This window comes from Cyrtonyx montezumae, unplaced genomic scaffold (assembly GCF_038088225.1).
Source record: "Cyrtonyx montezumae isolate F1298 unplaced genomic scaffold, pur_monq_1.0 scaffold_26, whole genome shotgun sequence".
NCBI lineage: Eukaryota > Metazoa > Chordata > Aves > Galliformes > Odontophoridae > Cyrtonyx > Cyrtonyx montezumae.
In genome coordinates this window covers 4,465,652-4,602,274 of record NW_027072003.1, presented here as the reverse complement: position 1 = coordinate 4,602,274, position 136,623 = coordinate 4,465,652, and the positions used below count along the sequence as shown (strand labels likewise).

At 51.1% G+C, this 136,623-nt stretch overlaps 10 protein-coding genes and 1 long non-coding RNA gene across 16 annotated transcripts; 5 read left to right on the top strand and 6 right to left on the bottom strand.

Moving 5' to 3' along the window:
• Positions 1 to 10,734: 10,734 nt before the first annotated feature.
• LOC136051145 (potassium voltage-gated channel subfamily A member 3-like) lies at positions 10,735 to 13,095 on the bottom strand. Its single transcript, XM_065740440.1, has one exon. The coding sequence runs from the start codon at positions 13,022 to 13,024 to the stop codon at positions 11,282 to 11,284; it is 1,743 nt and encodes a 580-aa protein (XP_065596512.1). The 5' UTR covers positions 13,025 to 13,095; the 3' UTR covers positions 10,735 to 11,281.
• Positions 13,096 to 41,528: 28,433 nt separating this feature from the next.
• PNPLA1 (patatin like phospholipase domain containing 1) lies at positions 41,529 to 47,416 on the bottom strand. The gene is made up of 9 exons (XM_065740166.1): positions 47,215 to 47,416; positions 45,482 to 45,714; positions 44,379 to 44,444; positions 43,436 to 43,648; positions 42,822 to 42,924; positions 42,634 to 42,774; positions 42,385 to 42,484; positions 41,888 to 41,998; positions 41,529 to 41,532 (listed from the first exon to the last, which is right to left on the bottom strand). The coding sequence occupies exons 1-9, from the start codon at positions 47,414 to 47,416 to the stop codon at positions 41,529 to 41,531; spliced, it is 1,173 nt and encodes a 390-aa protein (XP_065596238.1).
• Positions 47,417 to 50,493: 3,077 nt separating this feature from the next.
• Positions 50,494 to 54,583, bottom strand: LOC136051022 (apoptosis facilitator Bcl-2-like protein 14). 2 transcript variants are annotated; one of them, XM_065740221.1, is made up of 6 exons: positions 54,520 to 54,583; positions 53,042 to 53,763; positions 52,366 to 52,485; positions 51,942 to 52,003; positions 51,433 to 51,696; positions 50,494 to 50,949 (listed from the first exon to the last, which is right to left on the bottom strand). In XM_065740221.1, the coding sequence occupies exons 1-6, from the start codon at positions 54,525 to 54,527 to the stop codon at positions 50,902 to 50,904; spliced, it is 1,224 nt and encodes a 407-aa protein (XP_065596293.1). In that variant the 5' UTR covers positions 54,528 to 54,583; the 3' UTR covers positions 50,494 to 50,901. The 2 variants fall into 2 exon arrangements, with proteins under 2 accessions (XP_065596293.1, XP_065596294.1); XM_065740222.1 differs by having other exon boundaries at positions 50,494 to 50,946.
• Positions 54,584 to 57,684: 3,101 nt separating this feature from the next.
• On the top strand, positions 57,685 to 73,350 carry KCTD20 (potassium channel tetramerization domain containing 20). Of its 5 annotated transcripts, none has more exons than XM_065740488.1 (8): positions 57,685 to 57,720; positions 69,270 to 69,460; positions 69,790 to 70,060; positions 70,937 to 71,039; positions 71,395 to 71,515; positions 71,757 to 71,954; positions 72,424 to 72,534; positions 72,911 to 73,350. In XM_065740488.1, exons 2-8 carry the CDS (start codon positions 69,319 to 69,321, stop codon positions 73,201 to 73,203), a joined length of 1,239 nt encoding a protein of 412 aa, XP_065596560.1. In that variant the 5' UTR covers positions 57,685 to 57,720; positions 69,270 to 69,318; the 3' UTR covers positions 73,204 to 73,350. The 5 variants fall into 5 exon arrangements, with proteins under 5 accessions (XP_065596560.1, XP_065596558.1, XP_065596559.1 ...); XM_065740486.1 differs by lacking the exon at positions 57,685 to 57,720 and adding an exon at positions 62,588 to 62,661; XM_065740487.1 differs by lacking the exon at positions 57,685 to 57,720 and adding an exon at positions 64,973 to 65,070.
• A 4,802-nt stretch (positions 73,351 to 78,152) lies between these two features.
• On the bottom strand, positions 78,153 to 86,404 carry STK38 (serine/threonine kinase 38). The gene is made up of 13 exons (XM_065740504.1): positions 86,272 to 86,404; positions 84,521 to 84,572; positions 84,253 to 84,375; positions 83,912 to 83,995; positions 82,875 to 82,998; positions 82,594 to 82,748; positions 81,502 to 81,604; positions 80,839 to 80,900; positions 80,513 to 80,630; positions 80,194 to 80,317; positions 79,370 to 79,465; positions 79,051 to 79,145; positions 78,153 to 78,834 (listed from the first exon to the last, which is right to left on the bottom strand). Exons 1-13 carry the CDS (start codon positions 86,400 to 86,402, stop codon positions 78,704 to 78,706), a joined length of 1,398 nt encoding a protein of 465 aa, XP_065596576.1. The 5' UTR covers positions 86,403 to 86,404; the 3' UTR covers positions 78,153 to 78,703.
• Positions 84,862 to 85,326, bottom strand: LOC136051176 (uncharacterized). Its single transcript, XR_010622452.1, has 2 exons — positions 85,098 to 85,326; positions 84,862 to 84,908 (listed from the first exon to the last, which is right to left on the bottom strand). It is a non-coding gene; the product is annotated as an uncharacterized LOC136051176 (long non-coding RNA).
• Positions 86,405 to 88,430: 2,026 nt separating the features above from the next.
• Positions 88,431 to 89,588, bottom strand: LOC136050970 (parathyroid hormone 4-like). The gene is made up of 2 exons (XM_065740165.1): positions 89,500 to 89,588; positions 88,431 to 88,833 (listed from the first exon to the last, which is right to left on the bottom strand). Exons 1-2 carry the CDS (start codon positions 89,586 to 89,588, stop codon positions 88,431 to 88,433), a joined length of 492 nt encoding a protein of 163 aa, XP_065596237.1.
• A 4,324-nt stretch (positions 89,589 to 93,912) lies between these two features.
• SRSF3 (serine and arginine rich splicing factor 3) lies at positions 93,913 to 99,107 on the top strand. Its single transcript, XM_065740439.1, has 6 exons — positions 93,913 to 94,011; positions 94,541 to 94,748; positions 95,552 to 95,686; positions 97,829 to 97,867; positions 98,516 to 98,602; positions 98,842 to 99,107. Exons 2-6 carry the CDS (start codon positions 94,543 to 94,545, stop codon positions 98,867 to 98,869), a joined length of 495 nt encoding a protein of 164 aa, XP_065596511.1. The 5' UTR covers positions 93,913 to 94,011; positions 94,541 to 94,542; the 3' UTR covers positions 98,870 to 99,107.
• A 9,720-nt stretch (positions 99,108 to 108,827) lies between these two features.
• On the top strand, positions 108,828 to 109,613 carry CDKN1A (cyclin dependent kinase inhibitor 1A). The gene is made up of 2 exons (XM_065740220.1): positions 108,828 to 109,242; positions 109,531 to 109,613. The coding sequence occupies exons 1-2, from the start codon at positions 108,837 to 108,839 to the stop codon at positions 109,578 to 109,580; spliced, it is 456 nt and encodes a 151-aa protein (XP_065596292.1). The 5' UTR covers positions 108,828 to 108,836; the 3' UTR covers positions 109,581 to 109,613.
• A 2,284-nt stretch (positions 109,614 to 111,897) lies between these two features.
• On the top strand, positions 111,898 to 118,367 carry RAB44 (RAB44, member RAS oncogene family). Its single transcript, XM_065740164.1, has 16 exons — positions 111,898 to 112,135; positions 112,216 to 112,330; positions 112,472 to 112,643; positions 112,846 to 112,989; positions 113,238 to 113,328; positions 113,409 to 113,504; positions 113,728 to 113,906; positions 114,009 to 114,066; positions 114,272 to 114,357; positions 114,472 to 114,800; positions 115,989 to 116,552; positions 116,770 to 116,851; positions 117,048 to 117,162; positions 117,366 to 117,467; positions 117,686 to 117,762; positions 118,183 to 118,367. Exons 1-16 carry the CDS (start codon positions 111,956 to 111,958, stop codon positions 118,268 to 118,270), a joined length of 2,478 nt encoding a protein of 825 aa, XP_065596236.1. The 5' UTR covers positions 111,898 to 111,955; the 3' UTR covers positions 118,271 to 118,367.
• Positions 118,368 to 122,208: 3,841 nt separating this feature from the next.
• On the top strand, positions 122,209 to 135,404 carry CUNH6orf89 (chromosome unknown C6orf89 homolog). Its single transcript, XM_065740493.1, has 8 exons — positions 122,209 to 122,270; positions 122,606 to 122,813; positions 124,053 to 124,218; positions 132,411 to 132,565; positions 132,819 to 132,958; positions 133,658 to 133,784; positions 134,203 to 134,326; positions 134,630 to 135,404. The coding sequence occupies exons 2-8, from the start codon at positions 122,625 to 122,627 to the stop codon at positions 134,713 to 134,715; spliced, it is 987 nt and encodes a 328-aa protein (XP_065596565.1). The 5' UTR covers positions 122,209 to 122,270; positions 122,606 to 122,624; the 3' UTR covers positions 134,716 to 135,404.
• Positions 135,405 to 136,623: the final 1,219 nt, after the last annotated feature.

Below are 136,623 nucleotides of genomic sequence, written 5' to 3'. Positions count from 1 at the left end.
AACCTTCCCCACGCTGCCCTGGCTCCCATCACCCACTTCAATCTCTGGGTTTTATCTGTGCTATGCCTCTGCTCGCTTTATGGCCCCCAGCTGTGTTCCCCAAAGCAGGAATGTGCAGGTGATTTAAAAGCAAAAGGAACCAGAAAATTCTGCAGGTCTCCACTGCTCTCAGATTGCCCAAGTGCAGACCGGTCCCAGCTGCTGCAGATTAAACACAGCTTGCACAGTCGTCATTTATTTTTCCATTCTCTCTCACTCTTCAATATTTTTAAGACAAGCAGTAACCTAAAAAAGCTCTGAGATTATTTGGCCACGCTTGATTTTGGGTGAAGCCCAGAGACGTGGTACAAAGCCAAGGGCAAGGTTTTCAGATGAACTTCAAGCCTCGTTTCGCAAGCTCCCTGCCTGCAATGAGGACGAGCAGCTCAGTGCCTCCACTTCCATTGGCTTTGCCAAAGCATCGCCGTTGACATCCCTTCTTGTGACACTCACGGTGAAAGTTTCAAGGCTTTGCTCAGAGAGACTTCGGTCTAAAAAGCGAGTGCAGCTTTCCAGGTTGGTGGAGCGGATGGAAATGTGTAAATTTTACCTGAGAAATGCATTGAATTCCACAATTCAATTCCACAATTCGGGTCTTTCACCCTGAAAAATGAACAGTGAGTTTGTCCAGGGGAGATATCTCACCCCCCCATCCCTGTTACATCCTCAGCCCCTCGGCATCCCCCATCCCGTCGCCTGCCCCCACCACTGTGCCACCACCAGAGGTGTGTTTGAGCAGTTTTATTGAACTTTGCGTATGAAAGAACAGTTCTGAGTCCTAATGAAAAACATTAAAAAAATAAGTTCGACATCAGGTAAAAAAATCACACAACCAGAAAATAAAAACCAACAAAACCCACCCGTGTGGACTGGGAGCTGAACCCACGTGAAGCCCACGGTGGGGGTCACCGGGATGATGGGAGGCAGTGGTTTGTTCTACCATCAGACCAGCACCAATGGAGCACACTGAAACACGTGAACACAGCTCACCAGCCGAACTGAAATTAAAAGGAAAGCAGAGCAACGAGGTCGAGCTTTGCATCTCTGGCCATGAATGGTACTGATTCTGCACAGCCTGCTTGCTCGGGGGTCAGCCTCCCTGCGGAGAAGGCTGCTGGGCTGTCAGGTTGGTGCACTGGGTTTCACAAGGCAGGATGTCACTGCTGGAATATCTCCTTGTGTGTTGCTGCTGAGACAGTCCCAGGGGCTCCTCGTCACCAGCCGAGGCGATGCCCCGTGTGTGCTGACAGGGGAAAGCAATGCCAAGGTTGTATCCAGCCAGGAAGAACTCATGGAAACGGATTGCATAGTAAATGATGGGGAGTTAAGGAATGAAGACCTCCTGTGTGAGAGGTGGGTGCTCGGTCGGGTTGTGGTGCTCCCCTCCTGCAAAGCTTCTGGGACCTCAGCTACTGAAGGAAGAGCCGATTCTCTTTGAGAGGAGCTGACTTTGGCCATGGGAACACCTCCCTGCAGTTTTCCTCCCTACACAGCAGGTTGGGTGCATGTAGGTGCAGCTTTTAGGCATCATCCTGTTGGCACCCAAACAAATGCCATAGACCAAGGGCAGGTGAATGGCAGCAAACACACACTGTTTGGACTAAAACTGCCCCACTTCATGCACTGGGCCGCAACTCCATTCCATTGCTACTTCTGCTCTTAAATGCACACAGGCTCGGATATGTTGATGGCTTTTCTAGAGCCAGAAAAGCGGTTCTGCCCCAAAACACTCTTTGAAATGGCAGTGCTGCTGGCCTGGCCTTGCTGTTATCAGAGACCGAGGCCTGGAATCAGCAGTGGAGGACAGAGGATCTCAGATCATTCCTTTGGAAGGTGACGTCATCTTTGAAAAGGAAAGATGTGAAAACGAAGAGCAAAACCACCGGCATTACAGAGCTGTGCAGCAGAAGGAGAAGCAAGAGAGTGGGGAGCACACGGACTTCCAGGGGTGCTCAGAGGTGACTAGCTCAAAATCCCTCCATTTTAGAAGAGTTCAGTGGGGACAGCAGCTCCTAAACACATTCCAGAAAACATCTGTGCCCCCCTTGGCTGCTCTCCATGAACATCACCGCAGCGACCCCTCCCAGTGCCATCCCAGTGCCTCCCAGTGCTGCTTACAGCACCCTAGAGCCCTGCCCTACAAATCCACCAGGAGGGCCCCATGGCAAAGCTCCCTTTGCCATCAAGCAGTGATGACATGGGAAGGGAAGGAGGGCTGGCGGGCGGTGTTGGCTGCAGACAGCAGGAGGAACGCAGACGTGTTTGGCGTCTCAAGCGCTGCACGACGCACGGATTTCTCAGCATCTCTGAGCAGGGCTTTGAAGGGCTATGAATAAAGATGAGCTGCCTGCAGTCGGATGATTATGGGAATAAATACATGCTATTTTTTTTTTTCCTTTTTGGATCTTCTCTTGCTGTCAGCCATCATTAAATCGCTCCCTTCTTTGTTTTCTTTAATCGGCTGGATACATTTTTAATTTGCCTTCCCTTGCCAAATCCTGCTCTCCCCTCAGAGTGACATTTCTGCGTGGCTGTCCTGGTATGATGGTTATCTATCAAACACACAGGGCTATATTCAGAGTCGTGGCAACACAGACAATGCACCGGACCGACAGTTAAAGACTATCAAACTCTCGCTTATTTGGAGAAAGCACATTAGCAATTAGCCAGGTCAGCAATCAAGCAAAGGAAATCCAACAGCATGGAGCACTCGTGGGCTTTGTCGCCAGAGCTGATAAGTACAATACTGAGAACAGGTTGAAATTTGGTGATTTCCACGGGGTGGAGGTGTCACAGAGTCAGGGATTCGAGTTGGAAGGGACCCTTCGAGGCCACGTGGTCCAACTGCCTGCAATGGACGGGGACACTCAGGGTGTGTGTGGGGCAGGTTAGGTTTGGGGAGCAGAGCTGCTGGCGCCCACTGGGGCATCGCTGCTTCAGAGCCCAGCAGAAGGGCTCTGCTCTTCCCATCCCATTCAACCCCAATCAGAGAGATGCTTTAACACAGAGCTCATTGAAAACGGACGAGGCATAACCACAGAGCACGCACGCGGATCTCATAAAAACAAAAGAAGTCTCCAGGTAACACCGGCGAGAAAGAAAAAATAACTTTTGTACTGGTACATTCTATCCCCACTTTTAAGGGCTACTGTTTAATGTTCCAAAAGAAACTAAATTCAACACCTCTGGGACCAGGGCTTCCCAAGAGGAAATCAGCTCTCCTCCTGCCCATGGCCCGGGGTGCTGGGGGTGCTGAGCTCCAGCTCATGGGGTGCTGGGCTGTCTGCAGCCCCAAACCACCCCCCCCCCCAGCAGGCAGGCAGCTGCTCGCCCCTATGGGATCGCTGCAGATCTGTTAGTTCCATCTCTTTTGCACCCTCAGGACCAGGTTGGGTGCTGCAGGAGGGCTGCAAACCCGTTGTTTTGCAGGGCTGGATGTAACACCCCCCCCCTTAGGACCTTCTGAGCTCCATCCATCGCAGTGGGAGGAGAGCACTGCAGGGTTATTGGGGGCTCACGGGGGTGGAAATGGGCTCAGCCCTCATCCCCAGACACTGGACACCTTTTGGCATTCATTCCAGCGCTGGGGAGCTGCAGGAAGGACATGGCTCCCATTGCAGGAGGCAGGGATGGATGCCTTTGGTGCAGCACATACCTATTTATAAGCAGACTACACAGGAAAGCCAGAAAGACAGAACAGAACTGGTTCATTTCCTATGGCCAAAAGCAGCCAGTGTCACTGGGAGCACTGAGAGCAACCACTCCCACCCCAAGCACAACACTTGGACAAGCTACTGGCAGCTCTGCTCAACGTTTCCCTTCTGGTTGCTCAACCTTTCAAGAGTTTTGTTGTCATCGTCGTTTGTTTTTACATTTTTTTTTATATGAGAAAAAAAAAAAAACCAAAACAAAAACCCCCAAACCCTGAAACAACGTCCAACCGATTTCCACCTCCGTCTCTCATCGTATTGCACATGAGCTGAGAAGAACCTTCCGTGTGTAATGCACTTGTGAGAAGACACAGATGAGGAGAGGAGCGGGTCGGGGTGCAGGAGCTCCATCCATCAGGGGGTGCCATTTCCTTCAGAGGTGTTTCTGCCCCAAGCTCAGTCCCGGAGCTCTCACATTGAAGCTTCCTCTGCTACCTGCCGGGCAGAGCAAACAGCAGCGTTGGTGCACAGCCTGGCTTTGAGAACAAGCAGCACGTTTTTATGGTTTCGAGGCAAAGTGGGGTGGATATAATGCATTGGTCCCCTAGGAAGACTTCAATCCCTGTTCCCCAGAAATGAAAAGTGAACAGTTGCTAATTAAAATTGCTTAATGGGTGAAATGCAATGCAGCTGAAAGAGAGCTAAAGCTAGGAAAAGATTCATTCAAAATATTCCCATTATTATCTCTCATTAATGGCAAGTTGCAAATCCAATCCAGAATAATTACCATGAAGCGAGTTTTCCTCGTCACGTTTTTATCTTTATCAAGCTGGGCTCATCAAGACCTGATACCTCTGATGTGGTATTAGTCATGAGCTTACACCTGAGAGCACGGGCTGATCGCTGAGACCCAACCTGAGATCCAGATGCTGCTCCACCACCTCCATCACTCCCATTTCCCAAAGAAATGTACCCCTCCCTCCATCCCACAGCTGGGGGATGGGAGCATCGCTCTGCCCACCCGCAGAGGGGCACGGCCCTGAGGTGGGGGGATGCAGGCACTGAGCACCGAATGGGTCCCGAGTGCTGGCTTCTTGGTGCTGATGTTTGAGTGAGGATTAGTAATGCTCCTGATGGAGAGGTTCATTAACTATATTAAAACCAGACTGGTGAGTGCTAATGAGCTCTACCACCAGACTGGATGATGCGAGCCGGGTGCTTCATTAGTGGGATCTGTGTTAATGAACTGAGTACTAACGAACCCAGACCTACTTCTCCCAGCCCAGCCACCAAGTTCTTCCCTAAAACAAGTCAGTTTTCCCCAAATGAGCATTTTTTACCCAAATGGCTGAGCCTGGAGCCATCCCACCCATCCGGATAGGGACCTGAGCACAGCACATGCTGATCAGATGCAGAGCAAGGGGCAGCAACACAGACACAGCCCAGGTTTCCCAGCTCTTCTGGGTACCCCAGTGCCTGTCCAGGATGTACCCCTGTTCCTGTAGACAGAGCCCCAAAACCCTCAGCTTAATGATGTCATTATTGCACTAAATTCAGCCAAAACAGTAGTGGGAGTGAGGTCAGGAGCACGCAGGAGATGTCACTGCTCCGACTCCTGAAGGGATCCAGATGTATTCCCAGCACATGGGGCTGATGAAATCCTCCCCTCTCCATCAGAAACAGAGGATGTGAAGAAGCAGCCACAGAAATCAGAGGTTTTTCAGTCGGTGGAGCCAAATGATTTGTGGCCAAGAGGTTGGAGCTGGAGAAGCAGTTCGTGGGACCGCGTGCATTGCATCTTTCCTGAGCCCTGGACCCGGGGGAGATCTGGGACTGGAAAACAGCTCCTGTTGGGCCAACTTTTTAAGGGATAAACAAAGAGGATTGGTCTGTCCACCTTCCTCTGATCCCCCCCAAAATATGTTGGAATGGCTGAGGTTATTAATACGGAATTAAAGTGCAGGATGTAATTGATGACAAACAATGCAGCCTGGGGGGAAATAGATTTTATCGCACTCACTTGATAAGCTCTTCTTACTGAGCTCTGGGTACGGCTGATAAAGGTATGTGCTGTTGTAATATGCTCCTGCAAGCGAGCTGCACAGCACCCTGGTAAAGAAAATGGAGCAACAAATGCACAGAGGTTTCAGGAGAAATGAGGCATGAGGTGGAAATGCAGGTGCAAAGATGCACATCCTCCATGTCTGCAGCACAGCGAATCCCATTTCATGGGCTAACTGCAACCTGCTCAGTATCCCCAGCCACAGTGCAGTGCTCTCAGCTCCTTTCTCTGTGGACACAAAAATGCTTTGCAAAGCGTGCATTCATTGCTTCCATGCTTCACTACAGCCTTTGGGTGCTCATGAGAGCAAAACCCAGAGCAAAGGCGCTGCTGCAGGAACCCCACTGCACCCCAGGGCTGATCCACTGCTGATCAAACCATGACACAACCCGAAAAGATTTTCCATATCTATCTATGGAAGAGGCAAGCAAACAGCTGGTGCTGGTCAGCATCAAAATAACTCCAGGTGCACTTGGCTGCCTGGAGTGCAAGAGCAGAGATGGCCAGTGGCTGATGCAGTCATGCACATCCGCACCAAGCCTTCCCACACAGTACGTGGAACGATGCTAAAAATGAAGTGCAACAAATGTGGAAGAGCAACAGACATGACAGAGCTTCGCTGTGCTCAGAAAAGCAGCAGAATTACAAGTCGCGAGGACATGAATCACTGCAGAACCAACACAGAGTCACTTATCCAGGGGTCTTCAAGAACAGAGATTGTTCCCTCTGTGCAGAGGTGAAGAGCAGCCATAGGGAAGTATTTTAGCTGCTCCGGAGCGGAGTGACAAGCTGAACGAGATAGGAGCCAGGTTTTAATTTACTGGAGCATGTCCTGCTTCATAAGGAGAAAACTGATGGTGCCCTGCAGGGACAACCATGCGTGAAGGTTTCCCTGTCCTCCTGCAGAGCATCCTCAGTGCTCTGCCGGTAAGGAGACACGGACAGGTCCTTGAAACACAGGGATCTCACAAAGCAGAGCCTTGTTCATGGAGGGAAAGGCAAGCAGGGGCTCACAGGGGATTTTCTCAGAGCATTTTTGGCTGTTTTGCTGGCTCCAGCTGAAAGAGCAGCGTGGGACCCTGCTCCCATCCCTCTTCCTCACGGAGGATGGTTCTCATGAGCAAAAAATGCGATTTGCTTTCTGCTGCTGACAAACAGCAGGAGCACAGCAGCCCTGACACCTTCCAGCACAGAGCAGCAAACACGCGTCCCGTCAGGCGGGATGAATATCGCACTGACGGAGGCACCATTACTCATTTTCCTGCTCAGGAAGCCAAGTATGGGAGAAAAAGCTCTCGATTGTTCCTGGGGCTCCGTCCCATGAGCTGCAGAGCCCTCACTGGGGCTGCTCCACTGGGCTCTCCCCAGGAGCAGAAGTGCCCCATGCATTAATTTTCTTAATACAGCTCCATGCTGTACCCTAAGAAAACCCTACATCAGCGCCCACCCAAATGCTGTTAACCCCCAACCCCCACTGCCAGGGTGTGATTCTCAGCACCAGGAGACACCCAAATGTCCCCAGGAGCACAGCCCTCTGTCCCCAGCTTCACGATGCTGCCCAAAGCCATGCACCAGAGCTGAGCACTGGGGGAAGACCCAGAGAGGGGAAGATTGAGGAGGAGCAGCACCAGCTCTGTGACAGTGAAGGAATGAACAGGATCTTGCTCTCCCCATGGCATCCCATAATGTTTCCCAAAGTCCTACTTCCCTACACCCATTGCCCACACGAGTGCCTTGGCACTGGGATGCCATTGCTGAGCTCTGCATCCTCTACTCAAATTGCACGAGATTGAAAGGCAGAATGCTGCCAGGTTCAATCCTACCTGCCTGTTTGAACCCCACTGGTTTGCACCGCAGGCTTGCAGCCCGTTAGAGCATTCAGAACTGGAGAAAGGCACTGCCTTGTGTTGGGCTGGGGTGTGCTTGCACATAGATGTGCATATTTTAAAAGCTTGGCAGGAAGAGGGCTCCAAACTACACAGTTAAACAGATTTCATGCAGAATACCCTCCAAAACACCACCAGAACCCCCGGCCCTGCTCTGCCAGGACACCCCTTGGCAGCGGGTGAGGGTTCCTTCTCTTCTTCTGGGGAAGCCATGCTCTGCCCTTCCTCCCCGTTAAACTGTTCCTAAATTGGGGATGAAAAACGACCAGCAGCTTCCTTTGTCCCTTTGTCAAAGGATGGAACAGCAACAATCGTCCAAAGAAATCTGACCCTGCAGGAGGAAAGGGACACCCCAGCCCTGCTCTGTGACCCCGGGGTGGGACGGATCCTGTCCACCTGAAGGGCATCTGCTGTGCTGGGGAGCAGGGGACCTTTATGGAGGAATCCAGGCCAAAGAAGTGTAAATAAGGAGAAAAAAGTGAGAAAAGCATTGAGAAGCCAGGCTGCAGGTTCCTGCCTGCCAAAGGTGGTGCACATGGGGAGGCAGAGACCCTGTGCTCCCCAAAAGGCCACCAGCAGCCCAGGGTAACACTTGTTTTCAGGCAAGCTTCACAGCCCAGCGTGCTCTGGAGCAGCACTAGCACACAATGGATGCAAGGCAGCAAGGGAACCCCAAGTGTCTGGAAGCTGCAAGGCAGCACAGGGCTCTCCATCCCCGGCGGCTGCCACGGAGCAGTCTGGCAGCACTTTGCAGCTCCTGGCACGACGTGCTCGGAGGAGCTGTCAGACCACGGAGCACGCAGCGTACGGCTCCCAACGAGACTGACAGCACGGAGGGAAGGAGCAGACAGAAATGGGGCAGAGCGCAGCGGGGATATCCCCGTTTCTCTGCTCGCCGCTCCCTCTCCCATCTCCGTGTGCGCCTTCAGCTCTTTGACGTTTCTCAGCAGTGCCATTCAGGGCTTGCAAAACTACGCCGGATGATTCGGCTTCCTTATCAGCTCACTGATAAAGCGCCTTTTGCTGTCAGTAAAACGTGTTTGAAGCTCTTCTGCCCCCGCTGAACGAGGCGGGGAGCAGCCAGGAAAGCGAACTAACGACCGGCGAGGTTTCTGCTTATTAAAGTGGCACTGAGTGAAACTGAGAAGGGCACGCTGCTGTTTCCAGGCTCACATGCGGTTTCCGTGCCGGTGCCATCCGTGCAGCTGCCACAGCAAAAAAAAAACCGAGACGAAACTCAACGAGGAGAGGGGAGAGCACCCGCCGCTCTGAGCTCCAGCCTTGCTTTTAGGAAGGGGCATGAGGAAAAGCTTTGATAAGCGTCACAAGGGAGAGCTCGCAGCCGGCAGTGACAGCTCAGCCTGCTGGCCAAGGTGCTGGGGGGTTCCCTGCTGCCCCCTGCTCCGGGATGCTGGCAGGGTGAGGGCTGTCAGCTCTGCGTGGCTGCGGAGCATCGCCCTCGCCGTGGTCGGAGCAGATCCTCCGCTGGGGAAAACTGCTGCGGCTCCAATAAAGCTGTCAGATGCCATTAGCAGAGAAGCTGCTCGGATGTCTTCCATTGGTTCTGAGGGTTTTATTCACTGGTTGGGGGTGCTGGGGTTGAGGGGGAGTGTGACGTGGCATCAACTGTCCCAGTGCTTTTAAAGTCTGGAGGAATTCACAGCCAAACTCCCAATTTCAGCATGGCCAAAATCCTCCCTTCCATACCCCCAGGGAACATGTGGCTCAGCCAGGTTGGGGTCCGGGTGCTCTTTGTCTTCACTGGCATTCCTGTGCTCTCCCCACCTGACAAACCTCTTTGTTCTTACCCCAAAAGCAAGTGGGACACAGCAAGGCCCTGCCAGCCACCCCTGGGGACCATCCCAGAGCTCCAAAACACCACAACTCTCTTTTTGCACAGTTTTGGACAGATCCCTGCACAGAGAAGCACAGCTTTCCCCCAGCACTGCTCACCTGGAGCTCAGTGTGCAGCACCAGAAAGCGAAGTGAGAAGCAAACAGAACCAGAGGAGCCCTAGGATGGATGCTGCCATCCCATTTCACCCAAAGTGCACAACGACACACGAGGGCAGCAGGGGAAGCTGGAAAACAACACCACGCAGCGGGAGACATGAGGTTTGTTCCAAAAAGCAACGATGCAAAGACATCTCTTCCCCCCTTGCAAAGCTCACCTGATCCCGTCAGATGTCCTGCAGCCCCCGGTGTGCACGGAAGGAGGAAGGAGGCACGTTTTCCCTGTCGGGTTTGGGCTTACTTTGCAATCCTGCTCTTTCTAGCTCTGCATTTGTCCCCCTGGTTTCCAAAGGTGGCAGAGCTTTCCTGGCCGAGCTTTCATCTTTGCCCTTGGAGGACGCTTTGGGGTTTCATGGCAGGTGGGACGAACATGGTCCTTTCTCCACTCGTGTTTGCAGGTTCCCAGATCTCACTGCCAAGGTGTGAACTCCTCTGTGAGGGAGAGGGGGATCTGGGCTGTGCTTATTGCCTACAGGCAGATGTTTGGGTGTGGGAAAAGGGTGAAGGATGGGGAGAGGATGGGGGTGCAGGATGGGGTCCCTGTGCTGTGCAGAGCCGTGGGGTGGTGGGGCTGGAACCATCTGGAAGGGCTTTTGAGGGAAGGGTGAGAGCCGAGGGGGATGGGAGAAAGGATGCCATGACAACCTTTTGGGGTTTCCCAGGAAACCAGGGTCGCCATGGCAACTGCATCACTCCGGTCCGAATTAGTGACTTCCTCTGGAAGGCGTGTTTGCCACTTTAATCTCCTTGCGATAAGCGGTCGCATCTCTCGCAGACGCTTTGCAGAAGGTGGAAACGTCCCTTTGTCTGCAGCTCGGCGGCTCAGAGCCGCGGTCCCCGCTCCCACCCCATCCCGCTCCGCCCGCCGCAGCACGCAGACCCACAGATCTTGCGCTGCCTAAATCACGCCCCAGGGTTGCAGGGGAAAGGAAAGGAGGGTAGAAAACAAGGAGATCGGCTTTTTTGCTCTTGAAGTCAGAACCGATCGCGCTCGGATTCTGACCAGGCGAGAATTGCACGAGCGATCCAGAGGGGGAGAAAAGGGGATCTGTGGTGCGTCCCTAACGGTGCAGCACCTCCCTGTATTAAGCACCGTTTGACAACGTGGTAACAGAGACCGTGCGAAATTAAATGGCTGTTTCCTCCCAGCCCCCTTCCAGCGCTCTGCAACATGTTTTCCTCGTCTCCCCACCCAATCCGGGGCCGCTAATCCAACAAGTGAGCTTATGTGATGGAAGGGAAATGGGCTCCGCACCGCCTGCAGGGAAGGGGGAGCAAACCAGGAGCAAAGCGAGACGTCCCCCAAAGCCAGAAAACAAAGGCAGCTCTGCAACACGTTGCAGAACAGACACCAGCTCCAGCGGTGAGATTTGTCTTCATTTTCCTTCTGGGTAACCACCGGCCGTCCTCTTTTCTTTGGAGAATTTTAAATCCCTTTCGGATCTTTAGAAAGGAAAAAGAAAAAGGAAAAAAAAAATCGAAAAAGGAAAAAACCCAACGTATAAAAACAAGGGCACACACAGACTGACGATGGTGCATGTTCCACACAACACCAAGTACACGGTCACTTTTGCATTATTGTCGTTATTATTTGTTAGCACATCCTCAGGCTTCGCTGCCGCTCTGTGTTTATTAAACATCCGTAAAGATCTTTTTGATGTTCACACAGTTGGGATTGTTTGTGGTTGTGCAGTTGCCTGTCTTAAAGGCAGCCTGTTTGAATGCACTGTGGTTGATTCCCCCCTCCTCTATCACCATGTACTCAGACTTGCTGAGGGTGGAATTGCTGCGTGCCTTCCTCATCTCTTCAGTAGATGAGAGGTGCTGGCAGCTCCCGACGTGCATGTACTGGGCTTGCTCCTCACCTTCTGTCTCCCGGTGGTAGAAATAGTTGAAATTGGAGACTATGACGGGCACGGGAAGGGCGATGGTCAGCACCCCCGCGATGGCACACAGGGACCCCACAATCTTGCCCCCGATGGTGATGGGGTGCATGTCCCCATAGCCCACTGTGGTCATGGTCACCACCGCCCACCAGAAGGCGTCGGGGATGCTGCTGAAACCCGAACTGGGGTCATCGGCCTCGGCGAAGTAGACGGCACTGGAGAAGAGGATGACACCGATGAAGAGGAAGAAGATGAGCAAGCCCAGCTCCCGCATGCTGGCCTTGAGGGTCTGCCCCAGGATCTGCAGCCCCTTGGAGTGCCGGGACAGCTTGAAGATCCGGAAGACCCGCACCAAGCGGATGACCCGGAGGATGGCCAAGGACATGGCTTGCTGGCCATTGCCTTGCCTCTCTGCCAGCTCAGTGCCCAGCGTGATGAAGTAGGGAATGATGGCCACAATGTCAATGATGTTCATGATGTTCTTGGAGAAGGTGGCCTTGCTGGGGCAGGCAAAGAAGCGCACCAGCAGCTCAAAGGAGAACCAGATGATGCACAAAGTCTCCACCACAAAGAAAGGGTCGGTGAAGGACGACACCATGGAAGCGGCCGAGGACGAGGAATTGGTGAAGACATCAGGGGGGAGAGGGCCACCACCCGTCCCAAAGGTCCCCCCGGTTCCCTCATAGTCGTGGTCGTCCCTGAACTCAGGCAGGGTCTCCAGGCAGAAGATGACAATAGAGATGAGGATGACCAGGACGGAGACGATGGCAATGCCTCGGGCCGGCCCAGAGCTCTCGGGGTACTCAAAGAGCAGCCAGACCTGGCGCTGGAATTCCTTGTCGGGGAGCGGCCGCTGCTCCTCCCGAATGAAACCCTCATCCTCCCGGAACTTCTCCATGGCCTCCTCCCCCAGCTGATAGAAACGAATCTCTTCGGAGAAGATATCAATGGGGACGTTGACGGGTCGTCGGATGCGCCCGCCCGACTGGTAGTAATAGAGGATGGCGTCGAAGCTGGGCCGGTTACGGTCGAAGAAATACTCGTTGCGCAGGGGGTCGAAGTAACGCATCCTCTTGCGGGGGTCCCCCAGCAGCGTCTCCGGGAACTGCGCCAACGTTTTGAGCTGGGTCTCGAAGCGCAGCCCCGAGATGTTGATCACCACCCGCTCGCAGCACTCGTGCTCCCCGCTGACCTCCGCGGGGTGTCCTGCGGGGCCGGCGGAGGGCGGTGCGGGGTGCTCGTAGCGCTCCCCCCCCAGCAAAGGGTGCGGATGCTGCGGTTCCTCCGGCAAAGGGTCCCCGGCGCCCCCCACCACCGTCATGCTGCCTTCCTCCGCCTCCTCGCCCTCTTCCTCCTCGTGGCCGGGGGACGGCTGCGGGGCTCCGGGGGTTGGCTGCTCGGTGTAGCCCAGGTTGTGGTGGCTGCTGCTGGGGGGCCGGCCGGCGGAGGAGGCGGCCGGAGAGTGCAGCAAGCTCCGGCGCTCGTCCATAAAGGTGTGGGGAGGAAGGGGGAAGGGGTGAGAGGCACGGCGAGGCGGCGGTCGGAGCCTCTTCTTCCTCCTCTTCCTCCTCCTCGGGGCGGAGAGGGAGAAGCAGCCGCCCCGCTCCCGGCTGCCGCGGCTCTGAGCGGCTCCGGGCTGCGCTCAAAAAGTCCGCCCCCAGCGCTGGCACCGCCTCGCCCCGCCGCTCCCCGAGCCCACCCCCTTCCCCCCGGCCCCACCCGGATCGGGGACCCCCGGAGCCCACGGAGCGGCTCGCGTTGTGCCCGCGGGGATGCGGTCGGGGAGCTGCCGGCGGTTGGGGGGGCCGGGAGGGGCGTGGGGAGCCCTGCACGGCAGGGATCACCCGTGTGTGTGTGTGCATGTGCGTGTGTGTGTGTGTGTGTGTGTGTGTGTAAGCCTGTGTATGCGTGCATATGTGTGCATGTGTATGTGTGCTTGCGCGTCTATGTGCACGCATGTGGGGGTGCCTGTGTACATGCATGTGCACACGTGTGCATGTGTGTGTGTGTGTGTGTGTGTGTCTGAGTGTGTGTGTGCAAGCCCAGGGCAAAATCAATGGAGAAGTGAAGCTGGCTCAGCCCTCTGCAAAGGCAGTTGCAATCCTTCCTGCGAGGAAGCTGGAAGGCTTTTCTCAATTAATCTTTTTTAGGCAAATAGTTCACTTTTGGTCAAATGGGATTTATTGTTTTTTCCTGCAGAAAGCTTCCCCTGCAGAACCACGGTGCTGGAGAACACTCCATCCCCACATCACATGCACTCGGGGGCAGCCCAGGGTAACCCCACCACGGGTCCCTGTGCCCCCAAACCCCATTCGTCGCTCTCCAGGAGTGCTCCCATCCCCAGCCCTGTGCAGAGTGAGGCTCTGGGAATTCAGGGAGTTCCTGACACTGGGGAAGGAGTTTGACCACATGGGTCGGGGGTGTGTTAAGGGCATCCTGCTCCCAGCCCACCCCAACAGCCCCACTGCAGAGAAGTTGAAATCCTCACCACCAGCCCCGCTCCAGCTCCTCTCCATGGTTATTTTTAACCAGCACAGCCTCCAGAAGGTAGGGAGAGGGAAAAAAAAAAAAGAAGAAGAAAAAAAAAAAAACAGATGAAAAGATCAAACTTATTTATACTTTAAATTAGAAACAAGCTGTACAAAATATACAAACCCATGGGGGAAAACAGCAATAAATATTGCTGTAGGAGCCGAGCCCGAACTGTAAATGGGAACAGATCTGAGCAAGCCCAGCTTGCCTTCCTCTTCTTGCTGGTAGATCTGGTAAGGGGCAAAAAAACCCCAAACCTTCTGCCCCAGAAGTGGCAGAGGTGCCCCAGGAGGACGCATCCAGCTTGGAAACTGCTCTAGGCTGTGGCCTCAGCCCCAGCTGCATTTGTTGCAGCAGCAGTAGGGCAGCAGCTCTGCACACTCATTTCCAAGCCATGGCACCTCGCCCTGCATGGACATGTGTTCTTATTGTCACCTCCATGCTTGGCTTCATGTCCTGCTCTCAGCTGCACATCACCCAGGATGAGAGGGCGAGGGCAACAGGCATCCCAGCCTCACTCCTCCATCATTCCTATGGCAACTGACAGCAGGAGAACCCAACACACGGCATCTCCCACCCATCCCAACCCGGACAGAGCAAGAACCAAGTGTCATTCACCCTCAGGTTGCTCATGGGCTGTGAAAAATCCCCAAAAATGATGGTTCACAACCAAAATCTGGGCTCTGCTCTCTGCAGGTTTCATGGTCATGCACTGACAGTCATCTGCTCGCTACATACATGCGTGCTGCACTTACTTAAGGACTTGTCTGGCTCATCTCTTTCCTCTGCTAGGATTTCTGCCAATAAATCACTGTCATCTGGTCGAAGGCAAACAAACAAGGCTGCTTCATACCGTAAACATTTACTGATGACAAAAGGCTCGAGGCAACAAGGCGTAACTCCTGTAATTGCAACAGTTTACCCCGGATCTCAGTCGGGGGTAAACTCTTTGGAAATCAGCACCAGCTCTGCAGAGAGCCCCGTACCTTTGGGATGCTGCGAGGAAAAGCCTTCCCTTACAAGCAGGACTAAGCTGTCTCCATCAGCTCAGCAAAGCAGAAGGAATTAACCCCTCAGCTCCGGGCAGTTTTAGATCAGCCTGCAGGATTGCAGCTCCAGCCCAGCAGCCCCAGGCATCGCGTGGCCTCCTGGCCCTGTTTTCCCCTCTGCTGCTTCCACCTAATCCCATCAAATCTAATTAAGCTCTGCCAGGCCAGCAGCTCCGCTGCAGGCAGAGTGGCTGCAGGGGCATTGCTGCTGGCCCCAGCTGGTCAAGCAGCCCGGGTCGTGCCCCAAACCAGGAGGCATGAGCACGGTCAGAGGGTGAGACTGAGTCCGGTAACACCAGTGCTGATAGGAGTCCATGGGATGGGACACCTCTGCAGTGTCCCCAGCACTTTCCTGCAAAGTGCAGCACCTCAAGACTGGCTTTTCTGTTTCATGCAGGATGTCCACCTCCTCCCCTTGAGAGATCCTCTCTGCTTTTCCATCCAATTCTTCTCTTGAATCTGGACTCTACAAATTCAATTTTATTCCTAACAGCCATTTAGGAAACTCCCCTGTGCAGCTTCCACAAAGCAGCAGAGCCAGCACCACCCCTTCTCTTCCTCTAGTGGCTTCTCAGTGTTAGACTTCCAAGCAGAGGGGGCACACAGCTGTACCCCTCCCACAGCCCTGGGGGAGCCCCTCCAGACCCCTCCTCAAGCACAGAACCTTCATTCTAACCCCCCACTGCTCCCAAGTGAGTGTTCCCTGCCTTGAAGCCTTGCTGAGCCCCATCCGAAGCATCCTCTTGTGCTTGCCCTGCCTCTGCCAGCCCCATTCAGAGCTGTGCATCCTGCAGCCTTGCTGCTCGCACGTGTTGGAGCCCTGCCCTCCCTCATGTCTGAATGGGCTCCCTGCCTCCATTGATAAATCTGGGACAAATCTGCTATTCTTTATTTCTGAGGATCAGAAACCTTTCAGCGCTAACGCTGTTACAATAATACCTTAATGCACCATAAATGTATTGTCTCTCCTCTCACAGCAGGGAATGCACAAAGCTCCAGCTGCTCCACGGGGACACGATTAACTCACTCGTGTGGCTCCTCCTGTCATTCCAGAACCACGAGCTCACCTTGCCCTACCTTTGCTGCCCACATCCATGGGAACCCTAATTCCCTGCCAACATTAGAGGCCGAGGATGCCATTCAGGTCATTCCCCACTGCTGGGGCAGAGCTGAAATGTGCAAACAAGGCTCCAGCATCAAGCAGCTCAGCACCAACCCAACTTCTCGTGATTAACTCAGAGTAACACACGGCTACAGCAGACAAATGGGCACTATCACCACGCTCTGCTCTGCTTGCTGCAGCCACGCTTAGTTGCCTGCTGGTTCCTCCCTGCCAGCTTAGCCCTGATTTAATTACACTGATTGGCTCTGCAATTAGGGACGAAGCAGTGCAAGGCTGCCTCTGGGCCAGGAGTGACCACCCTGCAGCCTCCAGGGCTCACAGCCACCCCGCAGGGATGTGCTGAGCTCTGAGATGCGCCCACGGCCGTCTGGCTGCGTAGGAGCAGGTCCTCGAGCCTCTCTGTGCCTCAGTTTCTCATCTGCACATTAGGAGAACGCTTCTCGCCTCCCACCTGCAGTCTATTTCAATCCCTTGCCAGCCTTTCGCCCAGCTCGTGGTTGCAGAAAATGAGAAAGAAACTGAAACTCAGGGTAGGAAGTAAAATTCAGCGCTTTCTGACTGCTGTGGTTTGCTTAACAGTCAGCACAGGGGTGAAGCTCGTTGCTGCAAGCTCCATGGGGATGGCAAAGCCTCAACAGGGCACTGAGCACAACGCATAACAGGCACATGGGGACCTCTGTGCTGCAATCAAGCAAACGAAGGCAGCATGTCTTCAGAGAATGCTAACCCCAAGTAGCCAAGAATGGATAGGAGCTGTAGATTTAGCAAGAGTAGTACATGACTCTGCCATCAGAGAAGCAGATTTGGGGGCTAAATGGATCCCCCAAACTCCTCTGCGTTGCTTGCTGACTTCACACAGTGGCTCTGTTGGCTTTGATGGAGCTGCTGGAGCTCAACCCCATCCAACCCTTTGGGGAGCAAGGGGTTACAATTCAAGCTGGAATCAGGACTATTTTAATATCCTAAAAATGTGATTACAGGGCGGGATTATGTTGGCCAAACAATGTTAATGCAAATTCCCCCTTTAATGGGGATCACATTCCAAGGCCTTCACAATGACAGCAAAATGATATCCAGCGGCTTCTTACGCAGCTCCTGTTGCATGCCATTATTTGGTCATTAGGTGATAAGATTACACCCACAAAGCAACTTAACCACAAATCCATGGAGACAGCGTGGCAGAGGCACTGCCTTTTCATTACAGATGGGCAGATGTCCACATAGGCACTGGACAGCAGTGGTCCATGGGGCGGGTGCTTGAGGGATGCGGGGTGAGCATCAGTGCCCAGCTGGATGAGAGCTCGGTGCTGAGATGCACCAGCCCTCGTTTGGGGCAGCAGAAGTCACTTCTTGTGCTTTGCTGAATAATTTATTCCAGGAATGTCACTTCTGCTTGGCTTTGGTGGCACTCGTCCCCATCCGAGCTGGCACACGGCAGAGTTTGCAGCCTACTTATGCCAAGCGAAGCCAACAGCTGCAAAAATTCTGCTAGCAGCCCCTCTGACAGCCAAGCCCAGCCACTGCCCTCCTTCCAAACACAGCTGGAGCAATCTGCCCTCAAACATGGGATTGGTCTCTTCACAACAATATTTCAAGTGGATTTTTCAGGGGGAAACTCAGGATATTCCGGGGCAATCGGTGCCCAGCCCTGCTCAGCTGCACAAACAGTTCTGTTCTTAAATAGCTCCACTTGGTTTTGCACAGAAATACTGGAGGATCTACAAGTTGCTGCTGCACCACAAAGCGCCCTTGTGAAGGCTCAAGTGTTTATTCTGGAACGTGAGCTCTGCACCTTTCTCCCATTGCTCAGCCAGTCGTGCTCAGAAAAATAAATTCCATCATGGAAATTGCCTGGTTTTCCCTGGTTTGTGTGGTGGGGAACTGGGATGGGAGGGATGGGAGTCCACCCTGTCCCTCCTGCCTCAACTCTGAGCTTGCAGGAGTGTGATCATGACAGCCCAGGAGCAATTAATGGAGAATGATGCACTGTGCTGTGTTCAGAGGGGTGGGACTTAAAGCAGCCATGTCTTGAATGAAGATCCACAGCTGAGGAAATTTGGTGACAGGATGGCACCTGCTCGAGGAGCTCAGCTTCATGCCAACACAGTTCTGGGGGAATTGTGGCATCCCAGTCCCTATGCCCAGCAGGACTGGGGAGCCTGGATCCAACCCGACCCAGCTCTGGGTACTGACAGCCCTGTGAGGCTGTGCCAGCCCAGAAAACACATTACTTCCAGCAGAAATTTGGACTAGAGGAGCTTGTGCAGCATCATGGAGAGGCTGCAGGACGACTCCAAAGCTCCAAAGCTTAGCCCTGCAGTTTATTTCAATAGGTTTCCTTCTCTGTAGCTGCATGATCCCGGGATCCCCCTTCTTGCAGAGTCCATTTCTGAGAAGCTCTCACAACTCGTTGTGAAAACCCCCTGCCAGAGTGTTTGCAATGAGGAAGACAGCAGAAATAGGGGTTGCTGATGAGTCACTGTGTACGAGCTGGGAGCAAACCCCTCATCGGGACCCAGGGGTGTGATGCTGGGTGATGGGGGGGGGGGTTCCTTTACGAGAGGGCTTGTCAGAGTTTTGCCATTATTTCCTTCCTTTTCTTTGGTATGTCGGGAAAGCCGGGTCCGTGCTCAGCCTGGGGACAGCAGCAGTGCTGATCCGCTGCCACCTGCGCCAGTAACCCCAGCAACAGCTCCGTGCCGGCAGAGGCAGGAGAGGATGCTGACTCACTGCCCGCTTCGCAGCTCGCCCCTAATAAAAAGCATCGCCGGAAGAGTCTCGCTATTCCTTTCCTCCCCGCATCCCCCCTACCCCAACCCCCCCCCCAAATAAAAATGGAAGAAACCTCAATTATAAATGAACACGTGAAAAAGAAAATAAATAAAAAAATAAAGAAGTACCCGTGCACACCAGGGGGAGTTTAATTGCACGAACGAACTCGTTCCAGTTCACAAGGCAGTGCCCTCCGCTCATTCGCTGAGGTCATTGCAAAGAGAAATGACTCCCGAGATGGAAGGTTTATATAAATATAAATCACTGAATTATTAACGGCCTGGGTCTCTCGAGAAAGGAGGGGGAGCTTGAGAAGGCCATGTTAAAAGAAGAATCCTCTCTCTTCTCTCCTTGCCTCTGACCCCATTGCTTTGTCTGCCACTCGCTTTCCTTTTGAATGCAAATCTTGCTCTTTCTCTGCTGCTTTGTTCCCCTCCTTCTCTTGGGGAAATGAGATCCAGAAGGGCAGGGGAGAGGAAGTTTGAGATGTGGTGGTTTCTTGCAGCTTTTCCTCCTGGTGGAGTCATTTTGGACAGAGAGCAATGGGAACTCAGCACATCCCCAATGAGATGCCACCATGGGAACAAAGCTCAGGGACATTCCTTGCAGCAAATATCACATCGTGGAGATGGGTTTGGAATGGGCAGGGGAAAAAAAAGCAACTTTTTTCTGCTTCTGCTTCATCCACTCAGTCCACCATGAGTGTGTCTGAGCTTCTTGCACGCTCCATCACCCACAGTTAAACATCCCAAGGATCCCCTGTGCTGTAACACCACGTCCCACACTCATGGCCATCCCCATGGTGGGCACAGGCACACATTCTTTCTCCCCAGGTAATGACCATCAGCTAAAGGCAAACGTCCACAGGAGCTCCTGTGCTGTAAGGCCGCGTCCCTCCATGGGGGCAGCACCTTGCACCTCCTGCTCTGAGCACAGAGATGGGTTGAGGGCACACGTTGGCCCTCCGCAGTGGGGTTCCAGGCTGTACCTGTGCATGTCTTTTGTCTGCCACCTGCCTGACACGGGAGCTTTTAATAGCTCCATTATCCCAGCGAAGACGGTGCGAGGCCTCTCTGCAAAGCTGAATTGTAACTGCTTTTTAATGAGGATGATTCATGGCAGCTCCTGGTTCTGCTGCCAGCCGTTGTGATCGTCATGAGGGAGCTGGGAAGGAAAGCTGACGGCTCCCCAGCACAGAGGAGAGGCTGAGCAGAGCTTTGGGTTGCACCTGAGGCTCTTCTGAATCTTCAAAGTCATCAGGTGAATGGGTTTGGGGGCTCTGGAGTTGGCAAGAGTGCCAGAAGGGTGAAGTGTGACCACTTCCTTCACCAGCTGACCCAGAAACAAGGAGAAATTCACTGAGCAGGGGCAGGAGTGCCCAGGTCTGTGTTTTGGAGGCTGCTTGGCCACTGACAAGGGCCTAAACAAAAAATGTTTGCCCACACTCTGCTTCCAGGGCCAGGGAAAAGTTGGAGGGCTCAACCGAGTGCTGATATCTGGATCTGGTTGAGTCCATTCCGTTGGTCCATTCAACAAAAGACTTCAGGACTTCTGCCAGAGGTGATACACAAAATCTCTGGAAAAATAAGGACCAAACCCCCCATCCCCCACCTCCACATGGACGGCTACCTGATGTCCTCCCTCACTGAGGGGCTGCAGTGACACGGGCAAGTGGTGCCTCAGTCTCTCCATCCATAAAATGGGCCGCAGGTATTGACAGCCCTTTGCTTGAGTACTTCATGTCCAGCTCTGGGGTTGGTCTGCAGTCCCTGCTTGTGGCCCCGCCTGCTTTGCATCTCCTTCTCTCTTGCTATTGAAGAAACAGCCCCAGTTCTAACCCAGTTCCTCCTCCTGCAGCGGAGGAACCAGCAGCATGCTCGCCAAGTGGCCGCCCATGAAGGTTTTCCCTCCCTGCATTTTAGGAATTATATGGCCACGATTAAAAATTACTCCCATCCCTTCGTATTTAAATATAGGTTTCCAGGCTAACAGCAAAAAAAGGCAGAGACAAGGCTTTGCTCAGAGACAGCTGAATAACTCAGGATGACTAATACAACGTACTGTGGGATTGCACAGAAGAGGCTCTTGCCAGGACGCACACCCTTGCTGATCAAGCTTACTGCATTCCCCAGGCAGATCACTGCTGATTGAGCTCACTGCATCCCCAGGACTTCATCAGGGATTTCTGGTGCGCTGTAGTTTTCAGCTTTCAGCCTCCCCTACTCCTGAATGTCCAGACAGGCTGCTTCACCCTCACATCACCGCTACATCATCCAATTGTTGAGGCTGGGAAAGACCTCAGAGATCACCACGTCCAACCATTAGCCCATCTCCATCAGCAATTCCCAGTGACGTAGGGCTGCTGTGAGAGGATAACAAAGGGAAGTTAGCTGCTAGGCTCATGAAAGGCAGGTACAACCCTTAGCCCCTCAATCATGGTTTAAATCACGCTAGGAAAAATATCTTGTGCTCCTACTGCTGCTGAAGCTGACACAGTGCTACACAAATAGCCTTGCAGATACACACAGGAGCAGCACCAATGCTTTCTTGTTGATCTGCGTGTGTAGACACATAGAACAAATGAGGTTTAAGGCAGCAGCATCGTTTTGTTGGGAGTAATTGGGGATGAAATGCATCTCTGGAGGGATGTGCAGGAGCACTGGCACATGGGAACTCAGAGCAATTGAACACTGTGCAAAAAATCCTTATGGAAAGTTGTTGTGTGTTGGGAGAAATTGACTTGCTGCTCTCACCTTAAGGTTACCTTTACATATGTATATTGTAAATTAATGCTTCAGTACTTAGAGGTTTGGAATTTATCCTACAAAGGATAGGGATGAGGCAAAACAAAGCTTGCTCTTATCTCCCACTGGGTCAGTTGAATCCATAGGGGTCTGTGCTTCAAACGTGCAAAACGTCTGAGCCCAGCTCACAGAGGAAGCAAGGACAGCAATGAGTGTGCTCCAGTGACACTTCTCATCAGGATTTTCCTGCTCCTTGAGTCTCTGCCTTCCCCAGCACCAAGCAGTGGGCAGCTGCTGATGTGCAGGCTGCTGATTTCGGGGTGATGAGATGACACGGGTGGGAAGCCAACCCATGCTGAGGATGGGTGCCCTCCTGAGGTTGTCCTGGGCTCCTGCCACGCTGTTCCTATGTAGGACACGCAGCCCCCAGGGGCTCCCCCGCTGACGCAGCGTTCCTGATGGTGGAGGGCACCGTGTTCGTGGGCAGATGGGTTATCTGGGACAAACCCAACATGCAGGGACACCCAGCCTGTCTCTTGCTGGCTTCATTAAGCCTCCTGTCCCAGGTGTCCCTAGCCAGCTGTCCCAGAGCAGCCACCACTATGGGATGTCTTTCTCAGCAGCCGGGACACACGGGAGGGGAAGGTTGAATGGCAGTGGTGCACACCAGTTCCCCAAAATGTGGGTTGTTCAGCTTTATTTTGTTAACTCACAGCATGATCAGGACAGATTTTGGCTCTTTTTTTTACCCTGAATGATCCTCAGATCCCAAATGCTGAGAGAAGTCAGGTTGCAGCTGCACATGAGAGCAGTAATTACCAACTCTTGGCTATAATTCTTCTCAGTACCTTTCTGCCCCCACCACTGCACGATCGATGCACTCTGCCACTGCTGACCTGGTTTCCAGCTGTCCCCCTCCACAGCAACAGGGGGAGGTGACATGGTTTGGAGATCCAGCTGTGGCACAGAGCCGTAGTGGGATCCAGGAGGGGTGAAAATGATGGCACCCACTACTGCAGTGAGATCTCCTCGACACTGACTCCCTGTTAAAGCATCCCAAAAGAGCTCTGCCTTGCTAACGATTCCTGTCCCTGGGAAAGGATTGCTCTGCAGTGCCAATAGTTTCAGTGCTGCTGTTTCTTGGGAAACATCCCCCAGGCCGTGTCCCCGAAGCTCAGGCTGAATCTATTCTTATGTGACAATGAGTTGAAGGGACTGAGCTGGGCTCTCCCACATCTGGTTTGATGTTAGGACAAAACAGATTTCATTCCAGCAGGAAAGCTCCTCGCGTCTCTCCACGTCCGACTCACCCTGGAATTCCCAAATCAGGCCTGATTTGTGGGGAAGAGCTGAGGATTAACATTACACCACATTTCAGAGCAAAACTTTCCCTGTTTTTCCCATTCCCTCTGAGCTTCCTTAGCAGTGTCCTACAGGCAGCCCCATAGAGAGCTCTAATGGCTGCAGAGCACAGGCTTTAAACTGCAGATCCTAAGGCTCCAGCTCAGACCTTCACAGAATTGGAGTCATCGTTAGAAACAAGGAAAGAGAAGGAACATCACTCTACAATGTGAGCTAACCCGACACAGCCTCAGGCACTCAGCTTAGCCCAGCTTCACATTCACTCTTCTTGAGGCACGGATTTTGAATGAAAGATGTAATTCTGCCGAGGAAGAAAACTCTGCAAGATGTAACACAGCCATGACATGACAGCCTGAGCCTGACTTTGTTTCTTGTCCTATTTTAGCACCAGCTGGGTCCAGGGGGTGGAAAGACAGAACCAATGCAGTTGGCCAAAGCCACTGATTCAATTTCTGCACCTATTGCTTCAGGAACATCCCATGAAGATGCTGTACAGCTCTTATCAGGAAGTGCTTCTGTGCATTATAGAAGCAGAGCGAGCTCAGTGGTGTTCAAATCCTCTCTGGTTCTTGCATTAATCCGCACTCTCTCCGTTTTACCTAATAATCTCTGTGTTGCTCCGTTTATCCTGCTCTGCTGACCTCCAGCTATACAGGCACTCCTATACTCCCCATCTAGGAAAGCCAGGGATTAGGCTTGTACATTTTTCAGCCACGCAAGCACACACCCAGGTGATGTGTTACAAATTTGGCTTCAGATTCACAATCTCATCTGCTCTTTTTTTTTTTCCTACTCATTTTCCCAGACACTGAGGGGTTGGGGCACCTCCTCAGCCCTCCCCACCTGCACCAGTCCATCCAACCACAGCGGGCATCCCCATCCTTCCCCCCACTCCTCCAGCTCCCACACAGGCTCCTCCAGAGCCATACACGTTAAATTCAGATGCAAATCTCCCTGCCACAGAAATATCAACCGATACAAGCCTTTGTTCCTTCCCAGCTGTAATTGCAATTTAAGGAACGCTTTTCTCTAAGAGAAATGCCTGTTTAACCTCTGTGCTATCTCGAGGTGGTTGAGCCCCACGTGTCCATCTGCGGCAGCTGATAGGGAAGCACTGAAGGAAGCAGATAGAATCTTTCATTTCTCATCAGTAACCCCACGGCCAGCTTGCTGCCAGCCTGCTCATTTTCCATTGTGCAAGTCGCCAGCTGCATCCTTCCAAGTCCTAACAGCTCCTTTTTAGATCTATTCCGAGTCTGTCATTTCTCCCAGCATCGTTAATGAGAAGATTTGGGACAAAATGTTTTGCACCTTGCTTCTTGTTCATTTTTGAGTCACAGCTGGGAGAAGGCAGCTTGTTTTTCACTTTGCAAAGGAAGCTGCTGGAGAATGACAAGCCTTTGTTCTTCCTGGGATGCTCAGAGAATAGGCACTTCCAGCATTCAAGCCCTTAGGAGGCTGTTAGAAAATGAATTACCATTTCCATTCAGCAATTCGAGACGAAGGGAAGCTGGCACTGCTGACTGTCAGCCCCAGCGCCCTCGAGCTCCAAAGCCTGAGAAAGCCAGGCACTGGCTTGGAGAGACATTGCTTCTGCAAAGATCAGCAACCCAGGTGGAGACCCCCAACACAGAAACCCAGGACTGAGCCTTAGGTCCGGTGCTGCATCACCAGCAGTATCCAGCAGGGCAGCTAACACAGTAAGGACACATTTCTTCACCTTTCCAAGCAACGGGACAATATCCTCTCACATGGGGGGCTGCTGGTGGCCCCACCACGGCAAGAGTGGAGTGCATGCAGTCTTACCAACACCCAACAGCCCTCCACCACACTCTGCCACCCACTGTCAATCTTGCCTATACATCTACTGAAACACTATTTTTGTTCCAGAAAGCCACGATCAACAGTGGTCACCTTATTCTAGAGAGAAACTGGGGCATGAGCTTTCCTCTTCATCTCCAGAGCAACCAGCAGACATCTGGCCCTGCACCCCAGCATCCTTGCCACCAAAATGCAAGCAGCTCCTGGCCCTGGCAAGGCACACACCAACACTGTGGCTGTGGAGCTGAAAGCAGCTCGTTTTGTTGCCTGTTCAGCCCAAGGATGGCTGAATCCTGCCCATTTCCACCAGTCGTGCTGCAGCAGGACCTGCTTCCACCCCAGGCCAGCCTGGCCAGCACCATCTCCCCAGGAGAGATGTGATGGGGGGTGTGTGAGACACTAGCACACCTCTATTTTAAAGTGCTGCTGTGCAACTGTTGCAGAGGAGTTTTCCTTATCCCAAACCTTCAGTGCTGTGAACACAGCATCAGGGTTCACCCTGATGGTGGAGGAGACAGCCACATCTTCTGAGCACAGCCTCAGCTGCATCCTAGAGACAACTGCCTTCAGCCTCTTCTGCCCTGGGGAGACCAACCCCAGGGGCTGGATCCTGCACCAGGGATGGTGCAATCCCAGGTGTACATACAGCATGGGGGACGTGAGCCCCACAGAAAGGGAGCTGGGGTAACAGCATGGTGCTGTGTCAGGCTGAGGGTGAGGAAAAGCTCCTGCTCCAAAAGCTGCTGGAGCTCAACGGGCCTTTGGACAACGCTTTCAGACACAGAGTTTGGATTTTGGCTGGTGCTGTCTGGAGCCAGAAGCTGCCTCAGTGATCCCTGTGGGTCCTTTCCAACTCTGTGACTCTACAAACCCCAACCCACAGGAGCAGATCTCAGTGCCCAGCTTTGAGGTGTTCACCCCTGTTCCAGAACCTTCAGTTTTCTTCCTGTCCACCCCAACTCTCACCCAGCACAGGGCTGAGCTCACAGGGGAAGGCACATGTCCCACCAGCCCCGCAGTGAGAAGGCTCATTGTGCTGAGATGCCTCCCGTCCAGCAGTTATTTGTCTACAGGAATTTGGGAAGGTTGGAAAAGCAGAAGCAAAAATAAGCAGACAATAAACCCACAGTGCTGCAGTCACAGTACATGTTGTTTCAGGAAACTTAGAAATCCTTCTTCCCAACCATCCTGGGACTTCAGCCCAGTCTCGGTTAAGCCTGCTCTGTTAAGCATGGTTGTGTTTATTTTAATATTAATTCTTCCATTATATTTGCACTGTGTGGGGGTTGAGAAGGCAGGAAAGTTAAAAAAAAAAAAAAAAAAGAGGGGGACATTGAACCTTGGAGCCGAGGCAGGGAGCTCTGCTGTTTTCCTTCTGATCAATGTAATCCCAAGCACAAGGAGAAGCTTGTCTCCCCAGCATCCCACCCTTTCATGTGCAGGGTGATCTACTAACCCTCTCGCAGGCCCGGAACAGCTAAGGAGAAAGCCCTATATGCATCTGATAATGAAGTAAAAGCACATTTATGGGATTAGCTCAGCTAATCCCTGGTAAATGTAGTTTTATTGCACCGTGCTTGGATTCAGAAAACAACCAGGCATAAAAACCAGGACAAAAACTGGAGGTGCAGATACTCTGATCCAGACAGGGAGAGGCCAGGAGAACTGGTGATAATAAAACACTAAAATCTGGCATCCAACTCAAAACTGAGTGCTGGATGGAGGCAGAGTTCAGGGTCCTGCCATGACGTCAGGTTGTGCAACTCTTAAAGAAGAGAAAACTGTTTGGAGGGCCTCACTTGGAGCTTTGAGTGGACCCAAAGACCACGAGAAATGTGTTCAGGTGGGGCTGCTGCACAGACAGAGCCAATGAGGTACTTCCCTTCTTGGCACACTTCAGTGGGGGACAATGGCAATGCACAGTGGCTCTGGTGTGGCAGGGAGCACCAAGCTCAGGGTGTCCATGGCCACACCACAAATACAGATCCTCTCTACAAGCACGGTTGGCCACATTTCAAACCCCAGACAGTGCTTTCCATTCAAGCCTCCAGCAAGCGATTCTCTCACTATAACGTGACTTGACATGATTTTTTTTCCCAGGTACACTGTCTGTCTGCTCCTCTCTCTTTCTGGATCCTTGAGGGCTGCCAAGCTGTCAGCCTTGTCCCACACCACACAGGGCCATCACAGCTGCTTGGAGAGGGCAGCGATGCACAGAGGCACACGGGGGGGCTGTGGGAGGAAGATTTATAAGATGCTGTTTTCATTTTCTTTAATTGCATATAGGGGGGTCAGCCCCTGCTCCTATCCTTCCCATCATGAAGGCTATGCATTCCCACAGCACCTGTGAATCACAGCTAGCTTCCCAAAAATCCAGTCCCTGCAGATTTCAATGCAGAATGGGATGGTGAATGGCTGAGAGAGACCCTGCGATACTCTGCTGCTGCAAAGGTTCTGTCCCACACAGAACACGTGGGACAGGGCTGAGCAGAAAACCTGAGTTACACGTGCAGCTTAAGGCAGATGCTGACCACAAACACTTGTCCCAGCTCCTGTCCCCTTTTCCAGGTCCCCTCTCAGCAGCAAGCCCAGGCTTGGTGTGCCAGATGGAGACCTCCAGGCAAGTCAGCATGGTTAGGTTTAATGCACTGAGCAATCCCACAGAAATCCTGGGCCCAGATCCTCCATCTGCTCTGGTAGCCCGCTGGCATCTGCAGCCAGCCTCCGCAGGGCTCCCTGCATGCAGGGAATCCCAGCATGACACCGACACCCCGGGTGGCAAGGGAAAAGAGGGCTCGGAAATCCCACTGTTCCCATAACAGCACCCTGGGGACATGCTGTGATAGCTGAGTCAGTGACACCTGGGGACACCAGCCAGCACCAGAGCCATACCCCAGGGCTGGGCTGCTCTCCTCCAGCCAAAGCTGTGTGCCAGCACTGGGGCACACAGCTGGAGAGGGATGTCACAGCACTGTGCTCCACAGCAGAGAGCTGCAGACCCCAAACCACACCTGCAGCATAGGCTGCCACCGCCACCTGTGATGTTATACTTCATGGGCATGTTTTCTAGTCCACCACAGGGCACAGAAATCCCAGGTTGGCCACGTCTGCTGTCCTCCCAGCACACCTGGAGCTGTCGCAGATGGAGGGAGATGGAGATGCTGTGGATGCCGAGCGTGGCGAGATCCTTGATGTGAGCCCCAGCGTGCTATCTTTAGAAGGAACACATGCTATGCTCAATTCCTTCTGCTCTATTTCCTCCATGAAACCCTTTCCCATGCACACTTGCAGGGGCGCGGATGGAGGAGGGAAGTCCCCATGTCCCACACCAGCACTCACAAGACAGTCAATGAGCACCAAGCATCCTGGTGAGTGAAAACAACAATGCACCTCCTCCCACTGAGGATTTTTACCGTGGGGACACAGCTCTGACAGGGCACGGACCAGAGCCACCCTATGCTCAGGAAGGCTGACATTAAGCCCTGGTGCAAGACTGACATAGGGTCCACCTCCAGACTCACAGTACAGCACCCACACCCACCAGCAGCCTGGGAGCTCGTGGCTCTATCCCTTTATCCACTCACAAATGCCAACCTTTTAGTAGCAGATGTACAAGAATACCCTATGGAAATCTATAGGGCCAGCAGATCTCTGGATGAAAGAACCAGGTAGAAAACCACATCAACTCCTTTAGCAGAGTGCTGTTACATGGGGCAAGTTTCTACATCCTTGGTAGAGATCACTTTCAAAGCCCTTGGCTAGGGAAAAGGCCTGCACCCCATCCTCTGCCTCCTGCAGGGGATTTGCTTTGCCAGATGCTGCTATAATAGGCCCAAAATATATTGCCTGTCTTGCAGGCTCTACCAAAAAAAGTGCTGATGGTTTCTGTGGGATTTGGGTACAACCTCAGCCTTCCAGCTCCTGACCTCCCAGTCGTACAGTGCCACAGCCTGGAAACCCCAAAGGGGTCAATACACTGGAAAAGCTCTGAGCTCCAACCAACCAAGGCAGCTTCTCCATTTACCCTGGATTTCTGAGGCTATCAGGGTTCATGAGAACCCGACTCCAAACATCAGGAGTAAACAGCAAACATTTTCACCACCTGGAGTGGGGGTCAAGAGGAAGAAGTCCCGCTCAAGAGGACAAATTACACCCAAGTGGTGACACAAAGGAACAAGGAGACACCCAAACCAACCTGACCCACATGCCCTCACCTCTGGGGGGCTACAATTCACTCAAACTGCACGGAGTAGAAAGAAAACATTTGGAAAGGAATCAAGGGCTGCTGTTCTGAGCTGCCAAAGTCTATCAGAGCTGCCCACGGGCAAAGCAGGGCTCTGCCATCCCACTGCAGGGGGCACACAGTCACCCACCACCCTTGGGGGCTGCCAGCCCAGGTGAGGATCCAAGCCCACATAGCCTCAAAGAGGGGTTTTTAAACACAAAAGCATTTTCTCTGTTAAAAAAAATCAACCAACTAAATAGAGAGATGGCTCATATACTGTCTTCAGTGCTCTTAACCGATACCTCACTGGTGCGTGATTTATCAGAGGGGTGACAAGGCTGTCACCCATGATAACCTTGCCTGCTGTGTGTGACAGCCACCCAAGGCGAGCGTGCAGCCCCGTGGAGGCGGACAGGAGACAGCTCCGGTGACTTCTGCACTGCAGCATCAGCAGAGGGCTGTGAAGCTGGCTGCAGGGAGAGCTGCTCTGCAGCCTTCAAACCCTTCTTCTACAGCTGCTCCTGCTCATTGGCAGGGGTTAAGAGAAAGGGAAAATGGGAATCCTGCAAAAGGATCCCAGGTCTGGGGAGGGAGCAGCATCCATCCTCAGCCCTGGCAAAGGGGATGTTTGCCTCCTCATTTTGTTTGCACATGAAATGGGTACAGAGGGCACAGCAGTTCACATTAAAGCATCTGAAGCACGAGTCTGACACACACCATGTTTCACTGACCCCAGGAGAGATGGGGAAGAACACGAGGTGCCTTGCAGATATTTATTTCTCCTTTTTAGTAGGAACAGAAACAAAAATGTCTTCTGCAGCAAGCAGCACAGCAGACCCGCTGGCCAGGCAAGCAATTAACACATTGTCAAGGAAGCAGGAGAACAGCCTTAATGACTGCAACTGCAGAGCAGCCTCCGGCTTCTCCTCTTCTGCTTCAGAGCCAAAGGAAAACAGGCAGGAGATGCTCACCCCACTGACCACAGATCCCAGCGAGGTGGTGGCACACACAGAGCAGCCTGATGTGCTCTGAGCACCAAGCAGACAAGGATGCTAGGTGGCCAGGGCCTTGCTGACAATTCTCCTCTGCTAGGAAGGGGACATTACAAAGGCCACTTGGTCATTCCAAGGTGCTCTACTTCACCTCCAGCCAAGCAGGGCTGCCCAGGCTTTTCCTGCACCTTTCTCCATGCACCAGCAGAACTCCAAAGGGATAAAAACAAACTCTGGATGTAGGAGCAGTGTGTGCAGACAGAGCAGCTGCCCACTGGGAGAGGATAGGCAGCGCTCACCCCAGGGTGCTTTCACCCCTCATCATGCACCACGGTAACAAAAGCAGAGGGATGATGGAAGCGTTGCACTCCCCAAAGGGAAGATCACAACACAGGTCTGAGTTTTGGGACAACACAGCAATGCCTTTGGTTCCTTCTACCCAGAAATGTTCCTGAACTCAGATGAAATGAGAATATGTGTATATTTGAGTGACTTTCCCTATTTAAACCTCAAAACCAACCACATCCAAAGAGTGAGGCACAAGCCCCATTACTACAGACAGCATCACTTATAGGACACCACAGTGCCCTACAAATAGAGACTGTACAAATAAATACAACAAGAACTCTTGTTGACTTTGCACAGGTCCTGCTCAGGAGGACCTGGAATGGATGGATCCCCAATTTTTCACTTCCAGCAAAACCTTGAGTCTGCTTGAGAGCATGTGATGTTACAAAGTCAGAGAGCCAAGAGCAACGCTTCTAATCCTGCATTAACAAACATGACTCACCCATTTATTTTCACTGGTATGTTCGTGGTTATTTTAAGCTTTGTCTAAAGAATGCCAGCTACTGTATAATAACTGGAATGAAAGATGGCAGTGTTTTTATTTTGCTTTACAACTAAAGATTTATTTTTAGTTCCTTTATAAAAAAAAAAAAAGAACTGGAAAGTGAAACTAGTCTGAAAATTACTGTAAACGCTCTGGCACTGATTTGCTAAAACAGAAGCACATGAGTAAATCCCATCTCCAGACTAGAAAACTGGAAGGGAAATCTGGTGGCCCAGCTGCCACCAACTCCAGCTCTGCATCCTCCTGGATTCAGTGCGGCTGCCAGGACACCCAGGAAAATCCCACCTCATAAATAGGGCTTCTGAGAGCAGGCTTTGCCTGGCAGGATATGTAGCTCCCACCCTGCCCCAAACAGCCCTACCATGCTGAACCTGCTGGTTACACCAACAGAACATCAACTGCACAGAGACTTCTGAGTTTTAATACCATACAAGGACTCAAAACCACACTGTGCTGGCTATTTGGCTCCCTATTCCTTTTTTAATTCTGGGCCAACCTAAGCTATAACACCCATCTTGGTACAAGCCCTCCTGCTGCAGCACAGACGATGCTGACCCCAAGTCCAGTTGACGCATCCAGCATCCCACAATCTTGATCAAACACCCTTCCATCTCCTTCCACAGCTCCCCTTCTCCTTCTCCTCCCTCCTCAATTTACGTCTGGAATAAATCCCCACTTATGAGTGAGGATGGACCCCAGTGTCCTCCCCAGGAAACAGAGAAATGAGTGCAGCAGTGCCTCTGGTCTTACATAATGCACAGCTTTCCACACTGGAGTGCTCACAGTAGGACTGCTGCTCTTGTCTTTGCTTTTTGCTGCATGTTTACACCAGCTCTCCTGGCAAATCCACAACACACCTCTGCCTCACAGCAGACCAGAAAATCCCCAGGAGTTTCCCACCAAAGGAACTGTCTGGTTCCCAGAGCCACATTCATTTCTGCAGCTGTTTTCTGCCCTCTTGTGAAGGTCTGCAGAAATCCAGGCCTAGTGGAGGACTTGCAGCTCCTGCAAACCCATCACACTAGCTTGTTTGCAGGGCAGAGATCTAAGAGCCCAGGGTTCCAGTATTTGGTGGTTTAACTCTGGGTTTAACCTGGGGAACAGGGATACAGTAAGCAGCTTGGGCTCTGCAAGATCCTGCTTGCTGTAGACAAAACATTTCTTTGTCCAGAAGGAGTGGGAAACTCTGGCTCTAATCCATCTCTTGTATCAGGATGGGGCATACCATCAGTGCCCAAATTTCCACTTCAAACCTTTACCTCTCCCATTGGCAGCGTTTATGAACAGAAGGGACATGACTCATTCAGGAATCAAGACAGACTATGGAGAGAAGTGCAGGCCTACTGCCCTGCTGTGCACACTAAGCACACCCTCTTCCACCCACCCAAACCCTTCCCGCCCCACCATCTGATCTACAAGTCCTTTTCTTGGTCAGAGAAAATGCTTTCTTGAACCAACCCACTGTAAACCTGAATCCACAGCTCCTGCCATGCCTGCAGCCTGCACTACCCCTGCTTTACAACAGGGGAAACCGAGGCACAGAAAGGGCTGTGACTCAAAAATACCAATCCCTATTACAGATCCCAGCATTCATCACACACACCGGCTAAAAAAGCCACTCTGAGGCAAACTCTGCAGAGCAATTTGTATTCCCCTCCTTCCCAAACGTGTCAGTGACAGATGCCAGCAGCTCCCCAGGGCCCCTTTCATCTTCCCAAGACATTTAATGTTCTCATAGATTGTTACTGGTCCCATCAATTACTCGACTTCAGCACGGTGATGTAATATGTGACACGGCACAACCCACTGGCTTTTAAATACCACAGATGTAAGAGAAACTATTCGGTCTCCTCCAGTTATTTGTCACAGCCACAATGTTCCTTCAAACACAGTTTAATTCTGGACTGTGTGATTGCACACAGTGGCACAGCACCACGCAAATTTTCCTCCTTCCGAGAGCCACGTTTCATCGGTCGGGCTCTGAAGCACAGGTGCTGCTCATATCAATGCCAGCCTCATCCCTGAAGATGAGGATCAGTGCCATTCAGCGCAGCCAGAGCCACGAGCCAGATGGCACTGCCACCCTGCTCTGCTCCCAGACAAACACTCAGCGCCTTGCAGCCCAACCCGCTCCAACAAGCGAGGCAGGAGGAAGGTCAAACCATCTGCTCGCTCTGAGCTCAGTGCCATATTTAAGTGCAAACCATTTAGAGGCTGGAAAGCTGATCTTAGGCTTCCCTGTTATGTAATTGCTTTAGTTTTGCTTCTTCCCAGGCTCCACGAGCTTGCAGTCGCTGAGAGTGAGCAGCGTTGGCTGGAGAGCCAAAACAGAAATAGGAAAGCACCAAACGCCCACGAGCAGCAGCAGGGCTGCTGTCCTTCCTGCACTGCTACTTTAAGTCACCGTGCTACACGATGCAGCCAGAACAGCCAAAATGGTTTTTATTGTTTAAACTCCTGAAGACCCTATTGCTAAAATATTTTGAGCTCTCCCTGCTGTTCCCATCGTCTCCAGTGCAAAGCAGCTGGTGCATCTCCTCACAGCTGTTATGCTGTAACACTGCGACTGCTGCCAAGTGCTTGGGGAACCCTGAGACACATGGGCCCACCGACTGATGCTTCCCGGTCCCTCCTGCCAGGCAAGCTTCCTTGTGAAAGCACAGCTCTCCCACGCACCCAAACCCCATCTCCAAGCCCCTTCCCCAACAGCTCTCTTCCCCAGCCTGGAATTTCTCCCTGTAGGAATGACCCTAAAAACCTGTTTCAGGCCTGCAAGTCTGCTCTGCCTTCAAGGAAAACCACCAGAACACATAGAAAGCAGCTGTGCACAGACAGCACCCCCCCAGTGCAGCCGGGAGCCCTGGGACCACACTGACACCCCCAGCCTACAGCAGAACACTTTATTTCCTCCATCTCCACAGCAGAATACCTGATTGTGATTAATATCATACAGCAGTAAAGCTGCAGAAGTGCTGCATTTGGCGGAAAGCACCAACACAACAGAAGCAAACCCGCAGACAGCCAGCAAGCACTACTCCCACCTGCCCTCACCCTTTTGCCCTTTTCAAACATGGCGGGCACGGGGAAACCCCAGCCCCGCGCATGCGCATATCACGGTGAGCGGAGGGCGGGAGAGGGAGGAGGGCGGTGCTCGAGTGACGTCATGAGGCGCCAAGATGGCGGTTTCCGGTCTGCCTGGGCCTGGGGAGGCCGCGGCTTTCAGCGCGGTTCACCCGGCCCAGATGGTGATGTCATGCACGGTGACGTCACACCGTGTGCCTGGATGAGTGCTCATCACGTCAGCAGGGCGAGAGTTTCTGTGGCTGATGCTAAATATAGCGTAGGCTGCGATTTCGTGTGCCACGTTCCTGTTATTTGGGAAAAAAAACAACACAGTGTGATGTGGCACCTTCTGGGAGCAGCTGAAGTCACAGAAATAGCAGCTTGTGAGGCAAGGGTACAGGGTGGATTGTGAATCTCTTTTTCATTTCTTCTGGCTGAATGTGAGCCAGGCGACCAAGGAGACCAACAGCATCCTGGTTGTGTCAGTAGGAGTGCAGCCAGCACGAGCAGGATTGTCCCTCTGTACTCAGCACTGGCGGGACTGCACCTCGAGTGCTGTGTTCATTTTGGGCCCCTCACTACAAGAAAGACACTGAGGCCCTGGAGTGTGTCCAGAGAATGAGCTGCAAAGGGTCTGTGAAGGGCCATTGTGTGCTGATAAAACACTGGCTGAGGGGTAGATAAGGTGCATGAGGTGAGCGTGGCACATATCCACAATGGGAGGAACTGCCTTTCCCCACCCCACACAGGCAGGCGCAGACCACCATCCCTACTTTTCAACTGTAAGCACTATTTACTTCTTTCTACAAGACTGGATAAGAAGCTGAAACAAATGAGTTTACAAACTTCCTTAGTAATGCACAGATGCAATTTGGGTAGCCTGATCCGTGCTTTTGGTTTGTGATTGGAGCAGCACAGTTGTCTAGCTGTGTTTGGAAAGTAGTGCAGTAAAAGGGCTGAACCCGAAGCTTGAAGCAATACTGTTGCTTCTGCAAAACAGGAGTTCTTTTTCCCCTTTGTCCTGGAGTTGCACATCACTTTTTCTTAATCTCAGGAGCTTTCTTCACATGCTTGACCAGTGGATTTCAAACTCTAAATCCCTCTCCTATCTCGTAAACAGCAGCATCTGGAATGGACTCTTCTCATTGCAGTCAGTTCATCGGGGCAACACTTAAGGGTAAACGGACAATTATTCCCATTGCATTTGTTCTCTTGACTATTCAATGAATATATTTATTCCTATCATCCCGAGTTTTCCATTTCTCTTTGCTGTTTCCCCTTTGCAGCTCAACAATGGGATCTGTGATGCTCGTGCAAGGTGTGTGCAAGGAGCTTAGCAGCTTGGCTGCTGGGTGGAGCTGGTTGGTGATGCTGCTCCCATGGCTTGGGGGTGGCTCAGACAAGAGTTTGGGGTTTAGTGGAGACAGCAGCCTTTTAGCACCACATGTCCAGCACAGCTGCCACGCTGACATGAGGGTATTTTGCTGCCCCTTTGTGTAGATCAGGGTTGTATCCAGACCCCAAAACTCACCCAGCTTTGTGAGCAAACTCAAAACCCTGAAATTGTGAAACTGAGTGAACAGCTTGGATTTCAATTTCTTTAACAGTCCAAATACCTTCTGCAAGTTCTCCACTCCCTGGCACGGGGTTTGGTAACCTCTGACGAATGAGGCAAACCAGTTTTAAACAGCATCTTGCAAGACACTTGTGTAGCAGGGAATATCATTGCTTCTTACCTACCCATAGCCTGGAAACAAGAGGAACCCTGTGGTACTGCTCATGCCGTTCATCAGCTCAGAGAAGCAACTTTTCTCTCTGTTGCAATACGGGCTGCTCCCCCAGCATCAGTGAGACATGCAGCCCTCAACACAGCCTGGACCTTTCACCCAGCAGCTAGGTGCACGCCTTGCCTAGGAACATATTGCAGTGTAGTCTGTTTTCATGAATAGCCTTAGGTATTAAAAGACACTAAAATACACATGCTCCTGCCATTGCTGTTGTTTCATTGGACATTTGGCTTCGAGGTCTGTAGCAAACAGAGATAAAATGCAGCAAGAGAGGCCAGAAACAAGAGCAGACTGGGAACAGCTAAGTGCTGGCTTGCTTTAGAAGAGACCTCCAAACCTGCCCTGGACAGCTGTTTTCTTGTGCCTTGAGCTCTTGGTTTTAGCAGAAGTTATGAAGATAAATGGAAGTGAGAGATCTTTCTCTTTAATGTTTAGAGGCTGCAGTTTCCTGCAGGTGTATGAAGCTGGAGTGGTAAAGGCTTTGCAGGACTTGTCACCTGAGATATTGAAATCTGCATCCAAGATCTACGGGGTGTCTTCAGGATCGATTGTGGCTGCATTTGCAGCATGTGAGTGTGATATAGGTAAGGGATATGCATATGGAAAGGTCAAACTAGGTGTGCTGGAACTGCAAAAGATCTTTTTTAACTGTGGTCCTTAACCAGTGGTTAATTCCTCTGAATTTTATTTTGTTGACTTCTTTAAGAGTGGAAAACGTGGATAAATTAACTGCACAGGTATAGTTATGGAATAAGTCACCATAACTTATCGATTTGAATTAACAGTATCTCTACTTAATATAAGAAACAGAAGTGCCCAATGAGACATTTTGGTGTTTTTTTTTCATAGATTCCTAAAGCATATAGGAAATAAAATATTGAACACAGTCATTGGGAATCTAGGTCTGCTCTTGAGAGCTTCAGCCCTGCCGAAATTGATAGCTCTTTACCAGCCTACTAAAATGTCCCTCGTCCAGGTAGAAGTGCAGCTGAGAAAGTACATAACTAATAACTGCTTTCCTTTGGCTTTAGGTGAGATGCAGCAGTACCTCTACAGTGCTGGGAAACTCTTTTTCTGCACGCTTCTTACAGCTCGGGGCAAAGTCCTGAGCGTTGTAAAGGATGCCTTAAATCAATTTCTGCCTGCAAATGCCCACCAGCTGGCATCTGGGAAGCTGCACATCATCCTCACCCGCCTGCGTGACTGGAATAGCGTGATGGTTTCAGAGTTTGCATCAAAGGAGGACATCATTCAGGTGAGAGCCTCCCAAGTGTGGGTCCCATCTCAGCAGCCACAGATGTGTCAGCACTCACGAGGGCAAGAGATTTTTGCAACTTTGCTCTCCAAGTCACTTGCTGTCTTTCCCATAGGCTGTGTTGTGCAGCTGCTTCATCCCTCTGTGTTTTGGCTTTATCCCTCCTCTGTACCATGGGGTGGTGAGTATTCCTGAGGTCAGAAGAGTGTGTCCTGGGTCAGGATAAGGGCTCATCTTGGTGGCACTAGGTTGTGTTTTTTTTTGTACCCTGGCATTTGCCATCCAAGCTACTTGGTGCTGTATGCATACAGCATCTGCAGAGGGAGGAACTGAACCTAAGTGCCCCACAGCCACAACAGGGAGGGAGGAGGTGGTGTGTGTGGATCTGGACTACACAAGGCAGTGCTGAGGGCTGTTCACTGAAGGATTTCCCCAGCCCCAACCCTTCAGGCCCATTTGGAGCTGAGTGGGGAAGAAACTCCATATGCATGCGTATGAGAAGAGGAAGGCTCAGAGCTCCTTGTTTTTTTTTTTCTTCTAGCGTTACATTGATGGGGAATTCAGCATGTGGAAGGCCAGCTTCACATCCCAGACCACCATCACTGTGTCTGCTTTGGCGGGCGAATATGACATCTGTCCCAGAGATTGCCCACTTGCCTTCTTCACTTTCCAAATAGTTGATTGGATTTTACAGATATCAGAACAAAACTTGTACCGCGTGCAGTGTCTTTTTCGGTGTCCCTCAGCAAAAGTGAGCTGCTTCCCCAGGTACCCGGAGGCCCCCACAGCTGGCCTGCCTGTTCTGACTGCCACCTCCCTCCTGCAGGTTTGTGAACAGCTTTATCATGATGGCTACCAGGATGCAGTCTCCTTCTTACAAAGACTGAGTAAGTGGTTTGGAATGAGGAGCAGGTAGGTCAGGTAATTCTCATTCCTGTTCTTTCCCTGGCCAGCACTGGAGATCCCTGTTCACCCCTTGCCCTCTGAAGGAAGGGTTTGCTGGGAATGGCAGGGGATATAGGTCTCAATGACCAGGACAAAAGTGTAGGCTTGGTGCATTATCCACAAAGGTGTGATGTTTGGCAGTTCCTGACCCTAAAAGACCAAGTAAGATTAGCCATGTTCTGTGGTCCCCAGTCCCTTTGTTTTCCAGTTCACCCTGCTCGTGCCTAACGTTGCCAGGAGCCTGGTAGTTGATCCAGAAACTGTGAGAACTGCCTTCTCTTTCCCCAGATGCATTTGGTATAAATTACCTTACTGAGGTCTTAAAGGAATTGTGTCAGAAAGATGAAGGGACCCTGCACAGGAAGCCAGGAACAGGAATACCTTGCTCCAGAGCAACAGACTCTCAGGACATCACCAAGGAGAGCACAGCAAGCATTTGGGCAGCAGATGAACAGGAAGAAGAAGATATATCCCACCTACCACAACCCTCAGAGAGGTACAGAGCCAAGGCATTTTGCATCCCATCAGTCTTCATTAGCTGTGTGACTCCTGCCTAGTGTTCATAGGCTGTTGAGGTTTTTGCAGGCTCCAGTTGGTGAAAACATCAGGAAAGAGAGGAATTCCCCTCTCGAATCAGAGGTTATCAGTGAAGCCCCATGCTGAGCTTGCTTTTGTGGTGTTTCATGGCAGGTACGTGTTTCTCCTGCTTCTTCCTAGCAGATTTCTGGTAAATATCAGCTGACCTTCCAGCTGCCCACATTACCATTTCCTCACAGATGAGGCACAGATCTTAGGCTGTGGCCACATCAGAGGTGCCCTTTAGAAACACAGCTCTTATCAGGAAGTGACTTATGTTGCAAGGTAATGACAAGTTCTGCCCACACATTGTTTCATTAAGGGTGAGGGAAGGAGCAGTGTGTCTCAATCATTACAGCTGGCTTTGCTGTACTAGTCAAACCAAAGTTTCTACTTAGTTATTCCAACGTGCAACCACACATGAATACTTAAGTGCAAGAGAAGCAAGTTGGAGCTGCAGATGAACCTTTGGCTGACTCAGTTTTAAGCAAAATAAATCCCAAACTTCTGGTTTTCTGAAGTCCTGTACAAAATAATGCTGAACACTGATGAGTTGTCAGCATTTCAGATTCCAGTTTGGCTTTTTGTTGCTAGCAGAATGTGATGAAGAATGTGCAGGACTGCAGCATTGCTTTTCCTTTTATTCTTTTGTTTTTCTGAGTTTTTCAGCAATTCAAAATATGTCACCTATGGAAAATTGCACAGCTTTTCCAGCATGGTGGTGATTTAAAATGCTGCCACATACACTAAAGAGAAGATGAAAAAAGACCCAAATGTGGTTCTTGTATATCTAGGAGGACCACACCAAACAATACACGTTAAGGGAAACAAACAAGACATGCACTATTCCAGATCTAAAATCAAAACCTTAGAAAACTCAAAAGAAAAGAAATCAAGAGACATTTCCATTGAAAAACATTGTGAAGCACTGAGAGTTTTACCAGGGAAAGAGATGTACTGTGAAAATGCAGAATTATTCACGTTTGCTTGTTTAAAGGCCTCATCAGTTTGAACTACACATAGCCTTTGAAAGCAGCAGAGTAGGAACCAGGTTTCTCTGGAGGTTTGGCAGGATCTGGTCAATCAGGAGTCACTTGGTCTCTTGTTTGGTGGGAAGGAATGAAAACGAGCTTTTTCTAAGGCAGAAGCTGGGCTGTAATATTCCTCACTAACCTAAGGTGGACTAGATGACCTTTAAGGGTCCCTTCCACTCAAAAGATTCCATGATTCTAAGATTATCTGTGGAAGGAATCGAGATTTATTTGTTAGGCCAAGAGAGCAACCAAGAGGATAAGCAGAGTTCTCAGTCTCTAGAGGAAAAGCACCTCAGTTTTCTTCATGCCTGGGAAGGAAAAGCCCTGATCTAGGTCAAGAAAAGGCTATTTCATTTTTTGTCTGCATAACAATAAACCATCACTGATATTACTAAGCAGGCAGGAGTATAAACCCACACACAGCTCTTAGACATTTTCTTATTAAGCCAGAAGGACTCTCCAAAAGGACTGTTGCACTGGTAGGGCTTGCACAGAAGCAAGGCTCAGGTGACATTGGTGAACTAATCACAAGCATTTACCTCTTTATCCATCTGCCCAGCAAGACATTTTGCAAGTCCTTAGTATCTAGCCTAGAAGCAGAGTCAGTTCAAGACAAAACACTTGCATGAAAAAGCCAGAGACACGCAGGATAGAACATGTTTGTTTTGTTTTGGCTTGGTTGCATGGGAGAGGAGAGTCTGGGGCCTGATCCACTGGTGGGATCTAGCTTCAGAGCAAGTTCCTACTGCTTGGGCTGTGTCCAGCCCTCCCTGCCAGCCTCCTGGAGCTCCATGGCTCTGCAGGGTTCAGTGCAGTCTGGGCCAAGCAGCAAGACATCAGCATGGGAATGTTATTTTAAGGATTTCAAAGCCTGTTTACCTTATGTTGTAGATAACAGCAGAGAGGGAAGGAGCCCTGACCAGGTGCTTGAATCCAGTTTGTTACAGAAGGATCAGCAGAGGCTGTCAGATTGACCAGTGTGGTTTTACTGCCTTTTGGGCCTTGCCAGCTACAGAACATTTCTGACACAGCTGCTGCCTTTGGCCCCAGTTCACATTTTAAAGAAAAAAAGATGCAACTTACACCACAGCCTGCAGACAGCCACTGAGATGCACTGAAGAGCACACTGACAGAACACCACCAGTGCAGGCAGGGCCACGACCCTCCTTATATTCCCAGAGGCCACATATGAATCCCATCACCCACCTTTAATTGAGCTATTTCAGGAGACAGGCAGGATCTACTGCAGCTGGTTTGAGCTGGGTGCAGCTGAGTTTTCCTGCTTGCCTTCCCAGGGTGAAACAAGCTCCTGCATGAGATGATTCAAAGAAACACCAGACTTTGCCCGTTTTCTCCTTTGTGCCATTAGCCCTAAGCTCGTGCAGAGGAGACAGCATCAGGTGTGCTTGCTTGGAAAGATGAGGGCTTAATAAAGCATAAGGCAGCTGATGTGTATGCTGAGTGATGAAATAATTACATCTTAGCATGTTTCTGCAGGCTCTGAGCAGGAGGAGGGAAGATTCTTGTAATCAGCAAGTGGAGTGGCTAGGGAAAACAGTGGTTGGGCTGTATGTGCATGCAAGGTGCCCAATCCCTCCTGCACAGGCTGCAGTTTGGCTGCAGAGGCAGTGCTTTTCCTCGGCCGTCATGTTAAAGCAGGTCAGGCCTGGGTGGGAAAACTGCTGCAGTAGCACTAAAAACAACGTCAGCCCATTTCTCCAAGTGAAAAAGCCACCCCTGAATAACTCCACGAGGACATCATCAATGCAACTGTGTGAAATGATCTCTGTTGTCGTCTGCCACTTCCTGGGATGGCAAAACTGCGTGGTGTTGGAGAAGCCCAGGGCCCATCTGGGATGGTTACCTAAGAGAACAAGAGAGTGGGTCACTGAGCTGGGGAGCCAGAAACCCCAAGGATGTCTGTGGTATTGCATAGGGATAGCTGCCTGCAGAATGAAATCATGCTCTGCAAGTCCCGTTGCTGGCTGTGTGGGGTAATGTGCAGGCTTTGGGTAGGCGTGGCTGAGAACTCTGTCTGGCAGGTTAGCTGCCTTGAATGCTGAGAGTTTAGTGCCAAAACATCACCTGGTGGACAAAACATCACCTCGTGTGTCCCGCTAGGACAGAGTCCTATTTTAATTTTAGCCAAGCACAGCATCAGTGACTCATGGGTGAGCTCTCCTGAGGTTTCCCTGCCCTCCCTCTGCTCCATAGCTCACCTCTTGGCCCCAGCTCTCTTAGGCAAACCAGGCACGGCTGTTCGGAGCAGCTTCTGGAACCGTTTCACCATGGAGCTGATATCTTCCAGCAGCCCCCACAGCTGCTCCAGTCTGCAGGTGCAAAGCAAACAGGTTTAAGGTCTGGTAACAGCAAACGCTGTAATGCTCCTTTCCAGATCCTGTGCTAAGTTTCACTTGCTGTCTAAGAGCTTGTCTTCAGGTCTGCAATGGAAAGGGCTGCTGTTGAGCTTATCTTTGCAAAGGCAGTGAGTGTGCATCACCTTTTCCTGGTTCACAGTACAGGAGGGACTCACGGCAACCTGCTCTGCCCCAGAGCCTGCTCTGGGTGCTGCCTGTGCAGCTTCTGCCTGTGGGATGCCAGTCTGCCCGGTGGCGGCCTCACGCCGTGTCCCTTCAGCCTCTCACCACCACAGAATACACAACAAGTGGGCTGTGCATCAGTCTCAGCTTTGGTGCCTTTATCGGGATGTCCTTACCCCTTCCAGACAAACGCTGGCAGCTTGTACGGCTGCAGGAGGACCTTGGACAGCGGATCCTGCAGTCTGAACATCTGCTGCTTCTTCCAGCGAGCCAGGTCTGCTCCGGGGAGGACAACACAAGAATAAATAAAGATCCACCCTCAGAAATAACCCAATACGTGCAACAATTCCTCCTGCCCAGCCACTCCAGCTGCAGTGAGTCCTCAGCCACCCTAAAACCCACAGTGAGTGCCCCGAAGCCTCTACCTGGGAGGAAGCGTGGTGCCAGGTACTGTGGTACACACTTTCCCAGGCCGTTCAGCATCCCGTTGGGCTGTGGGAAGTCATTCTTCCCACACATGCTGGCAAAACGGAAATTGCCATCGAAGTAATTAACGCCAAAGGCATCTGTGAGAGACAGGAAGGAAGGAGTGCTGGTTGGCCGTGCACTGGGCTGTGCTTCGAAGCTGTCCTTTGGGTCTGGGGGTAACACTTACTGTTCCTGCACAGGAAGAGGGCCGTGTCCTGGTACCCTTGGAAAAAAATGTCGTTCAGGACCTGCAAAAAGACACACTAGAGGTCACTGCCGAGCTCTCCATCCCGGGGAGAGCCAGATGTACTCGAGGCTGTTTGGCTGCGTGTGTTGGGATGGACGGTCTGGGAGCACAGTCAACACTTGATGGTTTCCAGCTGCTGAAGCACTGATCCCTTGTGGGTATTCAGAGCAGGGTGAACCCTGCCCCAGGTTGGCCACCCACTAAAAAATCTGAGTAGGGGCATCCCCAGGGCCTGAGCCCTCCCCTTGAAACCTGGTGGATGAACGGTGGAGCTCAGTGTGAACCCTAATGCTGGGGAGGGCAGATCCAGCACTAATTTGGAATAGCACAGAATAGAATCATTAAGGCTGGAAAAGGCCTCTAAGATTCCCAAGTCCAACCGTACCCACTGAGTACATCCCTCAGTGCCACATCAGTTCTGAACCCCCTCATGGACAGTGACTCCCCACCTCCCTGGGCAGCATGTGCCAATGCATTACCAAAGCAAAAGGAAGAGGACCTGCCTGTCTTACCATGGCACTGGGTGGAAACAGAGCATAGCTAATCCTGCACAGGTTTTCCACAGAGATCTGAATGCTGCCATTAAAGATCTGGAAGCAGTAGAAGATGGCAGGGCAGTCCCGTGGGCAGATATCGAGCTCTCCCGTGAATGGGGACACGGTGATCACAGCTTCCTCCAGGCTGGAGACGGGCTGCAGGCCCGTGAATCCCCCATCAACGTAACGCTGAGGGAGAAGCACAGACAAGATTGGGTTTGTGCAAGGGCAGCATCAGCAGGAGGCGAGCAAGCAGCTGCAAGGGTGTGACAGCCCCTCACCTTTCTCCAAGTCTCAGCCCGGTGCTGTAACACACAGGGGTTATTAAACCCAAAATGTAATGATTTGTGAGCTGCAGGCTGTGCTCTGCAGCCCGAGTGCAGACCTGGCACCCGAGGACAGGACAAGCCCTGGTGTTGTACTGCCTGCAAACCAGCACCGATGGATCACGATGCACAGCTCAGACCACGTGGAATAGTGCAAGGTGCTGCTCCCCTCAGATGCTGCTCAGATATAGCAAGGAGACAGACTGCATTTTGCCTTCAGTGCACTGCTTTGCGGAGTGGCAATGCACACGTGGCTGGGGGAGGACCCTCCCATGAACTTTTTGATATTTCAGCCATGCAAGCCTGCACCTGAATGAGTGAAAACATCACCTGTGCTGCAGACAGATCCTGCCCAGGTGATGGCTTGGAGATGCCATGCGAAGGCTCTGCCATAGTCAAAGCAGCAGAGGGCTCTCCAGGTGGGTGTTCACCCCAGCTATAATGGGATGAAGAGGTGCTAAAAGGCTTTATCATCCTCCATTAACTAAAGAAGATGTCTGGACATCTATATCCCTCCCTGCTCGGAGGAACAGAAGGATTAAGCCCAGGAACCTGCTGCTCCAAAGGTATATTTTATTGGGAATCTCACTCACCACGCCTCGGTAGGATGGAGGGATGAACCCACAGTAGATAGGAAGGAAGCAGCTGCAGAGGAGAGCCTGGAGGGGGGGGAGAAAGATTGCAGAAGTCAGTGTTCCTGTCAAGGCTTTGCTGAGCACAGGCTGCTCCATGGGGTGCCTGCACCTTCAGGCATGACAGATATCTGAGCCAGACTCCATCCCTCCTGGTGCGCGTGGCTGTGTCAAGAAGAAAGGTTTTGAGAAGGACAAAACATCCAATTTCAACAAAGCTTCTTTGGGTAGGGGCATAGCACTTCGGTTCTGTGTACGGCTGCCAGCACTATCAGAGCTGGACGTCCATATGTCACTGTCCAAACACAGCTGCTGCTAAAAGGTGAAACTTGGAGGTCATTTTTAAATAAAAACAAGACATCCTCACAATGCATTTTCGTTCTGATGGAGTTTTGCAAAGGCAAAGCCAACCATTTCTCACCCATCTCATCAGCAGAGAATGAGCATCCGGGGCTGTGGGTTCAGCCTCTGGGCCAGGTAAGCCCACAAGCACGTGGTCAGCTCTGCTGAGGTTTTGCTGTGGGATTCCTGCCCCCAGTTTGAGGGTGGATCAGCTATTTGGGTTTTGGTAACAAAGACACCTTGCCCAGGTCTTTTCTCCACGGGAAGTGGTGAAGGAAATGAGAAAAAACTTCCTGACCCCCTCCCATCTTGGGAAGAAAACAGCGCTGTTAATGTCATAGAATCACAGACTGGTTTGAGTTGGAAGGGACCTTAAAGGCCATCCTGTCCCACTCCCTGCAGTGCACAGGGACACCCACAGCTCCACCAGGTGCTTGGAGCCCCTCTCCCTGACTCTGGGGGTCTGCAGGGCACCACCACCTCTCTGGGCAACCTATGCAGTGCCTCGCTGGCCCTATTGCACAAAACTCAGTCCTTATTTCCAACCTAAATCTCCCCTCTTTTCATTTGAAGCTGTTTCCCTTTGTCCTATACCACAGACCCTGCTAAAGAGTCCGTCCCCTTCACTCTTACACCCCTCTTTAGAGCACCATCAGTGCTTCGGTGCCTCCACCCCAGTGGGTGGCTACAAGTCTCCCTATGGACACCAAGGGTCCCTTTACCTGTATGAGCTCCTCCTTCGACCTGAACTCAGACACCATGACGTTCTGACCGTCCACCACCCGCGTCAGGGAGATGTGCAGCCGCCCCGATGCCACCTGGTAGGAGTCCTCCGGGAGCCTGCGCTGCAGCACGGCCCTGATGTTGGCCAGCAAGCTGCACTTGGGGGACAGGGGGCCCAGCAGGGTTTTCCGGGCTTCCCTTGCGTTCGCATAGAAAACTTCTTTCAGGTCATCTGATAGGGGCGAAGAAAACACAGTCAACATCACTGCTGCCCCAGAAGTTATATTTTCGATCCTGTTAACACTGCTCACAGTTCTTGTGGATCTGTGCACGACCTTGGGGTGTCATTCTAATGGGGAAGATGAGGCAGGATGGGGAATATAATCCCTATAACGTCCTCAAAGGACCGGGGGCTTCCCTGGGCTGAGGTCCCCTCTTGTCTGAGCACCTGCTGACCTCCCGGCAGCATTAATGGGCATTACAGGTGTCTGCACATCCCAGGAGCTGGATTAAAGGAGCAGAACTGCCCGGCCCCACCACGGATCAGCGGGTTTGAAATAGAGGAGAACAGAGGTTCAGTACAGCAGAGAGGATGCGTGGGGGAATAGCCATCCTCGGGCAGTTAAAGCGTGGCCTTGGGAAGCTTTTCCATCTCCCCCACGCTGCAAGGAGCCCTCCTGGTGCATGGGCTCCCTGGGACTTTGTGCAGCAGCTTTTGTAGGGGCAGACAGGCTGTGTCCTGAGGGCAACCAGAGCAGCGCGGGTATTAAGAGGGGTTATCACTGTTTGAGCGGATGTTCGGGCCACGTGGAGCGATGATTAACACTCGTGGGTTCATTCAGGGGCCTCAGCCAAAAGAGCTGGAGACAGCCCAGGCACTGCTAGGCTGCTGTGCATCCTGGCATGGAGCAAAGCCTGCACACGAGGTCACCGCAGCGTCCCCACGTCCCAGCTCCATCCCCTCCCACAGCCCCAGGAAATCAGAGGGGAAAGCACTGAGCACTGATTGTTTGGGGAGCTCATCAGAGCAGAAACGCATCACCTGTTGCTTTGTCTGAATATATTTGCTAATGCCCTGAGTTGTTTTTCTAGAGCTGAATGGCTCCAGCATCCAGGGGATGTTCCAAGTGCTCGGCGTTTCCTCCTCGCTTTCTCCTTCAGTGTATTGACCCCAGAGCGCTCCTCCATCCGCATCACTTGGATCAGCCTTAGAACCAAGCCTTGCACGTAATTATTTGCACACAGTAGGATGCAATTGTTCAGATTCGTTGCTCTGCATTCATTCTACAGGCAGATTGTTGCTAAGGGCATATATTTCTGCAGCACCCGCGTGGCTGCTGCTCACAGCCCCTCAGAGCTGCGGGTGCTGATCCATAGGGACCATGGGGCTGTGCTCCCTGCCCAGCTCAGTGCCCTCCGTGTCACATCTCAGCACTCCCCAGAGCTGGGAGCAGAGGGGAAGAGGTTCTCCTTGTGCAGGATGAGCCAATAGGACAGACAGGTATGTCCAGATCTGCCTGCGTGGTATCACCCGACCATCTGAGATAAGTGCAATAAGTGCCTTTTTCAGGGGACACCACCCAAAATTGCACCACGGCGGCTGCCAGAAGTGGTATCACCCGCACTTCTGCATCTGATCACGGATACAAACCGCTCCCATTAACACGTCCCAGCACCCCACCAGCACAAAGCCATCGCTGCCCCACAGTCCCCCCCACTGCCATCACCTTACCCAGGCTGATGCCGCACACCACGGCGGCGGCGATGAGCGATCCCGCGGACGAACCGTACACCTTGCAGGCGGATTTGAGCAGCTCGGGGGCCAACTCCAAGAGGGACTGCACCACCCCGACCTGGTACAGTGCCAGGAACCCGCTGCCCGAAAAGGAGAGTGAGAAGGGGGTGCCCGGAGCACGCAGCTCCTCCGCAGCCATCTCCAGGGCAAGTCAGCACCTCGGTGCCTTCCTCACTGGGCACACCTCAGGCTCTCATCTCCGGGTGCATCCCTGCTCGTGGAAGAATCTGGAATATTTCTGCTCCTATTTTATGGCAGAGCCCGAGGTGTCGGCATTCGCCAGCTATTTTAATTGCTGCCTGTGCTAAAAACAGTTCTCCCCTGATCTAAACAGTCCGTGTAATCCTCGGAGCTCGGCTGTTCAGGGCTGGACAGAGGATTCCCTTTCACGAGGAGCGATCCTGCAGACACACAGCACCCACTGCAGACGGTCCCCACACCTCTGTGCCCCCATCTTCACTGCAGCCACTCAAGCCTTCCCCTTTGCTTCACGCTTCCTTCATCAAGAGTGTTTTCCTAAATAGGATTCGCCTTCAATCCTGGCTTAGGCACAGCTCAGCACTGGGTGAGTAAAGGCTTGTATAAGGAACTTAAAGCCAGAGGGTGTTACACAAGGGGTGGATGCGGGGCGTTGCACAGCGCACCGCTCGGTTTGGAAATAGAGCTGGCAATTGCTCCCCGTCCCAGGCTGTGTCCTTGGGTGTTCTTTGGGAAGAAGCAACACGAGGGGATGGATTCCCTTTCCTCTCCCCCAGGCTCTGTGCTTTTCAGGGCACCACGTCCCAGTGCCCCGCAGTGCTGCTCCTCTCCTCGTGAAAGATAAGGAAATTTGGAGCACGTTCTGAGTGTCATTTCAGCCTTCATAGCCACTGCCCACACAGAGAACAAATAATGCCATTTTAAATGGATCGATTAAATGTTACCAAACACTGCTTTACTTCTGTCATCCAAATGCATGCAACACACGGAGTCTGCTGTGGATGTTGCTCACGTATGTGGCATTGGCTGGGCTGTCCCAGCAGCACACAACTGCTCACACGAAGGTATCTGCATGTGACCCCTTCCTGCTGCGGATGGGTGGTCTGCAGCATTCTGCTCCCACGTGCTGCCTTCCCCGTGCCTGGTTTGCACGTAGGAGCAGGACTTGGTGCACAACACTGAGCTTTGGGAGTGCCTCAGAATGCAAACCCGGCCCCAGCTGAGCCAGATGTGCCCCCATCAGGTTCTCAAACCGTGACATGGGAAGATGTACGGTGAGTGCAAGGCTCACAGCAAGGAAAAGAGCTCCATGTTGAGCCAGGGCTGGACCAGGAGAGCCAGGGGACACAAGGCAGGACAAAGGACATGAGGATGGGGGACACCCACACTGCCAGGGCTAAGGAGACACCCCAGAGGCCGCCAGCTCAGACCTGCAGGCACATCTCACAGGTTCCCCATCCTGTAGTGAGTTACGGTGTGGTCTTCAATGGGTGGGAGAGAGGTGAAGGCAAAGCAATATCTGTCCTTGCCTGCTGCCAGCATCCTCAGTGGACAGAATGCTCCTTGGCCAAGTGCCACGCTCCCGTGAGATGAAACCTTGTCATCATCCTCTTAGTGGCAGCAAATTGGGCATTAATTGCCTCCTTAAGTGCTGGGCTGATTTTCTAAGCCTCCCTCCCCCCTCCTGGCACCCAGCAGAGCAGGATTAGTGGGGACTGACGAGTCGGGCAGCGGTGTCCCAGGCGTGCAGATGGGAGCAGCCCCGCGTGGCAGCGCTCACCCGGGCAGATCAGAGCCCATATGGCCCATGGCTGTGATCCCGGGGATTTTCGGGAGAGGAGATTGCCTGATGGAAAGCACAGCGGGGACTTTAGGGCAGGATGGAGGTGATGGAGTTGGAAACCTCTCAAAATCCCCGAGGCTAATAGCTTGTCCTGCTTTAATGCCTCCTTTAATATCTTCGGTGACCACGGGCAAGGGAGGTCTTGGGTTTCTAACCAAGGGGTTTAGCCGAGATGCTGAGGTTGGTTGGGTGAAGGGATCTGGGCTACGGGAGCTGCTCCAATCTTTGTTCCCATTGAGTTTGGGTTATTTGGGACCACAGGATGGTTGTGAACAGGTTTTGCTCCTTGTTCTTCACGGCACTGGCAAGCACAGGAGGGGATCTGATTCAGCTGCCGTCAGGAAAAGCACAGGAAAAGGGAATAGGAAATCAAACTCATTATTTCTCACTGCTGCTTTGCCTGGTGGCTGCATCCCACGTGCTGAAGTGGTGTCCTTTGGGAAGTCGGAGAGGAAGCAAACCCCAAATTTGTTCCATGCAAACCCTGAGCCGTGCCCGCGGATGCAGAGCAGCTCCCATTGCCCCGGTACCGCCCGGCCCCGCTCCCACCGGCACCGCCCCGGGCGCTGCGTGCCGGGCAGGTGATGGTCTGCAAACAGGAGAGAGCGGTTTCGGTTTCTCCAGCGGTAAATGTCACCACGGGATGGGACGTGGCCAAAGGGAAACGCAGCGCTGGCACCGCCGGGCAGGAGCGGGATTTTCCTGAGCTGGAAGTGTTTCCTTCACGGCATTGCGAGAGGGGGAATCGAGGTGAGCACATCGAGATGTTCCCTCTGGAGAGGGCTCTGCTTCCCCAGCTTGCTCTAACTGGGGTTTTATGGGGACAGAGGCGAGGGTGAAGGGGCACAGTACTGACCCCAGTCACAGCCGTCCCCTTCAGCCCCATGGAGCAGCTGACCCCCGGCATGCTGATGGCCCCAAATGTTGTTCCCTTTGCCCCGGGCTCGGTTTGAGCCCAGCAAGGAGCTGTGGCCACTCCGGCCTTGAGCCAAGAGCAATGCCTTAATCCATGGCCCTGCTTAGGGGTCTGGATAAAGATTAGCTGCGAACATTCCCCCCGATTAGGGTTTAATCCATTTGACAATTCACATCTTCTTAGACCTCATAGGTGAGACCCTGGCAGCTACAAATCCCTGAGTCCTGGAGGGAGCTGCAGTGATTACAGCTTCTGGGACACTCGGAGCGAGCTTCCCCCAGCTCTTGCTTTCAGATCAAGCTGCTTTCATAAATAAATCTCCTTTTTCTGGAAAGGGAATGGCCAGAAATAGACAAGAAGGGCAGGAGCTCACCGTGCATCTGCCATAAAACCAGCTTTGTGTCACTTTGAGTCGGCTTGAAAGGAGAAGCTCACAACAGCTGTAGCAAAGCAAACTTTATTCCATGTATAACATGCATACACATTTCCTCTGCCTTTAAACAAGCCTGTTTGTCACATTGGGACCCATTTATTTGAGTTTTATGGTTTTTTTTCTGAACCAGACCCTTGACTGACAGCAGAAGCTACAGAAATGATAACCTAAGTTCACAGATCTGTATAGAAAAGTTGGTAAATAAATACCTGTACACACACAAATGAACCACGAGGCTCTACACGAGCATCTGACGAGGGCCAAAATGGAAATCTGGGGCAATCTCAAAAATGTGTGCCCCCAGCCAGGTGGGGTTTCACCCCAATCTGCCTCCATGGTGACTGCTGTGGGTTTCCTCCACGGATTTTGAATCCACGAGCCCACAGGACGCCCAGGCCACCTACAGAGGCTGCGTCCCCATCATTGATGTGCATCATTGGGGTCACAGCACTGTCAGTCCGGGCTCTCGCAGTTGTCTGTGCTGAAGTTCGCTCTGTTCTGCTGGGAGAGGAGGAAACAGCCATGAGGCCCTTCCCAAACCAGAGGGTGCTGTGGGTCTCCCCACTGGTCAAGGAGGAACTTCATTCCTATATCTCAAGATGAAACTTCTCACAGTGCAGCTCGTACACGTTGCCCCTTCTTTTCTCCTCACCAAGAGCCCTTCTCTTCTTTGTAGCCACATTTGAAGTACTGCCATGCTGTGATGACCCCTCCTGAGCCCATGCTGCCGTGACCCCCACCTGAGCCTTCTGCTTTCCAGAGTGAGAAAACTTATATCCTTCAGGCTGCCCTCTCAGGGCAGTTCTCCAGCCCTTGGCTCCTCTCTTGTGGCCACACTCCCACTGAAGAGCACCCATCCCACTGGGCTCCCAGCCTCCAGGAACCCATCCCCATGCCCCACCACCCCCAGCACGATCAGGACTGTCATCACACCCCGACCCCATCCTCTGCCCTCTCTCACTGCAAGCAGCTCCTCCTCCTCACCTGGAGGACCTTGCTGTAGGACAAAGGTGCAAACGAGTCCTCCAGGTAGCGGGTGCCGAAGCCCATGATCCTATTCACAGCCTGGTTGCAGATGCCAGCCACTTTGGCAGTGAGGTGCACCGTGAAGGCAAACTGGATCTCCTGGGGGTTGACGTTGGGCCGACTGGCCGTCATCTCCCGGCGGACGTAGGCATCAGCCAGGTTCTTGAAGGAGCTGTAGGAGATGTCTCTGAAGAACGTCCGCAGCCGCACATCTTCCTTCACCTGTTGAAGAAGCAAACACATGCGCTCACTGAGGGCAAACAACGCGGTGCGTCAGCCTCGGGTTGACGCCTTTACATCTCACGGGGATTGCGGGTGGGGGAGGGCAGGCAGACAGGATCACACCCCGGCGGGGAATTCAGGGGCACCGTTTCCTTGATTTCACCGAGCATCTCCCACCGGAGGTGTTGCGTTGTGTCAGAGCACGGATTCACCCGGCCCCACTCACACCGACCACGGGCTCTCACCTGCCTGTCCAGCCTGTCTCCAGCTTCCTGCAGCAGGGCCACGATTTCTCTGATGGCTTCATCTGCAGAGACAGCACAGCCACCCCACGTCAACTCCAGCCCCATCCCCAAGCCCCGTCCCCCGGTGCTCTCAGGGCAGCACAGCTGCTTTGCCCCCCTAACCGCCCCCCAAGCAATACACATCACCCTCCATCCCCATAAAAGCCATTTCAGCCTGTGGCCGAGTGCTTTGCCTGGAAGAACTGCCCCCTGCCTTTGGGTTTGTCTCTCCCCAAACCAAACCCTGCTGCTGTAAATCCCCCCAGTGGTTTCCTACTGCTCTTTGTGTTTCACCCTTGGGAAAGGTGAGATGAATCCCACGCAGGTTCTGCACGGGGACAAATCCCACACCAGAGTGTTGTCGATACCAAAGCGCAGCACTCACCGACCCCATCGCTGCAGGTCGGCCTCGGTGGGCTCTCACCCCTCCGTTCCCCACTGCCCTGCACGATCAGCCCGACCTCCTCTGAGACCCGTGCGTAGTAACCCTCCGGCTGCTCAGCTTCTGTGGAGAGAAAAGCACACGGACTGATGGAAAGGCCAACACAGACCCCACAGGCACGGTGCCCACGCCCACCCCGTGTCCTGAGTTCGCATCTTCTGATGGCACTTAGGAAGGGCTCGGGGTGGGGATGAGGATGTCCCACGGGCATTGCTGCCATGGTGGCTCCCACCCGTCCCTGCAGCAAAGAAAAGCAGCAGGGGATGGCCCATGGGTGGTTCCAGATTCAATCTCTGGTCTCAAACGCAGGTTGAAACTAAACGAGGTTGAACCTTTTATGCTGCAGGAAGAAAACTTGTGCACATTAAATTCTGCGCGTGGATAATCGCCCTGGAGCAGCGTGCAGTAACTTGCTGCATCATGATTCATGGTAATGATGCACGCTTGCACTCCTCACCCAGGGGAATCTTCCAGCTCAGGCAAAATTGACCCTTTCCTGGGGCAGCGAGTCAAGACTGGAGCTCCCAAACCAACCCCAGTGCCCCACAAAGCAGCAAAAGGGCGATGCTTGGATAGGGTTAGGACCCAGCACTCCCATGCCCCAGGTTAGGGCTCTCACCTGGGGGGCTCGATGCCTGGACGTGCCGCAGGGGCAGGCAGCTTGGGCGTTTGGCCCTGGCCCCCGCCTCACCACGCTCCTCCTCCATGTGCTTCTTCAAGGAGAAGACCTTCTTGAGGCTGGGTCTCCTCCTGGGAGCTTTGCCCAGTGTTGGGGACGTGCTGGTGTCGGCTCTGGGTCTCCTGGCCCCTTCTGTTTTGCTGCTGTAAGGAGTTTTGACATCTTTTTCCTTCGCTTTTTGCCCCGTGTTTTCCTTCTGCTCTTCAGGACTCTTCTTGAAGAGCAGGTTTAAGAAGCTCTTGAACCAGGTGCGCTGGGTCTTGCCCTGGGGAGAGCTCTTTGTGCTTTTCCTCTTGGGCTCCGGCTCCGCTTTAGGATCCTCCCCAGGAGCCGACGCTTTCCTCTCCTCAACCCCATCCTCCTCCAGCCCCGGTTCCTTGGCCGCCTCCTCCTGCTCCTTCTTCAGGCTGTGCTTGGCATGCGAATACTTGCCGAAGTCGCTCTCCGACCTTTGCAGCCTGTCTGCCTTCCTCCCTCGTGCCCTGGCTCTCTCCTGAAGCCTTTCCTTGGCCGCCTGTGTGCTCTCACAGCAGCTCAATGAGCGCCTGACATAGATCTCCAGCACTTTCTTGGCCCCCTGCCTGTCCAGAGAGAGGATGGATCCCGATGGCTGCCACGCCGCGTCCCATCGCTGCCGCTCCGCGGGCACAACCCGCGTTTTGCTGCGGAGGAAAACAACATTTTCAGCCCCGTGTTTGCTTTCCCAAGGACACAGAGTGGGTGCGTTGGAAACTGACGCTGTTTCGGCTGCAAGCTGAGGGTGTTTGGGGTGTCCAAGGGTGTCTCTGTCCTTGGTAAATGATTAACCCCTTTTATAGTGTTTATCGATGTAGGCTGCACGCTTAGGGTTTTATGATGGGGTGTAGATACTGAGAATGAAAGAAGTTAAACTGTGCAGAGAAGATGAACTCATCCTGTCCCAGAGGGGCACAGTTGTAACAGGGATACCACGGTGCTGTCTTCCCACCACAACACTACATCGTGCTAAAGGAAAAACTACACAGCCCCTAACCCCAGATCTTCGAGCATCTCCCCTTGAAGCATGGGCTGCTAAAGAAGCCAACCACTGCAACAAAAACCAAACCAGACTCAGCTCTGCAGCCTCCAGACAGCCAAACTCAAACCAGACCATTGCTGAGCAGAGCGCAAGAAGCCAACAGCAAAACCTATGGGCTGAGCCACGCAGAGCCCAGAGCTGCTCATGGGGCTGGACACACATAACACACATCTGCCCGCCACAGCTTGGCCATTTTCTGGATCAAAAAGACATCTTTCACCCATCCAAGCCAACACCAAAGCCATCCGACCACCCGTGTGAGCACCATTCATAAATGTAATCACAGCAAAGCAACAACCCCACCCTGATTAACTCCGACCCATTGGGCGCATCATTCTTCCTTTGCTCTTCTGGTATTTACCTCTCCATTGGGATTTCTGCTCCTCGGGATGTACGTCAAGGACTGCTCCGTGGCACTGAGCGAGGGGAGCCCGGTCCCCTCAGCTTTATACCTGCCTGGTTTTATACCCACCGGGGCCGTTGACTCAGCCCTATTTTTAGCATTCAGACAGCACTTCCGCATCGGAACCACTGTGCGTGAGTTTCAATAGAAAGGAAAAACATTTCCTTGTGATAACCGGCAGCAAAACAGCATAAAGCATCTGTGTCACCCGGTGCACCTTGGAACCAGCTATCTGAGCCTGCTGGTGGCAGTTTTTGTTTATTTGTCCTTCTCTCTTTCGGGCTGATGACCCAGGAAGGCTTTGCCATGCTGTTTCTGTGAAAAGAAACCACAGTATCTCAGGGAAATGGGTCCTCAGTGCAGCAACTGGATTTCCCCACTGCAATAGGGACACATACTGACATGGCTGGGCTGCAACACCCCTAAACCCCCCCTGGGGCCCTTCAGGCAGCATGCTTGTCCACCCTAACCCACGCAACGGGACCTCCTTCACAGAATCACAGAACCATAGACTGGCTTGGGTAGGAAGGGACCAGAGAGATCACCTGGCCCCAACCCCCCTGCCTTGCTTACACCACATCCACCTGTGCCCATTGCTTCCTCGTGCAGGCTGCTGCCTGCCATCCTCATTGCTACTTTGCCATCTGATGGCAATATTCCGCACTGCACCCTGCACGGTGCTGGACCTGGGAGCATTTGCTGGGTGGTGGCAGTGACCTGTGCAGTGGCTGGCACGTTGATTCTGGAAAGCCCTGTGGGGTTTCCAATGTGAGCAATGCTTTCTGTTCTCCAGCTTTCAGCCTGGATGACATGCCACCCTGAACCATCCTGGATGAAAGTATTCTTTTACTGATAACTGGTCCAGATCACAGTTCAGTGGGTCCACGATTACTTCCTTTCAATCTCTTTCTACAGTTTCTCTGGGCTGTAATTCCCTACTGCTTGGAGAGATGCAGCCCATTTCCCTCCACTTCTCCTGAGTGCCAATGAGTCAGTCTGCTGTCGATTAGGAAATACCCAGCTCTGTTTTTCAGACCTGCTGCTGATAAACCACCTGTCCATCAGGAGCTCTGCAGCACTGAGCAGCGCATGACCACAGTGAGTGATAAGAACTTTGACAACAAACTTAGTCTGCTTTTTCTCTGCAGTGTCCTCCCAACAAACAGCCACATCACTCTGGGAACGGAGTGCGGTTTGGCCACCTCCACTCTGAGTCTTTACACCATCTTGGAGGATCTCTCATGGCTTCATGGGGAAGCAGCATTGACTTAAGGCCTCTTCCAGGCCATCCTTCTTTGCAGCTGCATTTCTGGATGTAGCCCATAATCAAATTTAAAGTATGTTATCAGAGGTATTGTCCAAATGCTTCTTGGACAGTGACAAGGCTGCAGCCTCCTCCCTGGGAGGCCTTTACCATCCTTGTAATCCTTGAGATTGTCCCTTGCACCCAGTGTGAACCTTCTCTGGTGCACAGGGTTTGATTTTTGGCAGTCTGGCGTGGAGCCAGGGGTTGGACACCGTGATCCTTGAGGCTCTGTTCCATGATTGTCTTTTATAACTCCATTCTGTGATTGGCACGGGGAAGTGGAGGAAGGCACCCCTGGAGGTATTGCAGGACCGTGCAGATGTGGAACTGAGGGACACATCAGTGGGCACGGAGGGGATGGGACAGTGGTTGGACTAAATGACCTCAGTGGTCTTTCCCAACCTTAATGATTCTGTGACTCTACGTGACTGACCCAAGCAGGTGCTGTGTTTTAATTGCGAGGACACCAATCACAAATCACCCACGTGCCACCAACCCTGGACCACAGCAACAGCAGAAGTGCCCAGCACCGTGCACTCTCCCTGCCCACGCACACACATTGAGTTTCCCAGCGCAGGTGGCACTTGCTGGGCTGTTTATTGAAAGGGATGGGTCATGTTCCAGGAAAGCAGCATGTTTATGGCCATCCCGCCTCCACACACTGTGGGAAGAGCAGTGGCCTCATTGCCCTCGGATAGACAGACACAAGCTCGTCCTGGGAGCTGGGAAAGTGTTTGTCACTGCACAGCCCATCCTTGCAAAAGCATTCTTTGCTTTTTGCTGTCTGAGATAGCTCCTGAGCACGGCGCAGCTCAAGGAGGGCTGAGTGCATTTGGCAGCTTCCCAAGCTCAGGAGGAAATCCCCATCCAAGTCCACCGGGATCCTTAGTCATCGTCGGAGGAACAGGTGGAAGGCGGCCGCACGCACACTGCTGTGTGTGCTGTGGTCACCACCAGCTCCAACAAAGCCACCTGCGTCAGTCTGGGGAGCCACGGGCTGCTCAGGAGTCACCAGGGCTGCTTCCACGGCAGGAAAGTGGAGGATGGGATGTCACATTGGGAGAGGAATCAGGAAAAAGGTGCCCAGGAGTGTGTATCCATCCCAGGAGTGACATGCAGACAGCATGGGAAAGAACCCCTGGAGCAGCTTGGCTGCTACTGGGTGACCTCCAGCTTTTGCTCATGGCAGAAATGTTGGCATCCCTCCCGATCAGCTTGGCTATGGCCTCAATGCAAATGTGGTGGCACCAAAGGTGGGGGCATAATCAGAGAGCCCCAGGGCAGGGAACTATTGCTACCGCTGGGTCTCTAAAGAGGCTGAGAAAGATTAGAAAGAGCTGAATCACTCTCAAACTTCATCTCAAAGGGTTTTCTTTGCCTAAAGGACAAGTGTTAGCAAGTTTTCTGGCAGCAGTGACATCGTGGCTTAGCTGCTGTGTCCAGGCTTTGGCAAAATGAGATCGCAGGAGGAAACCAGAGCAAGCCCAGCAGGATAAACTCCTTATAGAAGCTTTGCGGCAAAGCAAATCATGTTTTGTGCCCTCCGGAATTGGGCCCGCCCTCCCCCGGGCACAGCCGAGACGGAGCAACACTGCCGCGGAGCGGGGGGCAAAGCGGGCGCGCGCCCCACCCACGTGCACCGCAGCGCGCCCCCGCCACAGCCCCGCCCCTTTCCCACTAGGCCACGCCCCTCCGTTAGGCCACGCCTCCCCTCTCTCACCTTCCCCCTCCGCTCCCATTGGCCGACCGCCTCCACGCACGGGGCCAATCAGAGAGCGGCGGAGGCGGGGCGCGGCCTCGCTTTCAAGTGCCGCCCTCCCAGCGCCGGAAGGAGCGGTGTCGGTGGGGACGCGGTGAGTGGGGCCGGGGGCGGGCGCGGCCCTTTCCGTTCTTTGCGTGGGCTCCTGACCCCCCGAGGAGGGGCTGTAGGGGTCGGCCCACCCAGCTTTCCGCGAAGCTTGGGGTTCTTCAGCCTTCTGCGGGCCCGTGGTGCTCCGCCGTGGGGCGGTGTGAGGGCCGCTGCGCTCTGAGTGCGGCTGTGGGGTCGGGGAAGGCCCACTGAGGGGGGAGTGTGGGGTCGGGCGGGCCCTGGTGCTCCTTGAGGACCCTCAGGAGGTCTGAAGGGCTGTGAGGGCCTCACCAGGGTCTCCCCGTGGGGTGTGTGTGCCGTGGGGATGAGGGCGGCCCCCTCAGGGCCTGTGGGGCTTCATGTGCACGGCGCAGGGCTTGGCAGGAAGGGGCTCTCGGCCCCGAGCTGTGCGTCTCGAGTGCGTGGTCCGTTCCCCCGCTGCGCCGCAGAAGGCCTCGGTGCCCTTGGGTGGGGGTTCTGCTGTTCTCCCTGCAGTTCCCAAGCATGTTATGTTTGCCTTCCCCTTCCTCCCTGCTCTCTGGCCCTGCAGTGCTTTGAAAGAGAGCAGGAGTTCCTGTGGGATGTGGGATTTTGCTGGAAGGAAGAGCACCTTGTCATTGTTGTGACTTCCCCCTGTCCTTAATCCTGCTTGCTCTGTGCAGCCTTCTTGGTGAACTTAAGCTGTTAAGGAAGGGGGTAATAATTCTGAGCATCTGTCTGGGAGGCTGAGAGCACACATCTGTAGGATGAATATTTCAAATCACTTTGCCAGAGTGGCTACAAACCCAATTCCTGTTGTAGCAGTAGGTTATACCCCTAAAGAGGAAAGTTCACCTGTGCTCCCCATGGCCTTATCCTCAGCACAAAGTCACAGTCCTTCCTGCTGGCATTCTCAGCAGTCACACATCAGTTACAGGAAGAGAAGTTAATGGAAAAACATGATTTTCCCCTTTGAGGTGTGTCCCTATTTACCCCGTGCTATGACTGAGAGTCACTTACACTTATTATAAATACTTACACCCTTGGTTTGTGGAAGTGTTTTCAGTCATGTGGGCAACCAAATAATGAGTTATGAGACTCAAAAACTATAGATCACCATGTAAACAAAGGTTTTTGCAAATGTTAGAAGTTATTCTGGGTTTATGTGTGTCTCTGCTACAGTGGATCATTTTTATTTAGGGAGCCAATGTCAGTTCAGAAAGATAAATGGGTTTACAGTTTGTAGGTACTTAAACTGCTAAAAATTTCTCTTTTTCAGAGCAGACTGTACAGTGGTTGCTTGCAGTGGTGCAGTTACCTTTATTTTCTGTAGTAAAATTCACATTAAAGGATCTTCTGAAATGTGATCCTATGGCTGAAATGGAGTGATGCATATGGACTTGTAAGTGGAGCCTGTGAACAAGACTGTTTCAGACTAATTTCACCTCATCTTAAAGTAATTAGGAGTGGGATGAAGTAAGTTGTGCTTTGATGGAAATAGGTGTGCACTGAGTTAGCTAAATTGATGTTTATTTCAAGACAGACCTATCTTGAGCACATGGAGCCTGGTTTTATTAACTGATGCTTTCAGCACCAAGTTTGGAGCATGTTAGGGTGACTTTGACACACAGCTTTATCTTGAACTCCTGCCCCATGCCCGGGCCTGGCAGCCCAGCATTCAGCTCTCAGTACAAGAAGGTACTCCAAGGACACAAAGTATAATGCTGTTTAAAAACAATGCTGTTAACTCCACCTCAGATACCTTAAAAGCTGTCAGTAGCAAATTTGGCTGTAGGGAAAGGTGAATAAAAACTTCATCCTCTGTAGTGAATTTGCTCTAAGAGTTCAGTGCTGCATAACAATTAACAATACCTTTATCCCCTTCTGGCAAAAGAGGTGATCGTGTAGGAATTCAGGTCCAGCAGTACTGTATTAATCACTGTGCCATGAAGTTGCAGTCCTGTTATGAAAGTCACTGTGTGATGGCAGGCTGTGGCAGCAGCCACGTAGCTTGCAGGGGGACTTGCAGAGCTATTTGTAGACTGTGCAGGAGTGTGCTATTCCATGTCATTGCTAAGGCCAGTGTCTGTCAGAAACCCTTCCTCCTTGTAGGAAATAAATAATTCAATAAATGCAAAGTGAACCTGCCTAAAACGTCAGCTCGGAAGCTGACTGTGGGACTGCAGTGTTCTGCATAGAGATCCCAAAGAGAGTGTGGGAGCAGAGTGATAATGAACTCTTTCTTTCCAGGGAAAGTGCTGAATTGATGTCTACTGATAAAGGCTATTTCTGCTGTCCAAGGAGTCACTTGATTTTTAAATGAATTGAAGTAAAATTAGCTAGAACATGAGTTAATTGCTAGCCAGTTTAACCCATACACAGACAAGCAGCATAGTAAACTATTTCCTGTTGGGAAGCATAGATGGATTGGGAGCTACCACCATTTTCATCCACTTTATTCATAAATTGCACAATTAGAGCTAATTATGAGTTCAGAAACTCAGCAGAAGCAGTGTGTTTGTAATGTCTGTTCTGGGGGGGTCTTGGCTGGACTACTAATGAAAGGCCCTTTGATTTCAGGTTTCTGATTCCAGCATCCTCTCTGATTGCACTGTGACAATTGGTTGAGTCTGTGGGCCATCTTTCACCAAGGTTAGTACAATTTAAAGTCCTCAACTTTTGGGTGGTCTTGCTTTACAAATTATTGATTCCCAGCCAATAGTCGCCTAGTTCTGAATCATTCCTGTATTTTTGGCTCTGTCCCATAGCCTGGTTTGATCCTGTCAGCATTCTGACCAGCTGAATTGCTTTCCAGGGCTTCTGTCTCACCAGTGTCTTACCTTCAGTCCCCAGAAGCTGGGACTTGTAAGGAGAGGGTGGTGGTGTAAGACAGTGCTGTGACCCTGACCCCGTGTTTGGGTGTAGTAATGCAGTCCATTGGAGCAGAGGGTTTCTGGAAGGAAGTACAGCTTGGTGGTCATGCTTCCTGAAATTAATCTGTGTGCCCACACTGTGCTTTAGGATGTCCTGCCAAATGTCTTGATTAAGCCCGTACAGCAACTTCAGCAGTTTTCTCAGTTCAATAACTGATGACATTTGTATTTTGTCAGTTATCTGTTCTGTGATTTGAATGACTGCAGCTCTCATTCAGTGTGTGGTGGAAACTTGGAGAAACTGAAGTGAAAGATCACAAAGGAGGGGAGCAGGGAGAAGGCAGGAGGAGAAAAACCCTTTGAATTTGGTTGGTTGCCACTTTTGAAGGTATTTCATGGAGGACTGGGAATTAGCTTAGCTGGGTGAGTTTCACAAGTCTCTCCCAGTTTGTTTATGGTGAATGTCATCTGCTAGAGCAATGTAACTAGAACAAATGAAGGAGAAAAACTGAATAAGGAAGCTTTAGCCTTTGTGTAAGCTGGCTAATTTCTTCTTCCCCTGGATGAGAGGATTAAAAATCATGGCCTTGCATAATCACTAGCTTTGGGAAAGGTTACATCTGCCTGGAACGTTATCTGCTGCAGCAGTTGGTAGTTATGAATGAGTTCCTCAATCCATTGACATAAATGTTCTGGCAGGCCTCCTTACAGTCTATTGCTTCTGGATAAGACTGCCCTTCATGGAGTGATAGTGACTGGTCCCAGCAGGTGGAAGTTCATGATGGCACAAACCTTCCTTACAAATAAGGACTAGAACATTTGTTGAGGAGGAATCTTTGAGAGGCTTTGAAAACCTGACCTTATTCATTGTGCACTAAATCAGCTAAGGAATGGAAAAGAAATGTATAGATTACTTGAATTTCAGTAAGCACCAGTTTCCCATTATGTTTTAATATGCCAGATCTGTAGAGGTTCTGTAACATGTATGACCACAGTCTTTTTTTTTTCTCTTCCATGGGCTGTTTTCTGCAGCACACATCATGTTCTTTCTCCTTTCAGAGAAGCCAATTCTGATGTGAAATAGAAGGTTAATAAGTGATCTTCAAATCAGGTCATGCCTTTTTGGTGTTAAAATAGAGCACCACAAAAGTTCAGGGTTTTTTTTTTTTTGCTTATTTCCACAGTTTCAATGAGATCTGTTCTTGCAGTGTGCTAATTAGGCACTATTTGAGTCATTTTGGACTGGGCGGGTTTTAGCTCTTGTCCTTAATGCTACTTATCTCTGGTTTAAGCTGCACAGCAGTTCAAACCTTCTTTTGGGATATGACTGAAAGCCATTGATTTGGAGGCTGCACTAATGGAGGAAGAGCACTGATGATGCAAATTCATTATGTGAGCAGCAGGTGGGACAGGAGCTTTTGCAGTATCACTTCCCAGAACAGTCCTCATTTCAGATCCCATGAAGAGGACCAAACATGCACCTACCCCTGTCCTTGCAGCAATCTGTCCATCTCCAAATGCCAGAGCAAGTCAGATGTGCTGCCACGGCTGCTGCAGAGAGAGAAGGTTGCTGTGACTCAGCTCTGTGTCACAGCTCACAGCCTGCTGCATGTGGTATAGAGTTATAGAATGGCTTAGGCTTAATGAGACCTTAAAGACACCCAGCAGTCCCCTGCTGTGGCCTCAGTGCCCTCCACCATCTCGTGCTGCCCAGGGTCCCATCCATGGCCTCGGGCAGCTCCAGGGATGGGCACCCACACTTCTCTGGGCAGCAGTGCTGGGGCCTCACTGCCTCAGGAAAGAATTTTCTCCAAACATCCAACCTAAATCTCCCCTCATTTAGTTTAAAGCCATTCCCCCTTGTCCTGTCACTGTCAGGCCGTGCAAAAAGTTGGACTCCTTCGTGTTCATAAGCCCCCCTCAAGTCCTGAACACAGCCCAGATGAATGTATTTGACAGCAAGATGTGTTTACATGCAGGTTGGCTGTCAGGCTCGAGGAGCAGAACAGTGGAGTTTGAGATGGTTCACTTTGAATGTACTGTGCAGTGCAGTGCAGTGACAGCAGGCTGATTACTCCTGTTACCTACTATTGGTGAGCAAGGGGGGAACTGGATTTCTGTTTACAGTTAATTATAAAGCTGCAGAGAGCTTAGTGCATTAAGGCTGTGCTATATTTAAATGGCCCTCTGTCTGTCTGTCCCTATTACAAAATGTTCTTTGATAAGATCACGGGGTGAGCTTTTCTCTCCCTCTTAAAAGCTGTTTTTGAAACTCTCAGTTGCCTTCAGAGAGCTTTCTGACACACCGTAGCATCTGTGTCTGTCTTTGCTTTGTGCTGTTAAGCCACTGCAGTGCTGTTCTGAAGGCACTGTGGACAGCTATAGGAAATGCCATTTCTCCACTCGTGGAGTGAAATGACTGCGTTTCTGAAAGATGAAGCTATAATTTGTGCAGAAAATAAAATCCTGGGTCTCTTTCTGTCACAGGCAGTGTCATCTTCAGTGACAGTTACAACTGAATTAAAAATAACAATTCCAAACAGAACCTCTTGTGAACTCAGGCCAGCCAGATTGACAGCCCTGAGGCTTAAAGGCTTTGCTTATCCCCGGAGCATTGGAGCAGTGACAAGCACACAGCAGTGCCCCAGCTGCATCCCACAGAGCCGTGCTGCTGTGTGCTGGGATGTCTGCCCATCTGTCCTGAGCTGGGCCCCAGGTTTACCACCAGAAGGGTCACACAGTGGTGGTGAATTTGGTGGTGATTTGAGAACTTTCCACTTTTGGGAGCAGCTTCGTTCAGTGCCCAAATGGATAGCTCTCCTGCACCAACACCTCATTATGTGTGTTGAAATAGGCATCGTCTCTGCTTTTTCAGCTTTGTTTTGTTTATGTGAATGTGGTTATTTTCCTTTTTAAACCCACAAAATATGGCTCAAGTTCCTGGCTAATTTTGCTGAAACGTGACACTGGCCAAATATTTTCGTGAGAGCCTCCTTAGTCACATGAGAAAGAATGTAATGGAGTATTCTTAGAAAGTGTTATAACTATGCTTGACGTGTAAAATATTTACCCAGACGTGTAAACAAAGCTGGAAATGTCATGCCAGCACACCATCACAGGTTGAGCAAGATGTTTTTCAGCTCTTGGAAATAAGGTATCGTGTCCTCTGCTGACACGAGCTGGCAGAGTGCTAATGATTGGCTTTACCCAGCAGAAATCTTAGCCCCCATCCCCAAAATAAATCAGGATGAGCTTTCTTGAAGAGCTGCAATTTGTGCTAAATAAAACTCTTCCGTTTGGCTGGAGGATTGCTTCGGCACTATGAGCAGTGTTTACTCACGCGACCGCAGCCTGAAAGGTTTGTTTTGCTTTCTGTTGTTTCTATCTTCGTGTGTCTTATTGACTACATGACTTTATCAGGATGCTGCTGTCCCTCTGGTCCCTGATAGCAGTGGCTGTGCCGGGCTGTGAGCTGTGCCATCCCTTCTGCAGAGCACCAGCAGGGGGTGTAGGCCGAGCAGAGCTCCCTGCAGTACATCACTAACCCAGAGTTCCTCCACACTTCAGTAGAGATGAGCCACTTTCTCAAAGCAGGACACTTTGCTGTTGAATTGCATTTCATCACGTAGTTTTCCTCTTGCTGGTCTGGATTGGTTTTGGTTGGAATTTCTTTTTGATGCTGCGTGCTCTGTTTTTCTAAAATCTCATTGGTTAGCACTGACTGTCACTGCTTTCAAAAGTCTTCCCTCTATTATTAGTTGGCCCGAGCTGCTGCCGTGTCATTGGTTAAAAATGAATGGCAGTTGGAGTTGTAGCAGATGAGCTGGGAATGAGTTAGCACTTACTTGCTGGGATCCCGTCCAGAGCTGGAAGGTGGAGATCTGAGCTGCTCACAGCGTTTCCAAAATAAGAGTCGTGAAACACAGAGTAACTTTCTGCAGAGCAGAGAGAGGGCTTTGGTTCTCTATATTCTCTGTACCAAAGAAACTCTCCACTTGCTTTAAAACCACTGTGTGTATCAAATGTAAGGTTTTCCAGGGCTGGGAATTTGTATGTGTGTGGTTACGTGTGCATTCAGAAGTTTTGGGTGTTGATTTCTTTCTGTCTGGAAGATGAGAGTGTGTTTAACCAATACAGCAGCCAGGGTTAGAGCTGCAGCTCTTGCACCAGTGGGCTCCTGCACAAGCAGGCAGAGCCATCAGCCTGCAGAGGGAGACCTGGGATGGTGGGGTTGGTTGGTTTGCTTTCTCTGAAAATAGGAGGCTTAAAATAAAGCTGTTTGCTGCCATGTGGTTTCTATATCCGAGCCTGAATCAGCTGGGGGGGGGTGGGACTTTTACAGTGAAATATTTACATGAATCAGACAGCTGGGCTTTGGGGGAGTGACCAGTGCCCTACAAACAGTTTAAATTCTGAAACTCCACTGTGCCTTGGTGCTGCCCTCTGTTAAAGAAGGATTTCAGGGGCTGCTGCTGGTAGTACTGGGAACGTATGAGCCGCCAGTGAGTAAGGAGCTGCATTGTCTGGGTGTTGGCAGGGGGGGTTACAGCAGGAAAGGTGGGAGGTGGCTGCTGTTCAGCAGTTCTGGTTGCTGCACGTGTGTCAGGTTTCTCACCAGCAGTTGTCTTTATGCTTTATGTTACAGCTTATAATGAGAAGCTTTGACTTCTGTAGTGTAGGTGTAGGCATTTCTGTGAGTATGAAACCAAGTCAGATATAACTGCCTAGGAAGAAAAGATGTTTTAAAATCTCAAGGGTTAAGGGAGGGCTTGCTGTTATTTTTGTTTGAATTTTGGGGTTTTTTTGGAAACCTTTCTAAGTACCCCTGCAAGTCAGAACTCTGTGGTCTGTTGCTCCTGTTGAGGATTTTTGCTGTGTGGTTTGTAGCTTTATCTAACAGCTGAAGACAAAATGTAACTCACAGGTGTCATTCAGCCTGAAATGTCAGTTGGCTTGGTCTTGTGTGTGTGAAAAAAGGACCCTTTGTTTCTCCTGGCTGTCTCCTGAGACTGAAGATCCTGCTTACCTTTGCAGCAGACCATCTTTCACCAGGTTTTGACTGAATTTAGTAGAGCGAAGCTGCCGTGACTGTAGGGGTGAGATGCTTTTCCTGAGGATCACAGGATCATATAGAATGATGAGGATCAGCTGTAAGAACTTTGTTTCAGGTAACTGCATTAAACCCTGGAGTGTGGATAGCAGCAGTGATTGCTGAAGGCCACCTGGCCATGCTGTCTGACCACACCTCCCTGGGAGGGCAGGAGCTCTAGCAATCACAAACCTGTTGCCTTATTGAGAAAGTGCTGATTCCCTCTGAGAACCCAGCAGCACTGTGTGCTCTTTACCTCTTCCTGCAGAGTCTGCTTTGGTGTAATTTCCCTATTTTGGGAAAGGTTATGTTACTGCAAGTTCATAAATCTCAACGAGTTTCCCGCGTGGGTTATTGCTGCTGCTGATGGTTTGGCAAAAGAAACGGTGTCAGCGTGGAGTGCTGCCATGGCTCAGTGCCATCAGCAGTGATGGAGCTCTCAGCACGTGAAGCAGTCCCTGTCAGTTATGGAAGAACCTGGTGGACCATGAGGCTTACATCCAGGAGTAGATGTTCAGCATAAAGCCATGCTGCAGGCTGTAGCTTTGAATTGCACTTGTAGAGACAGTAGATTTTTGTTGAGGCTCAAGTAAGCGAGTAGGTCTGTAAACTTTGCTAACAGTGAAGCACTATGCACAGAATAGGAGAAAACAATGGAGCATTTCATCAGCCTTCATCTGTCTCTGGCCAGAATTTGCAGGCTGGTCTGCGTTGCATCAGTCCCACTGGACATTATTTTTCCATCTATAATTTGAAACCAGATGGAAAATGAATCCACTGTATATTGATGGAGCTATTTCATAACAAGGGAAAGGCCTTTGCAATGTGTCTGTGTGAGCTGAGCCTATAAAGCCCTCTTGGATTGTCTGGCTACGTTTTTCTATAACAGAAAACAAGGTGTTGAATATTAGTAGGTATGAGAAGAGCATGTTGAAGGCTCCAGGTAGGTTGTCTCTCCAATGCAGTTGGGATGAATGCTCTTTTATGTTGTTCCCCTACAGGTGGGCAGCACCAGACCTGCCAAGTCTCAGGTTGCTTTGAGCATCCCTTGTGTGATTCAGCCCCACAAGGGCTCGGGCACTTGTCTCTCCTGCTCTGTAAGCAAACCCTGCATGCCAGAGGTGATGGGAGGCCACTGTGCTCCGTGCCCAGGGCAGCCCTGTGACCCCAGCTTCCTCCCTTGCTATGTGACATTTCACATGTGGCACTTCACCTTCTGAAAAGAGCAGAGCTGATCTCATAAATAAGTCCTGTGCTTAGAAGAGAGGTAGCAAGTAAGGAGCCTGATTTGTACGTGACAGTTTGAAGTCCAGATGAGTGTTACACACACGTCGTGGTTCTGCATGAAGGGTGCTCTAACAGGGAGGTTTTAGTTGCAGTTTGTTGTTGCAGTGCTGTTGACTTTCTGTCCTTTCTGCGTTTCTTCAATCTGAAGAGATCCTCAAGTTAAGAGTGGGAGTGAACAGAAGCTGAGGCCAAAACTCATATACGGTTCGATTCTGAACTAGTTCGTGCAGATTCAGCCCCGTGCTCTCTGTTAACAGCTCGCAGTCAGGGCAGTAACTCACCTGTAGCCCCTCTGAACAGCTGGGTTATGCTCTCCTGCACAGCCCTGGGGATTGCTTCCCAGTGCAGTGATGAAAACGGTTTGTATGAAAATGAGAAACTTGGGCTGCAGCCTCCTTACCAAAACAAGCTTGCTGTGGGCCTGGCACATCCCAGGAGGGATGCTCAGTGAGGCAGGCCAGCAGGTCCCTGGCTTGGGGTCCCCATCCTTACAGCACAGGAAACGCTTCTCATTATCTGTCTCACTTAATTGAGGTTTCCCTTTTGTTCTCCAGAGGAGGAGTCAGTCGTTGCTAACTTGTTTTTCTGCTTTTGTTGGGGAGAGTTTTGGACTCCTTCCAAGGATACGCCGTAAGAAATTAAAGCCAGGCTAAACTTTTCTGAAAGGAGTGCAATTACATTACAAATCTGTCTCGTTGTGGACTGGCAGGCTGCAGAATTAGGTCAGGCACACCCTGAATGCGCGCGTTTCCTGCGTGCTCACGCTTCTGAGAACTCTACGTGGGAATGTTTTCACAGATTTAAAAGGAAGGTTGTCACCTGAAAATGAGCTGCTGGGAGTTTTATTGAAGCCCTCATTACGCTGGGATTTAGGAGGGGAAGGAGATTGCCAGCTGCCTGAATCGATTGCTCTGTGTGGTTGCCACTGTTGGCTGTTTTTAAACCATGTGATGAATTAAGGTCATTCTCTCTTTCACTATTTCTACTTCCTGAGTTGCTGCTCGCTGTGCCAGGTGACAGCAAAGCAGTGCTTAAGTGTTGGCTGTTACAGGGAAGGGCTCTGCTCTTGAACAGAGTTTGTATGGAGTTCTGCACACCTGAACTCCTCAGCTGTCATAGAATTGCTTTTAAAAATCACAGAATTAGAGGGGACCTCTAGAGGTCTTTGAATCCAACCCCCCTCCCAAAGCAGCCCCCGAGCCCAGATTGCACAGGTAGGCATAAATATTAAGAAAAAATAAAGAGCACAAGGGTAAGGAACAACTGACACTGGACGTTAGAAACCAACAAGTCTGCATTGATGGTTTTGTTATCTTCTGCTTGATTAAGCGTTTTGCATCTGTACTGGATTTCCTTTGCTGGTTATGTTATTTGCATTCCTTCCTGGCATTCACCTCCATGCTCTTCTTGTAGTTATGAGCAAATTGGGCCACTTGGAATGAAACATTTCACTCCTAACAGCTGGATGAGAGCTGTATACCTCGGGAAGTGGGTTTGAATGAGGGTTCAGTCTCCAATTAGAAGGTCATCCCAGCCCTTTTTGTTAAAGCACTTCATTTAAGAACTAAATAGAATGAGGGTCAGTCTCTTTATCTCTGCAGAAGTCTTACACCATGACGTGTTTGTGTCAGAGATGCTATGCCAAACAAAATAGAAGCAAAGCTTTATTCAAAAGCAAAGTAAATATAACTGCCATGTATTCCTCCTGACAAAAAATTGGCTCTAAACAAGCCCTGATATAAATGATTTCACCTTGATGCTCAGCGTGTGGTTCAGAAAATAGATCAGGTTATTTGGTTGCACAGCCCCTTCTCGATGCAGTCCTGTTCTTGGTTTAGCTGCCTGTGTGCAGCCATGGAGCAGGAGGGGTGGATATGTTACCTGTCAGCACTGGGGCTCTAGTTGCTCCCAAAATCATGTCTTTTTTTGTCCCTGTTTAATAAGACTTCCCTGCAGTGTTTCCCAGGGCTGTCAGGAGGCATGAGCTGTTAATATCTGTAAAAAGCTTTGAAGATGAATAGTACTAATTATTATTTATAGGTATTCATTCTCACTCCAGGTAGTTCACCTTGATCACAAGCATGAAAGGAGAGCAGAACATTTGTCAGCTGGTCAGGCTCAAGTGTGACCTTCTGAAGTCTTCATATACTGGTTTCCCTTCTGGGCTGTGTGCATGACTGCAGTATATTTGTCACGTTGAGTGGTTGGGCTGTTTGCTGTACAAGCCAGGTCCAGGCTTTAAGGTGTGCTTCCTTGTACACCTGAATTCTTCACTGCTTGAGAGTTTTTCTTCCAGAATTAACAACCTGCTGTTCTTTCTCTTAGCTCTTCTCTTAGGAAATGCAGCCATCACCTTGCATCACGGAGGCCCAGCATGAATGTTAACTGTGCTGGTGGGAAGAGAAATCTGGAGTCCACTTGCTCTGTGGAAAACGGAACTGTAGCAGTCCATGAGACAGAGGAGGGTCATGTGGTGCTCGGAGGTCACAGCCCCTCTGCAGGGCTCAGGAACGAGGGTGAGGATGATGTGTTTACCTTGCACTGATCTTTACAGGAGATTTTGGGGGAGGTGATGGTGGGGGGAGAGAGTCTTCAATTTCTGTGCTCCAGCTCTTTAACCATGAAATCTGTCTTGCTTTAACAAGTTAAGCATGGGAGAATTTTTTAATCTGAAAGGCAAATTCTGTCTAAATTTTAAAATGCAGACTGGCCTCGGGTCAGACAGCATTATTCTGACAGTTACGTGTATTGTTACTGCCTGACTCATTTTTCTCTTTGCAGTAGGAGTTACTGCTGCTGAGTGATGTTTCTCAGTAAGGTGTATCTTCCTTTATGCGTCTCTCAGGTTTAGATTCTGACTACCGACACACTGCTTGCCTGGCCAGCCCCCAGTTCAGCAGCATGTTGTCTGCTTCAGAAGATACACACAGTTGTCATTTCCAAGATGGGAATAAAAGACAGACAGAATATTTTAACACCCAGGAACGCCATGCTTTGTCTTCAAGCATCAGTTCACAGACAGTGGCTCCAGAGAAAGTGACCCTTGTGGTGGATGGCACTCGATTTGCAGTGAATCCACAGATTTTCACTGCTCACCCTGATACCATGCTGGGAAGGTGGGTGATTCCCCCATTTTCAGTGTACCTCAGGAGAGTAAGATGTTTTCTGAAACGAACTAAGCGTGTAATGTTTGTGTTGTGATCTCATCTGTACACCCAAGCAAAGCAATGTTGACCTCATTCAGATCTGGGCTGTTAGTAAGGCCTTGAAGACATGACTAGGTGTAGAGAGGCTTAGTAATTCTCTAGATTACATTCTCTGTATGGACTGCTTCCTTCAAACAGTGTACACTTCTAGCTAGATGTAGTTTGCTTTTGTGTTCTCTCAGCATGTTTGCCTTGTTCACGAGTGTGGCGTCTGTTGACAGCTGATAACTTCATCCCTTACAAAATGGGAAAAATGATAATGCTTCATCCCTGTCCTGCTGTTATCTTCTGGTACTCTCCCATGAGAGAAGTTACTCAGCTCCCTGTAACGTGGATTAGAGCTCAGCCTCTGGTGCCACAAGAAGCATTTGTTTTCTGCATTGCCAGCACCTACACCCGTCTCCAACCGAGGAGAGCTTCTGTTGGGCTGCTCACCTTGCACAGGTCGTTGTGTAAAGCAGGTGATCTCAAGGCACGTGATCATTACCTTGCATAGCTTCAGTAAAAGGGCTTTGTCGACAGGGAGTTTTCTGGCTTAAGATTGACTAGTCTGTTTCTTTGAGCTGGGACTTGTTCCGTGCAGTACAGTAGCTAGCAATGGAATATAGCAGGACTTAGCTGAGGCAGCTCTTGTGCTTATTTACAGTGGAGGAGATGTGAGTATTGGTTTCAGGTTGCTGTGCATAGGTGTCACTGCTGGTTTTCTGTAACCTCAGTGCATCTATTGCTCTCTAGAAGAAACAAATTTAAATATACTTGGACACTTATATATTTTTATCTGTTCAGAATGTTTGGACCAGGAAGAGAATATAATTTCACCAGGCCAAATGAAAAGGGAGAATATGAAATTGCAGAAGGAATTAGCTCAGCTGTGTTCCGGACTGTGCTGGTAAGATGATGTTTGGAGGCTCAGGGGGAAGCTGTTGTTTTGTCACATGTGCAAAACTGAGTCATCTCTAGGCAGCTCTCTGCCCCTGGGACATGTTCTTTTATTACTGTTCTGCATTGTGGTTTTATATAAAACAAATATTTATATACGTATGTATGGATATATTTGATTTTGATGCGAGTCAACATTTAGATCTTTTACCTTCCCTATGAGCTGTGTTCTGACTTGGTGGCTGCACATGAATGCTGTTGTGTGTGTTATACAAAACAAAAAGCTACACAGAAAAATGATCAGAGTCCAAGCTATTCTTTATTTTCCCTCCTAATTTTATATATAAATCTTTGTTCTTTTGCAGGATTATTACAAGACCGGAATAATAAACTGTCCTGATGGGATTTCCATCCCAGACCTTCGAGACACCTGTGATTACCTCTGCATAAACTTTGACTTCAACACAATCAAATGTCAAGATTTAAGTAAGCATGAAGATAAATCAGCTCTTAGGAAAATCATGTGTGTGTTGTTGAGCACTCTCGTCCTGATCTGGTGCAGTTCTTATGTGCTTTAGTTTTAGAGGGGTTTGTCTAAAGATGAATGAATATCTTGAATATGTTTAGGTTTAGAGCTGGGATGTATTTTCATATAGTGTCTTAATGTATGTTTACATGCATTTTCGTGTTTAAAGAAAGCTCATCGTGGTCTTGTATGTCTCTCTAGGTGCTCTTTTACATGAGCTCTCCAATGATGGTGCTCACAAGCAGTTTGACAGCTACCTGGAGGAGCTAATTCTGCCTATAATGGTGGATAGTGCCCGGAAAGGGGAGCGTGAATGCCATATTGTTGTGCTGACAGATGAGGACACTGTGGACTGGGATGAAGATCACCCTCCTCCAATGGGCGAGGAGTACTCCCAAAGTAAGGGCTCTGCACACTCTCAGCCATCTGGCCCCTAGGAAAGGACCCACTGTCCAAACAGCAGCCTTCCTCCAGGAAGAGAGGCTGGCACATGGCTTCTGTTTTGCACATTCCTTCTGAATTGGCTGCTGCTAGAGGCAGGATACTTGTCTGGTTACAGCTTTGTTTTGACTTCCTGCAGTGGTAGCAGAGAGCATTCACTGCATCTTTTCCATGTGTTTACTGCCTCGGCCTATTTCTGGTGTCTGAATACTTTCTGCTTTACACACCCATCACCACCCTTCTGTCCACAGTGTAGTGTGTCTGGCTACACTGCCACCAAGGAGCCATAGTTCCTAGTTGTGACAGCAGATACGTGAGCTAGTTCCTGGAAACCAGACCTGCTTTTTTGGCACTCCTACAGCTGAGTATGTCAAAAACAGGGAGAATGTCTCTTCTTGTAGATTCTCACCACTGTTTGTTTCTCCAGTCCTTTACAGTTCCAAGCTGTACAGATTCTTCAAGTACATTGAGAACCGTGATGTTGCTAAAGCTGTGTTAAAGGAGCGGGGCCTGAAAAATATTCGTATTGGCATTGAAGGTAAAATTATTTCCTTTACAAGGGAAATGATGAGTGACACCGTATCATGTAAGGTCTGTTTTCTACTGGCTTTGCATCAGAGGAGGGCTTACGATGGCTATCTCATATGCTGTTAAGCTTTCCTGTGTCACCACATCCTGCCATCCCAGCATCTGAGCTCTGATAATGCTAATGGATTAGTTACCCTGTCCCCACGCACAGAGCTGCATCCTCTTTTCAAGGGGAAAGAAAGCAGCTGCGAAAGCCAGTAATGGTAAATGTGGAAAGTGAACACTTGTCTACTCAGTCCCCTGTGCCCCCCCGTAGTCACTCCTGTCTGTCCTTCAGGATCCCACTGAAGGTGTGTGGTGCAGCTGACTGATGTCTGTGTTTCCAGGATACCCCACCTGTAAAGAGAAAGTGAAGAGGAGGCCGGGTGGTCGCTCAGAAGTGATATACAACTACGTTCAGCGGCCGTTCATCCAGATGTCCTGGGAAAAGGAAGAGGGGAAAAGCCGTCACGTGGATTTCCAGTGCGTTCGGAGCAAGTCTCTAACAAACCTAGTCAGTGTGGGTGATGACGTTTCAGAGGACCATGAGGTTATAATGCATCACCCCCCACAGGTAGATGAACTGGATAGGCTCAATGCACCATTCTCCCAAATGGCTGTGAATGATCTACCAGATTAGTCATGGCTCCAGCTTGATGTGGGAACATCTCGGCGTAGTTTCATCCCAGTAATGGAGCACAGACTCTTTGCAAGGTGCTTTATCCTCGTTCATCCTCTTACTGTGTTGTCATATTTCAAGCATGCTAATAAAGAGCCACACTCCCTAGCCTAATTGTGCAATCAAAAGCAACATCTCAAACAAAAGGAAAGTGTTGCTTGTTCCCACTACAAAGGCTTCCAGACTGACGGGTGCTGAATATTTTACATAAACTTCTAAAAGAAGAGCAGAAGTATTTAGAAATGACACGAGAGAGGAAACTGTGGGCCTGTCAAGGCAAAGCTTCTCTTTGCTGTTAGACACTTAGGTTTGCTTTTGTGATAATCTGCACCAGACATCAAAGCAAGACAGGTGCTGCTCTTTCATCAGCCGGCAGAAATGTAGCATGGTTGTAGCAGTGGAATACTGCATGAGGGACACACTGCCACCTGGCTTTGCATCCAGCACGTACCACTGTTAGGGAGCGCCTTCACAGAGGTGTTCGAGGCCAGGTTGGATGGGGTGATGTGGGCTGGAACTGGGTGGGTTGTAGGGTCTTTTCCAACCCAAGCCCTTCTGCGATAGTAGGAAGTATGAGACTCTTTGCAGGAGCTTCGTGTATATACTTCTGCATAAGGCGAAGTGACTGCTGAGAGATAATGTCTGTGAAGTTCACTGAAACAAGCAGATTGTGCTAGAAGAAAAAGCCAAAAAGAAGACTAGTTGATTTTTAGCAACAAAGTCAGCCTGTTCAGTAGCCTAGAAGATGTGAGAAGCTTTCTGAGGGTGGCAGTGCATGTTAAAGAATTTGTTTTCTCCTCATCCTTTCTGAGAAAAAAGATAATTGCAGTGGAGCTGAGCAAAACTGCTGTTTGCAAGAACCTTCATCAGTGAAAATGTCCATGGGCTGTCCAAGGAGTGCTGTACTCACAGCACCCACTGCAGCTTCTAAAGGACAGTTACTCTCCTCCCAGTTTGGAACTGACTGCACTCTTTTGCAGTCAGGCACCTAAGAGACATCAATAGTAAATGAGACCTCAGTTGGGGAAAAAAAAATGCACATACCTGGGAACAATTGCCCTCCAAAGACAGTGGTCTGTCTTTAAGGTTCTGTCCATTTTGGATTCAGGGCCAACGAAGCTGTGACTGTAGGGGTAAGCATGCTCCAGGATGGTTAGCTCAGTTGTGCTGGAGCGTGGCTGGTCCTGTTCCTGCTGTGTGCAGTTATCCACAGGCTGCTTAACCCAGTGATGAGCACACCTTCAGAGAGTGCATTCAGCACAGCCAGAGCCAAGCAGGCAGGGGAGCAAGCACAGGCCTGCCCTGCACAGCCAGCATTTCTGGGGGCCACAGAGAGACCACAGGGACCCAAAGCAACGCTGTAGCTGACTTTGACATTGTGCTGGTACAAAGAAAAGCTGAAACACACTCAAAAAGCATGAGAGGAAAACAGCTCCTGTAAGTTCAGGTCAGTTCTGCTCTTGTAATTGACTGATGTTGAAACTTGTGCTGCTTGGTGTGTAAGTTATTTGGCAATACTTAAAGTAGAGGTAGGTGGTAGTCTGCCCCTAGAAGCTTTAATCCTTTTGTTGTCAGGGTTGCATCGAGCCAGTTCTCACTATTTTCTATCTGTCTGCAGACCGTATGGTAGGCTTGGTATTGAAGTTTGCTGTTACTGTTTTGCTGCTATGGATGTATTGTTTTTATTTCCTGTGTAAGAAACATGAATGCCTTTCTGGTTAAGAGTAACAACACGATCTCTGCCAACCCTGTACATACTGATGGTTTAGTTCCCATTTGTATGGATACGGGCTCTGTTACCTGCAGTGTTTCTTTTCTTAGGTTCTTAAGTGCAGCAGATATCTCTTTTCTTTTATAAGTGCCTATGGGAAGATTTCCAGAAGTGCCCTCCTGAGAGTCCTAGGGGTGGAGGTCCACCTGACTTCTGAAAAGTCCTTTCCATGTGTTAGTGGGTCAGTATGGAGAAGTGTCCTTCAGTGTCTGCACAGAGGCAGCATTGTCGTGTGCAATCACTTTTCATTATTGCTCTGGGTGAACTTCTGTTCTTGTATTTGAGGCACATTAATCTTCCAGCAGGGGGCTGGGATTTTTGGTGTCTGTATTTATTTTTGCAGCAGTTTGAGGCAAACGGGTGCTGGTGTTGAGTTGGATTTGGGGTTTAATACACTCCACAGGGACATAGGTCCAACAGACCCTCACTTGAGGGCTCAGAATATCACTTCCTTGTAGGAACTTCTGGTGCTGTGTAACCAATGGGACCCTCAGCACAGGATGGGGGGGCTGGCTTCCATGCTTTCTTTACCTGCACTCTTTTGCAGACACTCTGAAATGACACTGTACTTAACTGGCCTTCCCAAGTAGGTGGAAAGGAGTTTGGGATTTGTTTTTAGTAGAGTGAGTTCTGTTGCAACACTGCATCAAGTTGAAGAAGGATGCTTTTTCTTTTCCTCCTTTTGTCATAGCTGCCCCTCGGTCAGGTACAAGTGTTGGGTCTTATTCTAGATATACTGAAGTGTTGACTGTGGTGTCCATGAGCTCCTACAGATGTATGGTTTCTTTTATGTATTAAAGCATAAATTATATATGGCTGTTTGGGCTCTTTTAAAAGAAGTTGTTCTAAATGTGGAACAGAACAGGTAGGGATATATATTGCTATCAGAGATGCTCCCCAGTAAATCACTGAGGTCCATAACACCCCACCCCAGGGGGCATTCAGTGGATTGACATATTGACAAATATTACTAAGAGGATTTTATTTACATACCCCAATGCAAAGATTGTTCCATACAAAGTTCCCCCCCGCCCTCACACAACACATCTGCCACATTTTACAGTGCAATGTAGTAACAGCTTTTTGATATTTACAGATAACACTTTTTCAGATTACAGCTTAAGGCAGAGTTAGGGCACAACGATAAGAAACACTTGGTGCAGGTTTATGCTAGGCATGACAGAGAGAGGGAGTGGCAGCACAATTTGAGTTCAGATGCATTGGAAATTCTGATTAAAATCTTTCCAGCTGGGTAAAAAAAATGCAATCAACAAACACTGCTAGCAGCTTGAGAAGAGAGCTGGGATAGGTGAGCTCAGTACACAAGCCAGCAGCTAATACAAACGTTTGGCTAACGTAACAAACATACAGAAATCTTAAATACAGCTCCTGGAAACAGAGGTGGTTGGTTAACACCTGTAACAGGAGGCACGGGTAGGATACAAAACCAACCCATGGAAAGGGATGTCCAAGGCTTTCAGAGGATTATTTGCAGCCACGTGGCTCCTACTGAAAGGCACAGCTATGAGGTACCCAACTGTTCCCTATGCCTTACAAAAGCTTTAACTCAAAAAACAGAGGTTTCAGAAGACTTGAAAACACACGCACTAAAAATGCACAGTTGGAGTGGTATAGCTTCTCTCATCTTTGGTATCTATAAATAAAACGTCCGGTCCCTTTAGTAGAGGGCTGATAATGCCACTTCTGTCCCCAAATCCTTTATCCTAATCCCCAGCAGCTTCAAAGGTTTTTGCTTTCTTAAATGTTAAGGCAGTAACTAAGCTGTTGGGAATTTTTGTGTGTTTCAGTATTAATACCTCTCACTTTCCCAGTGGTTTGTAAGGCAACATTTTCCAATGGTCCAAAGTGAAGTGCAGGATGAGGACAGGACAGTTTGAGAAGTAGCTATCAGTCCTCCACAGAAAATAAAGAGGGTAGGAGGTCACCTTACTGACCAGCAGACAAAAAGCCCCATCCTATAAGTCATCACTCCTGTTAGCCCTTATTTGTGAGTGATTCCTACTGACTACCCCCCACTCTTTGCTATGTACAGCCCCCCCTGGTCCAGCCCTCGTGATGGCACTCAATTCAAAAGACATCCAGGTGAAAAGTCCTTAAAAGCACCTATTAAAAATTCACAACAAACCCTATTTTCTTTCATTTCCTAATCTAGAAAGTTAGGACTAAGTGTAACAGAAACCCTTCCTATTACTCTGAACCACTGCTCTAGCTCTTATTTTGTTTCTAAATAGCTTTCCTGGCCTTACTATGCCATTAGTGTTCAGCACCAAAGGTTTAACAACCTTAAGACAGTTGTAACTGAAAAATGCTTTTAGAGACCTCATTACTATTTTGAAAACATTTAATTGCAAATTACAAGAGTGGTACCAAGCAAGCCCAAAGGGTAACACCACCTGCCACTGGAAGTGCAGAGCTAACTACAAAACAGGGGCAAAGTGGAGCTCGTGATTATAGAAAGAAAAGATCAAAAGCTCATCTGAGGCAGAAGTGTCCCTCCCAAAATGCAGGCGTGTTCCCAGAGATGTTGGGCAAGGAAAGGCACTTCGGGGCTCTCCTGGAGAGCAGCCTGATCAGAACTTGTACAAACGACACGAGGCAAAATGTAAAGTGTGCTGTGGGTCCAACCTCCCCAGACCGACCCCGCGAGGCACTGTGACCACAGGGACAGCCGCTCCTGCTCCAAACCAGGAGCAAGAAGGCCACAGAAGATGCTTTCCCAACTGGTGAAGATGCCCGTCCCAAAGCGGCCAACAGATGGCAGCAGCAGGAAGCCCACGGCAGAGCCAGCCGCACCACACACCCACCACCGACCAGCCAACAGAGCTTCTGCTCCCTCTCTGCACTAACTCCGGATCCAGCTGCAGTCCTCGTTATCTGCATTGCTTACAGGTGCGTCCTTTCATACAGCAACTGAGAACTGGTGGTGCTTGGTGGAGTTCTCTTAGCACTGTCTGGAAAAAGAAAAAGTGGCGTGCAATTGTTTTTGATTTAGAAAAATATTAAATGGCTTTGAGGGGTCACTGCTTTAGTACCAAAAGTAAAGTGCACTGCAACTTGAGGCTGCTGCTACAGAGCTGAGAAATGCCACTGAAACCTTCCAAGTAGCATCGTAAAAAAAAGGAAACCCACCACTACAGACTAAAGTTAAGGCAGTGCAAGTTGTCTCCTCCCAGGTAGTTTACCACAACAGCTGTCTGCCTCAAGCTTTAATTATTGCTTTGTCTCCTCTGTACTGAAGTCCTTTGCCACCAGGAAAACACTGCTGACAGAACTGGCAGACTGAGTGTCATCCAATGCAGGACCCACACGAGCACTGCACGCTCTGCAGCGTCACACGAAGGCTTGCTCTGATCTCCTGAAGGACTGCACAGTCTGGTGAAGAACTTAAAAAGCTCAAACTCTCGCTCCTGAAGCAGAACATGTTTGCAGCAGTGATGGCATACAGTTTGTGGAAGCTTGCAATGGTGCAAAAAGAACAAATCCTTAGTAACAGCCAGAGTATGTAACAAAACTTCGTCCTGAAGTCTTCTCCAAGAGGTGATAGCCCACAAGTTTCCTTTAATAAAAAAGTAACTCCTTTTTTTAAAAAAAAAAGTTCATTTATGGGTAAAAACTCAAGGTACAAAAAGAGAATTCCACGGCTCAGAAGCTGTCCCAGGTAAAGGTTAATTATTTTCCTGCTTTCATGTAGGATGGTATTGCTCCTCGGGCTGTCAGGCCCTCAAAACGCTTGTAGGTGTAGTTGATGAAAACCCAATCCTTGTTCTTGTAGTCAGTCTCTGGGTGGTTGCTTGTTGCCACTGATAAGACAAAAGAAAAGCAAATTGTCCTTTGGGAAGTGCAGTGTTTTTCCCCCAACACACAGACAAAACACTGCAGGTAGGAGGAGAGGATGCTTCTAAAGAGACAGAGATCGAAGCATTTCATTTCATTCTTCACTCCCAATCAACAACAGCAGTGCTGTGTTTTTTAAGCACGTGGAACAGATCATTTCTGTGCAGAATCAAAGCATTTACCTGTTGGCTTAAGGATATCAGATTCTGGAAATTCATCAAAGTTTGAGGTATCATCAATGCTTTTAATTTCTATTGAAATTGCAGCAGGTCTCTCCCTGCCAAGAAGAACAGACTGAGCATTAAGATTTCAAAGGCAGGAGAAAACAGGATTCAGACACTTCCCATTTCTTAACAGATTCAAAGACTGAAGGCACCTAGTCCTTAGCAAGCTTTACAGCCCAGAATACTCTCTCCCACACCTAGGCTTGAGAAACACCAGCCAAGCTGCTCGGTTCTGCTCAGCAGGACTAGCAGCTAGCTCTTCTGTAAAGCATCTTACCTTATATGCTCCCAATCAACCCCTTCAAAGAATGGATTACTCTTTATTTCCTCCACACCAGATGCACCAATTCTGTGCTCCCATTCACAGCAAAATCTGGGATGAAAGGAAGAATGAAAATGAAGGAAAAAAAATGAAAATGAAAGCATTCCATCCAGAAATGGAATGGCTTTCCTAACTGATACCACCACGGTTTCCCAACGTATAAATGGAGAAGGCTGAAGACTCCCATTTCAAAACCAACACATGAAGTTATGCTTAGCAATGTCACATCAAATGCTGCAGTTAAGATGCAGAAGTCTTTCACAACAGGAGAACCTATCCTTCCTATGCCAGGAAAAGCAGGGAGCAAGAGAACATATAAAACCTGAAAGGCACACGTTGGGATTTCTGTCCTGAAAATGGGTAAGTGATTGAAAATATCAGGCATTTACATCAAGGTGAGTCAGCACGTGTTGGGATGATGCACGCTCCAGCACAGAACGTGTCACTCTTGCTACGTTCAGCAGCTAGCTCTGGCAAAAAGATGCAGTCACTTCCAAACAAAACAGGAAGTACAAACATTCCCACTTTGCCAGAGCAGCACTTCCATGGGAAAACAGTGCAGTGCTTTTTAAGCACAGTGCACTCAGTGCTCCAGTGAGAGCTCTGAAAGACAAATGTATTTGATGAGGGAGTTCAGCATTTGATACATGGGCATAACAAACTATGCAGCAGTCATAACCACGAGGGCTTCTTCCCCAGGTGAAGCTGGCTATGGAGGCTACATAGTACATTCTGCAAGACAAAGTACTGTACCAAGTGGCAAACCATGTAACTGGCACCTTAAAATAAGGTCCTTGGCTTTATCAGATATTGGGACTTCTGGAGGAAACGTGAGGGTCTCTTTCCAATTCATTACTTTCTTGTAAGTCTCTTGAGGAGTCTCAGAACAGAAAGGTGGATAACCTGAGGGAAAAAAAAAAACACATCTTGTATAAAGCAAAAATAATTATTTTATTACAAGAGTCTACACTGTACCAGAACAGATCTTAGAACCCATGCAAGGAGGAGCTGCTTTGAGAGCCAGACCCCGAGCATGCAGACACAGCTGATGTCCTGCACCACGACCCCCAGGCACACAAAGCAGTGCCTGCTTCTTACCAATCAGCATCTCGTACATGATGACCCCCAGGGACCACCAGTCACACAGCTTGTTGTAGCCTGTCTGCATGAAAACTTCAGGAGCAATGTAATCCGGAGTCCCCACAGTAGAAAAAGCCTGAAATGGATATCAGGAATTACACATCCTTTGAGAAAACTTCCTGATCTGGAACTGGAGCAACAATGGTGATTTCAAAGGAGAGACCAGACTGGCTTGACTCCCACACTCATCAGCACAGACGTGGATCAATGCCCACAAATGTGTGCTATTGGAGAGCAACAGCTCAAAAGAGAACATCCCCAAAGAGGTGAATTATTGCACTCACCAACTGCCGTCTGTTCCTCTTCCACGTCTCTGCTTTCCTTTTGGAATTCATGTTCTGGAAAGCTGAAGGGGATTGGAATATGATTGAGTCCTGCTGATGGCCCGACAGTTTTTACTCCAGTATTATGACACCACTTAAGGTCTCCTTTCCAGCACCACGAGGACCAGGGCCCAGCTGCTGGGCCTCCCTGAGAGGTTCCTGCCATCCCCACCTGCACACCACTGTCCCCTGTGGACAAAGCTGACCACCAAGTTACAGGAGGATGCACACCTGAATGCAGCACACACACGGTAAGCCACGTGGGCCACGAAGCAGTCAGCCTGCCTCAGGAAGTGATCCAATCCTCAAGGAGACCACGTGCACACTTACTAATCTGAGATACAGCCAGCATCTACAAGTTGCACTGAGCTCTCATCTGTTTTACTGCGCACACTGAGAAAGGCTACAGCAGCATCTACCTGAAATACAAGCTTCTGGAAATGAAGATGTATGTTAAAGCAGCTGGCACTGTTTTTATAAAGACATTTTGCAGAAATTCAACACCACATTTCAAGATACTACATTGCTCATTAAACCCAAACTGCAGCATTCTGATTTCACACTGAAATGTACCACTGGGCACTGAGAACAGATACAGATACCACTCAGAAACAAATCACTTACTGAAGTCACTGGGAAGGCTATGGTTCAGGTTTCTGTAGAACTCTGTCCTATGGGCTTTCTTCAGTCCAGTGCACAGACCAAAATCTGAGAGCTTCACGTGGCCCTAGAAACAAAAACGCCCGGAGTACAATGATGGTGGGAGATTTACCATGGCAAGTGAAGCTCTACACTTCTTCCAGTCTCTGTTGTGGTAAGGAACAGATGTGCTCTTTTTTATTTTAAAATAAGACTGGATGTGTACACAGAACTGAGCTATTGATGCTTTCATCACAACTCTCCAGGGAAAGCCAATTTTCTAGCAGCAATTTAGATCAAGGACCTCAGCTCCTGCAGGATCCTGTCTGCTTCAGAGCGAGAGCAGATGTCTCCAGAGGGAACTGTGGTCCCCACACTGAGCAGTGACTGCTGGACTGGAAAAGTACCTTGGATCCACCCCAGTGCATAACACCACCACGCTCACTGCGTGTGATTATTTTTTTCTGTACCTAAAACATAAATCCTTCTCCAAGTCCTGAGTTACTCTGTGTCTGCACGTGGACATACTGAATTACAGCCCTAATTCCAGCAGTATGCTATTAGCTCACTGGGAGCAGAATATAACTGACTGTTGGCACACTTCTCCAAACGAGCTAACTCTTAAGCCACCTTGTAGCAGGTAACTGGGCAGCAAGACAAGCAAGCTTTCTGCACAACGCCTGCAGTAACCACCTAGAAGCAAACAGACAACCCAACAAGCCTTCAGAAAGGCATCCTGATTCTGAGGGAGATCATATCTGTACTTTCAGTCTCGCTAACAGAACAGTTAGATGCTTCACACTTGATATCATCGTCTGCCCAATAGCTGGCAAGGGTGAACATAACAGATGTGAGACAGAAAGGAAACATCTTTGACCAAGAGGGAAGAACTGAAACTGTGTATTTCAAATTGCAGCTGAAATAACCAAGAATAGCTGAACAGTCACAAGACAGCACCCAAGTGAGGGATGAATACAACAGAGGATGGATTGATTGGCTTTCCCTCCCCACAACAACATGGTAAAGGCCAGGCTATGGAAGAAGCAGTACTCCTGCTACCAAGCAGTTAGTGCACACCTTGCTGTCCAGAAGAAGGTTGTCTGGTTTGATATCTCGATGGATGAAGCCCAGCTGATGAATGGAATCAATGGCGAGCACGGTCTCAGCTATGTAGAACTGTGTCTCTTCTTCTGTTAGCGTGTCTTTCTTCATCAAGAGCGTCATCATATCACCTAGAAGCAACCCCCAAAAACAGCAAAGGTAAAAAACCAAACCCCAGTCCCAGATCACGTTTGTAATTAAGAGATTCAGAAACCCTCAAAGGGAAGGAGAGCAGCCTGCTGAGTTCATGCAGTTACCTCCAGGCAGGAACTCCATGATAAGATAGAGGTTCAGCTTATCCTGGAAGCTATAGAACATCTTCACAACCCACAAGCTGTCTGCCTCCACGAGGATGTCCCGCTCAGCACGGATGTGGCCAACCTGGATGCATACAGGCATTTCATTAATTACAAGCCCGTGCTTTATTAATGCTTTGATACTGCAGGAAATTCCAGTATTACATTGATACAGCTCTGTATTTTCTGGAGTGTTCTTCCTCAGTCTGGGAAATCCCATCAAGCACCAACTCCATGTCAGCATTCAGCAGGAGGATGTGAAAGACCCCTTCGTATTCAAAAAAGCTTCTAGTGGAAAGCTTTCAGGAACTTCTGCCTTTGGACGTTTGGACCTGAACACCACTGACACATTAACATCCACGGAGGAGGGCAAGAGAGCACTAACCCCATTGTTTTAAACAAGAATACAAGCAAAATAAATGAAAAACACCCCCCCAAAAACAAGATCCCATCCAGAAAGGGACACTACATTTACATTTTAATATTTCAAGCCTCAAAGGATTTGGGTTGCCTTCAGGTCAGAAGGATACACATGATTAAGGATAGTATTAAAGGCACTTATCTTAGAACTACTTTGGTAACGGACCTCTCCAGAACACAAAGTATTATCAGGAGAAAATTCAGAAGGAGAAGGCATCTTAAATCTGTGTGGCTTGAGCACCAGCTCTTCTCTAAGCAGTCAGCTTGTCCTTCAGGACAGGGCTCCTTCCAACAGCCTGAGAGCACAGCAGCCATTTGGCTTTTGTGCAAGTGCTCAGAAATGGAACCCAGTTCCTGATTTTACAACCACGTGCACACAGTCATCACAGTGCTGAGCAAGAGACAAACCGCTTCCGACAACCTTCACATTTCCCCCATACAAACTGGGGAAGAAAAAGCCACACTGCTGCTTGAGCTAGTAACCCTAAACTACAGATGCCCTCTACACACACATCACGATTACCTCCCAAAGCCCCCACAGCACACACGTGGCACTGCTAGTTAAGGTCCCTATTCACCTGCTCTTTCTCCAGCATGTCAGCTTTGCGCAGTATCTTCATGGCATAAACGTGCCCCGTGTCTTTCTTCTGGACAAGCCTCACCTAGGAAGCACGTACAGCACCGAGTCAGACACAGCACTGCCACCACTCCTCCCCACACACCTCAGGTGCTCAGCTCCCATTTCATTAAGTTGCACCCAACCACACAAACCCACAGCATTACATACTGTGTGGTAACAGCAAGTCATCTCTTGGAATTAACAGAACTTAAATCGCTTTAACAGAGTTTACGCTTGTGTAAATTACACGAGCCTTCAGCAAGCAGCAGTGGCACGTGAAAACATGTTTCCTGCACCCACCTCTCCAAATGCTCCTCTGCCTATTACTTTTAAAGACTCAAAGTCTTCCAGGCCAAGCCTTGTTCTCTTCAGGCGAAGAAACTCCGTTTCCTTCTGCGCGTGCGCTGATCTCCTGATTCTTTTCTAGAGTTCAGGGAGAAGAAAACTCAGCTCTGCAGTTGTGCTCCACAGAAGTCACAACAACTCCACACAAACATGCTAGATGGCCATCTGAGCAAGAATCACTCCCACGACTTAACCACTCAAATGATTTTCCAGAATTAATTACCTCCTCATCTTTTAAGCCTTCTTCTTCCATCATTTGTTCGAGTTTCTTTTGTCTGAAAGAAAGAAACATTGGAAGAATAAGAAGCTGAATTCTTGAACGTTTTCTCTTAACCATGTGCACGTACCCAGCACGCAGCTCTGGTCTCTGCCTGCCTGGAAAGGAGTAACAGATGTGTTGGATATATAACAGAATCAGATCTGAGATAATTTTGAGGAACCGACTGCTGCTGCTTTACCATTCTTCAGCAATTTATGTCTCTACTTCTGGTAATCCAAACCTGCCTGAGTTTCAGACATCTGATTAAGGCATACATTTCACTGCACGGGAACACAAAGTCTCACTTCTTCCAGGGACACCTCTGTGGATCTGCACTGCAGTTTCTCTGCACCTCATATGCATCAATGCCAAATGTCACTCTCTATTTCCTAATACTGCCAACATTTGAGAAAAGGAAACATACCAGAATGTATTTTCCCACCTAAGAAAAACCAAATAGTAATCGGGAGCAAAGAAGGAAGCAAGATTTCATGGAGGAGAATGTGCTCAGGGAACACGTGCTGTGATTAGCTATGGGAACTCCTTCCCAATACCGAGCACAGTCACAGCTGGCTGAACTGGGGTTGTGGCTCTGGGGCTTTTCTTTGGTTTCTTTTCTCCTGCCCTGTGCATATTCCTTTGGTGCAACACAAGTGTGCTGAATTCCTGACTTTGTGCAAGTCATTCGTGGCAAGATCCTCTTCCGGAGCCCTGTGCCACCGCGCAGCTGCTGCGATGCGATAATGTTTTGGGCTATCACTTCCACCATCACACACACTTCTACTGCTTCACCCTCACTGAAGTGCCCAGACATCTCATTTCACACTGAAAAAAAAAAGAAGGCTGCTGCTGCAATGCCCAGAAATAAGGAGCTCAGCACAACGGAGCAATGCTGAAATCCCCCTAAGCATCCTCAGCAGGTCCCACCTTCAGCTCTGCACATCCACACGTCCATCAGTTGTGGAAAGAGAAGCAAACACAGCTTCTGAAGGGCACGAGGCTTTTTCAGAATTTTAAGTTAACCCCCCCCCCAAAAAAAAGCCCTCATTGAGGCTTTGGGAGCAGACAACAGCACCCATAACAAAAAGTGAGGAATTAAATCGGGTATTTTCTGTTTGGATTAGACCTCAATCTCTCTTTAGGGTGAAGCTCAGGAGAAAACTGATGCACAAGACAGTATTTCTGAACTGCTTCCTCACTTGTGCAGTTCCTGTAGTTACCAAGCAATCCTCTTGGATCGAGCCGGGTTTTTGGCAGCGAGTCTGCAGGGAAACAAACACTGAACCTCTCTGAAAACTGATTACAGACTGCACACTACGCTGGGAGCACGTCAGACATCCCTGTGCTACAACTTGAGGGTACCCAGCAAATTAGAGGCTTCCGGCCAAAGGAAAACAAAAATAACACTTGTCAGTGAAGTGACTTGGTATTATTTCAGCCAACCAGCTCGAGGGCAGCAATAGGTGACAGTGGTGATGGGATGGCAGCACAGCCCCAGCCTCACGACCCTCCCTGCAAAGAAACCACTGAGAGATGCGGGCTGTCTGCCTCCTGACCCAAGCTCATCTTCCTCAGCCCCAGAACCTGATGCAGCTGTGTGTGCCCACGGCAGGGAGCAGGATGAGCTCTGAAGGTCCCCTTCCAACTCCACGATCCCACTATAAGGCACTTTATCTCTCGGAGCTCAGTTAGGCCCTACCCCCCCGTGCTGTTACCTCATCTCCCGCTCTTCGTGCTGTGCAATGAGATTGCTGTAGAAGTTTTCCAGCGTCACCTTCGTCATCGTCACCCGCTCCTTGGTGTGGTTGCTCATGGAGGAGCACGGCGTCGGGCCCGTCATTGCCATGGCTGTGAGGACGGGAGGAAACAGGTGACAGGAGTGGCAGATGACCTTCAAAGCAGAGAGATGGTCAGGGGGGAGCTGCTGAACCGCAGGGAGCAGAGGGGACGGTAAGGAGACGCGAACGGCACAGCTGCCCGAGCTCAGATTGAGCAGGGGAAAGTCTTACAAAATAAAGGTAAAGCCAGGCTTCCTGTTTTGCACATTTCTGACCTGAGAATAAGAGGGAAGGAAACTTAAGAAACGCCGTGCCCCACAAACCACAATTTCAGGCAGTGCTGAAAGCACTCATTTTTCCCAACCAGTGCTCTCTGAGTGCTGCACCGCTACATCTGATCCAGGAGCTCCTGTCCCCTCCCAGGGACGGCTCCAGCACTGCCAACACCGCAGCAGTGATGCTCCCCCAACTGCCAAAAGCCAACAGAGCAACCGAGGAAGGAGAAGGACACCAAGAGCTCCATTTACACCGAAATCCCCCCAGACCCAAAGCGCTGAACACGCACAGCCCCTCTCCCAGCGCTCCCAGTCGGGGCAGCGCGGGTCACCTGCCGGTGTCACTCCGCTTTCCGAATCGCCCCAGAACTCAGAGGCGAGAAACGCAACCTCAGGACCTCAGCCCCGCGGGTGGGGGGCTCGGGTTGGACCGTACGGAGCGGTCTTTGTGCCAAACCCCCCTCCCCCCTCCACGGTTTCGCTTCCCATTGAACAGAGCGGGAGTGATTCAAGAGCTGCAGGTAGGAGGAGGGAGGGCGAAAATAAAGGAGGAGAAAGGAGAACCACCGCCAGGTGCTCCCGCATAGCGGAGCGAACAAAGCGGCCCCGCCCGACCCGAGGAGCGGCCCCCACCCCGCAGAGGGGCACGGAAGCGCCGGCGCTTACCGGAGCCCCCCCTCGGGAAGGGGGCGGAGAGGAACGGACCGCAGCGGTGTGATCACAGCGGAGGGAAACGGCGGGCGGGCGGGGGCTGGGAGCGAGGCCGAGCGGAGGGTGCACCCCTCGGGAACCGGCGGAACCCCCGCCCCGCACCCACGGAGCCCCGCACGGGCCGAGCGCCCTAAGTGCCGTGGCCGCACCGCGCATGCGCCGCCATTCTCCTCCCCGCCTCGCCCCCGTCGCCCGAGGGGCGGGGTTATACGCGGCCCCGCCCTCTCTGAGGCGGCGCATGCGCGCTGCTACACGGGGTGATTGGGGGGGGGGGGGAGTTAGGGTTAGGAGCGGGAGGTTAGGGTTAGGGGAGGTTAGGGTTAGGAGGGGGGGCGTTAGGGTTAGTTACACGGAGGTGTACGCTGTGTCACCGTGCAGCGATTATAGGGGCGAGATGTGAGCGGGGGCACCGAGGGCGCGGTGATGACCTCCGCTCCATCTGCAGAGATCAGCAGACGATCATTTTATTTGCGTTTCTACATATTCCTATCACAACTGACAGATTGCATCTGTGAAAGATTGACTTTGCAGTTCAATGAGACGTTGCTTTGCTTAGACAGACCTGGTCAGTTTGAAGGTGAACGACAGACCCACGAGCGGTGTGTTTCTGTTTGAGGAAGCACGGCTGGCTCCGTGAGGTTGGTTTTCTGCTCAGAAAAGGTGCTGCACTGTGGGAGCTCATGGGAACACAGAGGAGGTGGAAATTCTTGAGAGCTAAGGCTCGAATGTGGGATCTGGGGGGTGATTCTCATCTTTTTCACCAGCAGAAGGTTAATGTGCAATGCTTAGGCTGGGAGGGGTGGATCTGCTGCCTCTGGCATTGCAAAAGCTTGCTCCACTGAAGGAAAGCCACAGCCCTGTGAGGTCCTGCTAACAGACAGGGAGGGCCTTGCCACGAGGGGCAAGCCTGCTCAAATCCCTGCGTCTCACAATCATAATGCTCAGCCTGCCTGCTAGGAGACAACCCAGCTCCTTAAAAGACTCTGTGTTCAACACTTACAAATAGGAAATGGAACAAATAGTCGCTGTTCTTCTTCACAGTTCACCTCTGTGTAAGCTTTCCTTAAAGCATCGTGTATCTAAAGCAGTGCACAGGCAGCTGGGTGGGGGCTAGTGGGAAACGTTCTGAGGCTGGTTGCTGGGATTTCTCTTTCTGCCAAACTCTTTGATTTGAAGGAGATCAGAAATGTCTTGTGGGTTCCAGTTACCCTCTGGCGTCTTTGGATTCTGCAGCAAAAACTGCTTCTTCAGTGTGGGGAAGCCTTGCCCATCTCCCATCAGTTCCAGGAGCTGCTTCATCAGGTTTGAAGTCTCATCTCTGCTGATGCTGTTGTAGAGATCTGAGGGATCTCTGCTCTTCTGCGAATCCCATATGGCATTTGAAAGGGAAATATCCCTGCTGCTGGCTGTGTGCACACTACCCAGGGCATTGTGGAGCCACATCAGGCGCTTCAGTCCTTGAAATGCCCTCCCCTTGTCATGCATGAGCTGGTGCTCGGTCACTGCTCTTTTACTGCAACAGCAAAAAGAGTTCAGTTAGCAAACAAGCACAGCTGGTTCTACATTCCTATTTCAAAATCACTGATTTGCATCCATCAATCTGACTTTCTTCTCAACGCTCAGGAAGGAGTGCTGTTCTACATGGGACACGGGGGACAGCCCTGGTGCTGTGCTCAAGGACAGGCTGGGTGTGCTGCTGCCCAGAGCCAGCCTGACCCACGCAGAGCCCGCTCAGACAGTGCCAAGCAGCCAGGCAGCCAGCTCCTGAAGGTGGGAATTGGACCCTTAGTAATAAAACCTTTCCCATGGGCAATACAAGTGCTCTTGCTGACATCCAAATCGACCATTGCACACAAGCCATTGCTGCTATGGCTTCTGCTGCAGATTTGGATCCAAGTGGGAACCTAATTATGGAATTTTAGTATGTGCCATTTCCATGACTTGCTTTGAACATCTTTCCATGCTTTGCTACACTGTTCTCAAAAGCATCAGCAGAAGGGTACTGCATATAGTATAATCTCTGCATCTGATATGATCTGTATTGTGTAAAAGGCAATACAATGCATACAATTTTCTTCCACTATGCCTGGAGCAAATGACAGCAGTGAAGAATACAGCTTCTTAAATCAAAGGCAAGCAGTCTGCTTAAGATATTAAGTAAAGGAATAATATTGCTTACTTGTCAGTGTCTCGACATGTTGCAAAACAGGCCAGAAAAATGATTGCCAAAAACATAACCATCTGCAGAGATCTCTGGGGCAGGAACATTTTTCTCTCTTCTTGAAATCAGATCAGCAGGACAAGAAGCTGACGGTATGACCAGAAGTCTTTCCTTCTCTTCACCTGACAAAATGGATTTCAGCCTTCAAGCACTAGTACAAGTGGAGCAGCACACTGATACATCACCCAGAACCTCCCAGAACATCAGACGTGTGGACTTGTATACCAGTAAAAGATGAGTAGATTTCCTGGTAAATGTATGCATTTCTTTGTTGAGAATCCTAAATCTCCTTTCCCTCTCAATATACTGCTTCCTACTCTTGTGCATTTGCAGGCACAGATTATTTCATTCGGAATTGGCAAGAGATCTTCCTGATAAAAACCAAGCAGAAATTTAACAAAACGATCAGGATTGCTGCTTAAAACATCTGTCACAAAATTCAGAAAGAGCTTAAGACAGGACCATGCAAATCAAGTTAAAATGTGGACACAGCCCTGGGGATTTGCACCTGAATAATACAGCCCTTTCTGTGAGCAGTATGAGGGTCGTTACTGCCATCCAAATCAGCCATTGCTCATGAGGATCAGATTAGAGTGATGGTGTGTATTTTTTTTCGGTAAGGAAGTGGAGTTCTGGCTTAAGAGAAGCAACTGGAAAGTGCACAAAGATTACTCTCATCTAAGAGAATTACTTTCTGAGTGATTTCCTTGGACGATATGTTCAAATTAAACTAGGCATGAAAGAAGAACACATACTGTTTCCAATGAAAAATACCTGTATTAAATACCCATGTGTACACAGAGATGAATACATAGATAAAACATGCTTACATCTTGCATGGTATCACAGCCTACGCAGTGTGGATCTGCTCACACACAACGCTATGCTCACATACTGTGATCAACAGAAAATTGTGTAATAACTAAAAAGCATCTCTGAGTCACGAGGGTAACATCATCTACTCACTGGTGGTCTTGGAGAGCTGCACCTCCTTGCTGGTCTCTCGTGATGTTCCAGTTGCAATGACAGCAATGAAGTGCCTTTCAGCTGCTTTTATACCTGCCCAGGAAGCACAGCAACAATGATCACTACAGCACCTTGTGACTAAGACCTCTCCTCTCGTGTCACTGAAATGTGGGCACTCACTATCTCCAATCACAATAAATCTCAGATTCTACAATGTTCAGCTGTGACTAAGGAGGAGATCATGAGTTTGTGGGAAGTACATTATTCTTTTGCTGTCTCCTCTGTTTTGTTGTTTGTTGGTTTGGGGGTTTTTGAGACCTTAATTCTGACGCAGTGTTACTGTGCCCCAAGATGATGGAAGAGGGATATTCACTGTTGATCAAGAAAAAAGGTCTCTGGTGTGCTTTGCTGTGCTCTTGGACTCGTGAATAGGACACAAATGCTGCATGGGTGGAATCTAAACAGCACTGTAAGTCTGTAGTGCAAGTCAGCACGGTGCGACAGGGCAGTTAGTTGCAGTAAATCTGGGGACTTTGTATTTACAAATACAGTATTTACAAATCCAGATCCATTGGATTTTAATGCTCAGTACAAATCTCATTTAAATCCATTGTGTGCACAGTAAAACCTATTTGTTTTTGATCTTGGGGAGATGTGGAGAAGCCTTATCAACTTATAAATGGTAAAAATGCAAGCAGTAGCTCAGGCAAGAAGCCAAATTCTGATGTGATTTGAAACCATAGGACTTACTGAAATGCAAGTCTGGATACTTGCTTTGTGATATCTAGCCAGATAATTCAGTACAATTTGGATACTGAGGGTGTGGATGCACTGGAGCACCAGGCTGAACCACTAACTCTAAACAGAGGACCAGACCCTATTTCTCCAAAGAAATGAAAGTGAGTGTGTTTGTGTTCTCTGAGAAAAGAATCACTGCAGGTACCATTTGCTCGGTGTTACCATCAGCTACCTGTTCATTTCACATAGGTACCACCTCACCCTCCCGTTAAACTGAGTCTCAGGTGAGTGGAAATGCACTCTCTGATAATAACACAGCCAGGCCAGGCCCTGGGAGCAGTGTTCTCACCCTCTCATACATTCTCGCAGCTTCTGTGGACATGACATCCTCTTTGTTGTATTCCTCATGACAGCTTGTTGTGAGCCCTGCTATTTCTCAGCAATCAAATAAGTGTTCCTGACGATGTGAGCCTCAATTGTTAGTGTCACTCATTAAAGTGTATGAAGTGTGTCACCAATTAAAAATGACATTTGTTAAGTGTTGCTAAAGCAGAGGCCTGCTTCTCATCTCAGTTTCCAGGGTAGCGCGCAGTGTCACTGAATTATCCACCCATGGAGGCAAAGTTTCATAGTTACATTTTCAGGGACTAATGAGCATTGGCCGAAGTTGGGACCGAAGTCAGGACTGAAACATCTCGTCTAATTTATCCCTGAACTTTTCGAGCCTCCGTCACATAATGGGCTTTCATTGACTGCACTTACTGGTGCCTGCACCAGGAGAACAGACATTGCATCAATCCAGGCGTCTGCAGGTGGGTCACAGACACTGACACGGGCTCAGTAAATGGGCTCCTGGAGCATTCTGTAACGGCCCAAGTGCATTGCTGTGGCTACGTGTCTCCGTTGGACGTTTGTTTCCACCTGAAGACTTAAAAGAAGTGAAATTAACCTGTGTGACTTCCTATCAGCTCCCCGAGAACAGAATGCACTGCAGTAACCGCGCAGTTTTCACAGTTATTCGGTGCAAAGAGACATGCACAGCGCGGAGAGGGAGAGATGCTCGCAGGGATTGACTCCATGGTTTGCATTATTTCTAAGGAAAACATAACAGTTAATATTTCTGATTATGATGGAAACGTTCATTCCACACATCACAAATGGCAAACCAGCTGATGGCAGTACGGTTCCCTCGGGTCTCAGGGCACCCTGCAGACACCAGAGACTTTACTCTCAGCTTCAGAGGCCTTTGCTCCCACCCTGTGGCATTTCCAGACCTGACTTGGCATTGGCCTTTGCCTTTGCTGCTCAGCCACCTTTTGCAGGGTGAGCTTTGCAGGAGAGTTGTGCAAATTGCTGTTTCCCCATGAGTGATTCTTTTGTTTCCCCCAGGGGAAGCAGGTGCAGCAGGAAGGGAGCATGGCTCAGTGGGAAAGAGGAAAGAGAAAGGCTGGAGGTCCAGCTGGGGGCAGGGAACAGAAAACAAAGAAAAAGTGCAAAGAGTAAGAGGGGTCTGGAGCCTGGAATTTAAAATTCAATTCAATGCTGCAGGAGGGACCCTCTGTCTGCAGGGGGATGGACAGAGACCTGGTGCATCTTTCCCACGTGCAGTTTTCCACGATTCACCAGCAAAAATCCACTTTCTTTGTCCTCTCGTAGCCTACCAGGCTGAAATCCCTCTGAGCTGCTCACTGCGGTGTGTGGCAAGAAAGGCACCGCCCTGCACAGAGGAAACAGTTTGACCACACTTGGATGGTAAATATAGTTCCCCCGAGCTGCTGGTGAGGCAGCTGCTAATGAACGGCTGCTCTCCCTTCCTGGCCTCCTTAATTGAGAGATCAGAGGAAATAACACCTGGCAGCAAACCCAGAGGCCAAGGAGATCTCTGCAGCACCGCACCCAGCGGCCATCGCTATCCCTCTGCCCCTGCAGGACGGAGCGAGGAAGGAAATCCCACATGCAATCCCTCGGATTGAGTGGGCCGTTGTAAATCTTGTCCCTGAATCCACTGCATCGTCCCATGATCAGGGGATTAAAACACGAGTCGCACTGCAGTTTGTCAGGCTCAGAGATGTCAATTTCCATCTAGAGGTTTCAGTCCAGGCCTGGAGAAGTGTCAGACCCGGCTCTGTGTGAACATGGCAGTACGGGCAGCGGTGTTGAACTCGTTACCAAAGCTTCACCAAAAAGCCTTAGGAACACCAGTTTGCTCAGCACATTTATTCAGAGCCTCTGCCCTCGTGTAGTAATGGTTTCCTAGGTGCAAAACCCGCACTGTGAGTGGAGCATCCTAAAAAGCACGACCTGAATGTATTACACAGAGAAAGCAAGGAAATTAATCTTTTCCCTTTTTAGCCAATGGAACAGATTTCCTAACTGCGTTGCCTCTTTCCTAATTCCGTGTCTGGAGCCTTCCCGCAATAACCAGCTCCCGAAATTGAATTTTGGGGCGAGGAATGGCAAATCTCCACAGGAGGCGCCTCCAGCCCTGAGGAAAATCCCGCCCGCCGCCATTTTGGGCTGGACGGCGGGAACAGGCGCATCGAGGGAGGCGGGACACGGGGAGCTGTCAATCAGCAGAACGGCGGCCTCTGATTCGCTTCAGCGCGACGTCATGTGGGAGGCACCTCCCGTATATAATGGCGGGAGGGGCACCGGTTAACCGCCATTTTGTCCAGTGAGGAAAAGCGGAGCGGGAGTCTCGTTGAGGGTCGAGTCGGCGGCGAATTTAGCGCGAGCTCCCTTCGCGCGCCCTCCCTCTTAACATCGGTGAGAACCTCCACCTCGGAGGGCGGGGTGGGAGAGGCGCCGGCGGTCCCGCTCCTCACGAGGGCGGACGGAAGCGGCGGGGCCCGGCGTGCGGCGAACAAAGAGCCGCCGCCATTTTGTCAAGCTGGGCCTCGGGCGGGTAGGCCGCAGTGGAGCCCGCTCAGCCGCGGCTGGAGAGGCGAGGCCGGGCGGGGGTCCCGCGGGGGGTGCGGCGCTGAGCGCTCTCCGCGCGGCTCAGACCGGAAACGGCGCCGTTTTCCCCGCGGTGCGGGCGGATCTCCGCGCTCCGGGAACAATGGAGCGCTTCTCCCGCGCAGCGCTCCCCCTGCAGGCCCGGCCTGTTCCGCAGTAGGGGGTGTAGAAGTAATCGCAAATCCCCGAAACAGCGAGCGTTCCCTCACCGAGTTAGAGGACTGACGGTTCCACCCTATCATAAAACTAATGAGCAAAACAAGTAGCTGAATGATTCCTTCCTCAACAACGCTTTATGTTAAACGTGTGATTCGCTTTTTTTATTCCCTTGTCTTAGCCATGCATCGTGACTCTTGTCCGCTGGACTGCAAGGTTTATGTGGGTAACCTTGGGAACAATGGCAACAAAACTGAACTTGAGCGAGCTTTTGGCTACTACGGACCACTGCGCAGTGTGTGGGTGGCACGGAATCCTCCTGGTTTTGCCTTTGTAGAGTTTGAAGATCCACGAGATGCAGCTGATGCTGTAAGAGAACTAGATGGAAGGTAAAACGTGCTTAATGTGTGTCGGGTTTGTCTGGCGAAAGTAAGAGGATGCAGCTCATGATAGTTTAAAATTGGAAAGTTCAGCTGCCAACATACCCATTGTGCAGTGTTTATTTGAGCAGTGATATAAGAATAGGCCTATTTAATGGTGCAAAAATAGCAGTGGGGAGGTTGATTTTACGTTTTGGAGTGAAACTTGAGTTAGATGTGACTTCAACTCTGTTAAAATTCAAGACAGTTCCTTTTTAAAGAAGCTGAACTCAGAGAGACACTTCCTGGTTCTTGCTCTGGCTGCCTGAAGAGCATGGTGAGCTTCCAGAAGTGGACAGAGTTCTTATCTGTTACCTGTAGCCTATTTTTTTACACTCTGAATACGATGTGCTTTGCTAATTATGGAGTCCCAGACCCATAAGGGTTGGAGGGAACCTCTGGTGATCCCTCAGTCCAACCCTGCCCCCAACAGGTTCTCTAGAACAGGTTGTACAGCAGAGAACCCAGGTGGGCTTTGAATATCTCCAGAAATGGGAGGCTTTGCCAAATCTGTGGGCAGCTTGTTCCAGCAGCGGGGAGGAGAACCTCCCTCACTCCAGGGGACTGATGGCCCTCTTGGCCTCAGGGCCACACTGCTGGCTCTTGTTCATCCCGTTGGCTGCGGGGTCACCACAGTCCTTCTCTGCAGAGTTTTTATTAACCCCTGTTGTCTATTCGGTCTGTTCCTTTTCCCATCTAATTTTGTAGTTTTTCTTGTTTTTTTGCAGATAGTTGTTGGTGGCAATGTAACCAATGTCAACCTCTCTTCCCAGAACCCTCTGTGGGTGTCGTGTCAGAGTTGAGCTCTCCAATGGTGAAAAACGGAGTCGGAACCGTGGCCCACCTCCCTCGTGGGGCCGGCGTCCTCGAGATGACTACCGCAGAAGGAGTCCTCCTCCTCGGCGCAGGTACCCGAGGTTGAAGTACACTTGTAGAGCTCTTGGCACTTAGCATCATAGGAGCAGGCTTTTTATAAGCATGTTGTTAACATTCATCTATTTGATCACAATTTGGAGGTGCCAAATGCTTTAAAAAAACAACAAAAAAAAGGGGGAGAGAAAATGGAGGTGAACATAAGTTGTGTTGAATGTTGGCTTTTGTCCTTAGGTCACTATGCAAGTTGGTAGTGAGCGCCCTCTGTCCTGGATTTATCCTCGTTCCTCTTAAATCTGCTCATCTTCTAGTCACATTTTCCCTTTCTTCCCCATACTTCAACTTAGGTTGTTCCTTTCCTTTATTCCATAATGGCAAAACATGACATACAGCAGCTAAGCATTTTCATGCAGATGTTTCTCCGCTTTGTTTGCACAGTTTAAATACTTAATAAGTAGGCAGCTGTTTAATAATAGATCGAGTAACAGTTGCTCTAAACTTCTAGAACCTTTACACTTTAGCATCGGTTTGAAATTAAAGCGTCGTGTGGCAGTTGTGTCACTTGAGATTTGAAACCCAGCTCTAGAATGTAGCAGCGTTTTTGGTAACTGGCACGTTCTTGGTCCCAGACTAGCTTGTCTGGTGCATAAGTCTGCAGCGTGGTTTTTGCAGGACTGAATTTACCTGTTGCAGGTGAGTGAAGTCCTCATGAGTCAGGGTTTCAAGCTTACCCTTTTGCTGTTGAAAAAAAATAACACAGTAGGAGTATTTGTTAGCTAATAGATGGTTGTACTGATGGCTTGTTTTTCATTTTTTTTATGCTTTTTGGTCCATCTATTAATAAAAATGAACCCGTTACAGAGTCACCATCATGTCTCTTCTCACCACCCTCTGAGTCTGCATTAGCCAGTCAACTAGCCCTTTCAGCGTCATGTGACCAGCGCGCCCCATTCAGCTTGGCTGGTGTCGTTTCACATGACCCAGGCATGGCCAGTCGTCAGGTTGCACCGCCCTTTGGTTCCCGAGCATGCTGTTTTCTCTCAGCCTCCTCTCCAACCTTAACCAAATCGGCAGCAGCCACCTCGACCGCCCACACATTCCCGGCCAATCAGCTCAGCTGTTTATTTACCAAATGTCTTCACAACAACTACAGCAGCAGCCTTCGGCTAACAAAAAAGCAGGAAAAATCCACAACACCCCCTTCGCCAACCAACTAAATACAACGCAACATCTGGCAAAACCTTTTCAGCAAATTCTTCTTGGCAGTCAGTCCGGCAGCCTCACCTCACCATTTCTAGCTTGTTGAAACCAAAAACTAGTAAGTTTTTCCTGCTTATACAGTTTACTGCTGGTTAAAATAAGGAGTAAGCGGCTTATAAGTAATTACTTTTCTCAATCAAAGGCTGGCTGTGCATAATTGAATGGTAACGTACCTATGTTGCTTGAGGAAACTTTTAAGGGTGATATGGAAAGTCTTACTGTAAATAACATAAAAACGAGTCTGTTTGCATGTGAGATGCCAAGCTAAATTTTTAATAAAGCTCTAACAAAACCTAGCTTTTCCTTGCAAAAAAAAAATCCTATCACCTTTAAACGGTTTTACTAACAGTTTTCAGAACTTAAAACAATTACTTTTTGGGATGAACTGGGCCGAGCTAAGGTTATTTACTTTTTTTTAAAGTAGTCTAAACACACTATGGCATTAAGAATGACAGTCACAGATATGCAGTTCTAATGTAGCACTTAATGGCGTTATCAATATTGACACTGAGCGCATTTTCACTTTTTTCCACTTGGTATCTCTTTATGTCTTGTCATGGACCTTTTTGGCTTGCATGGGTTCCAAAACATTTGGTCTGTGCTATTTTTTGGAACCACTTGTGGGACTTTGGTGTGGTGTTTTGGGCAGTGTATTTAGTTGAAATGGAAGTGTTGCATTGGACAACTCTGCTATGAAGCATTCTTAGTTATAAGTGAAATGGTGATTGGAAATGTGCTGTTCACACTGAGCTTTGTTTACTGCCTAATCTTTCCATGCCTTTTACTGGATGATGGATGCCAGTTATTCTTGGCACGTTCCCAGGGCCCAACAGTGAGTTTGACAAGTTGGGAAATGCCTCACCCCATTAATGCTGGAAGGGTTGATAAAAAGCCTCACATTCTCTTTCTGGTTCTAGATCACCACGAAGGAGAAGCTTTTCTCGCAGCCGCAGCAGGTATGTACACATCTGTTACTAAACACGGGATCCTTGGAGAGATGGAAAAAGTGAACAAACGGATTTGTGTTTGGGTTGTGTCTGTGCATACGTTCCTGGGGAAGCATTGTAGCTCAGCACACTGGAGAAGTGCATTTGCTCGAGTTTGCTCAGCCGTAGGAGATGCCACAGCTACCAGCTGAAGTGTGTTAAGAGCAGAAATAATAAGTTTTCACGTTGCAAGGCTGCCCAGAGTCTTTCATGTGCTGTGCTGCTAATCCAGGTGATAAAAGACAAACCTGTCCCGTGAGCACGCAGCTCTCACATGCTGCCATGTGTTAGGTGGTGACACAGTGGGTGTATATGTAGCCTTGGATAAGGTGTAGTACAGGATGCTGGAGTACATATTGGTGCAGTGAGTTTGCTGAGGCACTGCCTCTTGGTATCTGTGGATTTAAACTGCTGTGGAGAAAAGGATAACCTGTTGGCAGCAGCTTGGCACAAGCTGATGGTTCTCATCGCAGCCTTTGAAAGGGAAAGGTTTTCCCTGTCTGAACAGTTCAAAAACCTCAGTGTCCCAAAGGCAATCTCCTGAGGCAGCTGTGAAATCTTAACGAGCTCAACTTTGTTCCGGTGTTAGAATCATCTTGTGTTGCAATCTCTTAACAGGTCCCTCTCCAGAGACAGAAGAAGAGAGAGATCACTGTCACGGGAGAGGAACCATAAGCCTTCTCGTTCCTTCTCCAGGTCTCGCAGGTAGGCAGCTCACTGTTCTGAGCAGAGCATTAAATGGCTGCTGCTGTGTCTCATAATACTGAGATGCACTGCGGGGGGAGCAGTCTTCAGTGCCTTACCTTGGAATTAATGCTATTTTGTAATTGGAATAGTATTTCAAAACGCTCATCTGTCGTGTGCTGGGTTGGGGTGGGAGGTTTGAAGCAGAGCATGCTGCCCTTACTCAAACTAATGTGTGCTTGGTTTTCTTTTTCTTGCAGTCGCTCCAGGTCAAATGAGAGGAAATAAGACCTCGAGGAGGAGTTGTGTACAGGAAGTCATTAGATCTGAGTACAGGGGGAGTATGTACAGAACATTGTTTTGTTTTGGAATTTCATAAAGCTTGGTGCATTTTTAAAATGTTTTAGCTGTTGAACTTGCTTTGTTCCTCGTATCTTGTAACAGGTGGCAGATGTAAAGATGTGAATCTGTATATGGTTCTGAGCAGATCATATGAGTTGTAATATTAATCACTTTTTACAATGTACCCTTATACTTGCTGTTTGTGTTGAATGGTTACCAGTTTGTCTCGCATAGGTAGTGTTTCTGGTCTTGACATTGTGCAGTGTGTCTCTGCTGGGGTTCAGCTTGTGGAGGGGAGCATGCAGCAGAGATGTGCTTGTGGCAGAGCAGTGGTGTGAGCAGTGCTGGTGCAGAGGAAGGCCCGGGTGTCTGTGGAGTGGTCACGTTGAGCCAGTGAGTGTTAAAGGGAACGAGCAAGCTGTGCTTTTATCCTGAGCTCTAGTTCTGACTTCCATTACCTGGAACGGAGCTACTTCGTATTACGATAGACAATTTTTTAGCTGTAGAATCAGTTAATTTTGTACTTCATGTGACTAGAGTGCTTCTTATGTAGATGATAGCTTGACCATCTATTCCAGGACCTCTGAACAGACCAAATACACAGCAGAACTGACAGCTGGAGTGGATGTGTTGAATGTGTAATGGTACATTGTAAAAGTTGTGAATTAAACATTTCTTTACTGTACAAGAATTTTCATGTCACTTGTAAAATGTCTTTTGTGAGATCCTTGGGATTAAAGTTTTGGTTACAACTTGTTGTTCAGTATTTAACTCGAGTACCTGCTGTATACATTAGCACACAACACACACTTGAACCTGACAGTGCAACTTGGTCCCAGTGCAGAGAGCTTATGCCCAGTGTCATCTGACTAACACCTGGAACAGTGTTAAGTGCTGTTCTGGTGTAAGAGAGAGATCACAGATTTGTCAGTTTTTTGCATCCCTGATGTAGGTTGGTGATACTTGCAGTACTCATAGCGGTTTTGGAAGTGCTGATCTATAAGCTTTGTGTGAAGTCTGAAACCACAACACAGCTCAGGTGTTAACGGGAGCTCCCAAACAGCCTGGCAGCTTCTCTCCTGTATCCATCAGTTCTCACTGTGATTAAATCCATCACACCTAACTGTCCTGTGGCTTAATTTCCTGATGTGCAGCTGGGGCTGTGGTTATGGCAGCAGGTTTGGGTTCACAGCTGCCAGTGGCATTGCAGCTGCTGTGCATGGTGTCTTTGGTGTCTTTTTTTGCAGCTTAGTTTTCCTGCAGGAGTTTTGCTGAGGGATGGCAGTGCCACGAGCAGCATTACCTCCACAAAGAAGCAGGGAAGGGGTGGGTTATGCAAAAGGCATTTAGTGGTCTGAATCAGACCCGTAAGAGGGCGGGGAGCCTGAGAGCTTAAACGTCTACGTGTTAGGTTTTGCGGGGAGTTTAATTTCGGCTGTGCTGCTGCATCCCACGGTGGAAGTTGAAGCCTGAGCTGCAGTCCCTGACGCGGGTTCCCTTCTCTCCCAGGGCGGGAGGGGCTGTGCCAGCAGGAGCTGTGTGCTCTGTCCCCAGCAGAGGTCAGGGTGCTCCCGCTGCTGGGTGCCACTCTGCCCTGAAGGCAAACAGCCGCTGGTTCTGGTCGGGTTTGGTCACAAAGTGATGGCAAGATGACTCCTGCGGGGGTGTTTGTGTTAGGTGAAAGGCAGCCGAGCCTGGGATGGTGTCATGTGTTTCCTTCTTTAACTTCTGTGTGCTTCTCCCTGGGTTTGATTTTGGGGAAGGGTTGAAGCTCTTGTAGCCTGGGGGCTGAGCCTGTGCTGGCATCCTGCTTCACCTGCGGGTTTGCTGGGGGCTGAGGATGAATGACCATCGGTATTTTCCACAGCTGAGGGAAAAGAAACCTGAAGCACTGCAGACAGTGTGTGCTCTGGGGGAGCAGGCTGTGGTTTTAGCACCCGAGGGACGGCAGAACTGGAAATCTGTCAGTTTCAGGTTGCTGACTGTATTTCACTGCTCCCTTCGGTGAGGAAGTTGGACCAGGAGTGCTGATTCATACATAGGTGGAGGCGGCGGTTTCCATAGAGCGTTTCTATCTGACAGGTGGGGTTTAGATGGGAACCAGAACCGGCAACTTGCAGGGAAGGCGAGGAGGTTTTCGTGTTGACCTAATGCCAGGAACATCCCTCTCCTCTCCCCATAGATTCCTTCGAGGAGTGGTCGTGTCACCGCAGGATGTCCCAGCGTCTCAGCATCATGGGACAGACATTTCCACAGTGTCAGAACGTTTGACCAACTTCCTTCCATTTCTGCTGCCTTTAGTCAGTGTCCCCATACCCACGTTCGTACGGCGCTGCAGAAACTGCATCCTAAAAACAGAGCTGCTGCTGTGAGATCCTGCCGGGGTGGCACTGCGTGGCGGAGCTTAGCTAGGAAGAGAGAGCAGAGCTGCAGCAACGACCTCTTACACAGACAAGACAGGGAGAAGCGTGATTCTAACAGCTCAGGTTTGACCCTAGAACCCTCTGCCTTCAGATACCAAAGGCCACATCTCAGCTCTCCCTGCAGCCTTCCCTTCCCTGTGCTCCATCCTTACACCCCCAGCCCGTATGCAGTGAGCCAGGTGCAGAGCTTGCACTTTGATGTGTTGGACCTCACGGGTATCCCAGCTGCTGGGAGGGCTCCTGACTTCCTCGAAATGCTGTCTGGGAGTTTGGTTGTGAGGTTTCGCTCAGGCTGGGTCACTGGGGCACTACGGTTATGTTTTGTTGCTGGTCAAACAAACGTGGGCTGAAATAAACAGCAGATCCAGGAAGGCGTCAGTAGGCAGCGCAGTAGGAACGCCGTGTTCCCAAGTGACTCATTGGTCTGATAACTTAGAGGCTGACATAACTGCGAGTGGAACAAATCTTCACACTGACTCGACGTGATTCTGTTTGGTCCTCGAAGTGATTTTAGCCGCCCGTTTTTGGTCGCTTGCTTTTAGGGAGCAAACCCAACGCGGGAAGCGTCCATCCAGCCACACTCCGCCGCTTGCAGCGCTGTTACCCCACGCTCTACCCTGGGATTAATCCCGCGTCAACCAGACCCAGACGTTCCTCCTCTGGGGCACACGAGCACCGCTGCCAGCAGAGGAGGAGCTGCCCGGCGTGAGGCCTCGGTGAGCTGCGAGCGTGTTGTTTTGACAACAGCTTCACTGCGAGGAACTCTGCGCAGTGATTCCCCCACTGCTGGAGACGGGGCTGCAGCTCTTGTTTGGTACAAGATGTTTGCAGTCGCTGAGTTCTGACTGATCCTGACATTATTTGCTGCCACATTAAAACACAGTAGGTCACTGCAGCAGCCAGAGCTGAGTGCTGTTCTTCCTGGTGCTGGAATCGATGGGCTTTTCATGCATGACTACCATGTGCTTTCTGGGAGGAGGTTGCCACAGCTGAAGATAGGGTTCAGGAGCGGTGCCATTCTGGTGGCCAGGTTACATCCTTCTCAGGATCTCACGGCTGAGGGCTCAGCAGCTTTGGTGTCAGGAGTTCTGCACTCTGATGACTGGACACGGACTGGTGGTGTGGTTTTTGATCAGTTCTGTGGACACTGTCAGGTTTTTGTGCTTCCTGTTTCAACTCCATCTGCATTTTACACGTGGTTGTCTACAAATGTTCTTACAAGAGGACAGGAAGGGTTCTGCACAGGGTCACTGCTGGTGGGTGAAACATGGGACGCTGCTTCACTACTGACAACACCTCCAAATCAGCAGATCTCCTTCCCTGGGCTCTGTATGGATTCTCATAGAGAAACCAAAGTGAAAAAGGTTTGTATGAGCACCAGGAAGCTCTCGTCCTTCTCTGGCAGGGCTGGGCAGCGCTGCACCATGTCTTGCTGTGCCCACACTCACAGCAGCACCATTGGAGGCACAGACCAGGGGTGATCTGCTGCTGGAGGGGACTGACACGAGAAGAGGGAAGTGTAAATCAGCCTCTCCCTGCTGCCACACCACTGCTGGTGGCTCTGTAGGATATTGTGCACACAGCTCCTGCTCTGCACGGTGCTGTGCAGCAGCTGAGTGCAGTCTGCCTGCACTGAAACGTGTGACACAAGAGGAGATTGTGAGGCAGTGCTGAAGAGAACCAGCCAGGGTTTGGGGCTGGCACACGTCCTGCAGAGCTGGATTTGGGGCTCTGTGTGGGCACGGTCAGGGTGTGATGAGTGGAGCCACTCCTCCTGTGCTTCTCCTGTCTGACTGCTTTGGGTGGAGGGTGCTGTGCTGGGGCAGGGCCTGCTCTGAAGGTGAGCAACCGTAAGTCAACAGCCCTCCATAGGAACATCTTTCTGTGTGGCTATGTGGGGCAGATGGTGCTCCTGGTGGATTTCAAGCATGGCCACAGCTGATGCAGAAAGGCAGCCTCCATCAGCAGCACCTCACCTGTGTGTTGTCTGGTGGGAGGAGCCGACGTGAAGCTCCTCCTGTGTGCAGGGAAGGGCTGGATGCAGCCAGAAAGCTGTGGACGTTCTGGATTGATCCTTCCCTCTGTGAGTTGGTCTGCAAGAAGGTAGAGGAGAGGTGAAAGGGCCCAGAGCTGCACCGTGCCTGCAGAGCTGCACTTCAGCCCTCCTGGCAGCACCAGGCTCTGCTGCTGGTGGCAGCCCCGTCCTTGGAGTCCACCCCATCTAACGGGAACTTGGCACCCTGAGAGCAGCCAGTAAATAACCACGCAGACGCGCGTGAGCTCTGCAGCCAGGTACTCCCTGCAGCCCCGAGGAACAATGAGCCCCTTTGCTGCCATCTGAAAAAAGAAAAACAACACAACACAAAGCTCCCAAGCTGCTCATGGAAAGTCAGTGAAGCAATTACGTTAATGACTATGAATGGGGCTAAAAACAATCTCGGATGAAAATGAGTGAGGGGCTGAATGAAGTGAACAATTCATAGCTCGGTTCCAGGAATATTTCCAGTATGCAAAGCCTTGTTTTAGGGACTGGCTCATCCCCCATTTGTGCTCTCTGGGACTCTATTTCCACTCTGCTGGGTCCGGTGTCTCATCAAAATGCCTTCATAAATGGAGCAAACAAGGGCTGTATATGGCAGGGAAACAGTCAATTAACACGATCCAAGTTCTTTTAGGGGCAGAGTTAATCAAGCATTCAGCGTTTTGTCATTCTTGTCTTTCTTTCCTGGGAAAATCCTATTAGTTATAAAATCACTTAATTGGGCACTTCAAAGAGCTGATGGGAAAACAGCCTTCGTCGGGATATAAACGCCATTCAGCCGAACACTGGGCTCATTTAGACTTCTGCTGGAGCGTGAGCACTTCATTAAGAGCCTTCACGTTCCCCCCACCCCCCCTTCCTTGAAAGAAAAAAGCTTGTTAGCAGAGATAACAAAACCCCCAAATCCTGGAGATCTGAATCTTGCTGAGGAGGGTTTTTTGTGCCTGGATATTCACGGCATTGTTTCGTGGCTTGGTCCCCAGCGGAGCATCTTGTACCTATCCCAAGTGAATGTGGCACTGTGCTTCTCAGAGCTGGGCTGCTTCACACCTGCTCGGGGTGTTCCTGTGGGTGAGGGGTGTTGAGGAGGGGATGATTTGTGCCCCGTGGGGGATGGGCTCAGCCCCAGCTGCTCCTTGGGGTGCTGTGCTTCGCCGGACTGCACGGCCACGTGCTCTGTGTCACAGATCTGGCACAGGGCTGAAGGTCTCTGGGGCACAAAGGGCTCTGCACTGGGAGCACTGGTCAAAGGGGCTTTGTATTGAGACATGGAAAAGCTGCCAAAGAAACGGCGCGGTGATGTCGGCTCCCTCATTATCAGGTTGGGCAGAAATGGAGGCTTTTGTGGCACCCAAGTTCCTCATGCCTCGAAGAGCAGCACAGCGTGGCACTGCCACCATCATCCCAATGGCACCAAGGGGCCCATCTGCCTGAGCCCTTCTGCTTCATCCCTCTGCACGGATCCATCCAACAGGAACACTGCATCTCCCAACGGTCCGTGTCTCCTTACACCTTCCAGCACCACCAGACCCCCGAAGCAGCCTGCCTGCTGCTGCTGGGGAGGGCTGGGCGAGGAGCTCTGCTCAGTCCCTGCTGTCCCTGCTGGGTTCTGCCTGGGAGAACACCTCCATGCCGTCACACAGTGGTCCACTGATGAGAAAACTCCCCCACGTGAGTACATTTCAAAGCACGGACTGCACTTCAGCAACCCAACCCACCAAGAGTTCTCCTGGCACATGCTCCTCGTGGGCTCAGGACGTGCGGCTCCATGATGCTGATGTGCCCAAAGCTCCATCCAACCCCCAGCATCGGGGTGCTGCTCACCGTGTCCCTGGCAAGGACGAAACTCAGTGTCAGAAGAGCTGTGCCTGGGCATGCTCCTCCAGCACTGCTGAGCACGGCTGACTCACAGCTCCCTGCCTGCTGTGAATAATCAGTTTGCATACGTGTCTGAGGCGGCTTCCTCTGCCCTCAGCGTCTGCTGGGACCTACCTGGGGAGAGGAAACACTCCCAAAGGATTTTCCCAGCCCTGATAGCAACATCCTGTCTGTTTTAAGTGCCTCAGAAGAAGGGTACTTTGAAGTTAGGAAATTTGCATTCATTTACTATATCGCTTTTGCCATCAGCCCTTAGGATCTATTTTCCAAGCAAATTGCAAGGAAGGATTCTCCCACAGTGACACCGTGGGGGTTTGGGACAGATCTTGCAGTGGGTGAGGATGGGACGGGGGCTGCACCTGGAGGGGGAGAAGGAAATGCTGTCCCCAGCACCACTCCTGGTCCCCAGGCCGACCTCTTCCTACCACACACTGTTGGGACTGAACATCGTGAGTCACCTTTGGGCTTTTCCTCAGTTCCTGTACCACCTTCTGCATTAATCACGCTTTTTTTTTTCCCCTTTTTGCTGATGATGTCACTGCAGACTTCACCACACACCGCCTGACCCCGACCCTGTCGCCATTCCTCTCTCCACTTCCCATTTCCACTGCGTGTTGGTTCTACACCAGTGTCTCAACCCCATCCCATCCCATCTTATCCCAATCCCCAGCCCAACCCAACCCTATCCTATCCCATCCCCAACCCAACCCCAACCCCATCCCATCCTATCTCATCCCCATCCCCATCCCAACCCAACCCTATCCCATCCCAAACCCATCCCAACCCCATCTCAACCCCAACCCAACCCTATTTCATCTCATCCCCAACCCCATCCCATCCCCAACTCAACCCCAACCCAACCCCAACCCCATCCCATCCCATCTCATCCCCATCCCCAGCCCAACCCAACCCTATCCCATCCCAACCCCATCTCAACCCCAACCCAACCCTATTTCATCTCATCCCCAACCCCATCCCATCCCCAACTCAACGCCATCCCATCCCCATCCCCAACTCAACCTAACCCCATCCCCATCCCAACCCCACAGACACCACACTGGATGCCCACCTCGTGCTGGCTCACCCTGGGATGTGTCCCTCCAAACGAAGCTGTGGGGACTCACAGCACTCAGCCATCTCACATCACTCCTCTCCGTTGCTGCCCCACTGCAGCATTGCTCACTCTCTCACATCAGCAGTCGCTGGAGATCACTGTGCATTGCACTCCTCTGCTTCAAACAGCTCTGACAGCCTCGTTCTCTCTTTGATATTTCAGGGGGGTTTATTAAAAAGAGCCTCGCTTCAGCAGTGAGCATCCAATTCTCCCTTGGAGGACCTCACCAGCAGCAGCAGCAGCAGCAACAACCAGAGGCTGCGGTGCTGAGTGCACCTCCATCACATGCAGAGGGAGCAGCAAGCTGCAGGTACGTGACACTGCTGCACAGCACCGCGCAGGGCCGGGAGCTGCTCCTGGTTGCATCCTTCCCATGGGAATGGGATAGCAAAGCAGGAGAGCTGCAGCAGCCCACGAGGGGGGAGGGGGGGGTGCGGGGAGCAGCCGTGCCCATCACCCCCCGCAGATCCGGCAGCGCTCAGCTCCAGCCCCCGCGTGGCCGGGATGGGTTTTGTGCGCTATTAAATCGGGATGATTTCGCATCCCCAAAATGCTCCAAGGGCCCTCTCCTCCCCGTCCCACAGTGCCCATCCGGAGGGACCCAACCCCACAGCAGCCGCCTCGGCCCGGCCCAGTGCTGCAGGAGGTGCTGGAAAACACTGCTGCGTGGCACGGCTGCTGCAGCCAGACATGTCCCAACATATCCCTGCCTGCTGGGGCCGGGGGGGGGGGGCTGCTGGTCCAGCCTGGAAACAGAAGCACAGGGGCTGTGCACACCGAGGGTCCTGCTGAGCCCCCCCCGGCTGCAGAGGTGCCCTCCACCGCCCTGCACGAGCGCCTGAACCCTCCTTAGTGCATCTCCTGCAATCGTGCTGCCGTCTCCTTGCCCCCCCCCGCCCCCCCCAGCTCTGTGTTCGCACCCCCCGCTGCCCACATCACCGTGTCCGTTGTTTGCACCGCGCTGAGCGCTGCTGCAGCATCCGAGCCCTGCACCGCACGGAGCTGAGCGCGGTGCTGCGGGGCGGTGCGGGGCCGAGCACCGCGTGCTGGTACCCCGTGGGCGCTGCCCTGCGCTCGGACCTTTCCCCACTGAGGGCCGGGGGGGGGGGGGATGGGAGGGGGGGGGACTCGCAGCGGGGGGGCCACGCGTCCCTGCGGCCGTGCCCAGGTCGCTGCGTGCTGGACATGCACGGGCTTGTTCCTGCTGCTCGCCGGGCTCAGGGCAGCGGGTGCTCCCCGGCCCCGCTCACTGCGTCACGGCGCCCGCATCCCTGAGTATGGGGGGGGGGGGGGGGGATATGGAGGGGGGGCTCCCGCATCGCGCTGGAGGCGATACCCCGGATTCCACGCGGGGATCTGCGCAACCCCACTGGGGGGCGGGAGGGAGGGGTCCCCACGGCGGGGGACGGGGAACGCCGAGTCCCCTCCGCTAACGGATGTGTATGAGGGCGGGGCGGGGGGGGGGGGGGAAATCCCGTGAGGCCCCTCCCCTGCTCCTAGAAAAGGGAAGGCGGCCGGGCGCTGCTCGGAGTGGCGCGGAGCGGTGCGGGTGAGTGCGGAGCGGGGACCGACACGGAGCGGAGGAAAGCGGCAGTACCGCAGCCGGGGGGGGTCGTGTCGTGTCGTGTCGTGTCGTGTCGATAGGAGGGTTGTCCCCACTGCGGTGCCCCGTCGGGCTCTGGGGGCTGCGGGGCGCCGTTCGGAGCCCCCACCCCTCGGGGCCCCCCCGTCCTCGGGCTCCGCGCAGCGCGGTCCCTCCGGGAGCGGCAGCACCGCAGGTGATGCGGTGCGGTGTACCCCCCCTTCCCCCCCCCCCCCATTACCTGCCGCGGCTGCCGGGACGTGCTGGGACTCGCCTGGCGGTGAGGTCACACTGCTGATAGGAAGCGGTTATTTTTACGCGTGGTGTGGGCGATCCGTCCCTGGAGTGGGGGGGGGACGGGGACGGGAGCGGTCACTGCCGACGGTGAAGCGATGGGGAGGGGGGGAGCCCCGTGCTGAGGTTTGGGGGGGGGGAGGTGTGCTCACCTGTCGTGATTGCGGCTTTGCGAGCGCTGCCACGCAGGGATATATGTATTTTTTTTCTTCCCTTGAATGCGTTTCTGATGGGATTCGGTGATCCCTGCAGCTCGAGGGGGGGTTGAGCTCCACAAGCACCCGATCCCGGAGCAGCTCACCCAGCGGGGGCTGCGGGGGTCCCTCTGCCCCTGGGGGCTCCGCTCGGGAGGAACTGTTGGCTTTGATTTGAAAGAAAACAGCCTCGCTCTCTCTCCCCGGTTACACAATCCGTCCCGGTCCCCATTGCTTCACCTGCTGCCCTCACTCGTGCTCTGACCTACACCCCACCCCATTCTCACCCCCAAAATGCACGACCCCAGCGGTGCTGGCAGGTCCTGCTCTGCGTGCAGCTCTGCCCCACTCACATCCCCCCCCCCCGTCCCTGTCCCCGCAGCCACCATGCCGCTGTCACAGAGCAGGGCCAGGCCGACACCGTGCAGCACCAAAGTGTGCAGGAACCTCTTCGGCCCCGTAGACCACGAGCAGATCCACAACGACTTTAAGGAGCAGTTGAGGCAGCAGCTGGAAGAAGCTCAGCAGCGCTGGAACTTCAACTTCGAGACGGAGACGCCCCTGGAAGGGCACTTCAAGTGGGAGAGGGTCCTGCTGGCCCAGCAGCCGTCCCGGGGGGGCCTCAGCCTGGCCGAGGCCACCAGCGGCGGTGACAACAGGAGCTCGGTGCCCCACAGGGTCCCCCCCGAGGATGGTGTGGGTGGGGTTCGCCATGGGGCGTCCCAGCAGAGCTCAGAGCTCCCCAGGGTCGGTTCTCCACAGCACTTGAAACGCGGGCAGAGCACTATTAAAGGTGAGCGCTGCTGAGGGTGCGGTGTCCTGAAAGGGGTTGGGTTGCGTGGGGTGGCTCGGGGCCAGCTGAGGGCTGGGCAGTTTGGATGTCCCGTAGGTGAAAATGCCCCAGAACAGTTCATCAACTTCAGTTCCTGTGGCTGGAGCACGTCCTTGGGCTCAGGGGTGGAGATGTGGTGGGACCGAGTGATGCCCCATAAGCTCGGGGCTTTGGGGGTGTGAGCACACCTGGCTGGGGTTGGGGTGCTGCCCTCTCCTGCTGCTCCTCACGACCCAATTTCCCTTCCAGACTTCTACAGCTCCAAGAGAAGAGCTGTCCACGACAAGCCCAAGCTGTGACCGCTGCGTGGGGACGGATGCTGACGTGCCCTGGGGGCAGTGTGGCTCCTTCCCTGCCCTGAGCTGTGTAAGCTGTCTGTGCGAAGCGATGCTGAGTCTGTAGTTCCCTATTTATGAGTCCCTGTGGGGTCCCGAGGGCCCCACGCTGTGTGCAATGGATGGGAGGAGCCCACGTTGAAGGCCATGGAAGGGACTGAGGAGGACTGGGATGGGTGAGCACCCTCTGCCCCGCGTTGGTGTGGCCCAGCACCGTCCTGCTGGCACTGCCTGCCCCTGGAGGACGCTGTGTCCCAGCAGCCCCAGATCCCTCAGAGCCTCTCTGGTGTGGGTCACTGTTGGGTGTGAGCTGCTCCCGGTGACTCAATGGCACTATATATGGGCAGCAGTGGTGACAGATGTACTGGAGGTGTCCCATGGGGCCGGTGCTCTGCTGACTCACGGCTGGCACTGCTGCGAGCATGGTTTGGCTTGCTGTGCCTCATTCCTGGATGGAGAGCTGCTGCTTGGCACTGCCAGGCTGCTCCAGGGGCAGAGCGATGCTCACAGCTGGACTATTCCTACTTTGGAGCTGTGGTGGAGGACCCTGGTGTGGCTCTGCAGGACCCCTGGGCTCTGCCTGTTGTCTCTGCCACGCAGGGATGCCCCGTAGGACGCAGCCCTGCTCTCGGGGCTCTCAGTGCTGTTGGGTCTCAGCACTTTCTCTGGGTTCCCCTCCTGTCCCTCTGCTCTGGGACTCGAAGTGGTGCAGGGGTGGTCCCGGGTGGAGATGGGAGCTGCTCCCAGCTCACACCGTGATGCACTTTGCTGTCAGGGACGCTGGCAGAGTTCCCAGCACTCGATGTTTATTTATGAAAACGCTGCGGAGGTTTTCTTGGAAGGGGAAATACCTGTTTGTCTGCGAGTGTGACTGAATAAACACTTGTCTCATGTAAGGGAATGGGTGGCCGTTAATGGGAATAACTGCTGGGGGGGTGGGATGCTGTGTGTGGGGTGGGGGCTGCTGTAGGGGTGCAGCACCCACGGAGCTGTGATTTCTGTGGGGTCGGGGCTGTGACAGATGATGGCTCGGGGCTTTGGGATGTCCAGCTGTAGGACGGAGCCTTTTGAATGTCTGCTGTTCGTGAGGATGGGGTGGGTGTTCTGCAGTGCTGTGACGCTGCTGCAGTGGGTCTGGGTGGGTTGGGGTCTGGGGCTGAGCCCTCCGTGGTGCTGCAAACAGGAAACGTGCACGTAGCGGCAGTTGGGTGCAACCCCGTAAGCGGAAGGCTGCCTTGAGTAAGAGAGAATGAGTGTGGGGCCGGGAGGTGCACGGCAGCAAAGTGCTCCGTGTGGGGCTGACATTCCCCCCCCGCCCCGAGCTCTGGGGAGCCCCACAGTGCAGCTGGGCAGCAGCACCCCAAAACTAAGGGCACACGGAGAAGGTAAGCCTCGCTCCGGGGGTGGTTTGTGCATCGTGGGGGGAAGAAGGGTTTGTTGTTTTTTTTTATGGCTGGGGACGCGGGGCTCAGGCCGGGCCCTGTGCCCATGGGGCTTTTGGCTGCAGTGACCCTCGGGCCGCCCCTCAGCAGGAAGCATCTCAGACAGCCGCCGGTGTTTAAGTCCCTTTGGTATTTATTTTACAGCTTTTCCTTGTTTGGTGCCTCCGTTTCGTGGCACGCAATGGGCTCAGCTCCCTCTGTGGGGCCGAGGTGGGCACTGGGGGGGGGGTCTCCCTGCATCACAACCACCCCATAACCCCCAAATGCTGCTGCTTCGGCTCACTTGGGGGCTGGGACTGCAAAATGGGGTACCCACATCCTGACCCCCTCCCCCACCCCCGTTCCCTGGGGCTCTGCTGACCTCGCAGATCCCCCCCAGGTCTGTGTGGTGCTGTGGGAACGGTGCTGCACGGGAATCAAAGGGGATGGAGACATTTTGGGGCCCATTCCTTATTTCCGGTGCACCTTAGGGCTCAGCGAAACCGCACATTGCAAAAGGATGGGGGGGGGGGGAGGGGAGGGGCGGCGGCTGTGGGGGTTTTTCTCTCCTTCCCCCCCTTCTCGTCCCGGTTTGGGTGCACTTCAGAGCCAGGAGGATGAGGAGGTTGAGCCGGGGGCGAACGCGGGGCTGCGAATGGAAACCTCCCCGAGGTCGCAGGAGGTGACTCAGGGCTGCGAAAGCCGCGGGAGGGATGTGTGCTCGGGAGGGATGTGTGCTCGGTGATGCTGAGGAGCTCCTGCAGGCTGCATCACCCCACGGCCCCGCGCCGAGTGCGGGTGGGAGCACCGTGCCCCTCCCCCAAAGGCAGAAGCGCCTCTTTTCCTATTGCCAAAGCTGCTCGGGGTCCTTCTGAGCGCTTTGAAGGGTTCCCCCTCCTCAGGACGTCGCTGCGGTCCATGGCCGAGCAGCGTGTGGGCACCAGGGCTCGGAGGATGGGCTCCAGCCGACGGCGGCAGCTCCGCAGGGACGCGGGGGAGGAGCAGCCCTGGACGGCTGCTGTGATGCAGAGGGTCCGGGACATCATCCAGGAGCGGCACGGGGACCCGGAGGGGTTCATCACTCGCGCAGACATGCAGGTGAGGGATGGGGGCGGGGGGATGTAGGGGTCCTTCCAACCCGACCGTTCTGCGGTTCTGTGGTTTCCTTTCTCTCTTAGAAGCTGCAGGAGGAGGTTGTCCCGTGCAGCACGGAGGAGCTGGAGATGCTGTTTGATGGGATGGATGCTGCCGGTACCGGGCAGCTGAGTGCTGAGGAGTTCACCTCTGGGCTCTGTAAGTGTCGGCACGGTGACTCCACGCACCCAGCTCCCCTCCCGCTGTTTGGGTGGCACTAAAGCAGCTGTGGCTCTGAGCCCGTGGCTCATTGGGGTGGGAAGCAGTGGGATCCGGGTGCTGAGGGCTGTGTTTTGGCAGGGCAGCTCCTGAGCTCCCAAAAAACCAGCAGGGAGCACCGGCGGCGGAAAGCAGCATCACGGAGGAGCTGCTTGGTCCTCGCCAGCCCCGCGTGGGAAGGGATGGACAGCGAGGAGAGGAAACACTTTGCAGCCTTCGTGGAGCAGCTGGGAGTGGATGACCGATGGGAAGAGTGAGCAGCAGGCTGAGCACCCCGGCTGTCCCACGGGATGGGATGGGGTGGGGTGGGGTGCCCCCACTTTGGTGCCCACGCGGGCAGAGCTGGAGCTGCCTTTGTCCCAGGGGCAGGAGCACGGCCACCCCCACGGCCCCAGTGATTGGGACCCCCATGCTGGTCCAGCTTTTCACGCTGCCCCACGCCTCTTTCCCTGCAGGCAGGAGATCTGGCAGCTCTGGGCCACGCTGAGGAAGGATGAGCCCCAGCTCCTGGGCAACCTGGAGGCCTTCCTGGCCAAGATGAGGCACCGCATCCAAGAAGCCCGGAGCAGGAAGGAGGCCTTGGAGGAGGCCCTCAACAGGTGAGTCCTCCCGAGGAGGGAGAAATGCAGGTGCTCCAACACCACCACGGCAGAGGATTCACACTGTGCCCGTGTTTGGAGTCGGGCTCTGTCTACAGTTATGCACCCGATGGCCGAAGTGCCCGACGCATTCCTGCTGGGTGAACGCACCCCCGGGCTGCCTGTGGGTCTGGTGGGCAACCCAGGGTCCCCAGACCCACGCATGGCACAGTCTGACCCTCCCAATCTCCCCCATCCCCCTCCCCCAGGCGCGTGGCCGAGCACAACCAAGAGGTGCAGCAGCTCTGCGAGGCCCTGGAGCAGCAGATCCAAGAGGAGCGACAGCGCTTGGAGCAGGAGGTGGGGGCCCCACCCACCCCTCAGGGGGCACCCAGCACCCCAAAACCAACTGGGAGCTGATGTTCCCATCGCCACCACAGAGCACGGCCCGGAGCCGCCTGCACTGCGCGGTGCTGCAGCGAGCACTGGATGCCAGGGACAGGGAGGTGCAGCGTTTGGTTGCAGCTCAGGAGGAGGTGAGCTGACCCCAGGCAATCCCCCGTGCTGCAGTTCTGTTCGCTGTGCTCGTGGCTTCAGCCTGGTGTTGTACAGCTGAAGCTGGACGTGCTCTGCAGGTCATCGCATCGCACCTCCATCGCCCGCCCTCTGCCCCCGTCCCCTTTTTTTCCTCTTTAAACTGAGTTTTCCCCGGGGGGACATCCAGCTCCAGAGCAGGAGCTGAGTGCTGTCTCCCTGCAGTTGGAGGCACAGTGCTGCAGCCTCCGCAGCACACAGCGAACTGCCAGCGCCGAGAACCAGCAGCTGGAGGAGAGCAACCGGGCGCTGGAGGAGCAGCTGCAGCACATCCACGAGCAGCTGCAGCAGACCCACGAGTGCCTGCGGGCTGCCATGGCTCGGCAGCGGGCAGGGGGACCACGGTGAGTGGCTTCTGCATGCCTGGCTCCCTCCTGGGGGTTGCAGCAGATGGGGGAGGTGAAGGGGTGCAGTTTCCATTGTGACCCCGTGCTCTGTGCTTGCAGGGATGGAGAGGAGGCAGAGCTGCCCGGTGAGACGCTGCCATCAGTGCAGGTACTGCAGGTGTGCACTGTGGGGATGCGGTGGGGTGACATATGGGGCAGCACTGCTGCTTGGGAAGGGGAGAGCAGCAGCACAGAGGGCTGCTGCCCCCACATCTCGGATGGGAATAGCTGGAAACTGAGGCAGGAAAGCTGAGCATCGTTTTAAATCAATACACACCCTGCCAAGCACTTTTTTTTTTCCTCTTTTCTTCCCTTTGCCACAGATGAACCCAGAGCAGCACTGCCCGGAGATGCACATCAGGTTGGGCTCCCAGGGCAGCGAGCCCAAGCACAGGAACATCCACCACGTGTAAGGGTCCCAGGAGCTGCACCCACATCCTCCGCCCTCCCCCGGCCCAAAGTTCCTCCCTCCTCAGTGCTCTGCCCCAGTGCTGCGCTCACCCCCTTTTTCTGCTCCTTTCAGGGTTTGGGAAAAGCCCCCAGCAGACACAAAGACATCACACCTGCTCTCTGTAGACGAGGACCCCTTCCCCGAATTTCTGAAAGAGGAACGGTTTTCTGGCCAAGGCTCTTTGCTAAGAGAGATGAATGATGCAATAGCAGCTCTGAGCACACAGAAGCTGCAGGCACCCGGAGGCACTGCCCCCCACCCACAGGATGGTGCTGAGCCCCAAACAGGACCACGAGGCTCAGCCCCACGAGAGACCCACAGCAGTCACGAGGTGTTGGAAGAAGACCCGAGAGGGGGACGAGCTGCAGCTGAGCTTCGTGCTGGGGACGGGACACAGGATGGTGCGTCTGCAGCCGTGCACTGCAGGGCTCAGGAGCAGGGGGCAGCCCAGGGGGACAGCGTGGAGAGAGCAGGGCAGGGCCTGGAGCGGGTGCCAAGAGTGCTGTCTGTGCAGGGAAGGGGTGCTGGTGGGGAGCAGCAGGTGCTGGAAGAGGTTGAGAGCCCACGGGAGGCACCGGGAGAGAGCGTAGGGATGGGAGAGCAGATGTGGGTGGAGGTGGAGGGAGCAGGATGGGTGCAGGGAATGATGGAGTGGGAGAAGGTGCAGCTCCCTGGAGAAGGTGGATGTTTGGAGGCAGTCCTCAAAGCTCTGGAGGTGGAGCTCCCTGCCACCGATGTGCATCAGGTGCTGGGAGAGCACATGGAAGAAGTGGAGGCGCCAGGATGGGGTGAGGAGCAAATGGCAGCAGTGCAGGGGGTGAAGGAAGCTCCTGACCCTGATAAAGTGGATGGAGGGGGTAGTGGTGGAGAGACCGAGGGGGCTGAGCTGCAGCCACTGAGTGTGGCTGGTGAGCTGGGTACAGAGCAGGCAGAGAGCGTGGGGCCAGATGTGCAGCTGCTGGAGGAGGATGATGGAGCAAAGTCAGAGCTGGAAGAGAGAGCTGGGGCTGCTGCAGTGCTTGGCGAGGAGCTTTCCCCAGCAGAAATTCCTGCAAGGAGCCCAGCTGTGGTCCTGGTTAGTGCTCATGAGCTGGAAGGGAAGGAGGCAGAGACACTTGTGCAGGTGGAGGAGCTCACATTATCCCATGGAGAGAGCACTGGGGCAGATGGGAAACCCCTGCATGCAGCAGGGCTGTGGGAAGGGGCAGAGAGCCCTGCTGTGGCTCTGGAAGCAGCTCCACGCGTGGCTGACAACACAGATGTGTGGGATGGGGACGTTGAGGCTGCTTTGCATCCTGAGTATGCCGCTGCTGAGCGTGGCCATGCAGGTGCAGTGCTGGGAGCAGTCAGTGGTTCAGATGAGCAGATCCTGGAGGAAAGTGCTGACACAGAGGGGAGGCCTCTGGATGGAGCTGGAGGTCTGGAAGCGGTGCAGGCTGTGAGGTTAGAGGCAGAGGCAAGGATTTTAGCTGAGGCACAGCATTTGGAACCAAAGCAGGGCTGTGCAGCTTCCCCTGCCTCCGAGGTGCCGTTACAAATCAGCGTGCTAAACCAAGATGTGATGAAGCAGGAGGATGTTCTCGTTCCAGATGTACAGCGGCTAGGTGGTTGGGGACAGGCAGCCCAGAGGCAGCTCCAGGAGCAGGTCTCGGCACAGGCAGATGAGGGGAAGCTTCACGCTGCTCCCCGGCAGCCACAAAAGCCACCGGGCATGATGGACGCAGAGCAAGCAGCTGCCGGACCTGCTGAGACTCCAAAACAAGAAGTGCCGCTGTCAGCCCTTCACACGGGGGTCCCACAGGGGGAGGATGCTGGGAAGGATCTCTCACAGATGGCACTCGGGGACAGCCCGGTGGTGGAGGCGGTCAGCGGCAGGGGGCAGCCCCACAGGCAGCTCGCAGGAGAGCAGAGGGAAGACCTTGGTGTGGGGAAGGAACGAGAGATGGAGAGGAAAATGAGCCCGGGAGGTGAGCTCAGCCCCGGAGAGCCAGAGGCTGTGACTGGGAATGCAGGAGGAGCTGCCACAAAGGGCACTGTGGAGCCGGACCACCTCTACAACGTGCTGTTTGTTGGGGACTCCCACGTGGGCAAAACATCCTTTCTGTACCGACTGCATGCTGACAGCTTCAACCCACACCTCGCTGCCACTGTAGGTAGGTCAGCTCTGCCCCCACGTCGTGGCTCCCTCCCCTCCACCCCACAGCTGCCGGGGGTCATTGCACATCAGTGCTCACAGCAACCTGTCACCGAGGTCCACGCACTCCTGGATGCTTGCAAGCAGGCGGTGCCAACCCTCCTTGACATCTCTGGGGCACTGGTGGCTTTTCTTTTGGCTCTGCTCTCAAAAATATCCCTCTGTGTGTGTCCCAGGGTTGGATTATCAGGTCAAAAACCTCACGGTGGACAACAAACGCTTCGCTCTCCGCCTGTGGGATTCAGCTGGGCAGGAAAGGTGAGGTGCTGTGCTGGGTGCTCGGGGAGAGCAACCTGTCTGAGTGATAGGAGCAAGGTTTGGGTTTTGCTTTTTTGGTCCATACGTGTTCCCAGCTTTTCCATTGGGGTTTCAGGTTGGCTGCAGGCAATCCCTCCTTCCCTTCCCTCCCTCTCTCCTTTTCCTCTCTCCTGGTGATGCTTTGCTCTGCCTGCAGGTACCACAGTGTCACCAAGCAGTTCTTCCGGAAGGCAGATGGTGTGGTGCTGATGTATGACATCACATCGCAGTACTCCTTCGCTGATGTGCATTACTGGCTCAGCTGCATCCAGGTGGGCAGTGTGGGGAAATCTGGCCCTGCCCCATGCAAGGGGTCTTGGTAACTTTTTACATCTCGAATAGTCCCCTTCCAGCCCCGGGAAATGGGGGTAACTCACAGCTATGGGCCCAAATCCGTGCACAGCCTTTGGGATGTGTGTGGGCAGATGTGATTCAAGGAGGTGATTCCCTCCCTCACCCCTCTTTCATTGCCCAGGAGGGAGCAGAAGTTGGAATCACTGTTCTGCTTCTGGGGAACAAAACAGACTGTGCTGCAGAGAGGCAGGTCCCTGTGCAGGAGGGGCAGCGCCTGGCTCAGGTGGGTGCGTGGCTGTGCTGCAGTGTGCTGCCAGCTGGGTCCTCAGCACTAAACACTGGTGTCACAGCCCCCAGAAAAGGGGGATTGCACCCTCACGTTGCAGTCCATCAGTGCTTGGGTTACTCGTTTCCCTGAGTGCTTCTGTTTCTGCTTGGCCGTGATGCTCCTTGGCTGTCTGCTGTTGAAGCACGTCTCTCTGTGGGCTCTGTGTCTTCCAGGAGCACCAGCTCTTGTTCTACGAATGCAGTGCTGCCTCTGGCCACAACGTCACCGAGTCCATCATCAGCCTGGTCAGGTGAGCTGTGTGCTGGGGTGCTGCCAGCTCTCCCTCCTGCATCCCCTATGGGAAATGTTGGTTTGTGTCACCACCACCAGAGCCTCTATGTGCCATGGGGAGCTCACAGAGCAGCACGTGCGTGGCTGGGATGAGGTGGGGATGTGTTGGGAGACATCTCCTGGGTGCTCTGCATTGCAAGGAGATGGGGGAAAAAAAAAAACAACAAAAAAGAGCTTCTCAGGATGCTGCTGATTTCTCCCTGGATTGCTTAAAATCGGTTCTGTCTGTGATTGGATTGAGGCTGTGGCTTTCAGCAGTCTGCAGTTCTCAAAGCATGATGAGGTGGAAAGGCCCCTGACTCCTTTCGCTCGATGAACATAACAACAATATTATGAATGGGGGGAACATATATGGCTAATTTTCTTCCTTTCTGCCCAGGGCACTGAAAGCCTGTGAAGATCGATTGAGAAATAAGGCAGAAGAAGTGCCAGAGCTGCCTCAGAAGAAAAAGGGATGCTGCTGGTGATGGACAGAGTCCTTGCTGTGGTCTGGAACTGCGTGGCTGCTCCCAGCCCATCCCTCTGTCCTCCCTTGGCCCTAATCTTTGAAGGCTCTTCTTTGCTTGATGCAATATATGCTCCCAGTCTGTGGCAATTCCCTTTGACCACATTTTGCTATTAAATGATTTTACTACTGGCCACGTTGTGGGGCTGGCTTGAAGGAGGCAGCAACTCAGGAAGAGCTTTCATGGCTCAGCTCAGGGCTGAGGCTGGATTTGGTGCTCAGGGTATCCACAGCGGGATTTGTTTGTGCCCATCTTCACTATTTCTGCTTTGTGGTTCTGTCTTAAAGCAATATCATCCCAAGCACCTTTTGCAAGTCTGGTTGATGATGAGAGGAGCACTGTTCCAGACTGACCAACTCCAGCGGGCTCTGCATGACCTCCCCTGCAGAGCTGCCCTTCAGCAGATCAGCTTTTTCCCCATCCCTAAATTTCCTTGGATTACGTGCAGCAGATGCTGCCTGTCCTGTGCAATTCCACTACTGCCTCGTGAGCAATTTCATTCGCTCACCAAAGCGTGAGGAGTTGAGGCTGAATTCCCCCGTTAGATGGCAGCAAATGCAGCAATACCCCATTGCTGCTCCAAGCAAGGAACAGCAGGGCCTGAAACTGATCTGCAAAAGAGAAGGCTTCACCGAGCAGCAGGCAGGAAGACAAATCTGTTCTGTTCTCCTGGAAATCGTGCCTACAGAGGAGGATTGAGTGTGTGCCCAGACGTGTTGCAAGGCAGTAGAGCAAGCTGGAAAACACAGAGGTGGTGTCGGCCTCTTTTCTCAGCTGACAAGTGAAGGGATGCAAGGAAATGGGTCGAGCTGTGCCAGGAGAGGCTCCAATTGGGTTTAAGGAAGAATTGAGGAATTATTATTGTTTTTAATGGGGTTCTTTCCCTTTGAGATCTCCAAGGCACCCCTACAAGAAACACAGGAGCTGCCCAAATTGCATTGAGGATGCAGACCTCCTTCGCCAGCCCTGGGTGATCATAGGTTCATAGGTACATTAGGTTGGAAAGGACCTACAAGATCATCTAGTCCAACCATCCTCCTGTCACCATCCCTACCCACTGAACTTCTAAATCCAATCCCTCAGCACCTCATCTAAACGCTTCTTGAACAGCGCTAGGGATGGTGCCTCACCCACCTCCCTAGGCAGGCCATCCCAGTGCCTGACCACTCTTTCAGAGAAAAAATGTTTCCTCAAATCTAATCTAAATCTTCCCCGGTGCAACTTGTGGCCATGGGGGTAATATTTATGGCCAAAATCTCTTATGAAAGAGATTTACAACTTCACAGTGGATGGGGAAACAGAGTGGTGTCCTGGGGAATTTCAGGTTGCATTCAACCTGGGCTGGAGGTCTATGTCATGAGCCGGGGTTGGTGTATGGGAACTGCTGAATCACGGCCTGAACCACTGATTGATCATCTGAGGTGAGCACTGAGTGAGCCATGGGAGCACAGGTGAAGGCAGTGCACCTGTGTGACCTGAAGGGACGGAGTCTGTCCTCTCCCAGATTTAAAGGCTGAGCACCACTGGGGCAGGATCTCTTGTTGGAGATCCCTCCCCTGCAAAGTTATTGTCGAGCCTCTATTTACTGGCTGTTTACCACCCAGATAAGCCAAGCAAAATATACCATCCACCTCGTTATTTTCTGTTCTTTTGGGTTATTCACCCTACAGTTGGGAAGGCAGGAAACTCAAACTGGGCGATCAAGCGGGATGTGGTGAGGCTGCGATCGTGAACGAGACTGAGAAGGAGACTCGAGAACCGCAGACGCCGAAAGCAACCCATGGCGGGCACAGCCAGGGCTGAGGGCGGTGTCGGGGGGCGTTTGAGAGCACCCAGAGGAAGGCTGGGGAAGGAGGCTGGGACACAGCGGCTCCGTTCAGCCGGAGGAGCCCGAGCTGCCCCGCTGCGTGGGGACACCGCCTCCTGGAGGCCGTTATTACGCGGGAAACGCCGCGGGAACGCTGAGGGCGTCTCAGCCGCCGGAAGCAGGAAGCGGCGGCCGGGGTCCGCCTCCAGCGCGGGCGGGAGGAGCCCGGAGCCGGGCGGCGGAGCGGGGTGAGGCCGGGGGGCGCTAGGCGGGCGGGGGGCGCTAGGCCTCAGCGTGGGCCTAGGCCTGAGTTTGGGCCTAGGCCTGTGGGGCTCTCGTGGGCCCCGTTTTGCGCCTCTGTGTGTTGAATTATCGCGTTTGTTGGAGGCGGGATGGAGGCTGTCGGCGGTCAGCAGCGGCCGTTCAGCGGCGGTGGGATGGAGGCCCCGTTCTGGGGTGTACCCAGCGCTGGGCTCGCTGTCCTGCCTGTAAATCTCGCTGTTGCGGCGCTCTGTTGGGTTTCGCAGCAGGTGTGGTGATACGGGCAGCCTTTCCCTTTGAAAGGCTTCTCCCACCTTTATCTCTGCAAGGCCTCGTGCCCAGCCCTGTGGGCAGAGCGTTGTTTGCTGTGCTGGGTATAGTGGTCGGAGGCTGAGAGCTGCTGCTGTTCGTCTCTGGGCATCACCCAGCAGACGGGGGCTGCTGCTCCTCAAAAAGGGTACAAAACGTCTGCATGTGGGGCTGGGAAGGCCTGCCTGGACAGGTTGCTGTGAATAAGACCCACTCAGCACGCCTGTGTGTAGCAGCAAAGCGGGTGCAGTGGTCTCTTGTTATTGTTTTGTCGGCCTGATTGTGCTGATAGGAAGGAAGAGAATGGATTGTTTATTCATTTTTTTTTTAAGGCCTCGTGTTCTCGGAGTGACATCGTCAGTAATGCCTCCTTTTGCAGCTGAGGATGCAGATTTGCCATGGAGCTATGCAGGGTTTTTCCCTGCGTGTAACTCGCAGGGGCTGTCTTCAAACGTAGCTGCTCAGAGCTGAATGCAAAAGTCACGGGTGAAGCAAGATGTGTCTCAGCAGTTTGCTGACACTTCTGCTGTTTGGGAAGGAGGACGTTGCTGTTTTTGGTGGCTCTTCTGTAGGGATAACTGTGTGAAGGAGCTCCAGGCAGATCCAGCAAGCAGAGGAATTCAGAATGGGAGAGCTTTGCAGGCGAAAGTTTTGGCACGTAGGAGCAAGAGGAAGCTAGATAACCTTTCATGCACCAGTTGCATTGTCGAGGCAACATAAAAGCTGTGGAAAAAAATAAAAAAGGCATTTAATGTCACGCAGATATGCTGACTCTTTATTACATAAATGAATGAGTTAGTAAAGCAGTGCGTTGTTTTTTAGAGAGCTGAGTGTGTGCCACGTGCTCTGCTGACCAGAGGAAAAGGTCCCTGCCTTGGGGAGCTTACAATCCATGATGATGTATTGACCAACCGTGCTTTTGTGCAGCTTTGCCAGCCCACGAGGCTGCTCAGGTAGGGAGATCTGGGACAAATGTTTGCCCAGCATGGAAGGGACAGTAACAGAACAGGGCTGGGAGCTAATTAACAACCCAGCAGTATACTGCAGTATGTTCTCATTGCATGGTTTGGGTTAGGTTATTTAATGTTCTTTGGGTGTTTCTGAAGCTGTATGTTACACTGATGTTACTGTAACATCTGATGTTAATTGCCTCAGTTGTATGTGTAGGGAGCTGCTGACTAAACAAGGTAGGACTCTCTTTCAGCAAGATAGTTGTCCTGATCAAATGCCATTTAGCGTCCATCTGTAGCTCACAACACTGCATTTCTGCATGTGGGTGACCTGGAGGCAACCCCTCAGTGGAACACAGGGGTTGTGCTGCCTGCAGAGCGTGCTGCTATCTTATTACTGTTACTCAATAATCAGTTGGCCTGGACATTGGGTTGCGAAAATTTGAACAGATTGTAAGTTGTTGAACTTTACCCTGTGCCTACAGCTTGTTTCCCTGTCCTCCTCTTATTGCTGATGGGATATTGAAGGAAAACAAACCTGTGTTAAAGTAGGCGACCAGAATTATAGTGCAGGAGAAGTTGGCTTTGCTGCTGTCTGTGGTGGTCAGCTTTGTAGTGCTGGCTCTTGTACTCGGTGAGCAATCGCTTTATGGGATGGATCTTTTGGAAGAGATGAATAAATAGAGTTTCACTGCTTTCTGGGAAGTTCTGTTCATTTCCATAATCTGCAAATCTCCACTGGTTTTTGTGCTGTTAGGAAATTTCGCTGCTGCTTTCGGTCCCTTGAAGATACTGAACCAGCAGAGATGATTCAGACTGCAGCTATGCTGTTTCTTTGGGAGTGGATGGCCTTGCTCCAGAGGAGCCTTCATTCCTGTGTAGTTGTTCCTGGGATCTTTTTGCATATGCTGGTGTTGAGATGGATGACAGGAGCGTGCTTTCTGTAATGCACTGAATCTCTCTCCACAGGGATTTTTCATCAGAGGCCATGGAGCTTTCAGCCAACGAGCTCAGCATCTATGACAAGCTATCAGAGACGATTGATCTGGTGAGACAGACTGGCCACCAGTGTGGGATGTCAGAGAAAGCCATCGAGAAATTCATCAAGCAGCTTTTGGAAAGAAATGAACCCCAAAGGGGCCCTCCCCGCTACCCTGTCTTAGTGGTTGTCTACAAGGTAAGGTCTCTGTGCATGCACAGCCCATGTGGGGCTCTGAATTTCTCCTTTTGCATCTGAGCTTTTTGTTTCCCATTGCATTTTCCAAGTTCTTTATTTAAAAAGCTTAAGAGTAGCTTCCTTCCTTCCTCCCTTAAGAAAATAGAAGCCAACTGTCTGAGATTTGGAATTACTCGTGTGAATTGAAAGCTGACCACGTCAACATCTCCCTCTCCTTAAATTATTAAAGAGCAAAGTCTTCGGATTGATTTTTTTTCAGGCAGTGGTTCCAAACGTCAGCACCCACAGTGGAAATGTGAGGAAGGAAGGAGATTCTTAAAGTTCAGGGTTGTATAATGAAGACATCCAAGTTCTGTTTCTGACCCTGTCCTGGGTTTCCACACATCTTTTTTGTCCTTCTAGTCTATAAAATGAACGTACTGCCATGTTGTTCGATGAGAGAAATGTGTTTGCAGAACCTTAACTAAAAGATGCTGTAAAAATCATTAGCAAGTGGGTGAAAGGATACTATTCTGTTAAGTGGGCAGGAGGTATTAAAAGTATGACCAACTTAGTGACATAGTGTTCAGTAGTACTTCAGTGTTTTCTTTGCAAAATCATCACAGTGGTTTCTACCTAGAAAAAAGAATTAAGCTGTCATCTTCCCATCCTATAAAAGCTGTAAAATGAGGCCAGAGAACAGGAAACTGGGAAGTTGAACTTCCAGCTTCTCTTCTGGTTTTTGCTGTTGGTTCACTCTGACTTGGCTGGGGGGGAGAAATGCATTGTGTCATCTCTTGAAGGCTTATTTGGGATTCTGGTGTGGGGGAGAGAGCTGGCACCACCTCTGCCAAAATGTTTCAGGGCTTGACAGATGTTTGCAAAAAGCTCTGAAAACCTTGTGTAAGAGGTATGGCAGAAGTGCAAGCTTTCATTTTGTGAGGTGGGAGGAATCAGAACCATCTGTGGGTGATCCTCTCTGCTTTGGTGCTGGGCTGTTTGCATTGCTGAAGTAAATGAACTGAGTTGTGTGGTTCTGTTCTGAAGGCTGCTTGATTTCATCTTTGGATAGCCCTAACAATGAAACGGAGTGACATCTTTGTGTGTGTAAATAGCACCACAGTTAAGTGGGGATCCACAGTCAAAACGTGGGTGTTTATCTCACAGCACACATCCTCAGCAGTCAGAAGGTGTGTCCTGTGCTGAGGGTGCATCAGCTCACTGCAGTGTGATTAATTTCGTTCCTGTTTGTTCTTGCAGGGCCTGCTCACGCTGGGACTGGTCTTGCTAACTGTGTATTTTGTGATCCAGCCATACAACCCACTGCCACCAGAAGCTCCACTCTCCAGAGCCCATGCCTGGGGCTCCCTCATTGGTCACATCCGGCTGCTCTCTCTCCCTATTGCCAAGAAGTACATGCTTGAGAGTAAGGAAATAGTTTTTCTTCTGTAGCAGGAGCCTAGAAAGAAATACTGAGTTAAATACCATCCATGCAAATCACTTGAGCATCTCCTTGGGCACCAAATAACAAATATGATATTGGATTGACACCATGGTTTTCCCTTTTCCTACCACTGTGCTTAAAAATAGCATCCTGAGTTCTAGCTAGGGCATTTTTCCTTCTCTTCACTGGGGCCAAAACATATTTTCTCTCTTTACTTCATGGTTTTCTTCTTGTATATTCTCATTTTCTTGCTCTTAAAGCTGCTTTTTCTTTTTTTTTTCTCCCACAAATGTTCCCAAAAGAGTTCCTTTAAAGATCTCTGCAGTTCTTGGAACCATGGTGAGATAGCTATGCTGGTAAACGTCACCTTTAAGCATACAAAACCAATTTGTTTGTAGGAACCTCCACGTGTGACTTGGGTCTAAGGAAAGGTAGTTTTTGCCAAGTGGAGTGCTGGGAAAGGACTGTGGGCTTGAGAGCCCATGGTGTTTATAGCAGTCAAAATAATCTTAGGCATAGTGTGTGTTGGGGAAGCTAGATTCATCTGTCATGAGGTGGGGCTGTCATGGTCATAACAGAAATGGAAAAAGTGTGAGTATTTCTGGTTCCCAGTTGATCATTTCCACTGACTTAGGCTAGCACCTGGCAAAAGCATGAACTATTTTCAGCAGGGATGTGGCACAGTGTTGATTGTCTGTTGGCTCACTGTAAAAACAAACTGTAGTGTCTGTGCCCTCGGGTGGTTTATATTTAGCACGAGCAGCTCATTGTGTCGGAGCTCTCTGTTTGGCTCTGACCTTCCTGCTGGAGCTAAAAATGTCTCCCTGAAATGCCAGCACCACTCTGTTTTCTCTCTGTGTCTCCCTCTCTTCCGCTGACATGTGTAGCTGGCTGTTCATTTGGGTTTGTATGGGTCTGCTGGGGTATCCCCATTGTTTGCTTCCTTCCTTCCTCATTGGGATCTCTCACAAAGAGGAGGAAACAAAGGTGAAGTGATGGCTCTGCTGCTGAATTGACACGAGTAGCTTGCTTATCTGTCAGTGCTGACGTGGGGCTGAGAACACCCCTCTGCTTCTGTATGCAGAAGGAAGCCAATGGAAACTTCTCTGCTTGTATTTGTTCAGTGCAACTGCGTGCTGTTGGATGGAGTGTGGTAAAATCATTCCTCAGGGTGGATGCCCCATCCTTGGAGATGTTACTCAGGGACTGGTCCAATCTGAACGTGAACATGATCAAGCTACAGATGTCTCTGTTTGTTGCAGGGAAGTTGGACTAGATGACCTTTAAAGGTCCCTGCCAACTCAAACAGTTCTGTGAATCTGTGATAAATGGGAATGGCTGGGATGGGTGGTCTCTACCTCCTCAGCATTTCCTTTTGCATGACGTAACGTTTAGTCCCTTAGTTTTGGGCTGATGGTCTCCTGGGGAAGTAAAACTAACACTTGTCATGCTGTTTGAGGACTGGAGTATAAGACGAGGGATTCTTGTAAGTAGGCCTAGCACTTTGTGTTTGTATAGAAGACACCATGCAAGGAGTCTGCACAGCAGAGGCAAAACACCACCCAAGGGACTCAGCACAGGGACTCATCTTTTGTTCTCGGAGAAGGTCTTTGCTAGATTAATTTTTAGAAGGAGCTGAGGCGGAAACATGGATGAAACTTCTTGTGCTCAGAAGTCAGTACAAGTGCAGCTTGGGCTCTTTGTGCTGAAAGCCACCCATGAGCAGTTTGGAGGCTGCCCTGGCCCACCAGCGGTGCTGGCAGCCGTCCCCTGGCCACACAGCCCAAAGTGGTGTGGACAAAGCCTGGATGCTTGTGTGGGTGGCTTGTTTCACTTCCTCTGGGGCAGGCAGGGGCAGCCTGGCTGCGTGGGGCTGCGGTCTGGGGTAGTGCTGTCCCTCGTGGGCCTGCTCTGGAAGCAGTGGGTTTGAAGCAGGTTTCCTGTCTCCTGGTTTGCAGGTTGGAGCCTGTTCCTCTGGTAGATGTGGGCTGGGCAGCCAGGTTTCTCCAAGTGCCAGAGCCCTAAATTAGCATGATGACAAGGTTTTGAGATGTGCAAGGCTGTGGGATGCTGCTCCTCCTTTCTCCAGCTCAGGGTGACCTGCATTCCTCCTAACCTTCATCCTAGTCCCTTCTACCCCAGGAGCTGTGCTGTGAATGACAAGGGCTGCCTGTGCCAGTGGCTGTGGGAAGACCTTTGAGCCTCCACGGATTAGATCCAGAGTAAATTTCCTCTTTGACTGTCTTTCTCTTCTGCTCCTTTCTCCCTCAGATCAATTCCCATATTAAAACAAATGCTCTTGCCCTTTGTGTCTTCAGAGCCAACCCTAGAGTTGCAAGTATTAGGAGCAAATGCAATGAGCTCCTGGAGTGTGTAGTAATAGGTGCCAGGTGAGCTTATTTATTGGTGGTTCTGCCTTTTGTGATGCACTGTGACATCTTTATAGCTTTTTTTAATATCTAAATATGAATTAAGGTGTTATTGGTAACTGTTCCCTGCTAGCCACGCAGAGCAGTGATGTGGGCGAGAGCTTAAATTGCTCTTGGTTATCTCACTTGTGTGCCTATGGTAGTAAAGTATGTAAAGTAAGGATGGGAAGTCCTTGCAGATCAAAAACCTTGGTCACTGGTGAACAGGCTGTTGTCCAACAGTGTGACTGCTTGCAGTTGTTACCAGCATGTGATGACCTAAAGGAAAAGCCAGCTTTGCTTCTAATAATGACACCCTGTCCTGACCATTTATATCCTACACAGTTCAAAATCAGCTGCTCGTTACCTCAGAAATGAGATGCAAGCGTGCATGCAGCTCACTGTTGGAAAAGTGATCCCATGCAGTTATCCCCAGCTGAGAGAAGACTCCCTGTGTTTAAAATCTCCCTTTTGCATAGACCAGGAGGGCTAGAAAACATGTTTGTTGGCTTTATTTGTGATGTTTTAGAGTAATGAACCCTGCTGGAGGAGCTGTGTTTAAGCAACACCTTGTAAATGGCATCTCAGTGTCACGTCGGGGGGTGTCAGGTGCCTCTGAGAGCTGTTTGTGGGGATGGGTCACAGCAGGCTGGGTTACTGGGGCTGCTCAGCTGGGAGAAGACAGCAGCCTCTGCCTCTTGGCTGGCCACCTTCAATTTGGCTCCAGGCTTGCCTTGGCTCCCGGCCAGGCTCTGGCTGCTTTCTGGACTTAACCCTTTGCAGGCAGCCTGCGATGCACCAGCCATTGCCAGATTTCTCTCTGCTTCTCCAAGTTCTTTGCCTCCTCTCTTATTGTAGCCCTGAAGCATGTTTATCCTTGGCTCAGCTCCATGCAAAAAGGGAGCATCCAGCATGGCTGTTTTACCTGAGGGAGACGTTCTGCTTCCTGAGCTCAGCGTGGGCATAGAATCTAAGCATTCAGTCTGCCTTTCTCAGGAGGTTTTGCAGCCCACGCTGCATGTGACCTGCTGGGTTCACTGCTCTGAGAGCCCAAGGAGCATGGATCTGCTCTGAATGAAGGCTTTGAACGAGAAAGCTGCTTGGGACATCAGGCAGGGTCTGATTTCTAACTTGCTCATCTTAGTGGTCTGATCAGTGTGCTGCCCTTCTTTCCTGCCTTCAGCACAGCCCTCTCATCTTGCTCACAATGAATCTTGCTTTTTTTTTTATTTAATCCTAAAGGAAGTACATTTTTGCCTATTTGAGCTCTTTTGCTCTCCTACCTGTGCATGCACTCCATCTCCCTGGGGTGCACCTCCATCACTCTGGGGGTTGAGCACATTGAGGTGTACGTGAGCATGACGTGGGTTGCAGACAGGGCTTGCTCCCCACCCCGTGCAGCTGCCCATTTATCTGGTGTGTGTGTGTGTGTGTGTGTGTGTGTGTGTGTGTGTGTGTAAACATCCTTTTATAGCATAACTTGAAGCAGCCCAGACACCTGTGTTGGCTCATTGCAGGGAGGATTAAAGAAAGGCTGATGTTGCAGTGCCAGGCTGTTTTCCAGTGCTGCTTTGCTTTGGCTTTGGTTCAGCCAGTGCAATTTTTATTTGGATTTGCTGGCAGTAAACTATCTCCAGCTAACTGTGGCAGTCCAGAACATTAAAAAATCTTCCTGTTGCTTTTATATTTTCGTGTCTTCAGAAGTTCTTGTCTCCTCGTTTGCTAAGTGAATTCTCATTTTGGTTTTCTTCCCAGGAGAGAGGGATTGTGCCATGCACAACCTGTTGCATAGGCACGTAGCAGAGCTCTGTTTGCACTGGTGACACGTGCACATCAGACCTTCTGCAGACTCAAGTCACTGTCAGATCAGTGGAAGCAACTGAGAGGGATTTGCTTGGAAAGCATGATGTCCTTCCAAGCCAGGTGGCTCATGCAGGCACAGCACAGAGCACTGCAGCAGAGCTGCAGGTTGTAGTGGGCTTAGGAGGCTTTCCTGACTGCTTCACCTCTGCCTTCAGTTTCATACATTGGTAGGTGAAGAGTTCTCCTGGAAGTAATGCTCTTTTGTCCCAGAGGACTGAGTTCCTCGTGGGTTGGGCTGAGCAGACTTGATTTCACAATGTCTTGTTGGATCAGAATAATTTTTGTGCTTCGTTGGAGATTGACTAATCATCCTTCTGCTGTTTGCCCAGCCGTTACCTATTAGTGACAGGAGTGAGTAGTTCTCTGAGCTGTTGACTTTTCATCCAGTTCAAAAATAAGGGTTTATGAAGGGATTTACTTGTAGCTGTTGTTTTGTTGCTAGCTCTTCCTAAAAATGCTATGAAACAAGCTGGGAGGTGCTTTCTCCCCCAGGCATAAATATGTTTAAAGTAGAGCTACAGAAGTGTTCAGTGTGAGAAAGGGTGAGGACCTTGTGCTGAACAGGGACCCTCGTTGTGTAGTGTGTATTTAAAACCTCACTGTGATGCTTTCCTTAATCAGGACTTCTATCCTACAATTAATAAATATCATTTATGATTGCTTTCAGACTTCTGCAGGAGCCTTCCTGTTCAGCCTGACTTCCACTTGACCGTGTAGTGATGAACTGATGCCTGTGAACTGCTTCAAGTTTTTAAAACATGATTGTAACTAACCGTAAAGTCCAGGAAAGAGGGCAGAGTGCTAAGCTTGCTGCTGCAGTGACATAGCTCAGGGGGATACGAGCTGTTTACTTGAGGAGTGTGTACCTGTAAGTCTGCAGAGATCCCAACACAGCCAGGGCCAGAACCAAGGACAGCCTGACCATGACCTGGTGGGGGGGCAGCAAGCTGTGTCCACACCTGCAGTTCTGCATGCAGGAAGGTTTATGCTTGCAGCACTTTGTTAGGGTCAGGAGCAGCCCTTGACTCCGCGTGTCTTGCAGGAACAAAAGGTTTCTCTGCTTGCCAGTTTCCCTCTGAACCCACTGTACAGGCTGATGTTAGCCTTCTTTGTGGTCCCTATAGAGAGCAGGGCTATTGCTGAGGCCTTCCTGCTGCTCTCACATCTGTGTGGGAGAGTTTGCATGGCTTTTATTGCTTCCCTGCAGTGGGCAGAAGCAGGGCCAGGTCTTCTCAGTAACCTCAGAAGATCCAATGTGATCGTCCACACCCTGCATCTCTGGGGCTGTGCACACACACCCCTCTGTAGATCTAGGGGCAGCCAAAAAGCTTGGGAGATCCTCTGGACTTGGCCAAGTAGGGCGGGGTACACGTGTTAAACCCATTGTAAACTGAAAATTATTTCTCTGCATAGTGGAAAGTACAGCCATAAACTCCTGCCAGCATTAATCACAGGCATGTTTTAAGGGAAGTTATCTCTTCATCTGTGCAATGCTGGCAGCTGGAAGTCCACAGCCCTGCTGCTGCTAGGACCCATCCAGGCCCAGGGGAGAAGACAGCTCTGGTTGTGTAGAGCTGTTGAAGCACAAAAGCAGAGATTGGGTGAGTGTGATCAGTGGGGAGCTGAGGCTCTGTGTGACAGACTGAAAGCTGCTCCTCCACGGGCAGTGAGGAGAGGTTGGTTGGGACTGGCCCACACTTCTCTCACAATGGGTAGCTGTGTGTGTCAGTGCTACAGCTGCTTCCCTGCTGCCAGACTCCATAGGGATAACTGCACACGCCCAGCCCTTCAACATTTGCATGTGAGTGGATGGGACCATCGTGTGATGGTTGCGTGGAGATGGGGAGTGCACCATTCAGCCTCCACACAGACTGTGTGTGCACAGACAGTTTGCTTGGCTTAAACCACAGTAATCCCCCAGGGTGTCTGGGCAGGGTGATAATGCAAAAGGAATGCAGGGAGTGTAATCAGAAAGGGGGGAATAAGCATCCTTGGTGGAACTCCTGCTCTGGTCCCCAGTGTGCAGTTGTGTGCCCTCTCCTCTACGTGCAGTCTCCTCTCCCTCCCTCCCTGGGAAGGGCAGGCCCTTCGTGCTGCCCATACTTGTCATGCCAGTCACACACATGCTGGTGCACAGGCTAACACCCTCAACAATCAATCTAAAAGATTAATTACAAACAAAAAACAAAAAACAACCCCCCCCCCCCCAAAAAAAAGTCCCACAGTCCCATTTGCAGCATTTGAAATGCATCTCAACTGTGCTCTGCTGGGTTTATTCACGAGGAGAAGAAATAACCTCCTGAATCAAGCAATTGAGAATGCAAATATCCCAGCCTGGCTCAAAGGAGGAATCAAGCTCTGTACTGTCAAAGCTGATTAGCATCCAGCTATGTGGGGTGCTGCCTTGAGACCCGGGGGAGAATTTTGGGACATCTGAGCTTAATGCTTTGGGATGAGCTCTCGAAGTTTTGCAGAGAAACAGATGATAGTGGTGTTGCTCTCTGCATCGTGACAGACCGTAAGATATGTTTTCTTGTTCTCTTCGTGGTGACTGCCCTTCCTCTGGAGAGATCTCTCAGCTTTTGTTTCCCGTTGCTGACCAGCTGTTTTTTGTGAGTTGAGTTTTTTGTTGTAAAATCGAAGCTTTCTGCAGTCAGTGGAACAAAGATTTTCTTTTTTTCTCATGTGAGCAGGGAGGAAAAGTACGTTGGAGCAGTTTCTCATGGGAGTGGGACTTCTGCTTGCAGTGAGGTTTTTTACACTTTTTTTTCCTTTTTACTCCTTTCCCCAACCCACCATAGATGCTTCCTCCAGCAGGACTGGGAATTGCATCCTGATCCCATCCATATTGCAGCAGTAGGGTGGGGAAAAAAGAGGAAAAAAGCAAAATGAATCCCAATCAGCTCCTTGCTGTAGCACCCCAAGGATCCTACAACCCCCTATGACATTCCTCTTTGTTGCAGATGTCTGAGGGAGAAGTGAAGCAAATTCTTTGCTGTGAAATGAAATCAATTAGGAGCTGTAAGCAGGAGTGTTGGTGCTGCTGGATGCCACAGTCATAGCACCATGCAGGCTGCAGGCCTGAGGAGCTGCTGTGCTTTGCTTCCCAACCATTCTGCAGACAGCCTTCACTGTCTCCTCTTTCTCTCTCGTATCTCATCTGCTCTGTTTCCCTGTTGGGTGTTGTGCAGCAATGTCTAGGAGGCATGAGCTGTTTTGACACGTGCTGGCACTGTGAGGAGGGCTGGGCCTGCTGTGAGGACAGATCTCTGGACTTCTCATCTGAGGCGTGTCCAGGGCCTCAGGTTTCTCTAACCCACCCTGACAGATCAGGTGTTTGGGTGGGTTTGCTGCATCTGCTCAACTTAAGCATCTCCCTGTAGGATTGGGGCTGTAACACCATGGCTGTCACTGCCCCTAAATCAAAGCTGTGCCCTCCTGGTGTGCTGGCTGCAGCTGTGGACCCTTAACACAGAAACACATGGGATATTCAGCAGTATCTCTCCTTGTCCTGTTCATTCAGTGCTGCAACAGTCACTCCTTTGAATATTTCCTTGCTCTTCTGTGCTGGGAGTGCTGCAAATTGGAGGAGGGAGGTGAGATATTAGACATCAAGTAATTGTTTCACTTAAAACATGTATTTTTGAAGATGTAAATAGGTGCAGTGTTCACTGCAGTTCAGCTGATTTCTGAAACTTAAAATGGGTACAGCTGTAGTGCAGGGAGAAATTGGCAAGTTAATGTTACATACATTGCCAGGATTTTTCCTGATATTGGGACTTTTGTCCACATTTTACCTTAAAGTCAGCACATGAGAGGAGGGAACACATCAGCACCAGGTCTTGGTGAAATTCCATTTTGCTTTTGGTCCAATTAAACACATTTCTCTTGTTTCTTCTCTAGAATGCCAGGACTGGTGGGCAGCAGGTTGCAGGCAAAACACTTCTACGCTTCCTGCAAACTGCACAGCATGTTCTACTGTGAAAAGCCTTCAGATTGTGGCAGACATGGGAGAACTATCAGAGAAACTCCAGAAGTCTCAGCCTTTTCTCATCAAGGTAATACCTGGATTCATAATTCGTAATTAACTGAGGTGGAATGGACATCTAAGAATACATTTAGCCCTAATTTAAATATGTCAAGAGGGTGAAGAGCTGTCTGCATCCTTAGCAAGTTGTTACTCTGACTCATGGTCATTGTAGTTGGATGCTTGGTGGCTGTCACTCTTAGGTGTTCTTCAGTGGATGGAAATGAGAGGTGGGAGAAGCCCCCTGGCACTCAGCTTTTTATTTTTCTTCTGTGTTGTTTAAGACAGGACAATCTCTCTCCTATGAAGAACTGAAGCACTTTCAGTCCCGGGATCCTGAACTGGCAGAGATTATAATAGAAGAAAATTCATCTGAACTGTGGAGCTGCCTCCCAAGACAGAGCTTCCCATTTTTCCTTCCTTGGTGGGTCAGAGATGAAACAGGTGATGGATGTGTACATCCCTGCTGCACAGCTGCACAGGCTTTGCCTGTGAGAACTTGCCAAGAGCTTGCTACTTGTGCTTTAGCAGGAGAGAAAGGGAAGAGATGGGGGTGACAGACTTGTGTCCGCCTGCTGACTCTGACTTGATCCAAGCAGAGTATTTATGCACTAAAAATGAAGTGCTGCATGCTGTGACTTCACACGTGATAAAAATATTCCAGGGACAGCTTGGTCCTGTTCTTCAGGCCACGAGTTAATCACCTGTGGCAACTGGTTTGCATTTCTTATAACCTCTGGAAAGTCCTCCACTGTCTGTACTGACTGAGGAGAGGAACCATAGGTACTGCAGAACACTGCAAAATCCTGTAGGATAATTGGATAATTCAAGAGGGGAAGGAAGTTGTTTAGGTATGTTCCCTGTTTAATATAATATGTCCAACTGCATGTACGAAAAGAGCTTGAGGTTAAGAATCTGAGAAGACAGATTTCATGTCTAAGTGATGTTTGTGCTCTTAGCTTCTCTCCCCATCCAAAAACAGACTAGTCTGCCAGCATCTGTGTTTATCAAGCATCCGTGTTTGTAAACAGTTTTGTTCCTGGAAGTGTTATCATAATGTGGTCTTTCTTTAATACAGTGTTCTTCTTGTTGGACTTTTTTTCACTTTTTTTTTTTTTTTTAGGAACAAATCTGTGAACAGAACTCAGATTCTGCAGGAATTTTTCCCCACTTCCTCTTTGCTGTCTTTCCCCAAGACAGTGTCCCTAGAGAACTGCTTCCTCATCCGCCATCCAGATTTGGGGAACAAGGTGAGGAATTCACCCTGGAGCCACCATCTCCCTGTCTGTGACTTGTCATGCAGAAGCTCTAGGCCTTTTGGGGATTTCCACGTGTTCAGCTGATACAGAGATGTATCAGTTCTTTCCTCCACTGTGTCATGTGGCATCTCAAGGTTGCTGTACCACCCAGAAGTGGGAAGGAAATGTGTTGTGTCTACTTCTGTGCTGCTGGGACTCCGTGTCCACCTCCCTCAGCAGTTAGAAATGCCTCTGGGGTGTCCCAGCTCCCCACATCTCTGTCCTGGTCTGTGTGTGCACGTATCTGAGGGAGCAGCAAACCTGTGGTTTGTGCTGTCTCACCTTGCTGCAGGGCAGTAACCTGCCCTTGTTTAATCAGACATCCAAGAAAAGCTGGCAAGGCTTCTGAAATGTTCTCTTCTCCTCCCAGAGCTACAGTTTGCACAGCCTCTTTGTTGTTGGAAGTGGACAGCTCACACTGACTGTCGTACCCCTGGGCAAGTGCAGAGGACACTGTGAGATGTTCAAGGTGGACCTGGAAGCTGGAGATTTGGGTGAGTACTTTTGCTGTAATCCCAGCTCTGGGAGCTGGGGAGCTGCTTCCTTCAGGGTTTTTCATTGCTCACACCTGAGGATGTGGTGTGTGCCTGTAGCAAGACAGAAGCATGGTGATTTTGTGCTGTGAATTCATGTCCTGGACTACAACTGGATGCTGTGAGATGCTCAGTGTAAAGATTCCTAAGGCTGAGCTGTTGGGGCAGGGAATCAAAGAACCTCTGCATGTCCTTCATGGGAAAGGCAAGCAGCTATTAGGTGTGAGTTGAACTAATGATGCTTCTTCATTGCATCTCCCAAAGGTTATGCCAGTGTGGATTACTGGACAATGAGCTTCGTGGCCAAAGGGACAGAGCCATTGGTTGTTTGTGATGGAGCTGCTAGCTAAGGACTGTGGCATAGGAAAACGGAGCTACTTCCAGGGCAAGAAGACTTTCAGCTTTGAAGCCAAGGCAACATCTTGAAAGTGATAGAGTGGGGCAGCTGTGACAGGCAGCTTTGCCACCCTGCATGTTTACAGTGTTTAAGAAATGACTGTTGTCCTGACCCTTGAGGTAATTCTTTGCCTTTTCTCAGATGTATTTGTGGAGAAGCTCAAGCTATTTATGACCTTTCCTGTCCCCTCAGGTAAGCTCTGGGCTGGCAGCAAGGGTTTTTTCCAGGAGCAACAGAAGGGTTTCTCAGGATGGGATGAACCTTGTGTCCTTTCTGGATTTGTGGCACTTCTGAAACTTCGGGGTGGGGGGAAATTGGGAGTGGAGGGGGTGTGTGACATTTCTGTATACATTCCTCCTGGGGAGGAGGCTTGAAGCCTGTCTTGCCAGGCCATCTCTATAAAGGGAATGAACTGCATATCCCACCTCCAGCCCTCCTCTCTCACACGTGGAGCTGTGTGCCTGAGCAGTGTGCCCCGCATCCCCAGCCTCAGCTCTGTGCTCCAGGGCTCACACGAGCCCTGCAGCCTTGGGGCAGACCCCCACTGCACTGTTCTTGTACCAAATGAATCTGTTCAGACCTCTTTGTGATCACTTTCTCTGTCAGCAGGCTGCAGGTGAATCAAACTGTGACTGTGCTTTCTTCCCTGCTTCCTTTCCTACACAATACTGATGCAGGTTTCTGTGGTCGTGGTGCTGAGAGTGCAGCAGTAGTTCTGTTTGGAGACAGGGCTGGATGCAGAGAAGCTCTCTTCAGGATCACATTCTGATTGTGCACCTGAGACACTGGGGTTGTGTGATTGCTTTCATATTTCCCTTGCTTTGAGAGGTGCTACCTGTGGGAGCACCAGAAATTTTCCATGTCCCTGGCCTTTTTATTTTTTATTTTTATTTTTTGCATCGATGTCTTCCAGACCTGAAATTCTCTCTTCAGAATGAATGTTGGTTTTTCCTGAGTCTGTTCCAAGCTGCCTTTGCATGCTTCCTGTTGCTTGAGCAACTGCTTTATCCAGTGCCCTGAGAGAGGCTTGGTTTCAGTGCTTGCAGGCTGCGGATGCTGCGGTCCCTTCCAAGTTTGATCCTTTGGGTCTGTTCCTGCTGCTGAAGATCATTTACAGATGTGTCAGGCTGAACTCATAGGCCAGGGCTGGGGTTCAGGACACACTCTCACACTTGTTAATATGGAATTGGGAGGGGTTTTGTTTGAAAGCAAGTTAACTCCGTTCTCAGGAGCAAGAACCTTTTCCTCTGTAAATATTTGAGATATACTTAAAATGATAGATTGGAAAAATGTCTGCCCAGCCTTTGTTTTTGAACAAGAGCAGGCACATGGGAGCAAATGTCTTACTAATCTCATTAAGGGCTGACGACAGCTGCCAAGTGGGATGACCACGTCTGGCTCCTGCACAAGGATAAGGCAGAGGACGGTTCCTGCTCCAAAGAATTTCGCCTGAGAGAATTTAGCCTGCATCACAAACATTTCTGTGCATATAACCCTTGTTTTTCCTCCTGTAAGCTGATGAGAACAACCCCAGCACTTGTGTTAGTCTGCGAGTTTGGCCCTTGCTGCTGCACCAAGGTGCTCCAGGTCCCATAGAACCAAAGGAGGAACAGAACAGAAAAAAGACTAATTTAATTTGTTGTAAAATATTAAAGGGAATTGGATTAATCAGGCTTCTGTTAATATTGTTAATGCTTGGGGTGTGTTTTGTGACACGACATGCAATCTTCTACATGCCAGCACACACACACACACACACACACACACACACACACACACCACCCCTCTCTTCTTAAAGCCTGGGTCTTAGTTAATGGAAATATGGGAGTTCAGTGGTGGTGGAATTAGGGCCCATGTTAGT

Excerpts from the sequence above, each read along its gene's own strand:
- CUNH6orf89 (XM_065740493.1), top strand. The coding sequence starts at position 122,625 with ATGGAGCTTTCAGCCAACGAGCTCAGCATCTATGACAAGCTATCAGAG. Across the intron at positions 132,959-133,657 it reads TTCCCATTTTTCCTTCCTTG|GAACAAATCTGTGAACAGAA; the intron begins GTGGGTCAGAGA and ends TTTTTTTTTTAG. Across the intron at positions 134,327-134,629 it reads CCTGGAAGCTGGAGATTTGG|GTTATGCCAGTGTGGATTAC; the intron begins GTGAGTACTTTT and ends CATCTCCCAAAG.
- LOC136051022 (XM_065740221.1), bottom strand. Across the intron at positions 52,486-53,041 it reads CCAGGCATCGAGCCCCCCAG|AAGCTGAGCAGCCGGAGGGT; the intron begins GTGAGAGCCCTA and ends TTCTCTCCACAG. Across the intron at positions 50,950-51,432 it reads CCTACAGCAAGGTCCTCCAG|CAGAACAGAGCGAACTTCAG; the intron begins GTGAGGAGGAGG and ends CTCCTCTCCCAG.
- STK38 (XM_065740504.1), bottom strand. The coding sequence starts at position 86,402 with ATGGCAATGACGGGCCCGACGCCGTGCTCCTCCATGAGCAACCACACC. Across the intron at positions 80,631-80,838 it reads AGAGGAACAGACGGCAGTTG|GCTTTTTCTACTGTGGGGAC; the intron begins GTGAGTGCAATA and ends TATCCATTTCAG. Across the intron at positions 80,318-80,512 it reads CATGTACGAGATGCTGATTG|GTTATCCACCTTTCTGTTCT; the intron begins GTAAGAAGCAGG and ends TTTTTCCCTCAG.
- LOC136050970 (XM_065740165.1), bottom strand. The coding sequence starts at position 89,588 with ATGTTCCTGCCCCAGAGATCTCTGCAGATGGTTATGTTTTTGGCAATC. Across the intron at positions 88,834-89,499 it reads ACATGTCGAGACACTGACAA|TAAAAGAGCAGTGACCGAGC; the intron begins GTAAGCAATATT and ends TTGCTGTTGCAG.
- SRSF3 (XM_065740439.1), top strand. The coding sequence starts at position 94,543 with ATGCATCGTGACTCTTGTCCGCTGGACTGCAAGGTTTATGTGGGTAAC. Across the intron at positions 94,749-95,551 it reads GTAAGAGAACTAGATGGAAG|AACCCTCTGTGGGTGTCGTG; the intron begins GTAAAACGTGCT and ends CTCTCTTCCCAG. Across the intron at positions 97,868-98,515 it reads TTTTCTCGCAGCCGCAGCAG|GTCCCTCTCCAGAGACAGAA; the intron begins GTATGTACACAT and ends ATCTCTTAACAG.
- CDKN1A (XM_065740220.1), top strand. The coding sequence starts at position 108,837 with ATGCCGCTGTCACAGAGCAGGGCCAGGCCGACACCGTGCAGCACCAAA. Across the intron at positions 109,243-109,530 it reads CGGGCAGAGCACTATTAAAG|ACTTCTACAGCTCCAAGAGA; the intron begins GTGAGCGCTGCT and ends TTTCCCTTCCAG.
- KCTD20 (XM_065740486.1), top strand. The coding sequence starts at position 62,603 with ATGTACTGTGCAGTGCAGTGCAGTGACAGCAGGCTGATTACTCCTGTT. Across the intron at positions 71,516-71,756 it reads AATCAAATGTCAAGATTTAA|GTGCTCTTTTACATGAGCTC; the intron begins GTAAGCATGAAG and ends ATGTCTCTCTAG. Across the intron at positions 71,955-72,423 it reads GGGCGAGGAGTACTCCCAAA|TCCTTTACAGTTCCAAGCTG; the intron begins GTAAGGGCTCTG and ends TTGTTTCTCCAG.
- PNPLA1 (XM_065740166.1), bottom strand. The coding sequence starts at position 47,416 with ATGGCTGCGGAGGAGCTGCGTGCTCCGGGCACCCCCTTCTCACTCTCC. Across the intron at positions 45,715-47,214 it reads GGTGTGCGGCATCAGCCTGG|ATGACCTGAAAGAAGTTTTC; the intron begins GTAAGGTGATGG and ends CGCCCCTATCAG. Across the intron at positions 42,485-42,633 it reads GGCACCACGCTTCCTCCCAG|ACCTGGCTCGCTGGAAGAAG; the intron begins GTAGAGGCTTCG and ends TCCCCGGAGCAG.
- LOC136051145 (XM_065740440.1), bottom strand. The coding sequence starts at position 13,024 with ATGGACGAGCGCCGGAGCTTGCTGCACTCTCCGGCCGCCTCCTCCGCC.
- RAB44 (XM_065740164.1), top strand. The coding sequence starts at position 111,956 with ATGGCCGAGCAGCGTGTGGGCACCAGGGCTCGGAGGATGGGCTCCAGC. Across the intron at positions 116,553-116,769 it reads ACACCTCGCTGCCACTGTAG|GGTTGGATTATCAGGTCAAA; the intron begins GTAGGTCAGCTC and ends TGTGTGTCCCAG. Across the intron at positions 117,468-117,685 it reads AGGGGCAGCGCCTGGCTCAG|GAGCACCAGCTCTTGTTCTA; the intron begins GTGGGTGCGTGG and ends TGTGTCTTCCAG.